We start from the raw sequence: 144,179 nt of genomic DNA, 5'->3' as shown, positions 1-144,179 counted from the left end.
AGAAGCAAAATGCCTTTTGCAAAGGTGTAAAGATTAGGTAAAGCATAGCAACTGTCAGCATCATGCAGAGAACAAGCCAGTACAGTAAATCTTTCATTTTCATAAGCTCTAAAGTCTCCCAAACCTCCAAAGAGAGTGCAATAAAAATGCATACACGAACCCAGTGTGGTTTCTCTCTACATAAATATAGTTTATTTCTACATAAATATACATGTGTTTATTTGCAATACCCCTTAAATCTAGCATGGTGGCAACAGCTGTGTAAGTGTGTGTTGGGACCGAACTACATCAGACTAGAAGATTGTTAAATGCAAGTATTAGGTATTTCATTGAAAACCATTTTAAAAAAACAAAAACGAAAGCATCTTACTCCAGAATATCACCAAAGTTCTGCTTATGAAAAATTCAGGTGTAGTGTTGTTGCTTTTTTCTTTGCCTGTAAGGATCATCAACCAATCCATCATATTTGAAGGTCAGAAGAAAAACACAATCAAGCTCCTGGAGTTGTCATCAGTTGAAGGTAAGACACAACCCTCTTTTGCCTCACCCCCTAAACATTAGATGAAGACTGAAATATGAATGAGTAGCCAAACATTCGTTAGCCCTTACCTCTCAACTAATGATTTGGCATGCAGTTCTGGGTCACAACAATGGAGGCCATGTTGAAAAAATTACATAGAAGCCATGTCAAAAAGAATATTGTGGCTTGAACAGTTGTGTAGAAAGTAGAATTTCAACAGGCAGAGATTGTCATGCAATATTAACCTGCCAAAATTTCTTCCCACAACTATAAAAGGCACAAGAGTCCTTCTATCTTTTATCATGTGACCATCCAAGTAGCAAATAGAGATCACAGTGGCATATTTATTTAGGATCAATGCAATATATCTATCTATCTATCTATCTATCTATCTATCTATCTATCTATCTATCTATAAGAATTGGGTTCCAAAATGTAATGCTTGAAACCCACTATAGATTTTTAAAAGCTTGTTGAGCTCATGCTAAGTATTTACACAGAAAGAACAGCTTAAAACACACCAACCAGAATTTTCTTGTTGCTGTTTGTTACACTTTTTCCATGGTCTTACTTCTTTCTTACATCTCGCAAAAAACAGTGCCATGTGATATAAATAACTTATTGAAATGAACAACTGCTGTAAGAATTTTGGCTTGTGAAAAAGAGACTTCTACCAAGAACAGCAAAAATATTTGTACAGAAAATTGCATTCCACCAAAATACCAATAAATTTACAATTGTCAAGAGTAAAATCCTTAAATGCAGAAACAAGGTGCAAAAACTATAACTCTTTCATTTCACCCAGTGGAAATACAAATTTTGAAACTTAAAAAAAACCTTTTGCATTTGCTTGCAATACTGAAATAAGTAAATACTACACCCACATTAGGAAGATAATGTATTGCAGACTGTATTGTATTCAATAATGGCATGCATAAAAATAGTGGCAACTGGTGGCTACTGGGTCTGTGGAGGAGTGATTCCACTTTAAAATTGTTAGTTAAGTTGTTTCACATTTCATGGGAACAGGGTTCAGTACCTTCATTGTTCAACATTTTAGGGCTCAGACTAAAAACTCTATCCCTGGAATCATTCTACATTGCCATTTTTTGTCACCACAACAGCAGCCATGGAGCTCCAGAGAGCTCCATGTCTGTTGTGGAGCACCTTTGTTGGCATCAGCAAGGACACCAAGCAACAGACAAGAGCTTTTTAGAGCTCTGTGGCCACTGCTACAGCAACAAAAACAAAAAAGGTATGTGCAATTCCCTTTTCCACACAGAAGGAAAATGGGATGATGGCATTGGTCTGTGTGAACAGTTGGGCTGGTTCAAATTAGAATTAGATGAAGTGTCAACACCACCTCGAAGTGTGGGGCTAGTCTGAAGCTTCAGGAGACCTCCAGAGCATTTTCCAACTTTTTCTAATACGGCAAAAAATGCCATAAGTGGTTGTTGCCAGGAAATCTATGGATGTCATTTTAATGCCCAGGGCTGACTTCTGGCTTTTGGCTTTGTGGCCCATGTAGTCAAGAAAGCCACCAGCTGTTACTGTGTTCATTAAGTTTCATGCTAGCTCTTGGAGTTTTCTTGGAGCTATCCAATTTCTGCAAACCCTGAAATATTGTCTTTTTCCAGTTTCCAATGTGTGTGATGAACACATTAGCATGATTATTTTTTAGGTAGCTAACAACAGTACAGAATGCATATCGTTATTTTGTTCATATCCCAGCTCTTAAAATGGACTTGATAGATAAGGCTAAGTAAGACAAAGGAATAGATTTGTTTGTGTAAAGATTATTTTAAGCTGGCTAGAAGCAATTGAAAAATCTCAGGAGAGGAAATACAAAGCAGTCAGGCAATCTGACTGTTTCTCATCTCCCTGCAACTCCTAGAGGTTACACATAAGAAGATTAAGAAACAACACAGAGACACAATTGAAATGCTTCCTAATGAAAAGGAATTTTTTGCCATGTTTGATGATTTATATCTATCATCATGCTTTGACAGGAACATAATGGGAAAAGACAATTTAATGCAATAAAATGATTGCATGTTATAAACAAGACATTTGGTATATATTGTATCAAAGAAAGCACAACAAATTTCAGGCTCAAATGACATTGGAATAACCTAAGCAGAGAATTCTCTGAAAAGCAGGTGTTGACATGTGCATAGCCTTTTGCCAGCTATTAGATTTTCACAAGAAATAAAACTTCTTGAGAGCAAAATTGTTCTGCCCTTCGACCAACAACAACGTCATTATATAAAGGCAATGCCTATTCTTGCTTTTATCCAGAAAAATTATGAACTTCATACATACCATACTCATCTAAAACATCTATAAATGGGTTGTGAATTTAAACCACTGTTTACTATTTCTTTGCATAGGTCATTTTTTATATGGGAGCTTTTACAAGGCATTTGACTTCAGCATCAAAAAGGAGAGATAGGTTTAATTTGCATGCTTCTTTAGTTGTCAAATACTTGATGAAGATGTAAAACTGGAGCCAGTATCTCTATTTTTTATGCCCAATAGGCATAATGAAAAATTACTACCTTCTCAAGAGAAGCTACATGCACTAATTCCTACAGTAATTTGTATCCTTCTTGCAATATCTCACAGCACAGATACTAAATGTGTTGCAGCTGAAGAATAAGAGTGGAAGACATCAACATTAATCTCACAGTTTATGATGTTGTTTCCTCAACCTCAAAAGCCGTTTCTTCTAGCCATATTTAAATAATGAGATTTTACAGTCCTTCATAGGTCTCTTTTAAAGAAATGTATCTCCTAAACATTTTCATATTGTATAGAACGAAGCCATATCAAGCCCTTACCCTCAGTATCTGTGCATATCTTGCTAAACAATGGTCAAAACAGTAATGCATCCTTGCATAGTGTAATTCAACACTGATGTATTTATACAGTGCTTGCACTTTATCACTCTTCGGCCAAATGGTGACACTGTGCCACAGATTATCTGTCTGTCAGTGTGCTTCCTTATTGTCTCAGTGTCTAACAAGGAAGTTACAAGGCCTGTCTTCCTAATTCCAGAGAATCAAATGGAACACTGAAAGTACTGACAACAAGTTACATGTCATTAAAGTTATATTCCACTTATGGAAAATGGTTGGACATGCAGACATCCAGTTATAGAATCATTTATTTATTTGTTTATTTTTATCCCACTTTTCCCTCATGGGAAGGACTCAAAGCAGCGAACAATGGTTCAAACAACAGATATTATATAACACAAAGCAAAATAACCTGATAAAACGAATAACACAATTACATAATCAATAAACAACAACATTAATAAATACAACATTATCTGCTAAAATTCCCTGGGCCTCAATTATGAATGCAACATGCTCTTTGCACAAATGCCAATTAAGGGTCATTTCATGCCAAGTGGTTCATTTTTTTTTTTAAAGTTACCACCATCACGTTCTCCAATTTTGTTCAAATTTTAGCTGTAGCACCAGTGAGGTGTTAAATGGATCTGATTTTATGTTTGAAATGTATATTTTAAATTCATAATGAATTTTAATAGTTTTAACTGTTTTATGTGTTGTTTTATATTGGTTTGTATGGGCATCTAATTGTTGTCACTGTTGTAAGCCGCCCTGAGTCCCTTTGGGTGCGCACGACATTTAACAAAATGCCATTTTGGGGGTCTAATAAAATTGATTCTAAATGTATAAGAATAGCTAGCAAATTTAAATCCTATACAGTTTTTTCTGCTGATTCCGATGAAATTAATTTTAACATTATGGATGCAAAATCCAGTCAAACAAGTTGATTCAAAATGTGCATCAAAATGTGTCATGACAAATTTTGACCAAAATTCAGACTGCAACAATTTCGATGCAAACAAAGATACAGACCTGAAATTTTGACCAAGAATTATGCTTGTGCTGGACATAATACTGCTAGATTTACAACTACCCAGCATCTATAACCGCCCTATAGGATCTCTTCAAATTTGGCACTGTTGGCACAAATGGTAAAATCTACCAAAATTCAAAGCCAATTATTAAAAAAGAGTCTATCCGAATATGCTTGTGAATAGTATCGTCTGAAAGAGAAAATTTTGCTCTACAAGACTGATACATTTTTGTTTTGCATTGTTACCATTAAGTCTCAATTTACTCAGGTCAAAGTGTGTTGTATTTTGTGCATTTATGCATTATGCCTCATGGTCCTTCTAGTTCATTTTATTGGCCGCTAAGATGCAATACTTTCTGGATTCCAGAACAACTTTTTGCTGTTATGCCAGCTCCATCAGTGACATCATGTGGTCGACAATGCCTAAATCCCTTCCATGTTACTACCTCAAGGACATCTATAAACTGGAACTCTCTAATCTTGCTACAAGAAAAATCTACCTGGATACTTCTGCAGCATCTTTCATTTTGCATACTGTTGCCTACTCACCTTCCATAACATGGCTTGCACACTGTTATCTGTCAGTTACCTTTAAATCAGCCAACAAACCAGAAACTTCCCTAAGGCTTCCTTCCTTTCCATAGAATCTAAATATTGATCCTTTTATTTTACTACAACCTCGATATAATCTCAGAGACCTTGGGTCCTTTGCACTCCTTGTTTGAAAATAATAATCTTTCATAGGGGTGGCCCTATTAGCTTGTTTATAAAGAGGAAAGGAGTAGACTTTACCAAAAGCTTTGAGATTAACTTTTTTATTTCAGGATGATCTTTTGTGGGTTTATCTCCACTTCTTCACATCCATTGATGTAATACCATATTCAGAGTATTTAAACACAGGCTGCTAAACTGCCATATAATCCAGTTTCAGAATACTGGTCAAGTGTATTGAACTAGATTATGTGGCAGAATAGATTTATATAATCCAGTTCAATGCATTTAAACTGCATTCTGAAACTGGACTATATTGCAGAGCAGATCCAGCCACAGTCACATCATTGTGGGATAGTACCAGAATGTAATGAGATACAGAAAGATGCAAATTGCGATACTTATGGGTGACAAATCCCCAAAGGTTATGTATGGCATAAGTCTTTCAAACAGCTGGTGTTATGTGTCAGATGCCAGCCAATATAAACAACTCAGTTTATTGCAAAAACAACACAAAAGAGTCTAATAAACAACCAAAAGGAGGCTCAAAATACTTTCTCTTCAGTGTGAGGTAACAATGTCCAAAAAGAACTCAAAAGACCCAAACTTGGGATATAATCTGGATTAACCTGGGAAATAGTCCAGATTAAAACAAATTTAGTTGAAAAGGCTGGAAACTCACTCCACCTGCTGGTTGGAGCTAAACAAACACATGAAAACTACCAGCAGTAACCCACAGTGACCAATGGCCACACAATGCCCCAAAACGTTGCTAAAGCAAAACCACATTGTAAAGGAGAAGTCACAGCTGCCACATCCGGTCCATGTCATTAGGGAGAAGTCACAGGTGTCGAGTTCCAGTCCAAGTCGTCAAGGAGAAGTCACAGTCACCGAATTCCAGTCCAAGGTAAACACAAAGAGCCAAAGCGATGGAGGCAAGCCGGCAGGTCCCAAAGCAGTTTTCCAAACACGTCTTCTGAAACAGAGATCCCGAAAACGCCCAACAAACACCTTGCCGATTGCAAAGTTACATTAGCAACAAACTTACTTTTATCTACAAGTCCTCCTCTGAACTTGAGCCAGCCAACGCCCCATCCACAGCTGGTTGCTGCAAATCCTCATCAGAGCTGGAGTCACCCAATGCCTCACCTCCAGCTGCAGCCCTTCTACGATCTCTCCAGCCAGACCACCTTCTATCCAAACCCATAACTCCCCAGGATCCATCTGTATCTTCTCCATGCCATCCCTCAAATGTACCACTGCTTGTGGGCTCCTCAAGAATCTCCCGGATCTCCAGATTCTGACATCCCATCCTCCTGACTCCCAGTCCCACAATCCCCTTGAAAACTCTCAAAGGTATCATCATCAGAGGGCTCCATAAGTATTTCCCGGATTCTCTTCCTTTGTTGCTCCTCATCAGTCTTGCTCACGAGCAGTTTTCCTGCCTCTTCTAATACAACTAGTAGGATCTCTACTTGAAGACTCCATCACAACAGATGGACTGTTAGTTTAGAGGTCTGCGGAGAAAAACACGCTGTTTACTAGAAAGTTAGGCCAAGAATTTATTATTTATTTATTTATTACAATATTTATATCCCGCCCTTCTCACCCAACAGGGGACTCAGGGTGGCTTACAATAAAACGCATATATAAAAATTATACAGTACAATTTAATTGAGAGATTCTCTAAATCTTGTCAATGTAAACAATTGTTCTCCTCTAGTCAGACTCTTAGTAGTGATGAAACATGTTAAAGGGGACCTCTTTGACGCCACCAGCTTGCATCATCCAACTGATTCCTTCAGCCAGTACCCTTTTAATATAGCACCTGTCTTGGATTCATTATAGATCTATTCACTGTTAATAGTACTTTATTACTATTTACAGTTAGGCTGCATTATGTCTAGAACTAATCAATACCCTCAACCTTATGCTATTTGGTGTTTTAAAACATACTATTGACATTTATGTGTCTCCAATTTCACCTAAATCCACACCCAGCCTATATCAGTACACTTGCTGGGAAAAACAACTGGACTTTTGTCCAAAATCAGGAATGAGCAAAGTATAGCCCTCCAGATATTGCTAGACTGCCAATCCTAGCACCCAGTGGTAAGATATATTAGAAGTTGCAGTCAATCACCATTTGGAGAGCTACACTTTATCTACCTTCTTTTGAAGAACTATCTCAATTGTTCTCTGTTCTTCTCACTTTGGACAATTTTTAAATTTGTAGTTTCATTGGAACTAAAGCTCCCCTTTGATGTATAACTTCCAGTCCCTTCTTGCAAACCTTGAAAAAATACTTCATTGGTCTATAAGCCAAGGAAACCTGTCTCCATCTAGCTTGGCCACTTGTTTGAAGAATTTTGGTGGGCATGGTCTAAAAAAGTAGATTTTCTGAGTGTAGTTGCTTCAATATTGCTACAGGACTTCCTTTTATTTCTTATGTAGCAAACACAATTTTCCCCAATTGCTCTTTCTCAATCTATATGTAACAACTATTAAAAATTATTCATGTAGAGAGATTGGTATACTAAACATGCTTCACTCTCTTCAGTATGGGTATTATATATACAGTCTGTAATCATTGACATATGTTGCTCATGAAGATTTGACACTTCTGAAGTAAATATTCCTCATTTTATCAGTATGCATACCACATCTCTGGGTAGAGTACTTTTGTTCCTCCATATACTATTATCAGTTCTTATGCGTGTTTTCATGCACATGAGATGGGAGCAGAGAATTGGCCATAAAGTGTGCCATTGAGTAATATTCAAAATTTATTTTGAAAAAGGGAGGAGAACCTAAAACATGATCTCAGTGATGCAATTCTATGGACATTTGCCTGGACATAAAGTACAAGTGAGTAGAATTTGGCCTGATTCTGAGGAAATAGTCTTGTAATTACACTACAGAGTCCTAGAATCATAGATCATAGAGTTGTAGGGGACTACAAGGGCTATCCAGTACACCCCTGCCATGTGGAAAAACACAAAGCACCCAACCTCTGTTTTAAAACCTCCAGAGAAAGAGTCTCCACAACATTATGAGGCACAGCATATTCCACTGCCAAACAGGTCTTACTGTCAGACTATTCTTCCTAATGTTTAGGTGGAATCTTTTGTCTTGCAAATTGAATTCATTGCTACATGTCCTAATCTCTAAAGCAGCAGAAAACAAACTTTCTCCCTCCTAAATACTAAGCTAGTGCAAAAGTTTCTAAAATTAGATTAAAATTCATAAAATCTGTACTTCTGAAGAGATTTCTGACACATGGGAATGGCCTGTGCCTAAAATATAAGAATAAAAACTTACCAAATCCCTTTTTCATTTGTATTTTGTAAATCTCAGAAAGCTCCCTCCAAAAGTTAGCTTCATTTTCATGGCAAGCAAGCAAAGCAAAGCAAAGCCAAAAGGACTCCCATTTCTCTGTACACTGATGGCCTTTCACCATTAGCAGAAGGAAAGCAGGGAGCAATGTTCACTGGGAAAGAAAGCACTGAACTCTGTGAAATGTAGTTTTGGAGGGTGATGAACCCTTTGGGCTTTAGCATAGCTAGTAAATCACCAGCAGCAATAAGATCTACCAACCGAAAGGTGGCCAGTTCGAAGCCCAGTCAGGGTGAGCAGTCAACTGTCAAGCCCACCTCACTCTTTACCTAATCAGTTCGAAAACAGCTTAGAGCTGTAAGTAGAGAAATTAGGTACCACTAATTAGTGGGGGAGGTATCTTACAACATCATAAAGAACAAGACCAAAAATGTGATGTCCAAAAGGAAGGTGGAAGGAGGAAGTCCTGATGGTTCTTCATCACAGAGAATGGAACAACAGCACCCCCTGTGACTGAATCCGAACTCATCCTTCAAGGCATCGAAACTGGACTTTGAGACAATATACCTTCTTTCTGTCTGTTCTGCTTTGTCATGTCTGTCCAAATGGCATTGAATGTTTGCCGTACATATGTACTGTGATCCACCCTGAGTCCCATTGGGGAGATAGGGCAGAATATAAATAAAGTGTTGCTGGTGCTGGTGCTGTTGTTGTTACTATGACAGAGAATGCAAAAGACTCTGCCCTAAGCTACATTTCCCAGAATCCTGCTCGCATCAGAAAGCCCCAATCAGGATAGGGAAGAGATTTGCCCCTCTGTAGCAGCAGCCAGCCAGAGTTCCAATGCGTTTTTGAATCTGCAAAGAGGAGAACTAAGACTGACTGATACTCCTAGAGAGTAAATTTTTGTGCTCTGCTGAGAGTCCCTCCCAACTCAATAGGGGAAATATATCAATTAGTTTGGAAGTTGGATGGCCATCTGTCAGGAGAGCTTGGATGGTGCTCTTCTGCCTGAAAGCAAGGGGTTGGACTAGATGGCCCTTGGGGGATTGTGTGAAAATGTAGAATTGGTATTGGTTTCTACTGGTTAATATGAGAGACATTCAATGAAATAGCTGTTGTGGCTCTTTTAAAAAACATTTTTGTCAAAACTTTTTTTAAAAAAATTGCTAAAATCAATAGATGTATGAATATGTCTGAAAGTTGGGAGGAAAGATCCACTGTTATTTTGTGTTACTATATAGAAAATTCAAGGAGATAGTTCTTGTTTTTGTTTTTTTTGTTTTTTTTTAAAAAAAATGTTGATTATAAAATTTTTGAAAATTCACCAAAAATCCGCCAATAAGTAAAATGTTCTGAAACTTGATGGGCTAATCATGGTAAATGTGTTCTACCATTGCAGCAAGTTTCACCACAATAGCTGTAAAAATGAGGGAGAAAGGAGCTCCTGAACTTTCCCCAATTATAGTAATTATGCACAATTACTATAACATAAAAGTAACAGAATTTCATTACTCTTGTTATAGTAGTGACATTTTCACTAACTATACTTCAGAAACATTTTAGAAATGAAATGCCAACACCCCCCAGTTTTGTAAAGACTTTTGAACCATTTTTCTTATGGATCACACATGCCTAAAATACCCTTTTATCTAGCATTCTATTTCCATAACCACACACACACATAAACACAAAGTAATAATTGTCTTGAAAACTTGACAGCTTCCTCTGTATGACTCGAAATAACAATTTGCTGGATAAAAATAAGCATTGCTGTTAAAATGGGTGGAGATAAAAGCTTGGAGATTTATCCTATTGTTCTGTATCCTGTTAAATAACATAGGGTAGTCCTTTTCCATGAATACTTCAAACAACAAAGTACTAATCACTTGAGGGGGTGGTGGTGACGGGACTATTTCTCTCCCCTCCACCTCTTTTAATGTTGACAATAAACCGCGTAAGGGTGATTATTTCTAGACAGTTCTCTTGTTCAGGAAATCCTTTGGTATCATCAGTTTCCTGCTATGTAACACTAAACATGTCACTCTGCGAATGAGGCAGGGAGATGTACAAAGCACAGCAGGAATTCTTGGAACAGAATAATGGGTTAATTAAAAAGCAATTACAGATCAAGTCTGGCTATGTTTCTGCAAATTTAGGACAAATTTTTCAGATGACCCCTGACATACTGAGGTGCCCATTCCCAAAAGAAATCACTAGCTAGGACCTTTTCTGTATTTTCTGTACTGTAGCCTCTGAAAGCTGTGCGAAAGAAGGGAAGACAACATGCATTATTTATTGCCACAAGTTATTGATGATGACTTTTAACTCATAAGTGATGGAGGGAAAAGAATCCATGTGTGAGCTAGTAAAGGTCATCCATAATGAGTCAAAATAAATAATGTAGTCATATCTTACCTACCAGATAGGCTGTTTATGCAAGATCACATTTTAAAGATTTTTTCTCCTTCCCTTGCCATATTTTCTCATTTTATATAAGAAATGGTTTCACATATGACACAATGCACCTCATCCTGAAAATGTTGTGTTTATGTACAAAGGTAAAAAAGAATCTTGTTTAAAAAATGATCTTAAGCTACCAATAAAACAAAAAATTATGATCATATATATTTATCTAGTTTTCTTAATTTTGATTTAATTCAGATTTTAATTAGAATACAAATGTTTGGTGTACTTTTACAACAATCAGCAGTTGTTTCACTATAAAGTACCTTTATTATTATACCACAAAGAAATGCTTCTTCCAAAGCAAGTCTCAGTGATTTAAAGGAATTACTTCAGAGTAATTATTCTTCAAAAATAATAAAAGATTTCAGTATTAGGGCTATCTAATGATTTTCTATTGGACATCATGGTGCTGAAAATTTAAGGCATATGTTTATAAACAAATGTCTGGCAACATTTTCTGCATTTTCAAAAAGAAACAAGAGTGACACAGGGATCCTTCACCAATCTTTTTTTTAAGACCCCACTGTATGTATCCTTCTTCCAATAAGGATTTAAAAACTATTATCACTGCTAGAGTAGAAGCATTGAATTATTTGAGTTTACTTATGTACTCAACATTAAATTGATCAAATGATTCACTTGGGATTGATCAAAAGCATCCCTTCCAGCCATTTTTTTTACTCTGAACATCATGAAAATATGTACTTTTGGTAGAGCAGAACTCAGAAAAGTTACTTTTATGGACTGCAAGTTTAAGAAGTCCTATATAGCATGACCCTTGTCTGGAATTTTGAGGAAGTAATAATCCAAAACCTATTAAAGGGTTTGTAAGCAGAATTGAGGCATGCAGACCCAATGAAGTTGAGTGAGGGGGCCCAAATCCCCCCCCTTGCCTCAGGCTTCACCTTTGAGACTTCGGATGGGACGTTGTCCTAATCAGTTCTATTCACCAAATTCAATCTAATTCTAAGTGTTTACTTGTAATTTCAACATCCCTAGTATTGGACATTCTAGTATATCTCTTGAGTTTTAAAAGTAGGAAGAAAATCATGCAAACAACAAAAAAACCACACAAACAATACCTCTGTTGAAATGGCAACTAGTATTAGCTGGATAAGGGTCATTTACATAATAATAATCACCATGTTTAGGACAACAATCTTAATCATTCAACAACAACAACAGCAACAACCCAGCACCTAGTAGAATCAGCTGCAGGGTAGTGTTTGAAATTATGTAGCACATATAATCCTAGGTTAGCTATTATCCCCCAAGACTTTCATGAGCTTTGTTCCTACAAAGAGTCACAAAATGCTTGAACACGCCAGGAAATAGACAAGAACGCCAGAAGCTTTGCGACATATTATTTCACTTCCTTGTTAGAGTTCCCCTTTCAAATATATTGACTGAGCTTTCATGCTATTGAAGTCAACACCAAACTACTAGGTGTTTTGAATTGGATACCTTTCGAAGCTTCAGGTTTTGTAAGTCATACTTCTATACTGAAGAATAAGTCAGATGTCTTAGGAACAGCAAGGTGACAGTACATAATACCATCAAACAAAACCTCTGCATTTGGAGCTTGACTTGAGCTTGTTTAAATACACCATTTCATATTTGGGCAGGATTTCTAAGCAATTTCTAACATTTATAAACTTCAGTTAAACAAAGCCAGACCAAGGGCAATTTCTAAGGGTTAAATACAGACAACTGGGATGACTCTACATAGGTATGATAGGTTAGTTTGAAACTTCCATCATATCTCTGATGTGGGAAAATGTGCAAAAAATGTGGGGGTTTTTTCACTCTGCTCCTTTCTCACTTCAAAATTGTTTCAAAATGGCTTTTCAACTTTTTGACTGTGACTGGTCAAACCAAGAAAAGGGAGAGGTGAAGGAGAAAGTTCAGACCATCACATTCTGGCTACATTTCAGAGTTTAACTTCATTCATCCCCTCCTCCTAAAGTTGTGAACAGCTGGCTCTTGGGATATGGATTAAATGGTATGTGCTTTCGAATCCCATGATCTCTAAAAAGCACCCCACCTAAAATAAATCTGAATTCACCCTCCAATAAATACCCATATGATCAGTGTTCTGGAATGCTCAAAGTATACACAGCAGTATGTTATAATTATCTCTATTGTAATTCATTTTTTTAGTTTTGCCTAATTCTCCAATCTGTCATAGTGGGTGTTTTCTTTTCTGTAGATGAGGGGCAGGTGTAAAGCACTGCTGATCGGTTTTGTGAGATGTTGAGCAAATGTATTATTTCCAGCTGCTATGAGGTCCAACGTGTTTCTTGTCAGAAGTTCTTTGTAATATTGCAGCCTATGATCTAAGAGGTAAAATCTTTCTTGATGGTAGTATCTGCCATGCCAGTGGTCCATGTCCTCCATAGGAAAGAGTAATAATAAAAACATAACAATAATTACATCGGAATAAAATCTATTTAGTCAATGGGGTTGCAGGTAGGGAATGACACAACCTGTTTTTAAAATTCAGAATAGCCAAGTCAAACATTCACAAATTCATTTACTCAAATTTGTTTCACTAGGTTTGATCAGATTTACTTTCAAGAAAGTGCATAGAGTATTATTGGCTCACTCTTAGGCCCTATACATCCAGATTATCTGCTTTGAACTGGATTATATGGTAGTGTAGACTAATATACTCAGTTCAAGCAGATAATCTGGATTTTATCTGGCTGTGTAGAAGGGGCCAGATGTGATGACTCATGGGCCTTGTAGTCCTGCTCATGACATTGTAATGCCTGATGAAGAAGAAAACTTGGGTTTTTTACCTTCCCAGTCAGAACTGGAATCTTCTCAGCCAGATCTTTCCCAGGCAGATCTGGGAACCTTGCACCTGCAAGAAAGTTGTGTCCCAGAAGTATGTCAAACAAACCCTGAGCCTACATCTCCCGTGTTCTCTCGCCATGAGTTTTGTAAACAACAGAGGGGTTTGGAAGCAGCTTCGCGCAGGAGTGCGAGAATAGCAGCTAAGAATGTACCCAATTAAGTCTGCTTTTCGTGAGAATCTTTAAGGAGTCAAACATCTGGTCTCAGAGTTTAGCTTTCGTTTCTGGTTCCCAGAGAACTGCTTCGGCGGGAAAGTTAGACTCTATATAGGTGTTTTACCCGCGTAGTAACTTCGCGGAGTCAATTCGTCAGCCTCCGGAGCGAGTTGTGTTTGGACAGCGCGCTCCGATTCAAGCCTCGTTCCTGCTCAAGCCTTGCCTTGTTTCCAGCCTTCGCTCCTGTTTCCCAGCCTTTGTTTACCTACGGACCTTGCCTTGTTTCCCAGGACTAAACCTTGCCTTGTTTCACGGATTTTACCAAGTTATTCCACGGACCTTGTTCTTGTTCCTCGTTACCTTGTTCCACGTTTCAAGCCTTGTTTCAAGTATCAAGTTATTTCCTAGCCTTGCTCAAGTTCATGGACTAAAGGACCTTGTCATCTCCCCTCACTTTGCCTGGCAAAGTGAGTGTTTCGGTTATTGGATTACAACTTTGGACCTTAATATTTCATATTGGACATTGTTTCTTTGGACTAATTTTGACCTTTCCTGAAAGGTCTGCTTCTGGACTAACTTTTACATTTGCTTTTACTAACTTTATATATTTCCTTAATAAAGATATTAGATAGAATCTGGCCTCTGCGTATGGTTATTGGTGCTCTGTAGCCTGGGTCGTGACACCAGAGAAGTCAGAATTACCAAGCAGTTTCTGACTGCCCTGTTGTCTTCAAGCCAAAGAATAAGACATTGTTTGAAAGAATAGATGACCTACATCTGAACTGATTTACATGGACAAAATTATGTGAAGAGAGAATGTTAATTACCTAAACAATGTCCTGAATCAAATTTGTGCTCAGTCCAATAGCTGGTTTAAGCAAACAGGTTGTTGGGAGGGTTCATCATCTCAAGATTGGTCCTGGGATAACACATTTCAACTTCTTTAAAAATAATTTAATAAGAATCTTGATTTGGTTAATGAAAGTTGAAAAGGAAATAAATTACTTTTTGCATTTTAGTATGTATCTGAACCGCATGCCAGTTCTTTCACTGTATTGCAAACCAATTTTGTAAGGATAAACGTTAGCTAGGGATGGGTGAATCCATCTATTTCCATTCTGTGTCAATTTCACATGTATTAAATCATAAGTCTGTTCCATCCATTTTCCACACCAGGCTGCATTTTTGTGTGTGCTACTTCCCCTGATATTTTTTATTCATTTTTTTAAACTGAGAACCACATGAAAAAATTTGGGAAAGTATAAAAGCTGCAAGCAAATTTTATTTCAGTATTACATTAGTTCAGGAGTATGAATAAAGTCAGTTTACTTAAAAATGTACACCAAATGTTCTTCTTCTCTTGGAAAAGCAACAGAGAGTCCATTTACATGGGCCATAAAATCTAGAGCAGTCTGGAGTAGCAATATCCTGCACCAGTTTCTGGGGTGATCCCCCTCCTTTCCCCATGGGTGCCTTTGCTGGTATCAGCAAAAGCACAAGGCAATTGCCAGAATCTCTCAAGTCTGCACATTTGTAATTGCTGGAGTAAATTTCAACCATTGTAGTGAATATATCTTGATTTCATTGTTAAAAAATTAAAATCTGACAGCCAATACAATAAGACCATGCAAAAATCATAACAATATATCATACATGATACAACGTTGTTTTATACGAAATGTTGAATCAAATGTGACCAATGATGTGAAGTGGAACAGGATTGCAGCTGAAAATGGTTGGCGTGTGAAGTACGGAAGCAGAAATGGGTTGAAAAATTGGTACAACTTCATTGATTTTGGCTCACAGGACCTGGTGTGATAGGAGGCAACTCCATTTGTGGTAAGAGAGGTTGCAGTTATATTGCCTCATGTAATAATGTCCTATGTCTTGGATTTATATCAGTATCAGAAGTTGTGATGTCCAGGGAAGACTTTGTTGGATGACTTTCAATTCTGAAACTCAAGACAAAACAGTTAGGGAAATCTATCTTCATCTGATAGCTTATTTACAACTATTTGGAAAGAAATAACCAGGTGAGTCCAGAAACCTCAGCCTAAATGCCTCAGGAAAATGGAATGCTGAATGCCCCCCTGCCACATCTCTCTGAACCCAGGGAAAGCCCAAATCCTGCTCCTGACTTAGGTTAAGGTGGAAATAACCAGGATACCCTGCATCAGCCCCATGCGGCATATAGTTACCATGGGGCTGATCCATACCTACACTGACACTCAGTGGTCAGTATAGATCAGTGGTTCTCAACCTGTGGGTCCCCAGGTGTTTTGGCCTACAACTTCCAGAAATTCCAACCAATTTACCAGCTGTTAGGATTTATGGGAGTTGAAGGACAAAACATCTGGGGATCCTCAGGTTGAGAACCACTGGTATAGATGTTTCCTAAAACTCAGGAAGTGACACTGTCATTATTTCCTGATGCATTTGAGACTAAAAGCTACCACTTGACGTCTCCTTGGGACAGTCCTTTCCCATTTAGGAAAGCCTAAGCATCCCCCTCTCTCTTTCTCTGTGAATGTGTGTGTGTGTGTGTGTGTGTGTGTGTGTGTGTTTGGAACAAAATATGCTAAGCTCTCTTCAAACTGCTGTTTTTGAAGAACAGAAAACAAACTTCTGAAGAATTGAACATAGCTCTGAAGCTAAGAGCTACACACCTGAGATTTTGAAGAAATAAAAATTGCACTATGCTTCTTTTATTAAAATGCCATTTTCAGTCTATTCCCCTTGATAATTCTATGCTGCAAAGACATATAGCTCAAAGTAAATGGCATCAGTTTGTTTCTAAAGTTTTGTGTTGTGTTTGTTATAAATTAAAAGGTAAATGTGGCTTATACATTTTATTGGATGACTGCAATTGGTGAGAGAAATGTATTGGATTATATTACTTCTGATTTTTTTTTCAATGAAAGCAAAAACAGCATCGGGCTATAGATCTCTCTGGTGGCCTCAACACGCATAAACAATCTAAAGTGAAACAAACCCAGTGAGTTTGGGATATAAAAAGTGGAAATTGGAAGCAAAAGATACAGTAATACAATATGTGCCCCTTGCCTAGAGGCAGGGGTCTTTTGCCACATAAAAATCAATAAGACCTTACAGTTCTCCAACATAACAGAACTTTAACTATTAGAAAATGTGGAGGTATTCCAAGACAGAAATATCTCAAAGATATATAATTCCTGGCGGTGTGCTAGAGTTTTTGCTCATTAAGGGCTAGTTTGTAGCACAGCTATGGGAGCAAAACAGTTGGAAGAACATAAACTTATCAAAGGAGCAGTAGGGACCTTTTTCTGTACTTTTAACCTTTTTAAAAAAACAACAATAACAAAAAGCAATTTCTCCATATTTTTCTCAAAAGTTGGGCTCCATTCTATTCCTTGTGAAATAAAGTAACATGCCCATATTAACTGATAGGTTTTAAGTTCATTATTCTCAACCTTTCTTAAGAATTCACTTAGGATTCAAGTTGCCAGCATGGGTACAAAAGTCCTTGAGACACAAGAAGAGGCGGGTAAGAAAAAAAATTATTATTATTATTCACTGTGCTTTCATTCAGTCAGTGGTATCAAACATGAAAAGCAAAATATCAACATAGTTTTAGGATACAAAGAAATAATTTGAAACAAAAAAGTAGTTTCCAGCATACTAATTTATAGCCCCTGCCTGTATCCTTCATTAAACTGAAAGCTAATGCTATCTTGGGAACTCATCACATGGAGGTTAAGGTGGGGTACAAAGGGGGAATTATGTTTGACTATACTATGGTCACTATTTTATTTTTACTATGTTAATGTGTGTAATTTGTATTTTCATTTTGATGTTTTTATCTTCTGATTATTGTAATTTACCCGGGCTTAGTCCCATGTAAGCTGCCTGTAAGTCCCTTTAGGGAGATGGAGGCAGGGTACAAAAATAAAGTTATTATTATTATTATTATTATTATTATTATTATTATTATTATTATTATTTCTTAGGCAGTGGGGCAAATCCATGGGCAAGTGTTGGAAACCATTGGGCAGTGTTCTGCATCACCCCCTTAACATCCCAAGCCATTTCTTGTTTTTCCCTGGCTTGATCCTGTGCTGTCCCTGGCTTACTCATGTTCTCAGAGCTGCCACTTAGTATGCTGATGAGATACAGCATGCACGGAACCAGAATGGAGCCCTGCCGGAAGTAGCACTGCATCATGTGATGGGTTCTGGCAGACTCTGTCCTGATTGCATCTCTGCAATGTCCTAGGATGGGGCTTTTTACCCATGTGATGAGGTTCTTAATATTAAAGCTAAACAGGATTCCTTTGTATCTTAATGCAGACTGTAACAGCTATGTTTCTGAACACAACTAAAATTTTGGAATGTTTCTGGATCTTGTTGATCCTTTACCTCAACCTGATCTCTCTATATAAGGGGACTGGTTTTCTGACAAACCAATTTTTTTAGTTTCTAAGTGTTGCACCCCTAGACTACGTAGGCACCTCAAAACCACACTGGAGCCCCAGAATATAAGCAAGCAAGCAAAAGCAAACAAAATTCAGGGTTAATAAAATGGATTTAAATCCACAAGAGCAAGGTACTTGAAATTAATGAAGCAAAAGTCTATAAAAGTCACTCAAAGAACATAGTACAAAACTGGATATCAAAGTAGGTCCCAAGAAAGGTATCACAAATAGTCTAAACAAGATTAAATCCAAGGCATGAGTCAAATGATAACCACAGGGATACAAGATTATAGTGGGCCACTGCAAGGAGAAGATGGGGTGATGGCGACAGGGGACAGGGAAAAGGCAGAACTGCTTAATGCCTTCTTTGCCTCGGTCTTCTCACAAAAAGAAAGCCATCTTCAACCTCAGCAACATGGAATGGACGAAGGATTAGGGGAAATCCAACCCCAAATAGGGAAACAAGTTGTCCAGGAACACCTGGCCACTCTAAACGAATTCAAGTCCCCAGGGCCAGATCAGCTACATCCAAGAGTATTGAAGGAGCTAGCAGAAGTTATTTCAGAACCACTGGCAATTATCTTCGTGAGTTCTTGGAGAACAGGAGAAGTCCCGGAAGATTGGAGGAGGGCGAATGTGGTCCCTATCTTCAAGAAGGGAAAAAAGAACGACCCAAACAATTACCGTCCGGTCAGCCTCACATCGATACCAGGCAAGATTCTGGAAAAGATCATTAAGGAAGTTGTCTGCAAACACTTAGAAACAAATGCGGTCATTGCTAATAGTCAACACGGATTTACCAAAAACAAGTCATGCCAGACTAATCTGATCTCTTTTTTCGATAGAGTTACGAGTTGGGTCGATACAGGGAATGCTGTGGATGTAGCCTACCTGGATTTCAGTAAGGCCTTCGACAAAGTCCCCCATGACCTTCTGGCAAACAAACTAGTAAAATGTGGGCTAGACAAAACTACGGTTAGGTGGATCTGTAATTGGCTAAGCGAATGAAGCCAAAGGGTGCTCACCAATACGTCGTCTTCATCATGGAAAGAAGTGACAAGTGGAGTGCCGCAGGGCTCCGCCCTGGGCCCGGTTCTGTTCAACATCTTTATTAATGACTTAGACGAAGGGTTAGAAGGCACGATCATCAAGTTTGCAGATGACACAAAACTGGGAGGGATAGCTAACACTCCAGAAGACAGGAGCAGAATTCAAAACCATCTTAACAGATTAGAGAGATGGGCCGAAACTAACAAAATGAAGTTCAACAGGGACAAATGCAAGATACTTAACTTCGGCAGAAAAAATGGAATGCAAAGATACAGAATGGGGGACGCCTGGCTTGACAGCAGTGTGTGCGAAAAAGACCTTGGAGTCGTCGTGGACAACAAGTTAAACATGAGCCAACAATGTGATGCGGCAGCTAAAAAAGCCAATGGGATTCTGGCCTGCATCAATAGGGGTATAGCGTCTAGATCCAGGGAAGTCATGCTCCCCCTCTATTCTGCCTTGGTCAGACCACACCTGGAATACTGTGTCCAATTTTGGGCACCGCAGTTGAAAGGAGATGTTGACAAGCTGGAAAGCGTCCAGAGGAGGGCGACTAAAATGATTAAGGGTCTGGAGAACAAGCCCTATGAGGAGCGGCTTAAAGAGCTGGGCATGTTTAGCCTGCAGAAGAGAAGGCTGAGAGGAGACATGATAGCCATGTACAAATATGTGAAGGGAAGTCATAGGGAAGAGGGAGCAAGCTTGTTTTCTGCTGCCCTGCAGACTAGGACACGGAACAATTATTATTATTATTATTATTATTATTATTATTATTATTATTATTATTAAACTTTATTTGTACCCCGCTAGCATCTCCCGAAGGACTCGATGCGGCTTACAAAGGCCAAGGCCTCAACACACAATATAACAATACAAAACAAAAGGCAAATTAAAAACAATTAAAACAGTATAAACAACAAGCAATAAACAATACGCTAAAAAACAATAAAACTGGGCCGGACCAGAGTAATGGGTACAAGATTAAAAGTGCTGATGTGACAGGTGATATATAAGGCTTATAGGGCAAGTGCAGAGTGCGATATACGATCTTAGTTCTAATAAAGTGCTTATGGGACTTGGTATTGGAGATTTCCTATTAATCTGGGAAGGCACATTGGAACAGCCAGGTCTTCAAGTTCTTTCTGAAGACTGCCAATGTACGGGCCTGTCTGAGATCCTTGGGGAGGGTGTTCCAGAGTCGGGGGGCCACCACAGAGAAGGCCCTGTCTCGTGTCCCCACCAACCGCGCTTGCGACGCAGGCGGGATCACGAGCAGGGCCTCTCCAGATGACCGAAGTGAACGTGTGGGTTCGTAGATGGAGATGCGGTCATGGAGGTAGGATGGTCCCAAACCGTTCAGGGCTTTGTAGGTAAGCACCTGCGCCTTAAATTGGGCTCGGAAAGTAAATGGCAGCCAGTGGAGCTCCTTGAACAGGAGGGTTGACCTCTCTCTGTAAGGGGCCCCAGTTAACATCCTGGCTGCCGCTCGTTGGACCAGTTGGAACTTCCGAGCCATTTTCAAGGGCAGCCCCACGTAGAGCGCATTACAGTAGTCCAGTCTGGAGGTGACCAAGGCATGGACCACCCCGGCCAGATCAGCCTTCGCGAGGTACGGTCGCAGTTGGCGCACGAGTCTCAATTGTGCGAAGGCCCTCCCAGACACCGCCGATGCCTGAGCCTCGAGCGTAAGCGATGAATCCAAGAGGACTCCCAGACTGCGGACCTGTGGCTTCAGGGGGAGTGTAACCCCATCCAGCACAGGTTGCCACCCTATACCCTGGCTTCAAACTACAGGAAAGGAGATTCCACCTGAACATCAGGAAGAACTTCCTCACTGTGAGAGCTCTTCGACAGTGGAACTCTCTCCCCCGGGCCGTGGTAGAGGCTCCTTCTTTGGAGGCTTTTAAACAGAGGCTGGATGGCCATCTGTCGGGGGTGCTTTGAATCCGATTTCCTGTTTCTTAGCAGGGGGTTGGACTGGATGGCCCATGAGGTCTCTTCCAACTCTACTATTCTATGATTCTATGATTCTATGAGTGTAGGATTTACTCCAAGATAGTCCAAAGTATGAAGTCAATGATGAAACACAAGACGAGGGTCTTGACTAGAATAAAAACCAAACGGCAAAGTCACGGGAATATCCAACTGGATTCACAGGCCAAAGCAAGGCTGGAACTTGAAACAAGATACACGGCTGCAGGAATACACAGGAACACGGAGCAAAGATCCTTCTTTCTTAAATAAGCAATGTTACCACCTCTGGCTGTGGCATGGAAAGGAAACCATTTTACGGGAAATCCAAGGTCTTTCTCCCATAAGAAAATTGCTCATTAGATAGCTTCAAAAGCAAACGCCTGCTACTTTGCAAAGATTCTCATTCCCTCCTCTGGTTAGTTATCGCTGCCTTCCTGTCAAACTCATTATCCCCCTCCAGAGTCTCAGCTCTCACATCCAAACTAGAATGTACATCTGGCACCTGGAGATCTGACCTTGACTGCTTTAAGGAATGCAATTCAAAATGCCTACTTGCAACATTCTGTCTCTGGTCCCAGAATCCATTGGGACAAACTGTCTGCATCTCAGGCTCTGTCTGCATCTCAGGCCCAAACCCAGAGTCAGGCCCAAACCCAGAGTCTTCTGGCAAAGCAGGTGCAGGGACAATCATAGGCTGAATGGGGCCAATCTCCGGCTGGGCTACAACACTAAGCTTTCTTCTAGCTTTTCTAAGTAAATATGTATGGGAAGATACCATGCATTATGGCATGTTGCTACCTAATGTCAGCCTGTGGTGTTCAATACTCCCTGCAGGAAAGAGAAAGGCCAATTGAGGGGTCAATTCTAATTCTAATTCCAAATTGTGTTATTGCTTCGGTAAAATTTCTTCCATTAGCAGCAATGGAGAAATTTTTGAGGCTTGTTTGTCTGTCATTTGTATGGCTATCAGGATGAAACTTGCCACACTTATAGGCAACATTTATGACTGTAAGACTGCCACATTTCAGAATATTTGGTCATCCACTACTTTTTAGAATTTTTTTTAAAAATTAATTTTTTAAATCATAAAGAGGTATCTCCTTGAATTTCTGCACAATGAAACAACATAAGAGGGCATCAGAAATGTTTCTGAAATATTCAGTTATCTACTGGTTTTTAGGAAATTAAAAAAATACAAATAATTTTTTAAAAAATCCAAAAGGGATATTCCCATGAGATTCTGTACGATGAGAGAACATGAGCAGGGCATAATTCTTGAAATGTTTCAGAAAGATGTGGTCATCCACTGATTTTTAAGATTTTTTTTTTCCAATGTAAGCACCTTGGGTGAGTCACTCTCTCTCACTCTGAGGCTTGAAAAATGAAAATATTTTATGGATATTAGGATGAAACTTGCCAGAGGTATAGGCCACATTTATCACTTTAAGCCTGCAAAGTTCCAGAATGTTTCAGTCATCCTCTGATTTTTAGGAATTTATTTATTTATTTATTTACAGCATTTATATTCCGCTCTTCTCACCCCGAAGGGGACTCAGGGCGGATCACATTACACATATAGGCAAACATTCAATGCCTTTTAACATAGAACAAAGACAAGACAAACATAGGCTCCGAGCGGGCCTTGAACTCATGACCTCCTAGTTAGAGTGATTCATTGCAGCTGGGGGTACCATTGAGGTCATGTGGGGGAGGAGGAGGAGTGGTTACTGTCATCCCAGGGAGAAGCGCAACAGAGTTCTTGCAACCCTGGAAAAGGCTAAGTGTGGTAGCACCCATGACGGTCCACTTGGATTGAGGATCCTGCTGTTCAATGCCAGGTCTGTCAATGGTAAATCAGCTATCATCCATGATCTTATCTTGGATGAAGCGGCGGACCTGGCTTGCATCACTGAGACCTGGTTGGATGAGCTGGGTGGGGTAAATCTCACCCAGCTCTGTCCTCCGGGTTTTGGGGTGCAACAGCAGGCCAGATCTGGGGGAAGGGGAGGTGGGGTCGCGGTGGTCTTTCGGCAGTCCATCTCCCTGGTCAGGTGTGCCGTCCCGCAATCTACAGGTTTTGAGTGTGTACATCTTAGGGTGGGTGCCCGGGACAGTCTGGGGATTCTGCTAGTGTACCGACCACCCTGTACCGACTGCAGTTTCCCTGCCTGAGCTAGCAGAGGTGATCTCTGGTGTAGCATTGGTCTCTCAGCGACTGGTAGTGCTGGGGGACTTTAACATCCATGCCGAGGCCACCTTGACAGGTGCAGCTCAAGATTTCATGGTTGCCATGATGACCATGGGGCTGTCCCAAGTGATATCTGGTCCCACGGATCAAGCTGGTCACATGCTCGACCTGGTTTTTGTTGTGATGGGCGGTGAGGTTGGAGTGGAAGAGAAAAACATTCTTCCGTTGTCATGGTCCGACCATCACCTGATCAGTCTAAGACTTACCGTGTCCCCAAAAAACCTCCGCAGGGGTGGGGGACCCATTAAGATGGTCCACCCCAGGAGACTGATGGATCCTGATGGATTCCTGAGATCTCTTGGGGATTCTCCTGTCTTGGGTGCTGACGATCCTGTCGATGCCCTGGTAAATCACTACAATAGCGAGATGTCCAGGGCAATTGACACGATTGCCCCCAAACGTCCCCTCTCTTTGTGCAGAGTTACCTCAGCTCCCTGGTTCTCAGAGGAGTTGGCAGTGATGAAGCACAAGAGAAGAGGACTAGAGTGTCGCTGGTGGAAGACTCAGGACGCCTCTGACTGAGCACAGGCTAGAGCTGCTATTAGTGCCTACTCAGCGGCTTTGCGGGCAGCCAGGAAGACCTTCAAGACTGCCCGCATAGCATCTGCAAATAATAGACCATCGGAGTTGTTCCGTGTCATCGGGAAGCTCCTCCACTTTTCTGAGGATGGGGAGGCACCCAAGGACACGGCAACTCGCTGCAGCGAATTCGCGCACCATTTTGCAGACAAAGTCGCTCAGATTCGTCATGACTTGGACGCTAGCTTGGATGCAATGCCATGTGAGTTAACCGAGGCCCCTGTCTGTCCCATCTTGTGGGATTCGTTTCAGCTTGTTCACCTGGATGACGTGGACAAGATCCTTGGAGCTGTGAGGGCGATCACTTGTGCCAAGGATCCTTGTCCTTCTTGGCTTATAAAATCAGCCAGAGGAGGATTGGGAGATTGGTTTGTGAGTATAATTAATGCCTCTCTGGTTCAAGGCAAATTCCCATCTGCCCTAAAACAGGCTATAGTGAGGCCAGTTTTGAAGAAAGCCTCCCTTGATTCGACCATCCTAAATAACCACAGACCAATCTCGAATCTTCCTTTTTTGGGCAAGGTCCTGGAGCGGGTGGTTGCCTCTCAGTTCCAGGAGTTCTTTGATGATACTGATTTTCTGGATCCATCACAGTCCGGCTTTAGACCTGGGCACAGTACCGAGACGGCTTTGGTCACCTTGGTGAATGACCTCCGCAGGGAACTGGACAGGGGGAGTGTGACCCTGCTGGTTCTCTTGGACATCTCAGCGGCTTTCGATACCATCAACCATGGTATCCTTCTGGGACGGCTCTCTGGGATGGGCCTTGGGGGTTCTGCTCTGAAGTGGCTCCAGTCCTTCCTGGAGGGCCGATCTCAGTTGGTAAAGCTGGTGGACACCTGCTCGGACCCCTGGCCATTGACCTGTGGGGTCCCGCAAGGTTCCATTCTGTCTCCCATGCTTTTTAACATCTACATGAAACCACTGGGAGAGGTCATCCGGAGTTTTGGAGTGCGGTGCCATCTCTACGCAGATGACACCCAACTCTACTACTCTTTTCCACCAAACTCCAAGGAAGCCCCTCGGATTCTGGACCAGTGCTTGGTGGCTGTGATGGGCTGGATGAGGGCGAACAAGCTAAAACTTCATCCTGATAAGACAGAGGTCCTCCAGGTCAGTCGCATGTCTGATCGGGGTATTGGGTGGCAACCTGTGCTTGACGGGGTCGCACTCCCCCTGAAGGTGCAGGTCCGCAGCTTGGGGGTCCTCCTGGACTCATCACTGACACTTGAGGCTCAGGTGTCGGTGATGGCCGGGAGGGCCTTTGCACAACTAAAACTTGTGCGCCAGCTGTGACCATACCTCATGAAGTCTGATCTGGCTACGGTGGTCCATGCCTTAGTTACCTCGAGATTGGATTATTGCAATGCACTCTACGTGGGGCTGCCTTTGAAGACGGCCCGGAAACTCCAACTAGTTCAGCGGGCAGCAGCCAGGTTCCTAACAGGAGCGAATTACAGGGAGCGGTCTACGCCCCTGTTCAAGGAGCTCCACTGGCTGCCATTCACCTTCCGGACCCAATTCAAGGTGCAGGTGCTGATCTACAAAGCCCTGAACGGTTTGGGACCCACTTACCTTTCTGACTGCATCTCCCCCTACGAACCCGCACGATCTCTTCATTCATTGGAGGAGGCCCTCCTCTCGCTTCCGCCTCCGTCACAAGCGTGGTTGGTGGGGACGAGGGAGAGGGCCTTCTCCGTGGTGGCCCCCCGACTCTGGAACACGCTCCCCAGGGAAATTAGGCAAGCTGCCACCTTGGAAGTGTTCAGGAAGAGCCTGAAAACCTGGCTCTTCAAACAAGCCTTTGAAGAAGTACCGCCCACTGTATACTAAACCCTGGTACTAGTGGGTTCTTCTGACCAGTTGTACCTGTTGGTTAACTCCTTGACATAGCCTCAGTGTTCACTCCAGTCTAAGGCTCTTCCCATGACGTTGTAGCACCTTAACTTCCTTCTTGTTTACAAGTTCCACTCAGTGCACTTTGCCCAGCTCATTTTATGTTTTTATTGCTGTGTTTCTCAAGTGTTTTATAATGATTGTGATTTTAATGCCTTTTAAATTTATTTGTGTGTTTTTGTATTTGATATTATTGTATGTTGGTTTTATATCTGTAAGCCGTCCTGAGTCCCTCTGGGGAGATGGTGGCGGGGTACAAAAATAAAATAATAATAATAATAATAATAATAATTGTTATTATTATTATTAGCTGGTTGCAGCTGGCTTGCTCTCCCACCTGCGCCACAGCTTTGATTGAAGTAATAAATCAGAAACTCCTCAAAGCACAGCAGACAAAAAAATCAGTACCAGAAAATCACACTACAAACTAGAGTTGACAGCTGGCACAACAAAACATTGCATAGAAAGTTCCTTGACAAAATTGAAGGAAAAGCTGATAAGGAGAAGACCTGGATCTGGCTCACAAATGGGACACTGAAGAAGGAGACAGAAGGCCTGATCCTTGCAGCCCAGGAGCAAGCCATCTGAACAAATGCAATTTAAGGCCAAGATCGAAAAATCAGCTGATGACACAAAATGCAGACTGTGCAAGGAAGCTGACTAAACCATTGATCACATCCTCAGCTGCTGTAAGAAAATCACACAGACAGACTACAAACAGAGGTAAAACTATGTAGCCCAAATGATTCATTGGAACTTATGCCTCAAGTACCACCTCCCAGCAGTAAAGAACTGGTGGGATCACAAACCTGCCAAGGTCATGGAAAATGAACACACAAAGATATTGTGGGACTTCCGAATCCAGACTGACAAAGTTCTGGAACACAACACACCAGACATCACAGTTGTGGAAAAGAAAAAGGTTTGGATTATTGATGTCACCATACCAGGTGACAGTCGCATTGATGAAAAACAACAGGAAAAACTCAGCCGCTATCAGGACCTCAAGATCGAACTTCAGAGACTCTGGCAGAAACCAGTACAGGTAGTCCCGGTGGTAATTGGCACATTGGGTGCCATGCCAAAAGATCTCAGCTGGCATTTGTAAACAATAGACATTGACAAAATTATGATCTGCCAACTGCAAAAGGCCATCTTACTGGGATCTGTGTGCATCATCCGAAAATACATCACACAGTCCTAAACGCTTGGGAAGTGTTCGACTTGTGATTTTGGATCTAATTTACATATGTTTTAATTTTTATAATGTATTTTAATGAGGTATTTTTATAGTTTTAATTGATTATATGTACTGTTTTTGTTTTATTATTATGTTCTTGGCATTAAATGTTGCCAACTGTTTAAGCCGCCCTGAGTCCCCCCGGGTGAGAAGGGCGGGGTATAAATTCTGGAAATAAATAAATAAATAAATTTTGTGATACGAAATCCAGCATATCTATCTTGTTTACTGTGTCAGACTATGTTGTTGTTTCAATAATCACAACAATAATAATAATTCCATCTTCCTGCTTGGCAGAATGGGTTGGACTGGATGGCTTTTGGGGGTCCCCTCCAACTGTATGAGTCTAATAATAAATAATAAATTAATAAACAATGAATAATAATATAGTAATTCCATCCTCCAGCTAGGGCTAGGGAAAGAGGAGTGTAATTTTAAGCCACTTTCTAAGACCCCAGTACAAGGGCCCATCCGCTGCTCACCTGTTGTCAACCCACCCTTTGTTTATTCATTGCTCACCCCCTTGCTTGCTGCTCACCCACTACCTGCCCTTGCTCCCTCACTGTTCACCTGCCACTCATCCCCTTGCTTGTACTCTGCTTGCTGCCCACTACTTGCCCGCTGCCCACTGGTCACCTTCCACCTGCTTGCCATCTGCCGACCCCATGTTTGTTCACTGCTCACCCCCTAGCTTGCTCATCATGCACCCACCACCTACCCCCCTTGCTCACTCACTGCTTGCCTATTGCCCACCCCTTGCTCACTTTCTGCTTGCCCATCACCTGCCTCACTGTTCACCCCTCCCTCTCATCCCCCATTTGCCACACTTCTCCCCCCCCACTCCCCCGAGTGCCCAACCCCACTCCACCCTACCCCATCCTGGTTTGAGCACTCCATCTCTAAAAGGTTCGCCATCACTATCCTAGTTAATCTGTCAGTGTAGACTAATGCAATCCAGTTCAAAGCAGATATAGGGCAGTGTAGATCCAGCCTCATGTTGTGGTTCAGCTTGATTATGAAGAAAGGGGATTTGGGGAACAGCAGTTTATCCCTGGGAATGTGGACATTTCTGAAATGCAGTTTGAACAGCAGTCTGTCCCTGGGAATGTTGATGTTTCTGAAGTGCAGGTGGATTCGGAAAGTGTTGATAGCTTATAAAAACAGAGGTCTGTGGATGCCTCTGAGTCTAGCAGAGATGCTGCCAAAGTTTGTGATAAGGATGACTTTTCACTTGAATCTGAGAATTGTCAACAGAATGCAGATGGGAGTGAAGAGGATGAGTTTGTGTTAGATAAGGATTCCAGGTTGACATTAAAAACAGGACTCAGATGGCCTGTGAGAATCGAAGGCAAGCATGGGACTAGAGCTCAAAGGAACATGTTTTTCAGTTGCAAGGAGATTTTAAAGTAGATGTTTGGGGAAGAGATTTTAGTCAGAGCAACCTTGCTTTTGAAGAAACAACTCTTGCCTTGTTCAAGCCTTGAATCTGTGTTTGGATTACTTTTGAAGCTCGTGTATTCATGTTACCTTGGATTTACTGTGCTATTTTTGGATTTTGGACTAATATCTACGAATTTCTTGAACTATGTTTAAGGATTGCACTTGCAAAAACCAATGTTTTTACTTATTTTTCTGCTTTTTAATAAGTTTTGCTATCTTTCTTCAATAAACGGAAAAGACTTAAGCCTGCTGTGGTGGAGTTTGTGTGTTGGAGCAAGATGAACTAATGCTGAGGTGCAACACCTCAGTTATCCAAATGTGATGGGGGGAAAGGAGAATTCAATCTGATTTGTCTATTTCAAAGATTTTGAAAAAACTTGTATCTAGCTCCTATGACAGGGGATAGAGAAAAGGCAGAGCTGCTCAACACCTTATTTGCCTTGGTCTTTTCCTAAAAGGAGATTGGGGTTCAACCTGAACAATACAGAGTGGATGAGGTAATAGGGGAAATCCAACTAAAAATAAGTAAAGTAGTAGTCCGGGAATACCTGGCTACACTAAATAAATCCAAGTCTCGAGGGCCAGATGAACTACATCCAAGAGTATTGAAGGAAGTAGCAGAAGTCATTTCAGAACCACTGGCAATAATATTTGAAAATTCTTGGAGAACAAGAGAACTCTCAGCAGATTGGAGAAGGGCAAATGTTGTCCCTGTCTTCAAAAGGGAAAAAGAGAACCCAAACAATTACCATCCAGTCAATACTAGGAAAGATTCTGAAGCAGATCATTAAGAAGGCAGTCTGCAGTCACTTTGAAAGGAATGCTGTGATTACTAAAAGTCAACATTGATTTCTCAAAAACAAGTCATGCCAGACTAATCTTATCTCTTTTTTAGTAGAGTTACAAACTTGGTAGATGCAGGCAATGCTGTGGATGTAGCATATCTTGCTTTCAGTAAGGCCTTTGACAAAGTCCCCCATGACCTTGTTGCAAGAAAACTAGTCAAATGTGGGCTGGGCAATACTATTAGATGGATCTGTAATTGGTTAAGCGACCGAACCCAAAGAGTGCTCACCAATGTTTTCACTTCATTATGGAAAGAAGCGACTAGTGGAGTGATGCAGGGTTCGGTCGTGGATCCAGTTCTATTCAACATCTTTATTAATGACTTGGATGAAGGTTTAGAGGGCATGCTTATCAAGTTTGCAAATGGCACCAAATTAGGAGGGATAGCTAATACTCCAGAGGACAGGATCAGAATTCAAAAGGACATTAACAGATTAGAGAGCTGAGCTAAAACTGACAAAATGAATTTCAACAAGGAAAAATGTAAGATACACTTAGACAGAAAAATAAAATGCAAAGATACAAAATGGGTGATGCCTAGCTTGACAACAGTCCATGTGTAAAAGATATTGGAGTCCTTGTGGACAACAAGTTGAACATGAGCCAACAGTGTGATGCAGCATCTAAAAAAGCCAATAGAATTTTGGGCTGCACCAAAAGGAGTATAGTGTATAGAGCAAGGGAAGTCATTTTGCTTCTCTACTCGGCTTTCGTTAGACCTCACCTGAAATACTGGGCTACTGCTGCTGCTCAGTCATTTAGTCATGTTCAAAAGAGATATTGACAACCTGGAAAGTGTTCAGAAGAGGGTGAATAAAATGATCAAAGGTTGGAGATCATGCCCTATGTGGAGCATCTTAAAGAACTAGGTATGTTTAGCCTGCAAAAGAAAAGGTTGAGAGGAGACATGATAGCTATGTATAAATATATAAAAGGGTGTCATAAGGAAGAGGGAGCAGGCTTGTTTTCTGCTGCCCTTGAAACTAGGGCTAGGAGCAATGTGTTCAAATTACAGGAAAGGAGATTCCACCTGAACATTAAGAAAAATTTCCTGACCATATGAGCTGTGCAACCATGGAAATCTCTGCCTCAGAGTGTGGTGGAAGCTCCTTCCTTTGAAACGTTTAAACAGAGGCTGGATGGCCATCTATCAGGGATAATTTTTTGTGCTTTTCCTGCATGGCAGGGAGTTGGCCTAGATGGCCCATGTGGTTTCTTCCAACTATATTGTTAGCAAAGGTAAAAACCTAGGTTGCAGAGTATTAAAGAAAAATAGAATAAAGCTGCAGCAGAAACATAGCCCCGAAGTAATGTGGTCAAATAAAAAACTACATTGTAGCATAAAGTCAACTTACTTTAATGCTGTAACAGAAGCATAACACAGGAACAAAAAACTCAGAGAGAGAATACAGGCAGAGTGCAAAGAATATATAAATGACAAACATAGCTCCACCTGTATCTGATTGATAAAGCTCAAAGTACAAACATACTACCAGTTAAAGGTACAGACCTACTGGCTAAACATGAACTATATAATTTTGCAAACATTATAATACTTTCAACATATATATATGATTCTATGATTTTGTGGTTAATATCTGAACAATATAATAATTCAATATTGTAATTTGAAGCACATTAAATCTTGACACTCATTTTAAGCTATGAATTTGCCTCATTCTGCTTAATTTCATTTGTGAGTACAGTATTTATTTATTTTTACATAACTGGCATAAAACCAAATCACCAATTAATGCTGAATGGCATTAGCAGAATGTGTATTGTATTATTTTAAAGCTCTAGCAATCTAAAAGTGAATTATAAAAGCTGTACTTAATAAAGAATGTTGGAAAGGTTAACAAAACATATTCCAATTTTTATTCCGAGTGCAGACAAAACTATGTAAATCTTTTGCTTGTTCATCACTGAATCATTGTGTCTAAGATTAACACTAGGGATTCTAGAGCATTAGAACATAAACTAATCTTTGAGTAACACAGCTGGAAGGATTTTCAGTCTTTTGGAACTAAGTGTATTTTCTCCAAAGGTTTTCAAAGTGGACAATAGTTGTTACTTGCTTTACTAAAATAGAAGAATCATTAATATGTAGGAAATGACAACTATTATACAAAGGAGCTTTGGTTCTTTGGAATTGGCAACTTTGTGATTTGCTGCTTTGATATGAAAATGCGCTGTCCTTGGATGGTTGTAATTTTATTGTTCACTGATAAACATTTCAAAACATAGCATTTCTGCAATAATTGGCCACAATCACACAAAACACAAGTCAGAAACCCAGGTTTACTTTGGCATATTGTGAGAGTAGATACTTCTTTACTCCTTTCTTTGGCACCAATGAATAAAGCTAAACATGAAACAACAGCTTGACATGAAGTCTGCATCAAAGAACATATAGTTTTCTTCTAACAGGCCAAGTTTGATAAAATATTTTTTTTAAATCCTTAAGGTCAATATATTTATATATGTATTACACATTTGATTTCTGCAGTGTCTGTAGTGCTTGGTTGATTTCAGCATAGGCTTTGTTGGTGTCCTTGTTCTGCATGAAAAGCAACAAGATGAGAATGTATGGTTTAAATTAACAAATTGCTTATAAATAACTACTAGCTGTGAAAGATTACATGTGACCACCTTTTCATACAAATACTGATTTCCTTGTAAAAGGAACAATTGTTAAAAGGTAGTTATGAAAGATGCCATTATACAAATTATACCATTAAATAGGCAGTTTCGATGAAAACAATGTACAGAGTGGTTCAGTGAGTCACCTCAGTAATCAGGAGTCAGAAAATTATATGTTCAGAATGGATTATTGTTGATGAAAGCATTCAAATTATTTGGATTTTCCTGCAGGTTACTTGTATCTCACTCTTATCATTTCAAACTGATTGAATGAGAATAATAATTTGTTTCAGATGATTTGGGACATAGTTGTTCACACCTTAATTATATTTCTGTAAACTTGGCAGCCCCATTAGTATAATTGCCCCATTAGACTATTATTACTGTCTATTACTGGTGAGTAAAAGTGGACCTCTCTTTTGCAGCCACAACTTTAGCTTTCAAAATGAGAACAGGAGTTTCAGCTTATTGATGAGTCAGAAGGGCAAATCTCAAGCAATTGAAATGCATGATGCTTAACATGCCATCATACCAGTAGCCATATATGGCAGCTATTACCATATATATCCTCACCATTACCACTTGCATCTAGCCACAGTGCTACATGTAAGCTCCTGGCCATCATGGGCACCCCCATTCTGACATTTTAAGGACAAATTTTAAACTTCAATTTTTATTTGTGTATTTTAATATACAGTATATTGTATGTAAATATGCTTTAATATGTGTATTTTACAGAGTGTTCTTAAATTATTATGAGCTGTGAGAAGAGGCGAGCAGCAGCAAAGGTGTAGTGCTAAAGGAAGAGAGGGACAATATCCTCTACCTCTTCCTGACCATAAAATGCTTTTCTTGATGTCAGAATAGGACAACCCACACAGAATCCTATGGCTGGCTGAGAGTTGTGATGTAAGCATCAAGGGTTGATTCATCTATTTTTTCCTTCACTGATGAGTGTAGAGAAAAGGAAATGGCAGTGGTGTCCCATATAGACAGCACACCACGCTGAATTGAAGTCAATCCAGCTGTTCACACTTCCCCAAAGCTGTGGAATACTCTGGAGTTCTTTAGCAAACATTGCCAAAAAGGAGACAAAACTGGATTAACCCAGTATAATGTGTGATAGTCACCAGAAGTGTATGGGGAAAGTATCACCGAGAGAGATCTGCGCACAGGGTGACAGATTTGCCCCACTGCTCCCTCTTTCCTCAGAAGCATGGGTAAATGCTACATCACATGACATTTCAAAGACAAGGCCACTCTGAGTCCCCTTTGGGGTTGAGAAGGGCAGGAATACTGTAAATAAAAAAATAAATAAAGACAATGCAAGTACAAGGGTTTAATATGATTGCAATCCAGGTTGACAGTTTTTCTTTGGCTAATCCCTCAATTCACTGTCACTGCAGAGCAAATTTTTTTAAGGAAAATATTTTTTCCTGAAGTGTGTTTCCTTAGGATTTCCAGTACTAATTTAAATGCTATGTAGCATCTTATCTCTATAAAGTTTCAAATCTGGTTCAGTAACTTCAATTTATTATAGCAGCACATTGGTAATACTATAGCTATGGTTGAGGAGGCAGTTCTTTATAATTCTCTGTTTTCATACACTCAGATTTCTAAGGCCTCATGAGAGCGGATATTACCCTTTAGGTAGAAATGTCTTATACATATTCTATACCTCAAGATGGCTCAAATCACATTTTGTTTTGCTTTTAAATTACTCCATTGTAATGATAGCTTGAAATTTCATCATCATTCCTTTTCATTACCTCATGCTCAAGTGAAAACACTTTTTATTGAAAAATGCAAGTAGCACGTTTTTAAAAGAATATCCCACTTAAAATATTGTTCTTTCTTCATTTTAGGAATTGTTCAAGGGAGGTTTATAATACCTTTGAGGAATCAAAATAGTAAGATAACCTTAATATTTAGAAATATAAAATAGTGCGATTTAGAGTAAGATCTAAAACTTCTCTGATGCCTGGCAATAATGTTTACATCCTTAGGATGGTGCCAAATGCTGAAGGAATGTAGGACATATTGGAGGGTTGCAATTCTCTTCAGCCCCTTGCCATCATAGCCAGCCAATTATATGGAATAATGGGAATTACAGTTCACCAACATATTGTGGGTTGCAATTTGGGTTAATTGTACAAAAGATGTCTGGCTCTGTTTAGGTATTCCTTTACACCTAGGATATCCATCTTGTTAAAATTCCTCAGTTGAACCTTCTGGTTTTTTTTTTGTGCAGATAGAATTTATGTAGCATTCTGCTTTGTCTGAACCATTTCAGAAGACATGTAGATATACTTTACAACTGTTCCTTCCTGCCTACATGGAAATAAAGCCCAAATGTCACCAAGAAAACCCATAATTAAAGACAGAAAATCAACACTACTCTAAATTTGAAAATGCCAGGAATTTCTGTTTGTAAAATGCAATGATTTGTAATATAATTTATCCTGAAAAGTAACACTCAAAGCTCTTATGAGACTGGTAACAGCACAGCCTATCTCTGAGACTGGAAAATCCTCCCAGGATCCCAACTAAGTTGAAAATCCCTTTGAAAAGACTTTTCTTGAATATAGGTGAATTATGGGGGGAGGGGGGAGGGGCTTCAGTTTTCTTAATGCCTAATCATTAATCATGGCAGCAGGGAAAGATGAGAGTTGAAATCCAAAATACTTTTCCATCCATTTCTAATCTACATTAGGACACAATGGAGAGATTTCTCCAAGTGTCTGAGTGCCCCAAAACTGTCATTTAGACAAATATTTTAAACTTAGGGAACATCTACACTGACCACATAAGTCAGTTTCAAACTGGGAGGGGAGGGCTATTTGCTGACCTCAAGGAATTGAGGCCAATTTAAAGTAAAATGGTCCCTGCTGGGACTATTTTTCAGGGGCAGAGTACAGTATTTAGAGGGGGGTCCCCTCTTTAAGCTCCAGGATTGGAGCCTGAGCATTGGCCCACCCTTACCGCCCTATAACAGTGTACCAAAGAGGGGGAAAGGAATTTTTCACCCTTTAAGAGGGGATTTTTCACCTACTCTATACTGTTAAGGTTTTGGGTAATTGGCATCAGGTGGAGCCATAAATAGACTGTCATGCGAGAAACATGGATGGAATGTAACATCTTGGTGTGCACCTAGGACACTCATTTTGGTGAGGGCCAGGAACAGAAATGCCCAACTGTGTGTTTGGTCAACCAAGGTGGGGGCAAACAGAAATGGCTTTGGAAATGCAGAGAAATTCTAATCCCATTGAAATCTTGGGACATGGGGTTGGAATGCTCTATGCTACTTTCCTAAGCACTTTCCCTGGAAACAACTCAAGTGGATTTACACTCAGGTGTTTGGCTCAAGTTAGTTGGTCAGGGATGGACACTACTTCAGCTTATCCAAGACCAAGTTCAGCCCCCCACTTTGAGTTTGTTGCAGATCGTGAAGGTAGTTTAAATAGATAGCAATTAATAAAAGTTGCCCATTGTTATCCCAACACAGTTGTCTGGTCTCATTATTTCATTGTTAGGTGAGCAAACAGGCAGACCTTCTGTAATAGAGTTTTCAATAAAATCTAGAAAACCCTCATAAACTGAATTGTCTCTTTATCCTTCCCATTCTATCTTCTGGAACACTGCTTCTTAAACTTCAGTCCTGACCCTAAATGGGGTCCCCTTAGCTCAGTGCTGGAGTCACAAAAATTGGCAACAGTAAAAGGTTCCTTGTCACCCATTTACATATATCTGCAATGTGCAGTGTTTACAGTGGACTTTGCAGAAAATTCTTCAGCTGTACTTCACAAAAAGTCAGCCTGTTTAGCAAGCTTGCAAATGCTGATTTTTTAAATCAGCAAATGAATAATTTATATACCTTTTTTATATACCTATATATCTGGGGTCATGTAAACATTTATTGGGAAGAAAGGTGTTGTGAGTAGAAATTTTTTTAAGAAGCCCTGCTCTGGAAGAGATCTGGGGAAAGTGTGGCTTACAGACTTCATGTGACTCCCTAAGGTCACCTCCAAGTCAACCAACCTCCCCTGTAGCATCTCTAAAGCCCTAGTGTGTGATTTTCCCCATGTCTTAGTATTTGCATACCCAAGACAGCTTGGGCAAAATGTGACAAATTGTTCTCAAATTGTTCTCACCCCTTCCATCAGTTTCTTCCCAAGTTATTTATTTATTTACAGTATTTATATTCCGCCCTTCTCACCCCGAAGGGGACGCAGGGAGGATCACATTATACACACATAGGGCAAACATTCAATGCCCATAAACACATCAAACACCTAGTTACCAAACACCTAGAGAATTTGAAATGAACTGAGTCAGCAAAATCCAAAACTGAATTATTCTTGGCTTTCACTGACTTAGACCACATCCCAATCAGATTTAACAATTCACCTGTATCTGTTTCAGGAGTATATCAGCATAGTTTACAACAATTTGGACTGGATGTGAAAAACCTGCACAGATATCAGAAAGCATAGGTGTTGTTGTTGCTGCTGCTGCTATTATTGTTATTATTATTAGTAGTAGTAGTAGTAGTAGTAGTAATATAGTAAAATAATAATAATAATAATAATAATAATAATAATAATAATAATTGTTATTATTATTATTATTATTATTATTTTATTTCTTACCCACATCGTCTCATGACTTGAGGTGGGTTACAGAATAATTAAAACACATAAACATTGCAAAAACAATACAGATACACTTTATAATGTATTTCTATAAGATACATATTAAAATACACAAAACAGAGATTAAACAAAGGGAACATATATAAAATTCATGCTTAAAGACTGTCTGGGTAGGCCTGCCAGAAGAGATAGGTCTTCACATGGTTTTTAAATTCCAACAGCTCATTTAGCTGTTCTTCCTAGTAGTAGTATGATACAGCAAAACTCTCATGTTATTGCAGAAGTCATTTTTTCAATTTAGGTAAAAATAGTTTATCTATGAATTTGCTAGGTTCTCCAGATGATTCTATGATATGCTTCTTCTGGAAGTTACCATAGAGTTGCACTGGAGGATCTAGCAAAATCCAAGAAAGGATATTTACAGAGAATGATGATAATGATAAAATACTAAAAATATAATTAAGATAGAAATAAAACTAAAAACAGTGAAAAGCACAACATTAAAAAGAACAAGTGAAAACAATATAAAAGATGAAGACTGCTGAAGAAAAATTTCTTCACATGCCCACATTTGTTTTTGTTTTTTAATGAAAATATGTAATGTGGAAGGGAAAGAGAAGAGCTAAATGTTGCTCACTGTCATCTCTAATCTAGGGCAAGACTATGTTGGCACGTCCCAATTATAAGGCTTATGGGAAATGAATTATAAAGTTGTTGAAGTTCAGTTATGGTCTCAGAGCATTCAGCGTGATAGCTCCAAAACTTCACAACCAACAAAGAAAACCAGGACACTTAAGGCCAAGTAACATCTGAGTTTGGTCAAAATGGCATAAGTTATCATTAATGAGGAAGAACTCACAAAATAGGAGTGGTTGCAGTGGTTTCCATTCACCTGAGCATGCTGGGAAGGGCAAGATTATTACCCTTCATTTCCTCCTCCATCCCTTGCTGAGTTTACCAAGTACAAGTAAGGTTTGCAGTTTGAACTCAGTTTGCAGCAACAGAAGTAGGCTGAGCACAAAGGGTGGATGTGGGATTAGAGGCAGAAACTGATATTTTAAAGGTAGCTGGAGTAGGTCAACAGGGGATTTATCAGAACCATCATTGCCAAAGCATGAAATAAAGGAATCTGCAAATTGCAGTTGTTCACCCCCATCCACAGAGTACTGCACCACACAATTCTGGGAATTGTAGTTCACCCACTCCAAACAGAATACATAACATTAAAAGACAAATAATACCATTCTCAAATGACCCGGGCATCGCCGGGTCCCCAAGCTAGTCCATAATAAAAGCAAAAACCCGTATGTGTGTATGTGGCACGGATGTCTGCTCACACAGACAGCCTCCGGCCTCCACAAACAGACTATACTTCCCAGTGCGGTGAAGCCAGCAAGTCACTCCTTTGCACTGACATTTCGGTTACAGTGAGTGCCATGAACATGTAGGCTAAACCCTGCCAATGTCCTTCCCAAAGACTACGGCCCACCACCCAAGGAACTCTTTCATTTGAGGGCAATTTCATCCTAGATTTTACTTTTTCTTCCACCACAGGAAGACATCCCAGGGTTCTCCATTGCTGTAAAATTTGCATGACCCCGCCTACTGCCCTTGCACCACAGGCAAGCATCCCAGAGTTCTCCATTGCTGTGGAATTTGCATAACCCCGCCCACTGCCCTTCCCTTTCAAATCTGTCTTCATAACAAACAAAGCAGAACTCAGCTGCAACTAAACTTACTGGAGGAGTTTGGGGATTGACTCCACATGATGGAAGTTGTAGTTCATCCCGCATCAAGTCAGAGCACTGTGACTCCTACTGGGGAATTTAGAGGAGTTGTAGTTCACCTACACCCAGAACACACTATGAACCCAAACAATGATGGGTCTGGACCAAACTTGCCATGATTTGAATACTGGTGGGTTTGGAGGGGAATTGGCCTGGACATTTGGGAGTAGTAGGTACGGGAATTTATTGTTCACCTGCAATGAATGACCACTTTGAACCCCACCAAGGATGGACCAGGACCAAACTTGGCACACAGAGTCCCCATAACCAATAGAACATCTTGGACCAGTTTGGGGGAAAGGGAGTTATAGTTCACCTCCATCCAGAGAAACAGTGACCCACACCGACAATGGACCAGGACCACACTTCGAACAAAGAAGCTTCATGACCAACTGAACATACTGCTGGTGTTTGTGGGAAAGGGCCTTTATTTTGGGAGTTGTAGTTCATCTGCATCCAAACACCACTGAACCCAGCCAATGATGGAGCTGGACCAAACTTGGCACACTGATTAAACATTGCCTGCTGTGGGTACTGACAGATGTTTTGGGACACTTGCCCCAGGACTCTGAGAGCTGTACCCCGTCCAGAGAGCACTGTAGCCACACGATGGCCAGCCAACGAAATATCTGGACCACACTTGGTACACAGGCCCAAAATGGCCAACTTTTCATACTGGCAGAGTTTGGGGAGGATTGAGCCACCATTCTGGGAATTGTAGTTCACTCACTCCAAACAGAATACATAACATTGAAAGACAACTAATACCATTCTCAAATGACCCGGGCACCGCCGGGTCCCCAACCTAGTCTATATCTATATATATAATAAAAGTCAGTGTTTGTATGTATCAGCGTTTTGATTGGCCTGGCAGAATATGTGCTCGCGTTTTGATTGGCCTGGCGGAATATGGGTCAGCTTTCTGATTGGCTGGCCGGAATATTGGCCAGCTTTCTGATTGGCCTCCACTTTCACAGGCCAATGGGACCGCCGAGGCAAAAACTACTACCAACTGGCTTCGTTCGGCCTACTTATCTCCTCAGAATGACTCTAGCTTTGGGACAGTTAACAACCTTTGACCTACACTTTTGGAACCAAATCACCACTGGGACCATCAGGAAGGCCGGACCTGGACCAAACTTGACACACATAACCCCTAGGTACCATGAACCCACTGACAATGGATCTGGACCAAATAGACCCAACATGGCCAACTGTGCTATTGATAATAAAAACTTTGGGTGCTAGGAATTACAGTTCACTCACACATTCACAGCATTCTGAATCCAACTAATGATGGAAAATAATTATGTTTTAATGCTTCCTTTGTTTATGAAAACTTCGACCCCCTCACCTCACCCCCCCCTTCAGCGCTTCTACTGACAGGTCAAGGCCTTTGCAGGCTGCTAGGCCCTGCTAGGCCGCAAAGGAGGGGGCCATCTTGCCTCTTCAAAATTGCTCCAAAGAAGACAGGTTTTCCCTGACTCATTGGGACACAGTACTATTCACAGCAGACAAAAGAGAAAATAATGACTATCTTTTTATTCTTTCCTTTTAAGGATCGTTTACTCCCCCCCCCACCCCCAGTTTTTACTGAGGCAAAAAACTACCACAGAGCAGGCTTTGGCCTACTCACTCTAACAGGCTTGATTGACACATACAGTCCCCATGATCGGGGGCACTGTTTGGAGTGGGATGGACCATGGATGATGGACTTGCATATGGGAGTTGTAGTTCACTTGCCCCCACTGAACCCTGCTATGTCTTATTTATACTACTATTGCTTGACATTACTTTTATGTTTTATTTATATGGTGGATGTTAGCACGTGGCTTAATGACCTTGCAAGCCACTTTGGGTCCATTGTAGAAAGACAGGGGAGAAGTATCAGAATTAAATAAATACATACATAAATAAATGTCTCAATGGTATGTATGGTTGGAATGACCTTCTGTCGGGAGGGCTTGAATGGTCTCTTCCTTTGTGGCAGATGGGGCTGGACTGGATGACTTTCAGAGACCCCTTTCAAATCTAGGACTCTATCTATCTCCCAATCGTATTTATGACTGAATGGCCATCTGTCAGGAGGGCTTGGATGGTGTCTTCCTCTATGGCAGAAGGGGGTTCAACTAGATGGGCGCCCCTTCTATTTCTAGGATTGTATGGAAGCCTTTAAACCAGGCACGGGCCAACTTGGGCCCTCCAGGTGTTTTGGACTCCAACTCCCACAATTCCAGACAGCCTACCCCATGATGCTCTTTATGTCCTGGTGCCGTTTGCAGGATGATGGACCATGGATGATGGGATATGTAGTACTTTCAATCGCTACGATTCCCACAGACCACTGCGATGCCCACCAGTGACGGAACTGGACCAAACTTGGCACACAGATGGGACATGCAGTACCTTCACTCGCTTCTTGAGACCACAGCAACTGCTACATATGACAGAACTGAACCAAATCTGGTATATATATCCCAAATGACACACTTTATATGTTGCAGCAGTTTGGGGGAGGATGGACCAAGGATGATGGGATTTGCAGTACCTTCATCCAATTCACCTCCCACAGGCCACTGTGATTCCCATGAATGACAAAACTGTACCAAACTTGATACAAAGGTGCAATGTGGCCCCCTTTACGTCCTGATCTGGTTTGGTGCAGGATGGACCTTGGATGATGGGATTTGCAGTACCCTTATCCGATTCACCTCCCATGGACCACTGTGATACACATGAAAGACGAAACTGTACCTTACTTGGCAACAGGTGCAATGTCACACAATTTATGTCCTGGTGTGGTTTGCAGGAGAATGCACCAAGGATGATGGGATTTCCAGTACTTTCATCCAATTCAACTCCCACAGACCACTGTGATGTCCATGAATGATGAAACTGTACCAAACTTGACATATAGGTGCAATGTGGCCCACTTTACGTCCTCCTGTCATTTGAGGGAGCAACAGACCATGGATGATGGGATTGACAGTACCTTCACTCACTTCCCCAGACCACTGCAACCCTCACCAATGTCTGATCAAGACCAAACTTGACACATCCATTGCTGCTCTTGTTCAATCAACTGGATCGAGACTAAACTTGGAACAAAGGCAAACAATTCAGTTCTCAAATAACCCGGGCACCGCCGGGTCCCCAAGCTAGTATATTATAAAAGTCAGTGTTTGTATGCGGCGGTGCGGCAGCGTATCTGTGTATCTGTGTATGTGGCAGCTTTCTGATTGGCCGCCACTTCTGCAGGCCACTGTGACCGCCAGGAAGGATGAACCTGGACCAAACTTGCCACACATAACCCCCATGACCCATTTTATGTCCTGCTGCCGTTTGGGGATGATGGACCACGGATGATGGAATTTGCAGTACTTTCAAATGCTTCACCTCCCAGAGACTACTGTGATGTCCATCAGTGAGGTAACTGGACCAAACTTGGCACACAGAATTCCTGTGACCTCCTTTACGTCCTGGTGCAGATTGGGGGAAGACGGACCAAGGATGATGGGACTTCCAGTACCTTCACCCACTTCTTGAGACCACTACAACTGCCATGAATCACAGAACTGAACCAAACTTGGCACACATATCCCAAATGACACACTTCACATGCTGCAGCAGTTTGGGGAACAAGGAAGATGGGATTTGCAGTACTTTCTAACTCTTGGTCTCTGGCAGACCACTGTTACTCTAACTAATGACGGATCAGGACCAAACTTGGCACACACATTCCCCATGACCCATTTTTAAGTTCTGGTGTGGTTTGGGGGAGGATGGACCATGGATGATGGGATTTTCAGTACTTTCAATCACTTCGGCTCCAACAGACGACTGCAACGCCCGCCTGTGACAGAACTGGACCACATTTGGCACACAGAACCCCCATGACCCCTTTTACATCCTGGTGCTGATTGGGGGAAGATGGACCAAGGATGATGGGATTTGCAGTACCTTCCCTTGATTCCGCTTCCACAGACCATTAAGACGCCCATGAATGAGGGAACTACATCAAACTTGACACACAGATGCTATGTGGCTCACTTTAAACCCTGGTGTGGTGTGGGGGAGGCTGGACATGGATGATGGAATTTACAGTACGTTCACTCACTTCCTGAGACCACTGCTACTGCCAAAAATGACAGAACTGAACCAAACTCGCCATACATATCCCAAATTACACACTTTACACCCTGCAGCACTTTTGGGGAGGATGGACCAAGGATTATGGTATTTGCAGCACCTTCACCCAAATCACCTCCCGTTGCAAACCCCATCGGCCACAGATCTGCTGCAATGGGCCTATTCATAATATCCAAAACAACTCAATGCCCTCTACTAATCACCCGGGCACCGCCGGGTCCCCAAGCTAGTTAATTGAATAAAAGGTAAAGACAAACTGCATGATACTGGGAAGAGGGGGTGTATATAGTTTTATAAAAGGCTACACAGAACCACCAACAAAAGGAGACCACTATAAAGAAGAATGGAAGCAACCATTTATCTACTCCCCCTCTCCCTCCACATAACCCCCCTTCTCCCCTCCTTCCTTTCCTTACCCACTTACCCGACCCCTCCTCCCTCCCTATGTTTTTATTGCAATCTGTAAAATTTTTAATAAATGTTTTTTAAAAATTAACTACCAAGATTCAATGCTATGGAATTGTGAGATTTGTAGTTTTGTGAGAGATATTTACACATCTATGTCACTCAACTCTGTTGCCACAACAAGCTACAAACCTCAGTATTCCATAGGATGGAGTCATGACAGTTAAAATGGTGTCAAACTGGTATTATTGTGCAGTGTAGATGGCCTCTAAATCTGTTATCTTACAGCTCAACTCCAGGAGCAGACATGGGGCATACATGGGGAATTCATTATTTATTCACTAATGCATCATACCATAAAGTAATGCATACATACCCTGGCCAAATGGGAATCCTTTCCTTATAGAACATCATATTGGTTTAGCTATGTGTCTTATTTAGTGATGCCCGAAGTTCAAAAAAGCAATAAAGAACAGTCAATTAGAAAGAAGCTATCAAGAGAAGTTTGTGTTCAACCTAAATACCCAATCAAAGTACTGATTTCACTTAATTTAGCCATGTTTTTATCTATAAAATTAATATATTGTCCATATTCATAAATTACAGGATGCGTGGATTTCTGTCTTTATTAATAGTATCTTTGCCGCCTAGAATTTGCAAATTGCATTCACTAATAAGTGATATAAATACACAAAATCACATTTTTGCTAGCTGGCTCTAACTCTGTCTTAACAACAAAAGTTGCTCTTTACCTTTATAAAGCATCTAAAAGGAGATTAGAGTATATTGATCAGATTGGCATACAGTGTAAGGGGGACGAGGACACTTAATGTTCACAGTTAGGATTAAGGTATATTTGACTACCAGTTGGCCTCCTCTACCTTTTCCTTCTGTATATAAATATGTATATATTTATTTTTATTTAGATTAGATGTATATTGTTAATTGTGTTTATATTATGTATTTTGATAAGGCCAATTGGCTGAACAATACAAATAGTTTCATTTCATCTTTATGAATAGTCCACACCTTTCGTTGTGAATGCGCCTTCAGAGACTGTGGATGATAGTGGTGGGATCAGGAGAGGAAGGAAAAACCCTCGTGAGGAGGGCTCGTTGGAGGATTTGTTTAGGAAAAGAGTCAGGGAGACTGATGGGGAGTCTTCTGAGGAGGATTCATGTGGGGATCCTGAGGTGGAAATGGATGCTGGGGAACAGGTGTTAACGGATGAATTGGGCATGGACTGGGCACAGGCACCGGAGATGCTTGGGGACAAATCGGGACCCATGGATACTGCTGATGCTGGGAAAGCTTGGGTGTCTTCAGAAGCAGATCCCATTTGGTCTGCTTGGAGGAGTGAGAGGGGATCCACAGGTGTGGATAAAGTTGGGCATGGGCAGGATGATTGGGACTCTGATGAGGAATTAGGAACGCCTGACCCAAGGGCATTGGCTGTGTGGAGTTCTGATTCAGATTAAGAAGTTGAGACACCTGCTCTTTGGGCGTGGATAGTTTGGAAGCCCAGGGAGACCTGGATATATTAGGGTTGTTTGGCCATTATACCTTGCATGTGGCAAGGTGTTGCTGGGCGCCATTGGGTTTCCTGTGTGTGTTACTGAAGACTGGACTGGGACTTTGCAATGGATGTAAATTTAATCTGGGTTATTCTGCAACCGAGGGCTGGAATTGTGTGGGTTTTCCTGGACTGCACTGTTATTACTATTTTGTATTAGCTGCTGTTCGCCCTTGTTGCTTTGGCTCTCTGTGCCATTTCGTATTGTGACCTTCTTGGATGACTTCAACCTCTTGGACCTTGGACCGGAACTTGACTCGGCTTTGCTCTTCGCTCTCAATCCGTGGCTTGGCATCGCTCTCTATTCCGTGGCTGTCTGCTGTTGCTGACTACTACCTTCACTCCTGATACTGACGCTGTCTGCTTATCCCGACTTTGGACCGGCTTGACGACATTCTCCCGCTCTGCTCCTTTAACTCTTGGTTTGGTGTATGTTCCAGCAGCGGTTGCTGCGAGCTCGCCAGTGTCTCGCTATTTCACTGGCTTTGCTGCTCTCAACTGGGAGTTCCCTAGCTCATTTGGGGCGTTTATTTGTTTTGAACTCCTTTTTGTACTTTTGAGTTTTGGGAAAGGTTTGTGGGCTTCAATACTGCTTGCTTTAGTTCATGCCTCCGTTTTTCAGCCCATTGTGAACTTTTGGGTCAAGTTCTAGAACTTTAAGTTTAACCCGGATTATATCTCTGGCTAATCCGAATTATTTGCCAGTTCTTGTTTTTTGGGGTTTTACCCGCTTGTTCTACTTAATAACACTGAAAGTTAAGTGTTTTAAGTCGTTTTAATTTGTTGAGCTATTTTTTGGAAGGTTGCTTTAATAAATTCTATTTTGCTCTCTAATTGGCATCTGACTTTTGACACCTTTGGTATCTTGTTTAGTCTATATAAAAGGAAAATGTTTACAGGCCTAAAATAAAAAACATCTTTATAATAAGGGACACCTGGCAGCTCTTGTCCTCCACTAAAGAGACCAATCTTGTAATTGAAAAACAGTTAGCAAATAGTCCCCAATCTAAAGAGTTATATCCATTCCAAGTTGTCATAATTCACTATATGGAGTCTGAAACCTCAAAACTCCAGGTGATTGTCTTCTCCCAAAATCTGGGCAGCTTATATACTGATGCTGACCTTCAACAGGTTGGTCCCTCACTGCAGACAGTATGCCAAGTCCAAGGGTAATCCAGAGAGAGTAGTCCAAAGTTCAAGGCTGGAGCAAACAGGTCAACAATAATCCAAAGCAGAGGTGAAGGTTCAGAAATTCTCAGTGAAATACAAACAGTAGGTACAACACATATGCAAGTTGCTCCCACAACTGGTCCACAGCCTTCACTGCTGCTTTATAGTAAGTCTGCGAGCTGTGGGCTGGATCCTGACTGCACTTTGGCAATTCCTCTCTACTGCTCCCTTACAGCTATATGAGCACTTCTATGTCTTTCCTTTAAGGCAAACCTTAGCCTGTGTCGCCTCTGCTCTCTTGGTGACTCAGGTGAGCCGGGGGTCTGCTCAGGAGCAGCTGATGGTTGAGGCAAACCCTTACTCTGAGTTTGCTCCTGCTCTGTCTCTGCAGGCTGAGGTGTTACTACATTTCCATTCCCTTCTGGTGCCTCTGGTTACTATGGGGCTAAGTCAATATGCAGTTTTGGATCTGGAATTCCCTCCTGCTCATGCTCTGAAAAGTCTCCAGAGGCAATTCATCCCCTGATTCCTCACTAGAGACACATGTTGGCCCAGTACAGGTTTCAGCGAGAAACAACTAACCACTGTTATCTCAAGGTCATGAAGCCACAAATTTGCAACAAGCCTAGGTTCTTTTTGCCTTCTTATTTGTTTGTTTGTTTGTTTGTTTACAGTATTTATATTCCACTCTTCTCACCCCGAAGGGGACTCAGGGTGGATCACAATATACACATACGAGGCAAACATTCAATGCCATATAAACATAGACACTGAGGCAATTTAACCTTCTCCAGCTTCCTGAGAGTATGCTCAATTCTGGCCACAGGGGGAGCAGCTGCTTCATCATCCACTGTGATGCTGACTTCCTCATTTCAAACAGCAGCTGAATGATTTTTATGGTGTTGTAAATGAGTTAAATTAGCCTCCCCATAAATAAGTGGTACCTAAATATCCTACTTGATAGATGCAACTATCTTTCAGGTTGCTTAGGTCAACAATGAGCAGGGTTATTTTTTACTTTAATGTTCGGGTGCTCACTCTGCCAACGGCTGGCCTTGATCTCATGACCTCTTGGTCACAGTGATTTATTGAAGCTGGCTACTCACCAGCCTGTGCTACAGCCTGGCCCTTCTGTGATTCATCTACCTGGTACTTGGTAAACTCAGATTTGTTTAGATTGCTAGATTGTCTTAAGCTATACTTCTTACATTATTTTTCAGGACTTCCAACTTCTCATGACTTCTCAGTTGAAACCTTTTTACGATGTGTTCCTTTATCTTTAGCAAAATCCCTAATCTATATGTATACGAGGTGGACATGCTTTTCCCTGCTAAACTTTGCCTTTTCTGGCATTTGAATAAATGAATGAATGAATGAAGCTTTATTTATGTCCTGCCCCATCTCCCAAAGGGACTAGGAGTGGCTTACAACAAAACAATAACATAAATAATAATAAAAAACACACATATCAAGTCAAATAATTTAAATCAGCAAAAATAAAACAAGTCATTATAAATAAGATGAACTGTAACTCAAGAGCGTCACAATCAATATAAAACTACGTGAAAGTTAAGCATTTAATACATATAAACATTAGAACAAGTAAACATCATGTGACCTGATCTTACTAGTTTGTAGGGTTGTCCATATCGTCGTAAAAATTGTCATACCGTTATAATTTCGTTATGTTCCCGTTTTTTGACACGAGTATTGAAACGTTTTCCCTGGGCGCAACTGGCAATGTAATACGATCCATCGTTGGCCCATTCTGTAATTGTGTCTTAAAAATTTCGTTAATTTTTTTCCTTCCAAATTTTTTTTAATATTTTATATATAGTTTCTGCAACCTAACATGAACGGGAGCCTAGCGCAGCCTAACATGGCTCCCGCTCCCTGCCAATCAGAGTCTTCCACGATGGCTAAAAAAGGTGGGGGCTTGCGTCCTCCCGTCGACGTGTAGAATCGCTATAAAAATCGCCTCCGCACGGAGCCAAGCCATTCTCTGGGTTGGGATACCGAGGAGAGAGGGTGGGTCGCGCGCGCGCCGTGAAGCTCAGAGGGCAAAGTGGCTGGTTGTTGCCGGTTAGATATTGTGTTGGGGGGAAATTGGCTTGGGGCAGAGTCCTTGCTGTGGATGTTGGGAATTTTTATTTTCCAAAGGAGTCTGCGTCCGTCCCTGTAACTGCTAGCTTTGGGGTTTTTGGGGTGCGTTTTCTTTTGGAGGTTCACTTTTTGCCTTTCCTTTGCAAAGAAAGTAATAAAACCCATATAAGGCAAGCCTGCTAAGGAGTGTGTGTGTGCACTGTGCACTGCTTCTTTCCCTGTAACCCCAAAGATTTGGGGTGCTTCTCCTTTTGGAGGTTCACTTTTTGCCTTTCCTTTGCAAAGTGTTCTGGAACAAAGCAATAAAACCCATATAAGGCAAGCCTGCTAAGGAGTGTGCGCACACTGTGCACTGCTTCTTTCCCTGTAACCCCAGAGATTTGGGGTGCTTCTCCTTTTGGAGGTTCACTTTTTGCCTTTCCTTTGCAAAGAAAGCAATAAAACCCATATAAGGCAAGCCTGCTAAGGAGTGTGTGTGTGCACTGTGCATTGCTTCTTTCCCTGTAACCCCAGAGATTTGGGGTGCTTCTCCTTTTGGAGGTTCACTTTTTGCCTTTCCTTTGCAAAGTTTTCAGGAAGAAAGCAATAAAACCCATATAAGGCTTTCCAAGCCTGCAAAGGAGGGAGCTTGAAAATTATATTTTTCTAACCACGTCTGCTTCCCTGTAAGCGCTGAGCTTACCTCACGCTTCGTTTATAATCCCAAGTCCCCGGGCTGAGTGTTACTGCATCAATTTCAAAGTTACACATAGCTTTCCAAAATTAAAAGGGTCCATTGGAAGTAACAGTTTCCAAAGAACGTGTGCATTCCAGCCAGTGCTACTGTCACGCCCAGTAGACATTCAAGGGAAGGCATTGGCCTCCAGTCTAGAAAGAGGCTCCGTTGATCTCGAGAGCCCGTGTCCAAATTACAAAGGCCCTGTCGGTTGAAATAAACTATTTTAACATACGGAACTGTTTCGGGGAGTTCATCGGCGAGAGCACTGTAATGAAGCGTTCATGGGGAATAGGTGGTTCCCGCAAGACTTCGGGGAGAGGCTTGGCCTCGGGAAGAGGAACGAGGGGTGGCACTGGAAGGAAACAAAGGGGTGCTCCTGAGGGCAGTGCTGTGCAAACACAAATGGTGGAAGGGCGTGTTCCCGGTGGGTCGACGTCAGAAAAGGGTTCCCTCCGTGATAAAACCACACCGCCACCCATATCAGAGGCTGCCACGGACGTCTCTGAATTGGGTCGTGTCGTTGTCCTCGCGCCAGACATAAAAATTAAGAAAGAAATAGATAGGCTTCCCTTAACACTGACTTCATCGGATGATGATGAGGAAGAAGGCAATCCCACTCGTGCCGTTCCCACAGAGGACGTCATGTCGCAACCCACTCCTTCCGCCCCCAGTCCTGTGAGCACCCCACAAAGGCCGCCGGGGGCCCCGCCATTGGGAAGGCCGAGGTCTTTCCTCTGGGACCACTTCGCGGTCCATTCCCAACAGTCTTCCTTGGCTGTGTGCAGGCACTGCGGGATGCATATTAGCAGGGGTAAAGACATGAGGCATTTGTCCACCACTGGCTTGCGGTACCACATGAAGAGACATCATCCTTCAATTCCCTTGGGAGGGGGATCCCTTAGCCCCGCTAGCAGCACCCTGAGCTCTCCTTCTTCTCCGTTACGGTCTGCTGGGAGAGGGTCTCAATTAACCCTGGACCAGTGGGGCCATTCCACTGGAAGGAAGAGAACAGGGGGAATGGCACCCACCGTTGAGCAGATCACTCAGCGTCTGGGAGAGATGCTGGCTCTCGACCACCATCCCTTCAGAATGGTAGAGCAAGAAGGCTTTGTGCGGTTCGTGACAAACCTTTTCAAGGACAGTGATACCGGGGCTGTACGAGGCCTGCAAGGTACACGTAGAGGCAATGTTGGGGAGCGCCCTTGGGGGGCACATCCATTACACGTCTGACATTTGGACAAGTGTTGGGGGTGGCCATTCCTATCTGTCGTTGACCGCACATTGGTGGGATAAAGGGGACAGCGTGGAGACCGGTCAGCGCTGGGCCCTCCTCGCCCTGGAGGGTGTTGAAACAATCTGCAAGGCAGAAACAATCTGCAAGATCCTCGAGGACATGATGGCGGCCTGGACACCAAGGCATCTGGAGACAATGAGGACGGGGTTCATGGTCACTGACGCAGGGAAAAACATGATTAGGGCAGTTGAAAGCGCCGGCTTCACCAACGTTACATGTTTGGCACACTTGCTGCACAACACGGTCAAGGATGCTTTCAAGAGCACGGAGGAGCAACAGCAGGCCACCGCCGGTGGCACACACAGCAAGATCGCCGGGTTCTTCCACCGCATCATCAAGGCTGCCTGAGAGCTAAGGGACAGACAGAAATTGGAGGGGCTACCGCAACACAAGCTCCTTCAGGACGTTTCCACACGGTGGAACTCCACCTTCAAGATGCTAGAAAGAATGGTGGAGCAGCAGAAGGCGGTCCATGGAATCTCCCTTTCCTTGGTTGCGTCTATTGGCAAGCTTGTTCCGAGCAAGCAAGAGTGGGACACCATCTCACAACTGGTGGAAGTTCTGAGACTGTTCAAGGAAGCAACCGAGACCCTATCGGCACAGGGGGCCCTTCTCAGCCAGGGAGTGCTTCTGGTCTTGGACCTAAAGAGGCATCTGGAAATGCTGGGAGGAGGTCGCACACTAGACTCCCTGGCCAGCAATCTAACACCGCAGGTCCAGGAGGTCGTGAGAAGGCTGACCATCGCTGTCCGTAAACGTCTGGAGCCGCTGCAAAACAGCTATGTCCATATGATAGCAGCCATCTGTTATCCGAGGTTGAAGGACACCGTCTGCTCCAAAGACTATCCGGAGTGGAAGGCACGTCTCGTCAACCTTGTGCGCGAGGAGGAGTGTGTCGCCGCGGGAGGGGGGGCAGAGCAGCACATGGGCCCCCTGGGACGGATGCTTTTTTTTCAACTTCTCACTGACGATGGGCAGGCACTATGAACTCCTCTATCCTGGTGTCCTAGTAGGGGGATGCCCTTTCTCCACAGATTGCTGTTTTGAGAAGAGACATACTTTGCTGCCGTTTGATGAGCACCGCACAAAGCAATCCCCGAAGGATTGCAATACTATTTGAAATATAAAGTTTGCAAGCACAACATTTCCTGTGTTTTGAGTTGTCTTATACTTTTGCATGTATTTCATAAAAATAAAAGTTTAAACTTCTTTATTCAATCTAATGTCTGTTGTCTCATTCTGTTCTTAATGCATTGTCCACGATGTGAAAATATGCATATGAGGTTTCATTACTTACGGCGGTGCCTGGCCAGGTATCCCTGGGGCTAATTGGTCGTCCATCCAGGGCTGAATGGGGTTTGGGGCTTGTGCTCTCTTTGCAGATTACATCTGTTTTTACAACTCCTGTGGGTTATGAGAGTTTTGATGCCAGCCTGCCTCTGGCTGTCAAGTTAGGTACCCAGACCGGACTAACACAGTCGAGGTTGTGGGATCCGGACGACAGGTGAAAGAGCCTCTCAAGTACACGTTCCGGTCCCCTGGTTTGTTAGCGGGACGATAGAAGACGGTGGAATCACACCGCAGTAAGTAGTACACCTCGGCCTTGGTCACCACTTCTCAAAATTGTTGTCCGCTGTCCCATCACCTTGAGAGGGTGGTCGACGCTCAGCCCGCGGGACGGTTGCCTGATGGTCCCCGCGCCCTCTTTCCGCGCACGGGGACGGTGCCGTTGGGCCATCAGGGAGTGTGCCTTTGTGGATGCTAGTGACATGTGGGCGCAGGTCCTCTGGTTACGGAAGTGCTTTTTGCTGGTTTGTTAGCGGGATGATAGAAGACAGTGGAATCACACCGCAGTAAGTAGTACACCTCGGCCTTGGTCACCACTTCTCAAAGTTTTCTTCCACTGTCGTGTTATAGTTATCAAGGCCGTAGCATCACCTTGAGAGGGTGGTCAACGCTCAGCCCACGGGACGGCCGCCTGATGGTCCCCGTGCCCTCTTTCCGCTCACAGGGACGTTGCCGTTTGGCCATCAGGGAGTGTGCCTTTGTGGCTGCTAGTGACATGTGGGCGCAGGTCCTCTGGTTATGGAAGTGCTTTTTGCTGGTTTGTTAGCAGGACGATAGAAGACGGTGGAATCACACCGGAGTAAGTCTTTCACGCAGTGCTCAGACTTGTAGTCTTCTCCGAGCCATGGAGAACTCTTGGACGAATTCACACAAGACTTCCCTGTCGGACATCTACGGCCACATTTCCTTGTAGTCCATGCCAGCCTGCTGCTTTGCCTGTAATATCCTTCCCTCCTTGGATCTTCTTACAGTCCCAGGCACTCTCCTGTTTTTCAAAAAGCAAGTAAGTTCAAAAGTGCCATTCTTCCCTCACTCAGCCTTCCTTACGGTCAAGCTCTCACATCCACAGGTTACGATGGGGAATTGCATCGCGATGACAATGCGAGTATGCGGTCCTCCTATGTTTGCGTGAAGTCTCTGCTCTTATTTTGTCAAGTTTGGACAGAGCTCTGCAAAACCTCTACTAACTTCCTGGCCACAGTCCGCATCTGCAGTGATATGTCGCAAGAAGAAATAAAATGTCTGTCATACCCTAAACATCCTATCCATGATTTTGACAGTTATAAATCTGTGTGGTTCCCTTAAGCTTCCTTCTCTTACAACCCAGCTTTGGCCCTTTCTTCTTTCACCTTTGAGAGAAGGCTCCTCTGCCCCTACTCTCTTTCAGCCATCAGACTGTTATCTCATACCATAGGTTGTATATGTGTCTTCCATAAATTTAAAATCCTGCCTACAGGTCCTCTAGCCACGCATGTCGCATTAAATGTTCCACACAAACAGCAAGATGATTAGAGAGGCTGTAATTATGTGGCCCTGCCGCACCCCATGCCCAATCTTGAAACCGTCGGTTGATCCATTTTCTTTTCCTACCATGTCAACTTACACTTTTCGGGGGACAGACTAGGTGACTTGGAATTCCAAAATAACCCAGCACATGCCATTTATCATCCTCCAAGCAGTTCAAAGCTTTCAAGAGGGTATTCAACATGGCCGACGATGGTGTGACCCCTTGCTGCAGCTTGCCGAGTGACCTTTCTGTTGAGAGAATGGTCTTCCTCGAGGCCGAACTCCCGGTCCTAGAATATCAAGAAATCCCTTTGAAGCGAGGAGGACTTTCCGAGTGATTATAATACGAACAATTTAAAAGGACTAAAAATTTATCTATTTCCCGCCAACATCTCCCTGCGTGGACTCGGTGCGGCTTACTTGGGGCAGCGGCCCAAACAACATGAGGACAAAATAAAAGCCACAAAATACAAATCTCGACTTATAAAAGGAAAATCATGATTTAAATTTCTCTATGTCAACCAAACACAGGATTTAAATAAGTAGATTAAACTTCAAAATTGCTTCAAATGTGTCCCTCTGGGCTTTACGCCCTGGTTGTTCGCGATGATGGTATGAGGGTCGCATTTCTGGCTCGTGTGTCGACATCGCGATGCTCACAGAGCATCTGCGATCCCTCTGCTTCCATGCTCTTTGGACGGCCATGCGGCTCAATCTGGCAAAACCTACATGCTTCTGCTTTCCCACCTGGGTTCAAACACCTCCTGCTTAAGATGAGAAGCGGCGGCGATAACTGTAATCTGACCCAGCCAATTTTTAAATCAAAATTATTTAAAAAACCGGAATCAGTGTTTCTATTCTTAAGTCGATGCTCCCCCTGGCCGGCAATGTATTCTATTCGCAAAAGAGGTGGACCTGGATTTACAGAGAGGGAAAACCTAGAAAGAACCTATGGTGCAGTTGTCAAGACAGACTTTGGAGCAAAAACTCATAATAGTGGGTAATGGTGCTCTAGGTTTTGACAATGGAACTGGCTTTTGGAAGCAACTTTTGAGCAAGTGGCAAGCAGAGTGGATTTGGGGCTTGCACCACAGCTTTCAAGAATGGCAATGACCAGCTGTATGGAAATGAGATGGCAAACTTGCAGGGTGCAATGAAGCTACTATCCTTCAACTGGCGGTACACCAATGTTAGGTGATGCAATGGCACCCAACTACCCAACAACCTATTCTATTTTCGTATCTTTTTTTCTCATATTTGCTCCTCATATTGTGTCTTAACAACATAAACTCTTATGGAACATGCAGAAACGTCTGCTGTGCAACAGTACCAGGTGCACTTTTCCGCTATTCAAGCTGAATATACAGTCCAGGACAATTCATAGTGTTTTGTAATAGAAAATGAAGACTGTGTTTTCACGAAGGAAATGTACAGTGCTTTAAAATCCAACTTTGTTACCACTGCCACCATTACATGTGGGACACCCTGCCCAAAGCCTCTTGTCGTTTAGGATAACGAAAACTTTTTCTTAATCTCCCACTCCTTTCCAATGCTTTTACAATATGGGATCACTGCAATCCCACAATGAAAGGGGTCAACCTTTTTTAATGGATCCCTGCCACTGCCTGCTATAATTCTTTTCTCTATGCATGTGTATGAGAGGATGTGACACTGAGGGAAAGTATGTGATCCAAATCTTCCGTTGACTCATAAGTAGAGAAACTAATTACTCTGAAACTCTGTATTACTATTAAAAACAATGAATTATTTCTTCATGGATTCTTTTGTCTCGAAATTGGTGCTAGGTTTAAGTTCTTTGGTTTCATTTCTACACAATAAAGACAATATCTTTCATTATTTTACATCTACAACTTGAATGAAACTGTAAACCCAACAGAATTCATTTCCCTCTTTTTAGCTCATCTGCTTGAGAACTTTAATAACTGAACTCCAGACACACACAAGTCTTCCCTCTAGTTTAAGTCCATAGAAACATGATCCTTACATCAGAGCCTTAAAACCTGCCTCTTCCGAAAAGCCTTTGAGGATTGTAGGCTGGATCTTTGCCTATTGAAGAATAGGTTGCCAGGCCATGAGTATTTTGCACTTTATTGATTTTTAACTGTGAAACTACCTCTACTATGTTGAAGTATTCTGCCCTCGGCCCAGAGCCGTGTTTTTAGTCCTCTGTTTTTTAACCATGTAATGCTGTATGCCGACTTTGACTGCTTATTGATTTTATGTTTCATTGATGCAACATTTGTTTTTTTGTGGATATTTTTTTGTGTTTAATTGCTGCCATTGAATTGTTGATGGGCATGCCCCATGTAAGCCGCTCCGAGTCCCTCTGGGAAGATGGGGCGGGGTATACAAATATAGTTCTTAGTATTGTTATTCTTCTTATTATTATTAATATTGATGTGATGGTGGCCACGACAACCCTGCGGACTGCCAGCTTGCTTGTGTCCATCCGATAGGGCTGCGGCCGGGGCCGCAGACGGTTTGCTGTCAGGGAGTGTGCCTTTGTGGCGGCTAGAGACTTTGGGGCTCTGGTCTGGTTGATACAGAAGTCTCTGGTTGTAGAAGAGGAAACATGGTGGAATGGGGCCCACCCTGGGGATCTCAACAAGTTTTTCATCGTTTGATGCGAGTGTGGTGCCCAGACAACCAGAAGGCTTGGATCTTGTTTGTGCTTGGCCAGGGGGATGCGACAAACACCGTGGAATGAGAGAGACACTCAAGAAGGAAATTCCTGCTTCTTGGCAGAAATGGGCAGTGCTGGGTGACATCCCATGATGGCCAACCCCCCTGGGCAGTGGGGCCTGGGCCCCCTTTCACTAGCCGCCCTAAAGGCCACACCCCCTTCCCCATGGGTGCTGGGGTAGTGGCGTGGGGCCGGTCAACGGTGGCCGCCCCCCCCTGGGCAGTGGGGCTTGGGCCCCCCTTTCACTAGCCACCCTAAAGGCCACACCCCCTTCCCCATGGGTGCTGGGGTAGTGGTGTTGGGCCGGCCAACGGTGGCCGGCCCCCCGGGCAGTGGGGCCTGGGCCCCCCTTTCACTAGCCGCCCTAAAGGCCACACCCCCTTCCCCATGGGTGCTGGGGTAGTGGCGTGGGGCCGACCAACGGTGGCTGGCCCCCCTGGTCAGTGGGGCTTGGGCCCCCCTTTCACTAGCCGCCCTAAAGGCCACACCCCCTTCCTCATGGGTGCTGGGGTAGTGGCGTGGGGCCAGCCAACGGTGGCCGCCCCCCCCTGGGCAGTGGGGCTTGGGCCCCCCTTTCACTAGCCACCCTAAAGGCCACACCCCCTTCCCCATGGGTGCTGGGGTAGTGGCGTGGGGCCGGCCAACGGTGGCCGGCCCCCCGGGCAGTGGGGCCTGGGCCCCCCTTTCACTAGCCGCCCTAAAGGCCACACCCCCTTCCTCATGGGTGCTGGGGTAGTCGCGTGGGGCCAGCCAACGGTGGCCGGCCCCCCTGGGCAGTGGGGCTTGGGACCCCCTTTCTCTAGCTGCCATAAAGGCTACACCCAATGTGCAGTCAATGAAAGATAGGAATGGCCACCCCCAACACTTGTCCAAATGTCAGATGTGTAATGGATGTGCCCCCCAAGGGCGCTCCGCAACATTGCCTCTACGCGTACCTTGCAGGCCTCGTACAACCCCGGTATCACTGTCCTTGAAAAGGCTTGTCGCGATGGGATTTTGTATTGTGGACACAGCAGTTCCACGAACCGCACAAAGCCTTCTTGCTCTACCATTCTGAAGGGATGGTGGTCGAGAGCCAGCATCTCTCCCAGACGCTGAGTGATCTGCTCAACGGTGGGTGCCGTTCCCCCTGTTCTCTTCCTTCCAGTGGAATGGCCTCAATGGTCCAGGGTTAATTGAGACCCTCTCCCAGCAGACCGTAACGGAGAAGAAGGAGAGCTCAGGGTGCTGCTAGCGGGGCTAAGGGATCCCCCTCCCAAGGGAATTGAAGGATGATGTCTCTTCATGTGGTACCGCAAGCCAGTGGTGGACAAATGCCTGAGGTCTTTACCCCTGCTAATGTGCATCCTGCAGTGCCTGCACACAGCCAAGGAAGACTGTTGGGAATGGACCGTGAAGTGGTGCCAGAGAAAAGACTTCAGCCTTCCCAATGGCGGGGCAGTGAGACCCGAGCAGTGAGCACCCCTTTTCCTTGTTGCACAAAAAAAAAAAAAACCCAGCCATCGCTTTTTATTAGATAGGGGCAGGGTGTGTGGTGTGGGGCTCAGGTCACAAGGGAGTGGGACATGAGCTCCCATGTCTTAGGAAGCTGAAATATCACCACCTTATTTTTAGATAGGAGCGGGGGGTTTCCAGTTTCCGCAAATGACCACCATTTTCGCTGATTTCCGGCCACAGCAACAAATATACACAAATAGAAAAGAGGGACTTTCACAGTGAAGAACCCAATTGAACAGGAAGTAAGACTTTCAAAACAGGAACAGGTTTCTTAAAACATAAAAAAATAGTATATTATAAAAAGTTATAAAAATTTGCCAAAAATCATAGGAGACAGGAAACATTCTGCAATTTGTTGAGCAAAGAGTGTGGAATGTGTTTTCCCACTGTACCAAATTTGATGAGAATAGCTCAAGAAATGAGGGCGGGAGACCCCCAGAAAAGTCCCCCCCGTTTTCCTGTTTTTTGGCGATTGCGCATGCGCGTCCGCCATTTTAGAAACATTTTAGAAACATTACGAAATTTCGTAAATATCCAAAAATTTTGGGTGAAACATTTAGAAATAATTTCTACAAGGAAGAGCCGGCACCCCCTACTTTAGAAACGAGAATTGAAACAATTTTTCCATCGATCGGACAACCCTACTAGTTTGAGCACTAGGGTTAATTAAAATTCCATTTAAATCCAATGGTTAAAATTATGGTTAGACGTTTTCAAGCACCTGTCTTCACAGCCATTTTTTCAGTTCCTTCCTAAAAATTGTTAAAGTGGGAACCAGCATTTGTTTGTCTAGTCACAGAAAACAAGTCAAAACAAATGTTTGATACAGAAAGCCACCCAAGCTTGCTTGCTTTATCTCCAGTCCTCTATTTTGGTGAGAGAATTTTATGATTGAGACATTATATCATCTATAGGGGAGTTCCAGTGGAGTTCTGCACGTGATGTTGCCAAGCGCAAAAATAAGATTATGCAGTCAATAAACTATTAGCTATGTGTTGCCCATCCTTTTTCATCACCAATGAAAACCTCCAATTTTTCAAAATCATAATCACAATTTACATATATAACTCAAATACCAAATTTGTTCATGTTTACTCAGACTTTCTACTGACACATTATTCTTCCCAAACATGTTTGGCTGAAATCGGTAGTTGCCTCAATTTATAGTGCAGTTTTTTTATAATGATGCTAAATAGCATTTTTGAAACAGGACCTGTATGTGAGGCAGTAATGGCAGCATACAGTACTTAAGTCGGTAGCTCTTAGATTAAGATCTATGCAGTCTTTATGTGCCATAAAATGCCTCCTGCCATCTATTCAACTATGCTCTAATCTGCAGCAGTGTTCAGTCTACTGTAAACAGCAAAACCTCTATACGATTGTGATTTAGAGAAAGCTCAGACATGAATTGGTTGCTACTTTCACTTTCACTGACCTGCTGTTCTTTTTTTACAATGGCATCTCTTTATTCTTCAGAGAAAGAAAACAGAGAGCCATTTCAGTAGAAAATAAAATGCCTGATGGTTGTTGAACACTTTTGTGCCACATGTCAAAGAAAGATGGATGTATTGCAGCTTTGTATAAGAAGAAACAAAGACAAAGAGCTAGAAGGAATCTAAAGTCTTGTGAGACTAAAAGCTTGCTATTTGTTTCCTTCTTAGAGGAAAAAATCTTTACGTCAAATATTCCTTTTTCTCATAAGATAGCATGTTGTCTGGAAAGAGTAGGTTTTGTAAAAAAAAAAAGTTTTCTGCATGCCTAGACTTTTTTTTTTTGCATCACAGTGACAACCATTGTTATAAAAATTTAACAAAATAACCAAAAACACAGATTTTAAAAAGAGGTTGATTTGGATTTTTGCTGTAATATCTATTGGTTCTCTTTTTAAATTCACAGAATTAGGAGTCTATGCACCAACACTGTGAAATTGACATGCATTTACATATTCCAAATGTAACATTCAGGCAATATTGAAATTTCCGTGATTTGTTTATGGATACAGCTGGAAGATGTACAATAGGAAGGCAAGCAATTTAAGGGTGCTTCTACACCTGTTGGCATGATGGGCTTACTTTTTCCCATTATGAAATGAGTGGACCAGTATATCATAGAGGGATACATAACTCTCTCTGGGATTTATTTCCCCTTTTGAACTTACACTCATAGGCCATTCCACTCAAGTTGTTCAATTCAGTGTATCTCTCACTGAAACAGCTCCTCCCCCAGGCAGAATCCTTTCTTGGAATGTTCCAGGGGAGTTCCCCTTCCCAAAATAGAGAGAATTGTCTTTATGTAATTATGATTTTGAAATGATTTCATTCTGCAATAATTATGTTTTACATTACCTTCCAGGTAATGTGTCAATTTCTTATTAGGATTTTTATTTTTAACATCTAAATAACTTGCATTCTCCACTTAATTTAGGCTGAAGAAAAGTCTGCAAAAAGTATAATTGACTTAATTTAATTTAATTAACTGCAGAAGAAAGAAGACAATTAGTTAACATGTCTTAATGAATGATATAACAAATGCATGGCTCCCAGTGGGAACAAATGTTTCCTGTAATGGGAAAATTGTGGTTGTAAATATATTGAAGTCCTTGGTTCTATTGAAAAGAGTGCAGAGTGTGTTAGTGTAAGATGTTCTTGGCAGCAGGAGTATTATGAAGAGTTTAACTGTATAGGATTGGAATTGCCAATTCAATACTAGTACTCCTATAAATCTCCATCCAGCATATTATGATTTTAATTTATATTTATATGTCTATTGATTTTTAATTAATGATGTTACTTATTGCTTTATAAGATATAATAATAATGAAACTTTATTTATATACCACCCTATCTCCTAGGACCGGCCCTAGGTAATTTTCAAGTGTAAGTGAACAGAATTTTGTCCCCCCCCCCCCCCATACCAATCACTGAAAAATAAAAGTGTTGGATAAGCAGAAAGGTTAAGACCTGGTTGTGGGACCAGGCCTTCGAACAATAACAGCAGCATCAATTACTACTATGTGCTTTAGAACTCAATGACAGACCCAGTTTTTTAGACTCGAAATGCGTTAATTGTATATTTATATGTGTATTTTTATGAATGTCTAATGTATTTAATTTTAATTGATTGAAATCTACTGTATTATCTTTATATATGTGCTTTTATTGTAAGCCGCCCTGAGTCCCCTATTGGGGAAGAAGGGCAGGATACAAATACTGTAATAAATAAATAATAAATAAGCAAAAATGTTGGATAATAAGGAGGGATTAAGGAAAAGCCCATTAAACATCAAATTACATTATGATTTTACAAATTAAGCACCAAAACATCATGTTTTACAACAAATCAACAGAAAAAGCGATCCTTCCACACAGCCATATAATCCAGAATATCAAGGCAGATAATCCACATTATCTGCTTTGAACTGGATTATATGGCAGTGTGGACTCAGATAACCCAGTTCAAAGCAGATATTGGGGGTTATTCTGCCTTGATATTCTGGGTTATATGGCTGTGTGGAAGAGCCCCGAGGGTCCTTCCACACAGCCATATAACCCAGAATATCAAGGCAGATATGTATGTTTCAGTCTACTTGGAATACATGAAGCGTGTTTAAGAACCGGTCCAAGGGGACTTCCAGTTGGTGTCCGCATGGTGGACGACGTGTACTCTCAGGGATCTGAGGGGACTGCCAAGGATTTTGGATTAGGGGAAGTGGTTACCCCCTACTCTGTGAGGCGGATTGAGGCCCAGGACGTGCTACTCTCACTGCACGACTGGCCAATAGTGTCAAGAGGGGTGCCTCCCTCAAGGAGACGTCCCCAAGATGCCCGGCAACAGTGTGTGAAGAGGGGCAATCCAAATCCACAAGGCTGGAGCCAATCAGTTCCAACACGTCCACCGGCCACTAACCCATAAACAAAAGAAACAATACGAAGAAAGAACTCTCCACAAAGCATCTTACCTCCTAAGGGTGAGAGACCAGTTTTTTCTAAAGATTGATGAAGAGTATAAACCAACCGTGTCAGATCAAAGGCTTCGGCTTCAGCGAAGACCCGGTAAGATAAGGGAGTGCACGGAGGGTGGTAAAAGGAATTAGAGAGAGGGTGTTAGAGGGGAAAGAAAAGTGCAGAGCTGCCCTTTAAATTGCTGTGAGACCAGACGGATTTGGAGGGTCAAACTGTAACTTCAAGAAAGAAGCAAAACCCCTCCATCCCCTGCCCCCCTTCCTTGCAAGTTAGCCATTATTGTGACCTTGAAGGATTGTTGTGTCTACAAGGCTCCCTTCTCTATAAACAAAATCTACCAGTGAGAGTGGAGGCAAGACAGACCGGAAACAGAAATTACAGCCAAGAGTGCAAGGGAGAGAGGAAGGGAAGACTGGAGGCTGGGAGGACTGAAGGATGAGAACAGAGAGAACCGGGGAGAAAAACAGCAGCAAATAAGGAAAAAAAGGGAATCACGGGAAAGGAGAGAAGGAGCAGAGGATGAAGGAGAAGAGGATGGTGGTGAGAGAGGGAGACAATCATGAATCTCTCAAAGGATTTGGAATCTAGATGAGAATGTGCGGAGACAGAAACTGAGAAGGATCTGAAGAAGGGAGAAAGGATTTCTAGAGCTACAAGGAGATACAGAGTGGAGAAAACTGAGAAGCTGATTCAGAGAGAGACAGTATACCTCAAGAGACAAATATGTCACGAAGACTTTTACAACAAAAGTTAAAACATCCTGCTCAGACTGAACAGAATATCCCACTTCTGACACCAAAAATGTTATGAATAACTTTTCAATAACTTTAAAGCATAAGTTCTTTTTATTGCAGTTTCAGTCCGAGAGGTATAGCAGAACTTTTACAAAACAACAAAGAACAACATTTAGACATACAAACATACAGATTCTATGCAACTACAATGGATTCACAAACAACCTACAGTTACATTGGCTAAGAAACAAACAAGGGGGGGGGGTTACATTTTCATTCTTCATTCACACACAACATGCATCCATCTTCATGCACACAAATATTACCATATTCTTTCTCCCTTCTTGGAGAAGCACCTGCTTAGGCCAGACCCAGCTTCCACTGCTGCCTGCCAAGACATAGTTCCAAAACGCCAAAACGCCAAAACTTCAAAAAGACCATGACTTCAAAATGCACTCTTTTCTCTTCCCATGAGAAAAAGAGGCCCCAAAAAGTGAACAGAATCCTGCTTTCCCATAGCAGATCTGCCACTCCCAAGTACACCATCTCCACTGAGCATGGCGGGTGAACAGCGTCGCTGTCTGTCACACCTTCTGGACTGTCATAAGGTCACTTTTATAGCAATATTTTGCTGATGATGTTGTACCAAAGTTGTAAATGAGTGATAGACGTCTTCCATCCTGGATTATCCTCAGTTTCCTGGACCAGATGTTGATTTCTCTTGACTGGTGTTAGCAAACACATGCAGCTCTGCCCCAAAAGTTCATCAAGTTAGTAAATGTTGACAGAGGTTAACAGATGTAAACATTTCTCTTATCTGTCACAGTTCTTATCACAGTTTGCCGGGCAGGTCAACTATTTCAGGTCTCGTTAGCAGGTTTTAATTACAATTCCTGAGCAGATAGTTAATGGTTTGCAGGCATTAGTCTTCATACTGGTGTCTTCAAATGTACTAACTCACTCATTCTTCCATTCATACCACATATCATATATGCATATTTTGGTCACAAGTATACCTGGATATATACTCAAATGAATTAAATCAACCAATTCAATTTTTTTAAAAATTCAAGCTATCTATAAATCCACTAATCAATTAACTTAATTACACCCAAGCCAAACCCTTCAACTTAACCAACTCAACTAATTAATCTATTAAATTTAATCTAATTAAGTATAATAAGTATAGTAGCTATAATAGCTATACAGAACAGTTTTCAAAGATCAAGAGGTAACAATCTTACAGAAACATCACCACAACACCACCAAAACAGTTCACAACCATTAAATATAAGGATATAAGGATAAAGAAAGGACTCAACTCCACCAAAACTGAATAAATAAAATAACAATCCCTACATATCATAGTGGCAATTAACATAAGGAGTAAAGGCAAATATCTATATTAGAAATTATATATACATATCAGGGTCACCAAAATGCATAGTGCCAAAGCGAAAACAATGCAAAATCCTAGACTTCAAACCAAAAGAGACTCCCTACCAGAGGAGTCTCTAGGATTCAAGGATATTCTATTGGAGATTCAAAAAAATCTCACAAAAGTAGGACATGCAACACAAAACCCTACAGGAGGAAATCCAAAGTTTAAAACAGGAAATAAAAGAAGAAATGAAATTGATGAAACAAGAATTGGAAACTGTGAAAAAGGAGAACAAAAAAATGGCTAAAACACAAGACAAATTGGAATACAAAATGGGAAAATTAGAACAACAAAACCAAAAAGCTCAATTACAAGCTGAATTGTTGGAAAATAGAGAGCTAGAATATCAATTAAGCATCAGGAATGTAGAAGAATCTGCAAATGAAGACCTAATGCAACTAATAATGGATCTCCTAACTGAATTATTAGATACCAGTGCTGAGGCAATAGACGAGGAGCTAGACAGGACATACAGGGTGACAACAGGGTACTCCAAAAGAAATAAAACAACAAGAGATGCAATAATAAGTTTTAGTAGAAAAGGAAATTAGAATCTACTCAAACAGCATCAATGGGATAAACTCCCCAAATAAGAGGAAGAGACTTTTCAACTACCTAAAGCAAAAAAAATCCCGACCTGACTGTGTTACAAGAAACACATATTGCAAATAAACATGCTAAATATCTAACACAAGAAAGACTTGGGAAGGAATTTTACTCTTCTGCCAACGAAAAAAAAGTGGTGTAGTGCTATATGTTAAATAATGGATTAACGCAAAACAAGCTTTCAAAGACAACCAAGGGAGATTCATAGGCGTATTAATAGAAATAAACAATAAAAAAATACTAATATGTAATAGCTATTGCCCAAATGGCCCAAAGATAATTTTTTTTAAAAAAGAACTGAAAAACAAAATAGACCAACAAGAATACGATGACCTCATATTATTAGGCGACTACAATGGAGTGGTTGACCAAATAAAGACAAAACAGATGGAAGAACAATGCGGAAAAAAGGGAAGTCTGACTCTAGCCAAGTCCCGAAACAATTTTTATTCTATTTGGAAGAACTAAATTTAAAAGACACATGGAGATTCCACAATTCAGAGGGAACATCAGAGGGATTTTACATTTCTCTCCAGTCAACACAAATCGTGGTCATGCATCGACATGGTGTGGGCATCAAATAGTTTAACAACAAGATTAAAAAACATAAAAATTTTACCTAGAATTCTCTGAGACCACTGTGCGTTAGAATTAACAATAAAAGGGAAGACAAAACAACTTAGATGGCGACTGCAAGAGCATCTATTGAAAAAAGAGAAAGATGTTGAACTGAACAGAAAATTATTAAAAGAATACTTGGAAATAAATAAGGGACCAGAAATATCCAAAGCCACACAGTGGGAGTCAATGAAAGTTGTAATGAGGGGTTACCTCATACAACAGAATATGATAAAAAACAAAAATAGAAACAAAGAAATTAAAGAAATCTTAGAAAACATAGACAAAAAAGAGGAAGTTCAAAAAAAAGGACCTCCTTAATAAGAAAGTCGCCACTGATTTGGAAATACTAAAAAAAAGTTACAAATACTACAAACAGAAGAAATAGAAAAACAGATTAAATTCATCAGACAAAACCACTTTCAAAATGCAAATAAGATTGGAAAATGGTTGGTTAAGAGAATAAGAGATAAAAAGCAAAAGCATTTCATTACTAAGATACAGAAAGATGGAAAAGTATACCTGGAGGGAAAAAAAATACAGACCAATTCATACAATTTTACAAAGAGCTATACCGAAAAGAAGTAATATCCAAAGAATCAATAACACAATACCTCTATCAACTGAAATTACCAAGACTAACAGAAAAACAAAGAGAAATATTTAATGGCCCAATAACAATGTTCGATATTGATAATGCCATTAGCAAACTCTAAAACAATAAGGCACCAGGTCCTGATGGATACACCGCCATCGTTTACAAAACTTTCAAAAATGAATTAGGCCCCCTGCTAAAAGAAATCTTAAATAATATTCTAGAAAATAAAGAAATTCCAAAGTCATGGGGAAAAGCCAATATAAATTTAATCCATAAAGAAGACACGGACCCAACAGAAATTAAAAATTATCGGCCAATTTCTTTATTAAACAATGATTGCAAAATCTTCGCAACAATAATGGCTGACAGATTTAAAAGTTTTTTAAGAATCTGGATTTCTGAGGAACAAGCAGGCTTCTTACTCAATAGGCAAATCAAAGATAACATCAGAATTTTAATTAACATGATTACAAAAAACATAATGAAAAACAACTGGCCTTATTATTTATAGACGCCGACAAGGCATTTGACAAAATTAATTGGGACTATCTAAAATTGTTGTTGAAAGAATTGGATATAGGATACAAATTTAAAAATGCGATAGAAACCATCTACTCCAACCAAGAAGCAACATTAGTAATAAATGGACAAGAATGCAAAAAACCTATCCAAATCAACCGAGGAACGAGACAGGGGTGTCCACTATCGCCGTTACTGTTCATTCTAATTATGGAAACTTTGGTAATAGACATAAATGAAGAACAAATCTTGGAAGGATTGAAAATAAGGAATCATAAATTTAAATGGAGAGTATATGCAGACGATGTGGTCTGCATTGTTGAAAACTCGCGTGTTTTTGTGCTATGTGCGTTTCTTGTAGTGCCACAATGTCATAATTTCATTTTTTGATATCTAATTTGACATCTAATTTAAGTCTCCATCATGGTTATTATATTTCCTGCTCCTCCATCTCTTCTTCTCCATCGTCCAAGTCAGGGGATTCCTTACCCTCTAATTGATCTTCCATTTCTGGAGATTCTTCTCTGGGTCTCTTTTAATCTTTCTTGTCTTTCTTTACTTTTGGGACTGCGCCTTCAGTGTCTTTTCTTCAATCTTTTGTAAAAATCTCTGGCTTTTTCTTCAGTCATAAGCCAGAATTTCTTTTCTTTATAGGTCACCGTTATGCCTTCCGTGCTTTCCCAGCGTAATCTAATTTGCATTTTTTTTCAATTCTTCTGTTAGGAACATATATTTTCTTCTTTTAATCAAAATTGATGATGGAATTTCCTTGAGAATAGCTATTTTTATCTTTATAATAAGTGGGTTGTTTGCTGTTTTCTTTTAAAATGTCGTCTCTGGTTCCTTTCTTGGTAAAATGAACTATGACATCTCTTGAAACCTTATTTCGATCTCTCTGTCCATGTCTTCATAGGTGGTCTGTGTCAGTTTGGCTGTTAGATTAACAATTATTTCCCTTATATTCTCTTTACTATCTTCTACTATGTTTCTGAATCTTAATTGATATTCTAAAATGTTTTGCTCCATCAATTCCTGTTTCATCTCTATTTTTTTGGTTTTTACTTGCCAGATCTCCCATCTTAGTTTGGATTTCAGTTTGAATTTTGTCTTGTTTTTGTTTGTCCATTTTAATTTCTAGGATTTCCTGTTGTACATTGTTGATTTCTTTCTTCATATCTCCTAATTCCTCAGAGATCTCATTCTTCATAGTTAACATCTGGTCTTGGAACACTTTCTGGTATGCATCTTGTTTTTCAGCCATTTTCTGAATTTCTTTCGTCAATTCTTTCATCTCCTTCATGACATCCCTAAGGCTAATATCGTCTGATAATGAAAATCTTCTTTGTGTCCCTTTTATATCTTTATTGTCCTTATCCATCTTGAATCTAAATGTAGACATTATTTTATATTTGATTTGATCCAGTCTTATTAGTTTCTACTCTGTACTTTCTTAGCACTCTTCTTCCCTCTGAATGATCCTTCCTTGTTTGGATGTTCTCTTGACACTCATCTGCCTTGTTCTCTTTCCACAGTCCACCTTCTGATCCTCTTGTCATCCTCCTCTTCCTGGTTTCCTCACTGCAATCCTCTTTCCCGGTCCTCTCATCATTCGTGGTCCACTTTCTGTTCCATCCTGGTCTTCTTTCATCTTCCTCGTTCTCGTCCTGATCCCGATGTCTCCCTGGATAATGTTTCATTTCCTCCTAATTGTCTCTCTCTCCCCTTGCCGCTGCCCTTTATTTCCACTCGAGTATCTCTCCATGTCAATGTCGCTATCAGTCTATGGCTTTTTAGCTCTATAATCCCCAGCACCTCCTTCCAGTCTCGTCATCACTTCCCATTTATAGATCTATGTTGACTTCCTGTTTCCATAGACTCTGTAAGTTCTATTGCTTCTATGTAGTTTTCTGCTTCTATGGTCCTCTCTCATCACTTCCCTATTCCGGTGCCTTTTCTTTCTCACTCCGTTTTCTATGGAAGGGGAAGGGGCTCCTTCCTACATTATTCCTTACGTGCACAGCACCCCTGTTACATCTACTACTTGTCATTTCCTCTCATCCTCATATCCGGGGCTGATGCATGGCTTTACTTTGTTTATGAAGAACACTGGTTGTAAATATAGTAAATAAATAATAAATAAATATCACCTGTCATGAGTATTGAAATAATTCTGTGTTTATCAGAAGAGGGAAATCATTTAGCCATTCTTTCAAAACAGAAGTGAGGAAACTGTGGCCTTCTGGATAAGTCCTATCCATTTTTAGCTGGGTTGATGGGAATTGTAGTCTGAAATATATGATGGGCTGCAAATTCCTCATCCCTGTCTTTTAGCTTTTCCCTGAGGAATAACTTTTAAATTCAATTTCAATGCTAGTTGAGGGAAAATTGCCAAACATGGACAAAAATGCTGACAACTGGAATGAACAGAAAATTCTAGCATGGAATTCAGATCAAATTCTCATCCCGTGTTACAGAAAACACCCTGGTTTTGTTGATTCAGAGAAGGTCAAATTAGGTTACCAAGAAAGGGTGAAATGCAAAAATCTATATTACCTTGAACACTCAATATTTGGTTCTATCTGATTTCATAAGCAAGATAGGTTGGCCCTTCTTAGATCATGGACAGGAGACCACCAGAAAAAACCAAGGATCTCTATATTGGGTTAGGGAAGAATACTGTTTGTAAGAGAAATTCATTTGAGCATTAGCTGACAGTTGCATAATACTGCAACAGACTGAGCAGCTCAAACAAATGAATTATTCTACTACTATATTAGATACTAGTATTATTTGTGAGTATTCTGCCACAAACATATCAGCCTTCACAGAGTTTCAAGGACATATCACTGACAGACTGTCAGAGAATATGACATGGTTATATTCTCATTTGAATTCAGAATCATTAACTCTACTCAAGCACCTATTGTTTCAGCTCTAGACAATGAGAACATGTTTCGAAAACACTAACAGTTTCTACAGGAATGTTTTGAAACACTTGCAATTTGCATGAATATGCAAATGCCATGTTGCAACAATTGTGGTTGCAAATTACCTGTGCTATAAGAAAAACATTCCAATTACTACATATTATAAATGAAGTCTATATGCAATTACCAATGGTAACATATGTCTGTTGACATTTCATTAGGCAAAGGCATTTTAGAACAATACATATTTTAAAAATATGTGTTTGTAAAAATTTATATAAAATAGCTAAACAAATGGTTTGAATTTGACCAAGTGCCTAATTTATCCATTACCTTTTAACCTTTATTTGTATTTCATTGATTATTATTTATAACTGAGGAGTCTATTCATCACAATAATGTCCAAATAAATTAATATTAAATGTGTATGCATGTGCCTTCAAGATGCCTATAGACATATGGGAACCCAATGAACGTCATAAGCAAGGAATAATCAGAGGTGGTTTTGCCAGTTCCTTCTTCTGAAATATAGCCTACAGTACCTGGTATTTGTTGGTGGTCTCCTATCCAAGCACTAGCCAGAGATGAACATGCCCAGCCTTCAAGATCACTGGGATCTGGTGCCTTTAGGCCAACACTAACACTAAATGCATAAATCAAATACAGGAAAGAAGTGTCGAGGTCTAAAGCTTTCTGACCATTTTTGGACAAATAATCATACAAACCAAGGTCACAAGGTGAAGCCTGTGGCAAGGGAAGGCTTTTGAAGGGAGTCATGTTTATCGTAAGCATGGAGTTGTAGCTTTTCAAAATCTTTAGCTTTCTCTGCCAAAGAATACTGGTTTCTGCCCAAACTACACTCCCAGGATTGCATAGCATTGCGTAGTGGAAGTTAAGGTGTTGTCAAAATGCTTAAATTCATTGTATAGAATATGCCAGTGTAGAAGGGGCTATTATGACAACAGTCTGACTTCTGTCATTACAGTACACGAGGACAAAATATTTTCCTAAACTACTTTTAAGCAATGTACCCCCCCCCCCCCCCCCGCAGTACACACACACAGCTAATACTACTTCTTCTATGTTACTGGAGAGCAAAGAGATGAGATAAAACATCTTCAGAACTTTTTATTCAATTGTTTGTACTACCACAGGCATCTGTGGGGCCCTATTGGAAAAGAGCTGGAAGTGTCTCTGCTTATTCTCCTGCTTTCTAGCAACATGGAAATCATATGGGCAGGACTGCATTGCTTAATAGGTAGGTTCTGAGGGAGTAGCATCAGAATCTACGTGGACTCAGCTCTGTCTATATATCTCCAAATCTTGGTGCAGGATCTTGGCCACATATCTTTTTTTCTTTTACTTCAGAACGAATGGAAATTGAACCAAATGGGACTGCTTAGTTCAGTTGTAAATTTGCTTCAAACTCAATACATAATACATACCATAAAGTTTTAAGTGACATTTTCCTCCTGGAAATGATAGGATAAGTCTTTAATAGGGTAGGGCAAAAAAGTCGAATTGTTCATATGTCAGACCCAATTCATTTGTTTTGTCACTTTTAATAATATTAATAATAATAATAATAATAATAATAATAATAATAATAATAATAATATTTTTAATACCCCGCCTCCATCTCCCCCGAAGGGGACTCGAGGAGGCTCACAAATAGTATCAGATAAAAACAGTGACAATAAACAATACATCAGTAAACAAAAACATACACCAGTTATAAAATTATAAAATAAAAACACACTTGATAAAACATGGAATTAAAAACAGAAAAGTTAAGTAATAGACTAGCTAAAGTGCACTTTGTCAAAGATGTAAACTCAGATAACAGATAAAGTGCTACAAATTCACTGGAGGTCCATTTGAGATGGGAAGGGCCCTAAGTTAACCATGTTTCAAAGTGGGTTATCGCTCAGGGATTTTTCAAAGCCACAAAGATCATTTATGGACCAAGAAACCATGGCATACAGCCCCTACGCTCATTAGATGGAACCAAAATTCTGAAGGACAAAACATCAATTGCACTACGTTGGAAAGAGCACTACCAGAACCTGCTGAATCGCAGCTCCAATGTGGCCGAAGAGACCCTCTCACAAATCCCGCAACAACAAACCAGGGATGAGCTTGCAGCACTGCCTAGTTTGGAAGAAGTCAGCAATGCCATCAGCCAACAAAAAAACAACAAAGCCAGCGGACCTGATGGGATTCCTGCTGAAATCTTCAAAGAGGGTGGACCTGAGCTGATACAACAACTCCACCAGCTCATTGAAAAGGTGTGGATGACCGAGAAAATCCCAGCTGACTTCAAGGATGCCACCATCATCACCCTTTTCAAGAAAGGGGACAGAACAGACTGCGGGAACTATCGTGGTATCTCCCTTCTAACCTCCACCGGAAAAATCCTTGCAAGAATCCTTGCAAACCGCCTTCTCCCTGTCTCAGAAGACACCCTCCCAGAATCCCAGAATGGCTTCCCCCCCTCCAGAGGAACAGTGGACATGATCTTCACTGCTCGACAGCTCCAAGAAAAATGCAGGGAACAAAACCAACCTCTGTACATGGCATTCATTGACCTTGCAAAGGCATTCGACACAGTGAATCGCAGCGCTCTCTGGACCATCCTCCAAAAAATCGGGTGCTCTGACAAATTTGTGAATATCCTGCGGCTCCTCCATGATGACATGATGGCAACAGTCTTGGACAGCAACGGCTCCCAAAGTGACCCATTTAAGGTGGAATCAGGTGTCAAGCAGGGATGTGTTATTGCCCCTACCTTATTTTCCATCTTCATCGCTATGATACTTCACCTTGTTGATGGGAAGCTTCCCACCGGAGTGGAAATCATCTATTGGACAGATGGCAAGCTATTTAACCTCAGCAGACTGAGAGCCAAAACCAAGGTCACCACAACATCTGTTATAGAACTCCAATATGCTGATGACAACGTAGTCTGTGCGCATTCAGAAGAAGACCTACAAGCCACTCTAAACACCTTCGCAGAAGCATACGAGAAGCTCGGCCTCTCACTGAACATCGAGAAAACCAAAGTGCTCTTCCAACAGGCACCAGCTAATCCCTCTGCAAAGCCAGGAATACAGATTAACGGTATAACATTAGAAAATGTTGACCATTTCCGCTACCTTGGCAGCCATCTCTCCACAAAAGTCAACATCGACACTGAAATACAACACCGCCTGAGCTCTGCGAGTGCAGCATTTTTCCGTATGAAGCAGAGAGTGTTTGATGACCGGGACATCCGTAGAGAGACCAAGGTGCTTGTTTATAAAGCCATTGTCCTCCCAACCCTGCTCTATGCCTGCGAAACGTGGACGGTATACAGATATCACACCAAACTCCTGGAACGTTTCCATCAGCGTTGCCTCAGGAAAATCCTGCAAATCTCTTGGGAAGACAGGCGGACAAATGTCAGCGTGCTGGAAGAAGCAAAGACCACCAGCATTGAAGCAATGCTCCTACGCCATCAACTCCGCTGGACTGGCCACGTTGTCCGAATGCCCGATCACCGTCTCCCAAAGCTTCTCCTCTACTCCGAACTCAAGAATGGGAAACGGAATGTTGGTGGGCAGGAAAAGAGATTTAAAGATGGGCTCAAAGTCAACCTTAAAAACTGTGGCATAGACACTGAGAACTGGGAAGCCCTGGCCCTTGAGCGCTCTAATTGGAGGTCAGCTGTAACCAGCAGTGCTGCGGAGTTCGAAGAGGCACGAACGGAGGGCTTAAGGGAGAAACGTGCCAAGAGGAAGACCCGTCAAGCTAACCCCGACTGGGACCGCCTTCCACTTGGAAACCGATGTCCTCACTGCAGGAGAATATGCAGGTCAAGAATAGGTCTCTTCAGCCACCTAAGAACCCACCCCCAAGACACCAAGGATGGAAGACTATCGTCCTTGAACTATGAGGGATCGCCTAAGTAAGTAAAGTAACCCCATCGTGTGTATCCCACGATATCGAACCAGGATAGCCAATTTCTCTAATGGCGTTGTTTGTTTTTCGGTACTTAAGCCAACAAGCCATGCATTTTTAAAGCATCCAAACTTGGTTTGAGGGAAGTGCAAGCTAGCCTGGGCTTGCCTTGCCTCCCTGTGGCCAATCGCAGAAGGGAGGGAGTCTCGTTTGTCTTTCCCCGTCTGGAGTGGTTGCTTTCTATGGGCCTCTTAAACTGGGTTGCAAGAGCAAAGGGCATTGGTGGCTGGGTGCAGTTGCTATTCAGAAGAGAAATCCCTTTCCCCTTTCCCCGTCCTGGAGTGGTTGCTTTCTATGGGCCTCTTAAACGGGTTGCAAGAGTCTCGTCTGCAAAGGGCATTGCAGGATCTCCTTTGCAAACCACTTGCTCTTCCCCTTCGCAGCCTTCCCTCCTGCTTTTGCCAGAAGCTTTAAGTGAGGAAAGGGGGAAAAGGAGGCGGGATCAATCCCAATCCATGATCCAGATCACTTCACTCCAGTTTTGTGCTGGCAAAACCCCAAACTAGAACTCTCCACCAAGGTTGGTGACTGACTTTCCACTTCAGGGGGAGAGGAAAATTGGAAATGCGCGGGGAAAGCTAAAATGTATATAATATTAATAATATCATTCTGGGAAGGAAAAAGGTTGCATTTTAAATCTATGGGTTTTTTTTCCTTTTAAAATTTGCTCTATATTTGTGTGTATGTGACATAAACCCCACTCCTGAGCACGTTCCCTCCCCTCCTGGTTAGAAGCAGGCTAAGCCCCATCGGAAGAAATCCACTCCTAGAATATTTTCTTATCCCAGATTATCTGGCAGTGTGGACATATAATCCAGTTCAAAGCAGACAATCTGGGATCAGATCCTGGGATAGACTGTTGAAGATCTACACTGCCCTATATCCCAGGATCTGATGCCAGATTATCTGATTTAAACTGGATTATATGAATCCCCACTGCCATATAATCTGGAATAAGAAGAAAAATGATTGATCTGGACCAAACTTGGCACACAAACCCAATATGGCCAGCTGTGAATCCTGGGGGAGTTTTGGGAGGGTTGACCCAAGACTTTTGGGAGTTGTAGTTCACCCGCATCCTTAATACATTTTCTCATGGGAGCATTCATAAAAAACAAAAGGCTGAGGTATTAAGCCTCATAGGAAGAAACAGAGGGGCTCCTTTTGGGACAGCATGGTGTAGTGTAGTGTTTTGAGAGTTGGATTATGATTCTGGCTTCATTCCCCACTCAGCCATGGAAACCCACTGGCAAGTCACACACTCTCAGCCCCAGAAAATCCAATGAAACAGTTTCAAACCAGTAACAGATTTCCTTATTCAGAGGCTGATGGCCATCTGTCAGGAGTGATTTGATGGGGTACTATGACTTCTGTTCCTGGGTGATAAATGTCATTTCCTAATTGGTTCTGTCATAGAAACATGGCAAGATTTTATGACACTGCCTGAACTTTGTCTTTGCACAAGGGACATGGTGCTATAATAGCACATTATGGTTTCCTGGGAAAATGTCCTCCAATTTAACAAAGTTTCAGCCACAAAAGCAAAGTTTCTGTAGTAGAACAATGACTTTCCAGGAGATAAGGCTTTCAAAGCAGGAACAGATTTCTGCAATTATTAAAAATTGGTTTATTGTAAAAGTTATGAAAATTCTCCAAAAATTAGAGGATAAGGGAAGCATTCTGAATTTTGGTGAGCTGGCAGTATAAAATGTGTTCTACCACTGTCCCAAGTTTTAAGAGGATAGCTCAAAAAATGAGGCCAGGAGAGTCCTGAAACTTCTCCCCAGTGCTGTTTTTGGCCACTGCACATGCTCGACCACCATTAACAAATTAATTTTAAATATTCCGAATATTCGTTAAGTTTCAAAACTTTTTGGGGCAAATTTTGGAAGTAGTTTCAGAAACGAAGTGCCAGCGCCCCCTACTTTAGAAGCCTGTATTGAACCATTTTTTTAATGGAATGCACATGCCTAGTCTTTAACATCAGTATTACCATAGATTCTTCAGTTAATAGCCATCCATAGAGATTTCTGATTGCTCGAGAGTTACCATTAAAAATAAGCCTAATTAGTATTGTACCCCATACTATATCATACACTTACTTGATATTAACTTTGAAATTCAATAATAAAAAGCAAATTACAAGAAATAAACTTAATGTAACACAGTTTCACTGTTTTTTTTTAAAAAAAGCTTTGTGATGTTATCATGCAATTTTAGTTAAATTGCCATCAATAAACTTTTCAGCTTAATGAACTTCCCTAATCATAGGCAATCCCTCATAGCCAAGTGCAAATGACTTCCAAGCTTCCCTGACATATTTTTTTTAACTTCAAGTACCTTAAAAAGAACACATGCACACTTAAAAGTCATATTCCTGCTAACAATTGTTTTATTAGATTTTTATTTTTATTTTTTGCCAGTTGCTTAATAGTTCAAATTGGTTGAGTTCAAGTTAACTGAATGTTTATTGTATATCAAAATTGTCAGGGACAATAAGCTGGAACTATTAGGCTGCCCTATCCATTTCAGTTCTTTTCTGGTGAAATATTCTAAAGCTTTGTTGTTGTTTATTTGTTCAGTTGCTTCCGACTCTTTGTGATTTCATGGACCAGCCCAGACCAGAGCTCTCTGTCTGCCATCGCCACCCCCAGCTCCTTCTAAAGCTACAACTTTCAAACAGGAATTGAATATCAGCTATTTAAAGACTTAATTTATTTGAATGCACTGTATATGCTTTGAAGCTTTGTCAAAAGAGAATGTCTAAGAATTGAAATATTTTGATGTTTACCATCATACACAAATGACAGAAATTATATAGTAAGGCTATCTGAAAATTAGAAACCATTTATTCCAGATCCTCCCTCTCTCCCCATCATCCCTTAGCAATAAAAATCCACACATCTGGCATTGTTCGCTTCTCAAACATTTATAACCAGTATACAAATTGTAGGTGCTGCTAACATTATGTTCAACGACATTGTATTTTTGCTTGATTGATTAATATTTTCAGCTTATATGTTGCTTTGGCTTCATCAAACTGAATTTAGGTTTTGGTGAAATGTCATTGTACTTGATTTCAGAAGTAAGGGCACTAATCAATCATGCAGGGGGGAAATGATTCAGTTCTTTTTGCTTTCAAACCAAATCAAATATCAACTTAAAATGATCTATTCAAGTAGTTCATTATGCCTGTAATTTTTATTGAGAGAGAGATGACAGGTATCAATCAAATTGTCATTTTCCATAGCTACCCAACACCATCTTCTATGGGAACCTATGTGAACCACAGGGAAGATTATTTTTAACGCATCATATGATTAAAAATTCACCATTATATAAAACCAGGTTTTACACATTATGAACTCTTGTAAGGAGATGAACAGTTTTGGTTGCAGATATGTGGCAACACCTGGTTCCTACTCCATGAGAGGTTACCTTCAGAGTGTTTGCAATGTTTATTGTGCTGTTAGTGTCTCAGTCTTTTATTTATCCAAGCAAAAGCTTTGGAAAGCATTGGGGCAATTTCATTACAATTTTGGCCCCTCCTAGGTGATTATATGTCGGGGCCTTTAAAAAAGAAGTTAACTAGAAATCAACATCTGTAAGAGGCATGGGGAAGCATTTGGAGCCAAAGGGATGTGTGTGCTAAGACCCTAGAACAGTGGTTCTCAACCAGGGTCCCCAGATGTTTTTGGCCTACAACTCCCAGAAATCCTAGCCAGTTTACCAGCTATTAGGATTTCTGGGAGTTGAAGGTCAAAAACATCTGGGGACCCTAGGTTGAGAGCCACTGGCCTAGAAAATGATATTGGGAGCCAGATTTTCCTCATGTTTTTTGTAAGCGATTTTACCTGAAACCCTCAATGTTTTGTACACATTGATTTCACTCTACGGGCTCTTTCACACCACACAATTATAGCTCTATCATTCCACTTTAACTCCTTTGATTGCATGCTATGAAATCCTGGAGTCTGTTGCTTTGACTGAGAATTCCTGAAACCCTCACTAAGACCCCTTTTCCTCTGCCATATAAAATCCAGATTATCTGCTTTAAACTGGATTACACGGCAGTGTAGACTCATATACAGTGTTCCCTCGCTACTTCGTAGTCCGCTTTTCGCGGACTTACTGTTTCACAGGATACTGGTTGGATCTTCTTACGGGTGTTGTTGCTGCTGCTGCTGCTGCTGTTTCTTCTCCTCAGGGTTGTCCCTTTACTCCATGCCTGCCATGTAGCCTTCCCTTCCAGTGCCAGCGGGCCTCTTGCTTCACGCCCACCATGTTGCTCTGACTACCTCTGCTCCTGCAGCCAGGAAAGAAGGCATGGCCTGGCTAGAGCAGCATTCCATCTTCCCTGGCTACAAGAGCAGAGGCAGCCAGAGCAAAATGGTGGGCACGAAGCAAGAGGCCTGCCGGTGCTGGTAGGGAAGGCTTCACTGGTTCCCCGGGATGGGCGAGTTAATGCTAGAGCCCAAGGCTCAGCAATCCTGGGAGTTGTGAGTTTACAGCAAACAGTGCAAAACGGTCCGCGAATCTCCCCGGGGCTTGCAAGGGGGAGAAAGACCACCTAACTATTAAAATAATGTAATTAAATTATTAAATTTAAATAATTAAAATGGACTGTCCAATCCAAATTATTAAGATCAGCCCTACAGGTTCCAAAGTGTGTCTGTAATGCTATCCTACGCCTGGAGACTGGCTTCTTGAGAGTGGAGGCCAGGGTGTGGATGGTAATATTGAATTACTGGCTGAGACTATCCCTCGCACCCCTGGGCCTTGCCCCACTCACCATGAAGGACAACTTCCAATCCAGCTGGCAAAAGAAGATAGTGCACAAAATTGCATCTCTTGGTCTATACCCAGAACTACTAACCAGCATGGGATATGACCAGGCCAAATCCTTGGTCAAGCAACGTATAACAGACATTGAACACCAATTAGATCTGTCCAGTGCCCCATCCTTCATCACCAATGGAGACAGTAGGAGCCATACCTCCCCTATGGAATATCTTACTATGTTGGAGGTAGCCAACCATCGGAGAGCCTTTACTTTGGCACGATGTCATGTGCTCCCATCCGCAGTACTGGAAGCTCGTTACCAGAAGATTCCATACTCTGAGAGGCTATGTCCATGTGACTCAGGTCAGATAGAAACAACGGAGCATGTACTTCTGCAGTGCCTGTTTTACAGAGACATTCGAACACGTCTCATCATGCCATGGACAACTAAATACCCAGGACGTTCTGGACAATTTTACGTATCCTTATTGATCTCAGATACCATCTCAGCTGTGACATATAATGTCGCCAAGTTCTGCACAGCTGCAATTAAAATCCGGCAGATGATGATTGAGAGCCAAAAGAACTAAGTATCATCTATAGAATAGAGTTGGGAAAGCAGATATAGACCACTATTTATAGTTATAGGTTGTTATTTACAGTTAGGGGTATCCCCCCCATGCCATCCCCACTCCCTTCCTTTAGACTCCCCCCGGATGATCCTGTGAGTTGAGTTGGGTCTTAATGGTACTGGTATATGATCTTCAGTCTAGATTTTAAATTTTGTCAAGGATTCAATTTTATAATGGTTTTTATTAATGTTGAAGTTTTTAGCCTAGATTTTAAATTTTGTCAATGATTCAATTTTATAAGGGTTTTTTTATTATTAATATTGAAGTTTTTAGCCTAGATTTTAAATTTTGTCAATGATTTAGTTTTATAGGAGTTTTATTAATTGTGAAGTATATAACCTCTCGGATTTCATATGGATGTACGGGACTGGGTGCCCTTGATGTCAGCTGTTCATTGACCGTAATAAAAGTTTACATTACATAAAATAATGTATAAATATGAAAATAAATATAGCGTCCCTACTTCATGGATTTTCATGAAGGTGGTCCTGGAATGGAACACCCACGATAAGTGAGGGAACACTATAATCCAGTTCAAAGCAAATAATGTGGATTATCTAATTTGATAATCTGGATTATATGGCAGTGTAGAAGGGGTCTAAATAGCAAATTCCATGTTTCATTAACTATAAACCTGACAATTAAAGTAGAATTAAAATGTCAAAGGTCAAAATCCAATTTCATCATTATAGATGTGTAACACACTCACGACTACTATGTATTTATGGCCTAGATATAGCCCTTAGTTTAGGGGCTACATAATAGCCCAACTCCACTTTTTGGGAAGTAGCCACTACATTTAATTAGGTGTGTTCCCCTGTCACCTGAAAAGCAATTCGCTGATGTTATTCATCCCCTTGCACAAGCTATCTCTGACAACAAGGGGGATTGTTTCTGCCTGTCGCTGTGGGGATCATTGATAACCAGGAGTGGAAAAGATGGCTACTTCATAAGTAACATGGGAAAAAACACTCATTGCTTGCAACAGCTGATACCCAATAAATAGGGATTTAGTGCATAGTACTGTCACTTGGTGCTTACATATTCTTAAAGACCATACAGGAATCCATATATATGTAGTGTGAAATTGCTCCAATTTTCTTGTCCTCCCACCTGAAAGGGAAGCACAATCATTTACAGCATTCACAAACTATTTTTTCTGAGTAAAATGTAAATATGACAGTATGAAAAAATGGTATTCAAGATTTTCACTGTGCTTTTTTTTTAATTGAGTGCAGCAGATGAGAAAATATGTGATAGCTGAACAACGGCAGACTGGTCAGGATGCCAGCCTGTCTGATGGCACATGAGCCCTTTTAAACATCAAAAAATATGCTTAAAAATATTAAGAAACTCTTAGTAGCTTGAAAATAGAAGTTATGTTAGATTACTATCTTAATAATAATTTTAATTGTGCCTTTTCCCACTTATATATTAAATAAAAGCATTATGGTTGTAAGTGGGGCTCCTTAGTTTCCTGGCAGCCAATATTTTTAGTCTTCCACTGTAACTGAAACCTATAAATTTGGAGACAACATTATTCACAATTTCCTCCTTTTCTACCACTGTCCACGAAGTCCTGTGAATGAAGCTCCATGACTGAAAACAGCAAGTTTCAAGTTGTTTTGCATGAAGAAAATGGAGAGTAAGATTACGAATGCTGACTATTCATGATATAAGTCTTCATATATGGTTTGAATAATTGACGTGGGGAAAGCAGGATGCCAAGAAATCAAGTTCACTCTATTATGAAAGGTCAGACGAATTCTCTGTCAGGCTTAGAAAAAGAGGCAAGGTTTAACAAGCCCTCAAATTCTTTTCCAGCTCAGATAGAACTGGTCTTCCTTGATGGCAAAATGTTTCACATGACCTACCGAGCAATCCCTTTTCTCCTAAGCGAGCAAAGTCTTTGTCAGACAGGGATCATCCATCTAGCCCAGCCTGCCTGTATAACACACTTGACCACTTCTTTTGAGTCAAGCAGAATGTTTTTGTTGAATACAAAACTCATCCCATGATAAAATAGCCACCGGCATAATACTTTTAGTTTTAACCAGTTTTTCCAGTTTATCAACTTTCCCTGCATTTGGCCTCTAGACCAGGGGCCAAACAATTATAGCCCAATGATTCTACTTTAACTGGCATAGCTGCATTTTATATAATTTCTGGATTTGCAGTTCAAGGATGCTAATTTAGAATTCTCAGGAATTCCTCACCAAACTATCTCTAAAAATTAATTTCTGTGTTTAATAGTGTTTTTTAATTCTTGAATTAAAAATATGTATTTTGGGACACCTTACCAATCTCACATACTTTATTTTTAATTATCTTTGTCTATATACAATTGTCAGCTCACTCCAGCCGCCTCCGAATGAACACAAGAGACTCTCTCTGTTGTCACCGAAAACTTTACTGATGTTAAACTTTACTGTACTGAAGTAGTACACACATATAAAGCCAAGATTGCTGGTCAGCCCAGAAAGATCCCCTTATATCCACTCCCCCCATATTCAAAGTAACTATTCCCGCCCAGAGAAACCCCACGCAATTCTTCCCGCTCGCCCACAGCCGTTTTCCTTCAGGGTGAGAGCTGCAGGTGCCTTATCAGTTTTTTGATGTCAGCGTCCTTGATTACTGGTGCCAGAGTGCAGGCCCAGAAATTATGGTCCTGACATACAATTATTTTAATTGACAACATCTACAAAAAGTTATCCAAGGAGATTAAGAAAGAAATCCATAAAATCATATATATTGTTGAACTGATTTATCATTGTTCACACACACACACTTACACATATATATACTAAGCATGTCCGATCGATGAAAAAAAGTTTCAATTTTCGTTTCTAAAGTAGGGAGTGCTGGTGCTTTGATATAGAAAGTATTTCCGATTTTTTCACCCCAAAATTTCGGATATTTCCGAAAATTCGTAATGATTCTAAATGTTTCTAAAATGGCGGACGCGCATGCACAATTGCTACACACAGGCCTTGTATGGCAATCTTCCATGTGGACGCAGAGGATGTTAGCCCCCACCTTTGTGTCCATCGTGGAAGCTTCTGATTGGCCGGGGAGCGGCAGCCATGTTAGGCTGCGCTAAGCTCCCATTCAAAGTAGGTTGCAGAAACAATTTTTTTTAAAAAAATATTTTTAAAAATATATTTTAAAAAAATGGGGGGGGGGTTAAATTAACGAAACATTAATGGGCCAACAATGGTTCGAATTACATTGCTGGTTGTGTTGTGAGACAATGTCTCAGAATGCATATCAAAAAGTGAGAACAATCCGAAATAATTCCGATATACGATTCAAAATGATTTTTTGGACATGTCTAATATATACACACAGAGAGCCTCATGAGACAGGTGGGGGAAAGCATATGAAAGCAGAGGGAATCATCTTACACCATTCCCACCCATGTTTCCCCATCTTCAGGGATGGTCATCCATCCCATGTCCACGCCTTTGCCCATCTTCCATCTGCTTCACCCCATCTTTCTCTATCGGGTGTTGATTAACACCTAACTCTTGATAAAGATATTTGGGCTCAATTTCCATGTGCTTGGGAAACAGAGCATCACTGAGTCCTACCAAAACTGCCCTTTTGTTATATGATGCCTCTAGGGGGACTCCCACTGGGCTCCATTTCCCAGGCTCATGGACAAGGAGCCTGAAGACCATGGGATGAAATCCATACTGGGATCCGTGCTTATTCAACAGGTTAGGGATTAGAGACTGGAAATTATTGAAATGCAGAACCAGGTTTTTTAGTTTTAACTTTTACTTAGATATAGAAAAGAAGAAGCCATAATTAGACTGTAGCTCCCATTTTTCTAACTAATGAATCTGATGGCAGGGATTCATAGTAGTAGCCGGAATTGCAATACAATAACGTCTAGAGAGCTCCTAGCACCACCCACCCCTTTGCCACTTGTTCTCACACATTTGCTTTGACCACAGATGTCACCATCTGCAACCATAGTGTGATACAAAATACAAAACCAGGAAACCTTAAGGCTACCACCTCCTATGACATTCCATTTGGAACTGGGTTTACTGCTCCATATGCTCAGGGCAGTGGAAAGCAGGCTCAATGACTGGCAATACTATAACAGTGACAGCAAAATAAATATATTCTTCAACATTTATTTACTGGGTTGTGCAAAAAATTCAGATGTGGGTCGAAAGTCATAAATGTTTCGGTAAATTTGTACTTATGACCCAATTACAAAGCCAGAGCTGTAAGTCGCTGTGAGTCAGCTTGTTTTTCAGTTTAAGCAAACTCATCTGGGAGGCGCAGCTAAAATTGCTAAGTCACATTATCTCCCCAGTCTATTGGGGCTAAGGGAGAGGGGGAAAGAAGAGGGAGACCTCCAGCAATTGCCTTTCAATGCAGGAGCCATGTTTCCTCTGTCACCATTGTGCGAGCTGGGAGGGAGATTGAAGGTAGTGTATGAGCTCAGTTGGTCCATTTAGGATTAATTTGGGGGTGGGGCTTCTGTTTTTTCCCTTTAGATTTCTTTAATTTAAAATTAATTAATTCCACAAATTGCTTTGTTTGTTTTCTGGTGCATTTCTATGTTAATTCTATTTTAATTCTAGTCTACCAATCAACCTGTTCCTTTCCTTTGCCATGTTTTGGGACAATTGTAGTACTACAAACTACCTTTCTTTGCTTTCCTTTCCCATATTACAAATCTGTTATTGATTCAAAAGTATAAGTCAATCCTACAAAGTGCATTAGACTTGTAGTTTGTTTTATTTTAAAAAATTGGGCAACATTTTAAACATTCTCTAAAAATCAGTAGATATGTGCATCTTTCTGAAACTTGGGGGGAAACGATGCCCTAGTTATGTTGTGTTATTGTAGAGAAATTTGAGGGGATGGTTCTTGTAAGTTTTTTTTAAAAATGTTGTTTGCAAAATTTTAGCATGTTTCATCTCGATAGCCCTAAAATGAGGGAGAAAGAAGTGTCAGATTTTTTTCCATTGGTGCAAATGGGTGGAATAACAAAACAAAAACAAACAAACAAAAAAAAGTTAGGAACTACATATTAGAAATGAAACAGACCCCTTAAAAATGTTTAGAAACACTTTAGAAACAAAACGGGGGTCACCCAAAATTTTAAATTAGAAACTAAACAAAATTTTGGTGTTTCAAACACCTCAATTATTTACAACCATGCAGTTAATGGAACTTAATCTTATTCTTGGTAGCTCATTCTAACATGTGGGGGAGAACCATCAATTTGAGTACTTGGGGAAGGGATAATGTGCAAGGAAATATTTAGTGCTTCCCATTATAACATTTTTTTTCTCTAGTTGAAAAAAAAAGTAGACCTCACTTTTCGAAATTTAAAGCTCTATTTAGCTGCTGTTGCAAAATTAGGAAAGAAGGAGCAGCTATTACCTTTTAAGCCTGTCTGTTAGATTATGCTGGCTGAAACTAAATGGATCTTTGCTCAGAATAGTGGCTTTGCTTTCTCTCATTACATTGATGTTCTGTCTTTTGGTGGATTTTTTTTATCTATATTTTATCTACTTTCATTTTTATTGCCCAGAAAAAAATCCTACTTGTGGCTAATGCAGCTAACAAGGATGATCTCAAAATCATTATCACAGAAGATTCTTATTTGCCACTTAAAGGACTTCTTTGATGATCTCACCAAAATGACAGTTCTGTGAAGAAGTAGATCCTTCAATTTTCTTAATCCTAAACCTTGCAAAGCTATCAAAACAAGAAAGGAACATTGATTTCCTTTTAGAAATTTCTCAAATTAATTTGAAGTGCCAACAATGAGTCTGAAATACCCTGTTGCCTTGTCAATCATAAACAAGAGTCATAAAGCAGTTGTCTCTCTACTTACTGGTTTGGGTTATTCAAAGTCCTACGGATAGATAAATGTAGGACTGGGATAGCCAGTATTCTCTTTTTCTAAATGCAACAGGTTTCTTAAAGCATGAAAGTGCTCCAGCAATCTCGCTCCCTTTTCCTATCTCCCCCACACACATGCACACACAAACATACACAAGTATGAATGCCAACATTTAGTTTAGCCTCCTGCAGAGAGTTCCTACACAAAAAATTGCTGCTTCTCAGTTGGAAAGCAAGTGAGTGAGAAATTGCAATATCACAAAAATAAATATAATTTTTTTTCAATAAGCTTTATAAACAAATTTCACACAGAGAAAGGCTATGTTATTTCAAAAATATGATTGTGACACTGGAGGGACACCTTTTCATCAAAGTGCTCTTTATTCTGTGTTTCAACCATCTAGTCGTGTCATTCCTTTAAATGTCTTAGGGTAAAAGAAAGGAAATGTTTGTGATTTTTAAAAGTAAAAGTAAATGAATAGTCAGTCACTTTTTCATCTAAGTCAATTTCGTCTAAGTTAAGTTTAAAGTGGCTGTGAGGACATTAGGGACACATTTGCTGCTGTGATCTTCATAAATTATTTTAGCATAATCACTGGTTAACCTATCATATGCCCCTTTTGCATAGGAAGGACCCAGAACCTCCATGAAAAACAGTTTTTCCCTGGTAACATAACAGCTGTCAAATATTCCCCAGGTGCAGCACAACTCCCAATCCAGATTGCTACTTATTGAGCAGTGGAGGGTGGAGTGGGGAGAATAATGCACTCCTCTCGCTCCATTTTGGTTATCAGACATCACTACCCTTTGTAGTACATAGTATGTAATGGGGAAGTCAGTGCTGCAGGCAGTGCTGACTGATTCTTGCAGTGCTCCACAGATTTGCTGTGATGCTCAGCAAATCCCCTCACTGTCGCCCATGTTAGGAGAATGAATGTGATGAGATCCATTATGTAGGTGTTTCTATAAATGCAAGAAATATTCCCAATTTTCAATTTTCCCATTGAAAAATTGTGAAGAATAATTGAGTATGTGATTTTGGTAAATCTACATCAATATTCATGTGTTCCAAAGTATCTGTGTGAAGTAGGCAAATTTGGCCTGTTACTTGCTGCCTCCACTGAAAAACTAACTCTAAGTCTATTGTTTGCTAGTTAGCCCAAACTGGATAGGTACACTTGAGGCAGGCATATGCAACCCCCCCCCCCTACACACACACACACACTGTGTGAGAGGAGGACCTCTCATGCAATCTTCATGACCCTATATGGTATCTCATGAGAATCTCCAAACTCATGTGAATATCACAATGACAGCCTGACAGCCATTGTGAGATAAGGAATGTTGCCACTGTGAGCATAGTTTCCACAGATGAATCTAGCATTTGGTATGCAATAGAGCAGTTTGCTGTGTACCAAAAGCTCAGTGACCAATCTATTCTGCCTCTGGATGACATGCTCATTTTCTACTTGCAATAGATTTTGCTTTGCACAATCCACTGACCTGGATAGTCCATCAAATATGATGGGAATACTGTGGAAAAAAATATTAATTATTTGTTCTAATACAGAAGGTCCAAATGGTAGAGGAATTAAATCTCTGTTTCTTATTATTCTGTATCCATTAATACTTTCATTGATGGATATCTGAAGAAAGCTAGGTGACTATAGAAATTAAATTTAGGAAGGGGCTTTTTCTGATACTCCATATTTCAAGCAGTCCCCATGTTACGAGCAGGATAGGTTCTGTAAGTTTGTTCTTAAGTTGAATTTTTATGTAAGTCAGAACAGGCACATTTTTAAAGTGTAACTCCAACCAAAACTATATACAGTAGAGTCTCACTTATCCAACATAAACGGGCTGGCAGAATGTTGGATAAGCGAATATGTTGGATAATAAGGAGGGATTAAGGAAAAGCCTATTATACATCAAATTAAGTTATGATTTTACAAATTAAGCACCAAAACATCATGTTATACAATAAATTTGATAGAAAACGTAGTTCAATACGCAGTAATGCTATGTAGTAATTATTGTATTTACGAATTTAGCACCAAAATATCACGATGTATTGAAAACATTGACTACAAAAATGCGTTGGATAATCCAGAACGCTGGATAAGCGAGTGTTGGATAAGTGAGACTCTACTGTATATATATTTAGCTTTGGGTAGATAAGGAAAGGGTTAATACCAGGGCCATAGCCAGAATTTTTTTTTGGGAGGGGGGGTCAAACTTTTTTTTAGCAAATCATGAAGAGTAATTCCATAATGCAAAAAAATTAGAAATCAGGCTCCATCGATAAACTTCAGTGGACACTCAAGACAGATAAACTTCAGTGGACACTCATGAGGATTTGGTTAACCAGTTAAAATTCATGAATAAACCAGGGGTTTGTTGTTTGTTTGTTTTTTGAAAGAAAGAAAAAGACCCTGAAATTTGGAGGGGGGGGGGTTGAACCCCTTCCCCCCCCCCCCCCCCAGCTATAGCCCTGGTTAATACCCTTGGTGTTTGTTTTGCTGTCTGTGCCCCTGTTCAGAAGATTTCACCTCATTTTCTGTCTCTGTGATAATTGGATATTGAAAAAATTGGCTTGTTGTGGAAACAAAGATTGGTGATAAAGCTTCAGTGGATACACCTTTTCCCCATGATAACTCTTCCAGGAGTGAATTTCCCTTCTGTGGGGTAGATTTCTCTCACTTCCTGTTGTCTCGCCTCCATTCTTAACTATGAGTCATTTGTAAGTTGGATTTGTAATGCAGGGACTGTCTGTAAAAAGTATTTTATATAGAGACAGTTTTCTTATATATATTCTTTACAAATGTATTTTCAATGTCACCAAATAAGCAGGAGATTGTGTAACAATATTTTACATTAGGTTAGTTTCCTTTATCCTGCTGCTTTAACATTAGCTGGTGTTTGAAATAAATGTTTGTCAACATACAAGGTTGAAAAAAATGTGCTGCTGTTCTCTTTGTCTGCAGAATGACATTGCAGTGCAACCAGCTGCTAAGATAACAATGTTATGTTGATTACATTAGCTCACACCTAAGTACATAATAGCATGAACATGCCATTGTCACAACACATTCATCTAAGCAGACTACAGCTTTTATGCAAGCATGTGCCATATTCATTTTCAAAAGAGTCAAGTGTCACTTCCATGAAAATTAATTAACAGAAAGACACAAATGTCCCCCTGTGTTAGGGCAGGAGGCAAGAGTAGATATTTAGCTCAGCATTTTTTCTCACACTCTTTTTCTCCTCCCCCTGTCATCTGTTTGTCTCACAATGAAGGAAATTGATAATGGTATAGCTTTATACAATATAACCACAGATATATCCACAGATTATATATCCACAAATTCACTTACCCATGCCACTATCTTTTTTACCACTCCCTGGAAATATTTGTGGGGCTCTCTTGGTCCTCCAGTATGAGTCTATGGTATGCTTCTGGGCCATGTATATATTGGGGTCACTATTGTTCTTGATTTCAGGTATCCACAGGAAGGTCCTGGAATATATCCCCCCTAAATACAAAGTCATTATACACACACACACAATTTCAGTATTTGACACTTCACTCCAGGGCTGTAGTTCAATGAGTGCAGCATCTCATACCAATACATGTGTACTGAAGGAGAAAAAAATATGTAGCTGTTGTGGGTGTGTATGTCAAAACGTCTGACGAAGGGTGTATTGCTGATTGAAGTAGAGCAAAAAATATGCTTACTCACTCACTCACTCACACACATACACATACACACATACACACATACTGAAAGTCCATATATGCAATGCTCAGTTAATTTTCTATGCATACCTTTTCCATCTCTATAACACAATATTTGTTAGCTAAATATTTAATAAATTGCTTTCCCTAGCTGCCAGAGTAGGGTGAGTTCTTAAAAAGTCAGCATATCTTTCAGTACAAGATAACATTACTGGTCAATTTTAGTAGAAACAAGGTGTGTTCAGTTACCCTACTTAAAATGTGGCAAGAAACATAAATCATGAAAATCTACATAGTTGGTTTGGGCTTATGGTCAGAATGGCAAACTACTTTCTAAATCTGTCTTATATCCATTTCACCCATTGCCAAAGCAACATACTTCTTTAACTGAAACGTCTCCATTTAGGTCTTGGTTGTCATTTACAGTATACAAATAATACATTCATCCTCACCCTTCATACACTACAAACTTTTGGAATAATATCCATGCTCACATGATATGAGTTTCTATCTTCTTTTATTACTCTGTTTTCTAGCTAGCATTGGGAATGATCTTTGGATTGTTGATCAGAATTTGAAAGTATAGTTAATTGTAAAAAAAAAAAAAGTGGCATAACCGTAATTTCTTCACTTCACAGCTGGATGTTATCCATGAATCTATAGTTACCTACCATTTACACATACACTAAATCATTAGATAAATAAGTACATCAGGAAATCCCAGAACACAAATCCTATTTCACTGAATTTTTCCACATTTATTTTCACAGGTTTAGGTTTGCTCTTCATATATGTTCAAATTAATTGCTTATAAAAGTATTATTCATTTAAAAATATATTGAGTAACTGGGATTTTTTATATGTGTAGGAAATTGATAATTCTGCTTTGTCTTATATAAAAATCAATAAAACAATTACCAAATTTTCTGAACTAAGAACTTTGACATTTTCATGTCTGTTAGTATTGAAGTATTAAATTAAGCTATTCAGCAGTTCATTAATTTTTCTTTCATCAAACTCTTTCACCCAATCAGTACTTTTTTAAAAAGATCAGCATTGTCACTTTTTAAAAAGCAGTGTTTCGCGACTACAGTCCTCCCACCGTTGAAGAAGACATCTTTCTCTTTCCTTATATCTTGTATTTTTTCTACAGTACCAGGTGATAAAAAGCATTGCTTGTGTGCGCATATATTTTCTTTAGATCACTGCCATATTTTGAAAATCTAGAAATATAATGAATTTCCATTCACTTTATTTAGTGTTTATAAGTGTGGGTGAGGCAGATGACTATGTATTCAAAGAGATAGGCACGTTGGCCTTCTAGTAACGGAAAACCGGTATTTATTTATTTATTACAGCGATTTCTATGCTGCTTTTTTCCAGGACGGACCCAAGGCAGCTCACATCGTATTATAAAATATACATACAAATAATTTAAACCAGTAGTTAAACAAGTATTACAGGTCCAATATGAGATGTTCTAGTACAAAACAAAACATTTTGTGTCTATGTGTGTCAAAAATTCCAAGAAAATGTCTCAACTGACTCCCCATGGAAAGATAGGGTGGAATACAAATAAAGTTTTATTATTAATAAAGTTTTATTAATAAAGATTATTATTATTATTACTCTCATCTTCTTAAACATTACCATGCTACTAACAAATCATTTATTTTTATTTGTTTATTTATTATGCCAGCTTTCTCTAAGAGCAGGACTCAAAGGTCCTTGGATTAAAAGGCTGTAGAATTTAAAATCAAGAATTATCGGGCACTCTGTGTATTGTTAGGCTTTCCCTATCATTTGCCTAATATGGCCAGAGGCTGAAATATTCTGAACATATTTTTAGATTACTTCTTAAGAACATAATTTGAAGCATGAGAAACTGGCCTATCAGTTCTCTAAACATCACAGCTCCACCAGAGTGTTATGCTTTATGATATATTACTGGAAAGAGAAATATGGCTTGATAGGTCCCACTATTAGTCTGCTGTGATGATTAGAATCAAGAAGACTAGAATGAGGGAGAGCAACTGTGACAGGTTCAGAGGTTCATTTTCTGCCCATGGAATACTCTGTGAGTAGCACTGACAACCAGAATCTCTCTCCCCCCCCCAATCCCTTTTAGAAGCTGGAGGTCCACGTCTGTTTTTGAAAGATTAATCTTAAAAAAAATTAATCCTTGTAATCCCATTTTTCCATTGCTTTTAAAATGTCCCAATGTGGCTCACCTCATTATACCTTAACTCTTTGTGTTCAACTTATCTCAGATGCTGTGACCTGCAAAAAAGTGAAAAAGCTCATAGCTTACACTCAAACAACCCAGCAGTGGCAAGAGGAGAGGAAGGGATTAAATCTTGAATTTCTTGATAGGTTCTATCAAAAGCAAACTCCTCCAGGCCCTCATAGTTTGTGTGTTATAGTGATAAAGCACCTGGTTCAACATGCTTGGAATTAGTCAAAATCAGTATTTAAAAGGAAAATCATATGGTTTTATTCTAAATAAGAAGAGTTATATCATTCTAGTAAGGTTCCATATAGCTTGGATGGGATAATGATTTGGAGAAGAAAGGGTGGTAAAAATCAATAGTGGCACAGGATCAACACACTCCTAAATATTCCCACTTTAAAAGATGTGAAGCAATGGGAAGATGTGTTGTACAAAGGTAAATTTTCCAGAAGTAATGTGATTTTATTTTATTTTAAGTATTTATATATTATGTCTCAACCACAAGGGTCCACAAGGCAAAGCATAACAGGTAAAACATTTATGAAATTTATAAAATGGACATTTGAAAAACAGTGGGGAACATTAATATCTGTTCACCCGGTGTGACAGGGATCTCATAACATGGGAAGGGGGGGGGGGGCACTGGGGAAACGTTTCCGTTTTCTGTGATGGCACTGGTCAGTTGCCATCATATGTCCTTTCCCTGTCTTTCCCTACTTATATTTGGCTTCTCTCATTGGGAGTCAGGTAACACCTGATTGCTGAAAATGCAATCTTCTCTCCATTTCCTTGCTTTGCTGCAGTGGAGTTCCATGGGCAACCACCAGAAGTGGACTTGCGTCATGTAATAGCCTCCATGGTACTTTATTTTGGCTGTTCAAATGGGACCGACCAGGTCTATTTGTGGGTCTCCATAGGCCTAATTTAGGTCTTGCTGAAAAGTAGCAGATCACTGTTTCAAGCTTTAAGCCTTTGCTGCAATATACTTTGAAGATGGTTGGAAGAGACCCCTTGGGCCATCTAGTCCAAACCCCTTCTGCTTTTGTGCACCAAAACATAATCAAAGCACCCCTGACAGATAGCCACCCAATAATAATAATCATCATCATCATCATCATCATCATCGTCCATCATATATATCTTGTTTGCTGTGCCATACTGTCTTTGTGTCAATAATAATAATAATAATAATAATAATAATAATAATAATACCATCATAAAAATGGTTGGAAGAGACCCCTTGGGCCATCTAGTCCAACCCCCTTCTGCCTTTGTGCACCAAAACAATCAAAGCACCCCTGACCAACAACAATAATAATACTGTAATAATCAGGGTTCAAAGAGACCTCTAGCCTTCAAGAAGAATGAATCCACAACAGGGCTGCAGAGTTTTCTTTCAGTCATTCCTCAGCGGCAGCAATTTAACAATTTTAGGTGTCTTACACTTTTTAAAAACCTAAATGTTATAAGAAATAAAGATACTAATTTGACAATAAATGCCTACACTATTTCACAGTATGTGGGCAAATTAAACCTATTTTGTAACTGTATTGCACTGCAATGGCTGGAAATTTGGTTGGCTGGCATTGATTTCAAGTCTCCAGAAAAAGGCATGCACAATGAAGCAATTTGAAAACAAAAAGCAATTCAAATGGTAAAAAAAACCCAAAAGATGATGGCCTGACAAGTTCTGATTATTTACTGGAAATTAAGATGAACAAACACACACACTTGCACACATACACTGACCAAAGAGTCCATGGGAAGGGCTCTTCCCATCATCCATAATTCAACCACCTACTAACACAGTTAATCTATTTCCATAAGATGTGCCTCTGTATTCATTTTGGAAACTGCCACTGGATACATTCTGTGCAATACAAAACTAAGTGTGCCATTTTCCCCAATGTACAGTTAATGTGGTACCTCAAGCCTGACCTTTAAGCAAGGTCTTAAGTTCCTCGGTAGCAGCGGTGGAAGGAAAGGAGCACGCGGGGCGAGTGAGGAGGCGGGGAAGGTGAGTGCCTTTCTCTCCTCGCTTGCCCCATGTGCAGGTTCCTCAGTGGCAGCGGTGGGAAAGGAGTGCGCAGGGCGAGCGAGGAGGCAGGGAAGGTGAGTGCCTTTATCTCCTCGCTCTCCCTGTGTGTGTCTTCCTCGGCAGCAGAAGTGGGAAAGGAGCATGCGGGGTGAGCGAGGAGAGAAAGGCACTCACCTTCCCTGCCTCCTCGCTCACCCCGTGCGTGTCTTCCTTGGCAGCAGTGGCGGAAAAGGTGCACGCAGGGTGAGGAGAGAATGGCAATCACCTTCCCTGCCTCCTCACTTGCCCCGCACACTCCTTCCTCAGCGGTGGCGGAAAAGGTGCACGCGGGGGGAGGGAGAAGAGAAAGGCGCACGCCTTTCCCTCTTTCTCCTTCTCGTCACACGCACCTTCCTTGGCCAAGGAGCGAGGAGCTACCGCCCCGGGGAGCGGATAAATGGCTCTGATGGGTCACATGTGGCCCGCGGGCTGTAGTTTGGGTACCCCTTGTCTAGGGTGTCCTAGACCCTTCTTTCTTTCCATGGTATTCTATCCTACCCCTGTTCTGAGTGATGCAGACTCCTACGCTTGCCTGGTCTCTTCTGTGTTTTCTTTTCTGCCCCAGAATTTTCTGCTCTCTCATTCCCTAGGATGCAGTTAGGCTAGTTTAGGATCAGTACCTCTTTCTTATCAGCAATGAAGCTCTCTTAATCAAGATTACTTTAAACTATAGCAGCTGAACTCCTTGCTCCTTTTATTCCATCTCATACTCTTTCAGTGATGAATTTAGTCTGCTAATAACTTTGAAAGACAGAGATATCATCTTCAGCTGTAAGGAATTTGATATTCTCAATGGGCTACAATTGCTTCCAGGTATTCTCCTGAGCAACATTATCATTTCACCATCAAATACACCCATTCCATTTCTCCAGTCCATTCTCTCACTATTTCTCATCTATAATTTACTCAATGTTCTTGCTTCTGAAGTGCTAGAGATAGTAGGTAATAAGCCAGCACAGAGTCATGTGATGCATTTCTTCCCAATTCTTAATCTCAAAACCCCTGCTGTTGTCATATATCTGGCAAAGTTTAATTGCAAATAGATTTTCATAGACTGGAAAACTACATTTGTTGAAATGCAGGAATACTTTCAGTGTTAACCAAGAAATCTATGATAAACCTTGTTGCAGGATCTAACAAATGAATAATGTAACTAATTATACAACCTTTTAAAAAGTTATTGTCTGAATATAAAATACTAGATATTCATCCTGATGTGTTCATGTTGGTCGCTAAGAAATATCTGTCTTTAATTTGTTAGCTGATTATCATTTGAACTGCACTTTGACTTTGATATTAGCTGATGTTATGCAACTGAATATTTGGTCTCTTACTGTATGAAATGTTGATTACATAAGTATATGCATATTCAAGTATTTCCAGGTGTTACATGCTCATAACTTCAAAATGCCCTTGCACATTAAATGGCATCTCTCTTCTCTAACAATCAATCTTCCCACAGTGTTGCAATGTAAAATTTCTCGATCTGTTCTACCAATCTGCAGTTTTTAAACTCTATTTTCATCACTTTTGGTGAGCAGTGCAAGTAGAGATATATGATGACTGTTAGAGTTTAGAAACATCTGCCAGCCTTTATGTATGACATACTTAGACATAAAACAGTGAGGGAAAAATAAGTTTCAGCATAGAAAAGGAAATACATTAAATCTGGACATTATGCTTGTCTGAAGTCACATCTACACTGAAACTTTATTCCAAAGGAGTCTGTGGAAATCAGCTCTGTGGTGGCTGCATAACTCACAGAATTTATTTGGGTTAATGTGACCCAAGGCTGCTTAATATGGTCATGAACCCTGTTTTAAGAAGTTGCAGGTTGCTTTGAATTTTTCTTAAAAATCTGGAATAAACCTCAACTTTAGGCCTGTGTAAGTAATTGGGCTGGTTCTGAGACAGAATTAACTCCAATTACATTGGAGTCCAATTACATTAATCTTTGCTCAGATTTACATGGCAGTAAAGACAATCCTTATTTTTGAGAAAGAAAAAAATAGGGCGCCACTGAAGGGATATTTGGTGTCGATATCAAAGAAGAATGAAGTGTTGTCGATGTCTTTCATGGCCGGAATCACAGAGTTGTTGTGTGTTTTCTGGGCTGTATGTCCATGTTCCAGAAGTATTCTCACCTGACATTTTGCCCACATCTATGGCAGGCATCCTCTGAGGTTGTGAGGTATAATCCTCAGAGGTTGTGAGGTATATATCTCACAACCTCTGAGGATGCCTGCCAAAGATGTGGGCGAAATGTCAGGAGAGAATACTTCTGGAACATGGCCATACAGCCGGGAAAACACACAACAACCAAGAATTAAGTGTATCCAACATGAGAGACAATATAGAATAAGCTCTGGTAAAGTTTAAAAAGTAAAACATATTTATTTTTTCAGGAAATGCATCTTGGGTAGAAATATAGATAAAACAAGAATTCTGTACTAAAAATTGGGTCTCATGTGTGGGTGAAAATCATTCTAAGGAATAAGCCCCATGGCTAACTCCTTTCCCACAGAAGGTCACAAAACATAAGCTAACTTTTGGGAAGGAGGAAAGTGACTTCATCAGGGAGGGAAGGAGCAGAAAACACTTTGCTACACAAATCAATAATAAAGGTCTGCATGCATGCAAGCTAGAACTCCCTTCCCTAATTTCTCCATACAAGTATTTGGTGCTTCTTTGCTTCAATTTGTTTTAATATTATTTTTGTGTGGTGTTTTGGAAGCCTTGTGTGTATCCAAAGGCAGAATCAAAACCATCATAATCTACCACAGTAGATTTCTCAGATCTAACATGTTAGAATGGAATCACATCAGTCCTATGTAGAGGATACAATATATGTAAAGAATCCTCCTGATTATTTTAAAATGATGTTTTAAAGGCATTTTTTGTAGGGGAGGGGGTGGAGAATATCAGATGTATTTAAGACTCTCTTTCACTTGAATGTTTTCTTTATTGATTTTAATTAAGCGTTCTCAGGGGTAATAAACAAAGACATTTCATCTTATTGACATTCCTTGTCCTTATTGTGTTTGTAGAGATGCAGGCAGCCACTGTTGAAGAAAAGAAATAATTTAAAACATAACTGGAGGGGGAGATAGGTTTTGTTAAGTAAATTCTTTAATAGCCAGGTTAGAAAGGAAATCTATAAATCTAAATAAATAATGGGAAGGAATTGCCTTCAGTCACAACTTATATATAAAACATTTGAAGAGTAGATATTACTGTTGCCACTGATGCAAGTAGAACTGTACACACTTCTTAACAGATCAGATTGCCCATGTAAACATGAATAAATAGAGATAATGTGCAATAGAACAAGAACAGGACCTGCCCAATAACGATAAGTATTAGGAAGTATGTGCACAATATTACTGTATTAAATGCATATTCCTTATTCTTTAGGTTTGGATGCCAGTAATTATAACATCCTGGATAATTAACCAGTACCCTGGATAGTTCTTTACATTATCATCTCCCATTGTTTTCCTTATGCATTCCGTGTTCTTGCAGATGGAATATTTCCTCTCCTTGGAACTATCTGAATGCACTAAATGACCTATTCTCTTTCTCAAATAAGCCTGGGCCATTTTCAAAAGGATCGTTTATTCCTGTAGCGTTAAACAGAGATGTCAATAGCTTTTTCCAAATTATATGGCAATAACTGGCTACCTTATTTACAAATATCAGAGGGTCTTTTAATACATTATTACCACATTAAATATTAATATTCTAATTACTATAGAACAATATACAATTCCATCATGGTAATAATTTATTTGAGGCTCCAGGCAATGTCACTGACAGTGGTTTTCAGTCAACTTTTGCTTTCAACACATTTTTTGAAAAAGACTGTTACCTTCCTATGTGTTATATGCCCTACTATATTCTCAAGTATCCCCACTTCCATTGGAGATATCAGGCAGCTTATTATCACTATATTCTGGGAGCTAAATTTATTGAGTCATGCTTTTCTCAACAAGTTTCTAATAAGCTAGCGTTTAACATATTCTGCCTCATTTCACCTCAGCTAAAGGTTCTACGACATTGAAAATATTCAATTGACTACAAATTGATTTCAAAATTGATATCAAAAACATGGTAATAATCTTTAAAGAGGGAAATATATTTCTGTCATTTTTGAATGCAAAAATGGATGATGTCAACTTTCTTTCCTACTCACTAGGTGAGGCATTTTGTAGAATTATTAAATGACTTAGAATCATAAAATCATAGAATAGTAGAGTTGTAAGAGACCTCATGGGCTATCCAGTCCAACCCCCTGCTAAGAAACAGGAAATCGCATTCAAAGCACCCCTGACAGATGGCCATCCAGCCTGTGCTTAAAAGCCTCTAAAGAAGGAGCCTCCACCACAGTCCGGGGGAGAGAGTTCCACTGCCGAACAGCCCTCACAGTGAGGAAGTTCTTCCTGATGTTCAGGTGGAATCTCCTTTCCTGTAGATTGAAAACCACTGTTCCACGTCCTAGTCTGCAGGGCAGCAGAAAAAAAGCTTGCTCCCTCCTCCCTATGACTTCCCCTCATTTGTACATGGCTATCATGTCTCCTCTCAGCCTTCTCTTCTGCAGGCTAAACTAGCCCAGTTCTCTAATCCACTCCTCATAGGGCTTGTTCTCCAGACCCTTGATCATTTTAGTTGCCCTCCTCTGGACACTTTCCAGCTTGTCAACATGTCCCTTCAATTGCGGTGCCCAGAATTGCACACAGTATTCCAGGTGTGGTCCGACCAAGGCAGAATAGAGGGGTAGCATGACTTCCCTGGATCTAGACACTATACCCCTATTTATGCAGGCCATAATCCCATTGGCTTTTTAAGCAGCCACATCACATTGTTGGCTCATGTTTAACTTGCTGTCCACGAGGATTCCAAGATCTTTTTCACATGTACTGCTGTCGAGCCAGGTGTCCCCCATTCTGTATCTTTGCATTCCATTTTTTCTGCCGAAGTGAAGTATCTTGCATTTGTCCCTGGTGAACTTCATTTTGTTAGTTTCGGCCCATCTCTCTAATCTGTTAAGATCGTTTTGAATTCTGCTCCTGTCTTCTGGAGTGTTGGCTATCCCTCCCAGTTTGGTGTCATCTGCAAACTTGATGATCGTGCTTTCTAACCCTTCGTCTAAGTCGTTAATAAAGATGTTGAACAGAACTGGGCCCAGGACAGAACTCTGCAGCACTCCACTTGTCACTTCTTTCCAAGATGAAGAAGACGCATTGGTAAGCACCCTTTGGATTGGTTCGCTTAGCCAATTACAGATCCACCTAACCGTAGTTTTGTCTAGCCCACATTTTACTATTTTGTTTGCCAGAAGGTTGTGGGGGACTTTTTCGAAGGCCTTACTGAAATCCAGGTATGCTACATCTACAGCGTTCCCTGTATCGACCCAACTCATAACTCTATTGAAAAAAGAGATCAGATTAGTCTGGCATGACTTGTTTTTGGTAAAGATAATTGCCAGTGGTTCTGAAATAACTTCAGCTAGTTCCTTCAATACACTTGGATGAAGCTGATCTGGCCCTGGGGACTTGAATTCGTTTAGAGAGGCCAGGTGTTCCTGGACAACTTGTTTCCCTATTTGGGGTTGGATTTCCCCCAATCCTTCATCCATTCCATGTTGCTGAGGTTGAAGATGGCTTTCTTTTTGTGAGAAGACTGAGGCAAAGAAGGCATTAAGTAGTTCTGCCTTTTCCCTGTCCCTTGTCACCATCACCCCATCTTCTCCTCGCAGAGGCCCTATTGCCTCCTTGTTCTTCTTTGTTCTACCAACGTAAGCAAAAAAAAGCCTTTTTTGTTGTTTTTAATGTCCCTGGCAAGCCTGAGCTCATTTTGTGCTTTAACCTTGCAAACCTTTTCCCTACAGGAGTTGGCTATACGTTTGAATTCTTCTTTGGTGATTTCTCCCCTTTTCCACTTCTTGTGCATGTCTCTTTTGAGTCTTAGCCCGGCTAAAAGCTCTTTGGACATCCATTCTGGCTTCTTCGCACTTGTATTTTTTTTTTGGCATTGTTTGCATTTGCACCTTGAGTATTTCACTTTTTAAAAACTCCCATCATTTAATTTTCTATTGGGTAAAAATCCAGTTTGATCTTCATCTATCCATTCATTTTAATATTCGTTCACCCTGGTTGCAAGTATATTAGTAAAAATTTTGTAATCCATGTTGAGTAAGGATATTGGCCAATAATTTCTAACATTTTCCGGGTCTGAATTTTCTTTGTGAATCAGGATTATTTCAGCTTCTTTCCAAGATTCCGGCATTTCTTTAGTTAATAACACATGGTTCATTAATTTCTTTAAAAAGGGGATAATTTCATCCATAAATGTTTTATAAAATCCCGCAGTATAGCCATCTGGGCCGAGCACCTTACAAGAGTCCAAGTTTTTAATTGTCCTTTTTATTTCATCTTCGGTAATCTCTTTATTCAGTCTCTCCCTTTGTACATCTGTAATTTTTTGTAGTTTTTGATTTCCTAGGTATTGGGTTATCTCCTCTTTGTTTATCTCATATTTTGAATAAGACTGCCTGAAAAAGTTATTGAATTCACCTAACATTTCTTTGTCTGTATTTAGTAATTTATCCCCTGTGTTGATTCTTAGAATAGATTGGTTCTGAGCTTTTTTTCTTATTTTCCTGGCCAGCCATTTCCCTGGCTTATTTGCATTTTCAAATTGCTGTTGTTTGGCAAACTTTAATTGTCTTGCCAATAATTCCAAAACTAAGTGATGTTTATCTTTTTTAAGGAGTCTAGCCTTTTTTGAATTGATTGTCTGTCGTTTTAAGTTCCATTTCATATTTTTCTATTTCCTTATTTATCTCCTATATTTTTAATTCATTAGCTTGTTTATAAATGCATTCTGCTGGATCAGATGACACCTCATTACAGCCTTACAAGAGTCCCATATTGTCTGTAGGTTAACCTCAGTTGTATCATTATGAATGAAAAAATCTTTGATTAAATTCTTATTTTTCTGAATGTCATCTTCTTTTTTAATTAAATTATCATTCAACCTGCATTTCCACATTTGTTAAGATTAGATAAAGAGTAGCCGATCTGCTTGTTGCCTCTTCTCCCTTCTGGACCATAAAATTGTCTGCAAGGCAAGTGAGGAATTTGTTGGACTTTGTACTCTTGGCCGAATTTGTTTTCCAGCAGATATCGGGATAGTTGAAATCGCCCATGACTACTATATCTCTTCTTTGTGCCTGTTTGGTCAGCTGTTGACAGAAGGCTTCATCAAGTCCTTCATCCTGACTCGGAGGTCTGTAGTAGACACACACGATGAGATCTTTTTGAGTCCCGGTTCCCTTGATTCTTATCCAGATACTTTCAAGCTGGTTTCCTGGATTACAGCCTTGCATTTCTTCTGCAACGTAACTGTTTTTGACATATAAAGCTACTCCCCCTCCTCTCCCCTTTGTTCTATTTCTGTGAAAGAGGTTACAGCCCTCAATGGCTACATTCCAGTGATGGGAGTCATCCCACCAGGTTTCAGTGATGCCTATGACATCGTACGTGTGGTGCTGTGCTAAAAGTTAGAGTTCATCTTGCTTATTTCCCATGCTCTGTGCATTAGTGTAAAAACATGTACGTCCCTGTGACCTTCCCCCGAGCTGTTTATTTGGGATTATTGTGCTCTTGGTACTTGGTCCTTGCTGTGTTTGTGCAGCCCTCCATTTAGCCTTTTGGCAGTTCCCTGTGGTTGTGGGTAATATAGTGTTCGCCAGGCTGTTGTTCCCCTACCCTAGTGGATCTAGTCTAAAGTGCGCCTGATGAGGTTTGTGAGTCTGTGCACAAAAAGATGTTTTCCTACTTGTGTGAGATGCACCCCATCACTTGCCAGTAGGTCATCCTCCTGGAAAAGTAGGCCATGGTCGAGAAAGCCAAAACGCTCCTTTTGACACCATTTTCTGAGCTAGTTATTGACCTGTACTATTTTTCTGGCCCTTGTAGAGCTGTGTCCTACAACGGGGAGGAGGGATGAAAAGATCACATGTACATTACACAGTTTTTGCTTTGTTCCAAGAGCTCGAAAATCATTTGTGGTCTTTTGAAAAGTAATAATAATAAAAAAAATAAAACTTTATTTATACCCCGCCACCATCTCCCCAATGGGGACTCGGGGCGGCTTACATGGGGCCATGCCCAGAACAGTACAATATAGCAAAATATAAAACAACATATCACAATACAATTAAACAATACAATAAATAATCATATACACTGCAACACAAAATCTATCTATCTATAGATCTATCTATCTATATATATATAAAACAGGGCGGGCCGCATGAGACACATAATTAAAACTTGGGGTGAGAAAAGGATAAGAATACAATCAGGGAGACCAGGGACATAAGATAAAAACAATCTAGAGGGTAGATGATGGGGGAGTAACAAAAGAAGTGTGTAATAGTTACTCTCCGAAAGCACATCGGAAAAGCCAGGTTTTTAAGTCTTTCCTGAAGGCTAAAAGAGTGGGGGCTTGCCTAATTTCGATGGGCAGTGAGTTCCATAAACGGGGTGCCACAGCAGAAAAGGCCCTCTCCCTTGTTCCCACCAGGCGGGTCTGGGATACAGGCAGTGGCGACAGGAGGGCCTCCCCTGATGATCGAAGAGATCGGACAGGTTTATGGTAGGAGATACGGTCACTAAGGTAGGTGGGTCCCAAACCGTTTAGGGCTTTATAAATGATGGTCTGCACCTTGAATTGGGATCGGAAAGTGAACGGCAGCCAGTGGAGCTCCTTAAACAGGGGAGTAGATCTCTCCCTGTAACTCGCCCCCGTTATTAATCTGGCAGCCGAGCGTTGGACCAGTTGTAATTTCCGAGCCGTCTTCAAGGGAAGCCCCACGTAAAGCGCATTACAGTAGTCCAGTCTAGAGGTAACTAGGGCATGGACCACCGTGGTCAAATCAGACTTCACGAGGTATGGTCGCAGTTGGCGCACAAGTTTGAGTTGTGCGAAAGCCCTCCCGGCCACCGCCGACACCTGAGCCTCAAGCGTCAACGCTGAATCCAGGAGGACCCCCAAACTGCGGACCTGTGATTTCAGGGGGAGTGCAACCCCGTCCAGCACAGGTTGCCACCCAATACCCCGATCAGACGAGCGACTGACCAGGAGAGCCTCTGTCTTGTCAGGATTGATCCTCAGCTTGTTCCTCCTCATCCAATCCGCCACAGCGGCCAGGCACTGGTTCAGCATCCGAGGGGCTTCCTTGGATTCAGATAGAAACGAGTAGTGGATTTGCGTGTCATCTGCGTAGAGACGGCAACGCCCTCCAAAACTCCGGATGACCTCTCCCAGCGGTTTCATGTAGATGTTAAATAGCATGGGGGATAGGATAGACCCTTGCAGGACCCCACAGGTCAATGGCCAGGGGTCCGAGCAGGTATCCCCCAGCTTCACCATCTGGGAACGGCCCTCCAGGAAGGACTGGAGCCACTGCAGAACCGTGCCACCGAGGCCCATCCCAGAGAGCCTCCCCAGAAGGATACCATGGTCGATGGTATTGAAAGCCGCAGAGATGTCCAGGAGAACCAGCAGGGTCACACTCCCCCTGTCCAGTTCCCTGCGGAGGTCATCCACCAAGGCGACCAAAGCCGTCTCAGTACTGTGCCCAGGCCTGAAGCCAGACTGTGAGCGGTCCAGAAAATCAGTTTCATCGAGGAACTCCTGGAGCTGCGTGGCAACCACCTGCTCCAGAACCTTGCCCAAAAATGGGAGGTTGGAAATTGGTCTGTAGCTGCTACATACAGATGGGTCTAAGGAGGTCTTTTTTAATAGCGGTTTTACCACCGCCTGCTTAAAGCAGGATGGAACTGACCCCTGGACCAGGGAGGCATTTATAATAGCCATAAACCAACCCAACAACCCATCTTTAGCTAGCTTAACCAGCCAAGATGGGCAAGGATCCAGAGCACAAGTGGTCGCCCTCACAGACCCAAGAATCCCCTCCACGTCATCAGGAAGAACAAGCCGGAAAGAATCCCATAAGATCGAACAGACAGGTACCTCGGTTACCTCCGCTGGAACTACAGCCCCTGGGTCTCAGGAGGCCGCAGGAGCAACTCGGAACAACTCCGATGGCCTGTTGGCTGCAGACGCTATGCGGGCAGTCGTGAAAACTTTCCTGGCTGCTCGCAGAGCCACGGAGTAAGCCTTAATAGCGGCTTTAGCCCGTGCTTGGTCAGACACATCCTGAGATTTCCTCCAGATGCACTCTAGTCCCCTCCTCGCACGCTTCATCACAGCCAGCTCCTCAGTGAACCAAGGAGTCAACGTGACTCTACGCAGCGAAAGGGGACGTTCGGGAGCGATCGTGTCAAGTGCCCTTGCCAGCTCGCTGTTATAACGATCAGCCAGGACATCGACAGGATCGCCAGTCTCCAGAACAGGAAGATCCCCAAGAGACCTCAGAAGTCCATCCGGATCCATCAGCCTCCTGGGGCGGACCATCTTAATGGGTCCACCACCCCTGCGGAGGTTAGAAGCCACGGCGAAACTTAAACAGATCAGATGATGGTCAAACCATGACAATGGAAGAATATTTTGCTCTTCCACTCTGACTGTCCCACCGTCCACAATAAAAACCAGGTCCAACGTGTGTCCCGCCTGATGTGTGGGCCCAGATATAACTTGAGTCAGCCCCATGGTCGTCATGGCAACCATGAAATCGTGAGCTGCACCTGTCAAAGTGGTCTCGGCATGAATGTTAAAGTCCCCCAAAACTATGAGTTGTTGGGAGACCAGGGCCGAATTGGAGACCACTTCTGCTAGCTCGGACAGAGAGAATGCTGGGTCGCGGGGTGGACGGTACACCAGCAGAATCCCCAAGCTGTCTCGGGCTCCCACCTTCAGGAAGACACACTCAAACCTCGGAGACTGTGGAACGGCGCATCTGATCAGGGCGATGGACTGCCGAAAGATCACCGCGACTCCTCCTCCCCACCCCCCAGTCCTGGCCTGCTGATGCACCTCGAAACCTGGTGGGCACAGCTGGGTGAGATTCACACCACCCTGCTCGTCCAACCACTTCTCGGTGATGCATGCCAGATCCGCCCCCTCATCCTGGATCAAATCCTGGATAACAGCTGTTTTACCGTTGACGGATCTGGCGTTCAAAAGCAGGACCTTAAGGCTGGGAGGTCTGTCCTGAAGACTACCACACCTATTCTTCTCCAGGGTCGCAAAAACTCTGTTGCGCTTCTCCCTGGGTCGAAAGTGACCGTTCTTCCTTCTCCCCCAAACCACCTCAATGAGACCCTGCCCGTGGAAACCCTCTTCCCCCTGGAGAGTTGACTGATTGAGGTTGCCCATTAAAGGGGATAGTCAGCTGTCCTGAGATAGGAAATCACCAGCAATACTTGATTGTTTAAAGGAGGAGCCTATCTCCGCTGGTGTAAGAGGAAAGGAGTCATCTAACAGATTATCATCTAGCGTGGGAAGGGGGCTAGGCACTAATGATGTCGGAGAGCGGGACTGAGAGGTAGTGTAGACATGGCCTAAAATTGGGGGATCTTGTCTACCAAGATTCAGCCTGATGTCCAAGGGGCGAATCAATGGGTCTACTAGTACCCTCCTGAGAGTAATGCCCCACTGTTGTAGTTTGGGCCTATACAAAAACAATTCCTCCATTAGCGTTCTGTCTTCCAATCCAATGAGAAGACAAATGGAGCGGTTCCAGGACTGATAGTCTCTACGAAGCCAGTCGATAATCTTGATCTTCACTTTCGACCAGCTTAAAGATAGAATTTGTGAGAGAGATGTCCGGACCGCTCGCTTAGATGTCCATCTTCCTCTGTTCAATAGTGAGTGTTGCACTTCCACTGCCACCTTATTAGTTCGCAACAGATGTTGGGAATTGCAGTAAGTGTCCAGGGAGTGTCCAAACAGTTCTGGGGACAGCGTGTTGTTTGTCCTCTGAGAGACTCTATTAGTTTCCTTCCAGCCGTCCCTCCCCTGACTCTGACTCTCTTCCCCAGATAAAGACTCCTCCCCATCCCTGGCCCCTTCCAAGCCTGACCTATTGCCTTCCTTCTGCTCCTCTAGCCTTTTGCTTCCCTGGCTTTCCAGAGCACTTAATTCCTCATTAATATTAATAAAGTTGGTTGGTACAGTTTGTATAATGTCTATAGGAGAAGGATTCTTCACCATTAGGGAAATTCCTTTGAAAAGATGGTCAATTTTCTTATTCAGTGTCTCCAACTGTTGTAAAACAGTACTGAACGATTTTCCCAGTAGATCACATAAGTAAAAGAGTTCATTTTCCCTCGATGTTTCCTGCCAACTCATTCCTATTACCTTTCAAAAACCTTCCTATAATATACCTCTCTAATCTTTCAAAATTACCCCTCGTTTCTACTATCTCTTTCAGCTCAACAGTATCTCGTCCAACATACACATACCTTCATTCACATTCTGGGACCATCAATTTACCAATCAATAAAACTCGAGAACTCTCGAATCCTATGTGATCACTTCCTATGACCTAAGTACCAGGTTCTCATACCTGCTTCCTATCAGAGTCTCCCTGAAATTAGATAAAAACTTTCTCACTCCTATCTATAATACACACACACACACATATACACACTCAAAAGGAAAAGAGAAAAAAATTAAAAAAAAAATTAATAATAATAATAATAATAATAATAATAATAATAAAATAAAAAGAAATAAAATAAAATAGATGGCAGGCTGCAGCACTGAAGAAATGATCCAAGCTATTCCTATCTAGAACTTCCTCATTGATTCAGTCTCAACCAGTAATTAAACTCTCTAATTAAAAAAAAAAAGGCTTGATGGTGTCGAAAAACAGATGGCAGATTGGATGCAGCTCAATGCAGGCTGCCCCCCAAACCAGCTAGGCGGCCTTAATATAGCTGGAGTTCGGTACAGGAAAACCCTTCGTCACGTGGCACTGGCCCTAGCTGTTGATTCCAACAGGGCAGGGGCAGATGGAGAGGTCGGCCAAGCCCAGGCAAGTCCCAAGGAGCAATGGTACCAAGATGGTGCACTCCACAGCGCTGCTTCCTGTGTCCTTTAGGAGGATAGGCAATGTAGAAAACCCCAGTGCTGCCAACAGCAATGGTAAGCTGTAGTTCTTAAAGGCCACAACAAAATTCTTGCAATGGTGGAAAATAGCAATGCTCCAGTGGTCCAGTGCCTAGTGGTGTCATTGGTTCCCACATGAATCAACATAAGGGGGAGGGTGATGGGGCTTTAGGAGCCTGGTGAGCCTCTGAGTGATATGGTGTATTTTTGCCCCCGGGAGGCAGCATATTTCTCGAGCCATCCCATCCGGTCTGGAAATGATGGCTTCCGTTCCTCTAAGGAGGGAGTCACCTACTACCAAGACCTGTTTCCTTTGAGGGTTGACAGGGTCCCTTTTGTGCAAGACAGTGTGTAGGTCCCCTGAAGAGTGTTGCAGTTGAAGTGAATCGTGTAGGTGTAAAGTGTTCTCTTTTTCCTCGACATCCCCAGTGCATTCATCAATGGCAATCCATTGAGATGTATCCAAGAGCCTATCCCTCTCCCAAGGGTGTTCCTGTTGCACCTGATCTACGATTGGGGATGGAGCATCTGCATGATTGTATAAGTGTGAATGTGGTGAAGCATCGCCCCTGTCAGGGCTATCCACCATCCATTGATCAAGGATGGCCCACTGAGTGGTATCTATGTAACTGTGGTCCTCTAAAAGATGTGTTTCCTGATCAGATGTTAGTGGTGTAAGAATTTGGAATCTGTTGTGTAAGTCAAGCTGAGCAGAATTATTCTGCAGAAGCTGCCTGGTCCTTTGTCTCTTTCTACGGGTGACCTCCTTTCAAGCCTGAGGGTTGTGGACATTCAAATAGGTCTCCCCATAAAGTTCCTCATCATGCTATTGGTGTGATGCGGATTGTGTATCTAGATCAGTGTGTTGTGCAGTATCCAAGAAGAGTTCGAGTTCCTGAATGTCCTTAAGGGTCTTAATGCAGTCCTCGAGTTGTTGGATCCTCTGCTCCATAAGAGTCATCTGTTTGCATTTGGAGCAGATGTAATTGACTAGTTTGTGTGTGAAAAAGCGGAACATGTCACAGCTGGTGCATGTGATGGGAAAGTTTTGCTTTTGTTGCATCTCTTGGTGAGTGAAGTGGCCTAGTGGGATTTTTATACAGTTAGGTGCACGTACTTTATGTGTAGACTGCCAAAAACCACCTCTTTGTGTATTTGTTTATGTTGTTTTGTTTTCTTTATGTACTGTAAAGGATAGTTAGACTTGGGACCTTATTCCCTGTAACATTTGAACATTTTTGTGCAAAAAGCAAAAAAGAAGATATTTGTGTACAAAAATATTCAGTAGAAAAATGCATTTGGTGACAAGCAAAAACCACCAAACAGGGTGCAGAAAACAAGGAATTTTGCACAAGTACTTCTTAAGAAACATCTTGTTGTAAGGCATTTTGACATATTGAGTCAACCTTTTCCATCAAGGACGAGAAAATCTGCAGTTATTACTTATGTTTCTGCTTTCAAATACTTAAATTGCTTTAGATCAGTATACATAGAGACTGCCTACTGCCAACCTTCCCCAACATATATAGTTTACATACAGATGCATGGTTAGTGTTTCTCTCTTCAAGCAGTCTTGGCACTTGGATGTTAAATTCCCTGTCACGAGAGACTAGCCTTCCTCCCTTTTAACCTGTTTTCTGTTGCCGATTGGAATGACTTGTCTTTTAAAAAGTATTTATCTTGGTGACTGTCTGATTTAATTTATTGATTGTTAAACATAGTGTTTTGGACACTCCTGCTGAATTTAGTTTTAATGCACATCGGGGGAGCAATTCCAGCTAGCTTATAGAGTCTATCAACAGGTGTATGTTTGAGACATCCTGTGATTATTCTACATGTTTCATTAAGTGTTGTATTCACCTGCTTCTTGTGAGCAAACAGGGCAGGCTTACTCAGCAGTTGAGTAAGACAAGGCCAGGGCTGATGTTCTTATTAATTTTGGGTCTGCACCTCATGCGCTACCAGTAAGTTTCTGCAGGATGTTAATATGCTTGGTGTTCACACAGTGCTTCCTAAATGTTAGTGTTCGATCTAAGGTGATCCCAAGATATTTATAATGGGAATAGTGTTCGAGTTCTTGGCCTTCCCAGGTAACTTTCAATTTCATGTTGGCTTCACAATTATGTTGATGGAATGCACACATTTGTGTCTTGGCAGAATTAGGCTTCAGATGGTTATCTTTGTAGTAGCTGGAGAGATCTTTCAGAACATTAATAAATTCGTTTTTGACCGTTTCATAGTATTTTGCTTGTGTTGTTAGGCCAAGGTCATCAGCATATATAAAGCTCTTTGTGAGTGGTAGCTGTGGCTGATCTTCAGTAAATACGTTAAACAAAGTTGATGCAAGAATACTGCTTTGAGGTAAACAATTCTTTTGCTTTCTCCATCTACTTTCCCTGCCTTTAAACTCCACATAGAATCTGTGGTTTTCTAGGAAGGTCTGGATAGTTTTTGTAAAATTGTAGTCCCAGGTAATATGGTAGACTTTATGAAGCATTTTTCTATGTTATAAATATGTGAAAGGGCATCATAAGGAAGTGGGAGCAGGTTTGTTTTCTGCAACCTTTGAAACTAGGACTAGGAGCAATGGTTTTCAATTATAGGAAAAGAGATTCCACCCAAACATTAGGAAGAACTTCCTGACTATACAACAGTGGAACTCTCTGCCTCAGTGGAAGCTCCTTCCTTGGAAAATTTTAAATGTAGACTGTCAGGGATACTTTGTGTTTTTCCTGCATTGCAGGGGTTGGACTAGATGGCCCATGTTGGCTCTTCTAACACTGTTATTCTATGATTCTATATATCAAAAACTGTCAATAAGACCTCTAAAAGGGAAAGAAGGTGATGGTATTTTAAAAAGAGCCAGTGGAGTTTTTGTGATTTCCTTGAAAGTAAATTAAGTGAGATCCAGATTTTAAAGACAGTGTCTCTACAGGTTAATCATTCTATAATCTCATCATTCTCTGAATCTGTATGGAGAACTGACAGCAATCATTTGGAAAATGGGATCATTACAGCAGTCCATATGCTTTGTAGCAGTTGGTGTTCAAACAGAAATTGGCAAAGTCAAATAAGGATCTGGCCTAGGCAACGAAACTTAATTATTTTAGCAGGTACAAGAAACAGCATGCTTTAATAAAAACATTTATTAATAGGTTTTCCCATGTGATAATAGTTTTGAGTATGAGTGTGTTACAAACAATATGAGACTATTCAGTGTGAAAAGAAAGGCTCGTGTACATAACTGCTATTTGCATCAACACATTTTTCTGCATATTTTTTTTGAGGAGCTTGTTTTCCTGACTCATGTGGATTTTTCATTATATTTCTTCATAAAGGTAGCAACAAGAAATGTCAACAGTTTTCTTCCTGTTTTCTTTGAAAACCACACAATTTTCAAAGACTGTTCACAACTCAGGAATTATTTTGAGGAGAAATCCCATATAATTGTTTTATGAAGCCAGCAATTTTTGTGTTGGAAACAACCTTCTCTGCATGGAAAATAATATTTCTATGAAAAAGCATTAATTCATGCATAGAAAATGCTGTATTTGGGCATTTATTCTGCACAAAATTTGAACATGGTTGATTTGTATAGAAAAAAGCACTTTCTGCACAGAAATTAATATTTTTGTATTGAAATACTAATTTTATATGCAGAAAAGGCTGTTTCCGGCATAGAAAATTCCATTTATATACACAACAGCCATGTTTGAATTTCGCCCAAAATAAGGCGTAAACTGCAAAGATTTCCATCCGTATAGGAGTTTTCCAGCACAGTTTCATAATAATAATAATAATAATTTTTATTATTATTATAAACATGTTCTTGACAATTTCAAGTTCAAATATTTTGAATATTATTTACATCTCTATTTCTAAGCAACTGGGATGCATCCAAAAATGCCCTTAATTCAAAGTATAATTTTAGAATTTATAATGGGTGTCATTTTAAGGGAAAGGAAGATCAAGATAAAGGTTTTCCCCTGACATCAAGTCTAGATGTATCCAACTCTGGGGGTTGGTGCTCATGTCCATTTCTGTGATGCCTCATGGGCCTTGTAGTCCTGCTCCCAGTGCCATCGTGGCTAATGAAGATGAAAACATGAGGTTTTCGCCGGCTCAGCAAGAGCCGGAATCTTTCCAGATGCCTGATGTTGATGTTTTTCCCCAAGAACCCATTAAAACAGACCTTGAGCAGCTCTCACCCCCTTTTGCTAGGAGACAGTCCTATACTGCAGACGGGAGTGAAGGAACAGGTTCGCAGGAGTTTGAGAATTGCAGCTAAACAAGACACTGATTAGCCATGTTTCCCCTGGGAAAATCTAGGGAGTCTCACATCTGGAGAAAGCTGGGTTTCGTTTCCTGTTATCTAGGGAAACAGAACGCTGGACACCTGCTTGGCAGGAAAACGGGGCCCAGATATAGGTGCCTGGCACGGTAGTTTCCGTGCGGAATCAACAGAGCAGCTTCAGGAGTGATTTCGTGTTTCCAGCCTTGTGTGGACTTCACAAAGTCCGCAAATCCAGTTTCCTTGCCTTGCCTATCCAAGTATTCAAGAATTGCCTTGCCTCGTTCCTAGTCACGGCCCTTGTTCCTAGAATCAAGTTTTGTTTCCAGCCTTGTTGTAGATTTACCTTGGACCTTGAAAGACCCTGGACAATTCCCCACACTATTGCTTGGCAATAGTGTGTGTTTCAGTTTATTGGATTTTATCTTTGGACTCTAATATCATTTATTGGACAAAATATTTCTGGACTATATTTGACCTCATTTGATAGGTCTGCTTCTGGACTATATTTTCTACTTGTTTTTATTATTCTTATATATTTCCTTAATAAAAATATTAGGTAGTTATTGGCCTCCGTGTTCGGTTCTTGGTGCTCTGTTGCCTTGGCGTGACAGTTTGACTCCGCCACCCAAAGCACCAAGCAACCAAAGGCCAATATGTCTGTTCCACAAGGAGCCGGAACGGGCACGCCAGCCGGGACAGCACCGGCCAGCTATACCATCTCCCAGGACGAATTCAACCGGATCCGGGATAAGCTCCGAGAACAAGAGGGGGAGATTCGGGGCTTGAAAGATCAAGGAGCCCGTCTCCCTGCTTTGGCGTTGCCAACCAAGTTCTCCGGAGAAGCCTCCAAAGTTCATGTATTCCGTCGTCAGTGTATGGCGTCTCTAGAAGCCCGCCACACGGAGTTTCCTCAAGAAGATGTCAAGGTGGCGTGGATTTACAGTCTCCTAGATGGACCTGCGGCCACATGGGCAACGGCGCTGTACGATGCGGGTTCCTTGTACCTAAACACTGCACAGCAATTCCTGACCCACCTTCGGAATACCTGGGGAATTGAAGATGACCACGAGGCGGCTGGCCACAAACTCCGACGCCTTTTCCAAGGGGACAGACCGCTATCGCGGTACATAGCTGAGTTCCGGGTGTTGGCTCAAAACACCGGCTGGAATGACATAGCCCTCAGAGGGCAGTTTCGTGAGGGTCTCAACCATGAAATGCAGGAAGAAATCTCCAAGGTAGAACCCCCGGACACTCTTGAGAGACTCATCGCCCACTGCTTACGGGCAGAAGTTCTACTCGCCAACAAGAGGCAGTGGCTCCGGGGCCAGGGTGGACGAGCCGGGGCGAAACCCCCTTCCACCGCCAGCGTCCAGCCTTGCCCAGTCTGGAGACCACCACAGCCAGCCACTACTCCCCTGGGAAGTGAGGACGAGCCGATGCAGTTGGGCAACGTGCGCCCCAGGCTGGATGTTGCAGAGAAGGCCCGCCGACAGCATTTGAACCTGTGTTGGTACTGTGGAAGTGGGGGCCACTTCGCCAAAGAGTGCCCAGCAAAGAAGAAGCCTCCCACCCGTTTGGCGGCGGCGTCCTCCTCCAACGCGGAGAATACTGAGACAGCTGAAATGAAGCCGATGGGGGAAGACAGCGACCGGGTGTAGAAGGGCTCACCAACCCGCTCAAAAACTCCACTCAAGAGCCGCAAATGGGGGTCCTATTTCTTTTGGTGGTCACACTGTGGTCAGCTAAAAAGGGGCCCGTCATGATCCATGCCATGATAGATTCCGGGGCAACCAACAACTTCATTGATAGAGACTATGCTAACTCATTGGGACTACAATATCATGACTTTAAGAATGCCCGGGTGGTACAAGCCATCGATGGCCGACCCCTGAAGACAGGACCAGTAAGCCAATGGACCGAGCCCACTGGATAAGAGAGCATATGGAAGAAATCTCCTACTTCGTCACCGAGGTTCCCCATTTCCCCGTGATTTTGGGAATCCCTTGGCTGACACTCCATGACCCAAACATCTCCTGGTCCAACAGAGAACTCCAGTTTGCTTCGAAATATTGCCAGAACCACTGCCTAGTAACCAAGGTCTGCCATGCCACGGACACAGAGCCCATCATCACCTTGCCTAAGAAGTATTCAGACTTCTGGGATGTTTTCAATGAGAAGGAAGCCGAGAAACTACCCCCGCATAGACCCTATGGCTGCACCATTGATTTGATTGAGGGGGCCCCAATTCCGCGAGGACACCTCTACTCCCTGACTGAACCAGAGCAGGAAGCTCTCAGGGAGTTTTTAGAGACAAACCTCCGTAAGGGGTTTATTAGACCCTATCAATCCCCAGCCGCTTCCCCGGTGCTGTTTGTGAAAAAGAAGTCGGGGGACCTACGCCTTTGTGTGAACTATCGGGCTCTGAATAATATCACGAAGCAAAACTGCTACCCATTGCCACTAATCTCGGACTTATTGGACCAACTTCAGGGAGCCAAAGTTTACACTAAACTGGATCTTCGTGGGGCTTATAATCTGATTCGCGTGAGAGAAGGAGATGAATGGAAAACCGCTTTCCAGACCAAATTCGGATTATACGAAACCCTAGTTATGAATTTCGGTTTATCCAATGCGCCCGCAATATTCCAGCATTTTGTCAACGATATCTTCCAAGACTATCTGGACCACTTTTTGGTTATATATTTGGACGATTTTTTGGTGTACTCAAAATCGCAAACAGAGCACGACCAGCACGTCAGAATGGTGCTACAACATTTGCGGGACCATGGACTATATGTCAAGTTAGAGAAATGTGCTTTCGATTTGCAAGAAGTAGACTTCCTGGGGTATCGTGTCTCGCCACTGGGGCTATCCATGGACCCGGCAAAGGTTTCAGCCGTATTAGAATGGCGGGCGCCAACCAACAAAAAGGAAGTACAGCGCTTCTTAGGATTTGCAAACTACTACCGCAAGTTCATTCCAGATTTTGCTTGCTGGTCTGATCCAATTACCAGCTGCATTCGAGGAAAACAACCTTTCCGCTGGACAGAACAAGCTGAGAAAGGATTCCAGCAACTAAAGCGATTATTCACGACCCAGCCAATTCTACAGCACCCTGACCCTAAGACCCCTTTTGTTGTCCAGGCGGATGCCTCTGATGTGGTGGTGGGGGCCGTGCTGATGCAACCAGTGGGAGAACATCTCCACCCATGTGCTTATTACTCACGTCAGCTAACAGCTCCGGAGAGGAATTACACCATCTGGGAAAAGGAGCTCCTAGCCATCAAGGCAGCCTTCGAGAATTGGAGGCATTGGCTAGAAGGAGCCAAATTCCCTATCGAAGTTCATACTGACCATCGGAACTTGGAGCACTTGAGGACTGCGCGGAAGTTAAACCAAAGGCAGCAACGCTGGGCTTTGTTCTTTGAACGTTTTGACTTCCGGATCCACTATGTGACTCCTGCCCAGACCAAGCAAGCCGATGCCCTATCACGGAAGCCAGAATATGCAGCAGGGTGTAAAGACATCCCAGAAACCCAATTGCTGCAACCCGAGAACTTTGCCACGCTCACAGTGGGAAATACCAAATCCACCTCAGTCGAGCCAGCTTCGCCCAACCCAAAATCAACATCCACAGACTCTCTTCTCACCCAGGAGATCAGGACCAGTCAACAGACAGACGCCTGGGCCCAGGAACAGATTCGACAAGGACTACGTTTCCCATTTTCACTTAAGAATGGGTTATTATGCTACAGGAACCATGTTTATGTTCCTCCAGGGCCCGGAAGAGAGAAGGCTCTCAACTTGTGCCACGACAGCAAGCCTGCCGGACATTTCGGACTGTTTAAAACCATGCATTTGATTTTACGAGATTTCTGGTGGCCCAGGATCCACAAGGATGTAGAGAACTATGTCACCACCTGCCCTGTATGCCAGCGCTCCAAGACACGAAGGGAGAAGCCAACAGGACTCTTGCATCCCCTTCCCACACCCTCTCGCCCATGGGAGATAATTTCAGCGGATTTTATCACAGACCTACCACCGTCCCTTGGATTCAACACGATCCTAGTGGTGGTGGACCTTTTCACCAAGATGGCCCATTTTATTCCTTGCGAGGGGCTTCCTACGGCCAAGGAGACCGCGGACCTATTCCTTCAGCATGTATTCCGTCTACATGGCCTGCCCAAGAGTTTGGTCACAGACTGAGGATCTCAATTCACCTCTCGTTTTTAGAAGGCCCTTCAAAAACTATTGGGCATTGACTCCCGTTTATCCTCAGCTCACCACCCTCAAACGGATGGACAGACTGAGCGCACCAATGCTACTCTGGAACAATATCTCCGCTGTTATGTCAACTACCAACAGGACAATTGGGCATCCCTGCTACCTCTTTCGGAGTTTGCGTTCAACAATGGTGTCCAGAATTCAACTAAAGAAGCCCCGTTCTTTGCAAACTACGGATTTCATCCCCGTTTCTTCCCTCCCGTCGTGGAGGCCTCGGAAGTTCCTGCAGCAGAGAACTGGCTACAGGAACTCACAGCAGTACAAGAACTTTTACATCAGGAACTTGATCAAGCCAAGGAGGACTACAAACGTCACGCTGACAGTCATCGCCAGCCTGGCCCCGAGATCAAGGTAGGGGATCGGGTTTGGTTGTTCACTCGTTTTTCGCCCTCCCAACGCCCTTGCCGGAAGTTAGATGCCCGCTTCATTGGTCCCTACCCAGTGGTGGCGCAACTTAACCCCGTGACGTTCATACTCCAACTTCCTCGTTCCATGCACATTCATCCGGTGTTCCACCGTTCCCTCCTCCTTCCGGCGGATGGTGTGCGCCCAGATGTAAACCGACCACCCCCTGCCCCTGTTTTGGTGGACGGAGAAGAGGAATTTGAGGTCCAGGACATTTTGGATTCTCGCATTCATCGCCGCCGCCTCCAGTATCTGATTGATTGGGTGGGTTATGGACCAGAAGAACGCTCCTGGGAGGACACTTCCACAGTCCATGCCCCTGACTTAGTTCGGCGCTTCCACCGGACTAACCCTTCCGCGGATCTCGGGGGACGGCCCTGAATGAGGGGGGTCTTGAGAGGGGGGATAGTGTGATGCCTCATGGGCCTTGTAGTCCTGCTCCCAGTGCCATCGTGGCTAATGAAGACGAAAACATGGGGTTTTCGCCGGCTCAGCAAGAGCCGGAATCTTTCCAGGTGCCTGATGTTGATGTTTTTCCCCAAGAACCCATTAAAACAGACCTTGAGCAGCTCTCACCCCCTTTTGCTAGGAGACAGTCCTATACTGCAGACGGGAGTGAAGGAACAGGTTCACAGGAGTTTGAGAATTGCAGCTAAACAAGACACTGATTAGCCATGTTTCCCCTGGGAAAATCTAGGGAGTCTCACATCTGGAGAAAGCTGGGTTTCGTTTCCTGTTCTCTAGGGAAAGAGAACGCTGGACATCCGCTTGGCAGGAAAACGGGGCCCAGATATAGGTGCCTGGCACGGTAGGTTCCGTGCGGAGTCAACAGAGCAGCTTCAGGAGTGATTTCGTGTTTCCAGCCTTGTGTGGACTTCGTAAAGTCCGCAAATCCAGTTTCCTTGCCTTGCCTATCCAAGTATTCAAGAATTGCCTTGCCTCGTTCCTAGTCACGGCCCTTGTTCCTAGAATCAAGTTTTGTTTCCAGCCTTGTTGTAGATTTACCTTGGACCTTGAAAGACCCTGGACAATTCCCCACACTATTGCTTGGCAATAGTGTGTGTTTCAGTTTATTGGATTTTATCTTTGGACTCTAATATCATTTATTGGACAAAATATTTCTGGACTATATTTGACCTCATTTGATAGGTCTGCTTCTGGACTATATTTTCTACTTGTTTTTATTATTCTTATATATTTCCTTAATAAAGATATTAGATAGTTATTGGCCTCCGTGTTCGGTTCTTGGTGCTCCGTTGCCTTGGCGTTACAATTTCTAAGCCAAAGAACCAGCGTTGTCCATAGACACCTCCAAGATCATGTGGCCGGCATGACTGCATGGAGCACCATTACCTTCCTGCCAGAGTGGTTCCTATTGATCTACTCCCATTTGCATGTTTTCAAACTGCTAGGTTGGCAGAAGCTGGGGTTAACAGTGGGAGCTCACCCCGCTCCCCGGATTTGAACCACCAACCTTTCAATTGGCAAGTTCAGCATCTCAGTGGTTTAACCCACTGTACCACCGGGGGCTCCTAGGAAACTTAAAGGAAATCTGGTATAAATGCATGCTTAGCTTTCATTTCTAAAAATAAAGATGTCACATGTCAGATGTCATATTATAATCAATGTCTATCTTCTCCCATGGTCCCCCTAACTGTGCTTTTGAAGGTGGTGGGACAGGCAGTTCTTGTACCTCTGTACTCCTTCTTATAATTTGATTCTGATCCAAGGACTGCAAGAAAGTAGGTTGGCAGCTCCAGGTACTTTTCAGGGACGGAGGGAATACAACTTCCAAAACTGTTGTGAACTCCCATTGGTAGCTGTATCGAGCATTTAATTTTTAATTATGTGCTCTCAAGTTGATTCTAACTTATAATTATAATACCTTATAAAAAAACTTATAATAATTGTGTGTCTGCTCTGAATAAATGCCTGGAAGAAGTAACTGGCTGGATGAGGAAAACTAAGTTGAAACTGAATCCAAACAAAGCAGAGGTGCTTGCCATCAAGGGTCCTAATCTGGGGCTGGGGATGTGTCAACCAGGGGGTGTCAACCAGTGTCCACAGCTTGGGAGTGCTCCTGGATCTGTCTCTCTAAATGTGAGACCAGGTAGATGTGACAGTCAGGAGTGCTTCAACTGATCCGCCAGCTGCGCCCCTTCCTAGATCTAAATATGGTAGTGCATGTGCTGGTGACCTCAAGGTAGTGCATGTGCTAGTGACCTTCTGCAGTGTGCTTTACATTGGGCTACCTTTGGACCAAGTTGAGAAACTCCAGTTGATTCAAAATATGGCAGCCAGATTGGTTATGGAAATATCCAGGAATGAACAAATTACACCCATACTAAAGTCACTCCAGTGGCTGTCAATTAGTTCCCAGGCAAAGTACAAAGTGTTGGTTATGACCTTTAAAGCCCTACATGGTTTAGGTCCAGGTTACCTGCAAGTTCACCTTCGCCCATACAAACCAGCCCAAACACTTAGGTCCTTTATAGTGCGGCTACTCCAGCCCTTCAGAATCCAACTGGCAACCATCACTCAGAGGACCTTTTCCTTGACTGCCCCAAGACTGTGGAACAACCTGCCAACAGAGCTCCGACAGTTAAATGACCTGTTGGAATTTGAAACACATTTGAAGACCTATCTCTTTTCTCAGGCCTACCCAGCCAGCGTTAATTACAAATGTTAAACTTGTTTCTTGTGTTTAATCTTTGTTCTGTGTATTTTAATATGTATTTTGTAGTAATATGTTTTAATATGTGTATTTTATAGAATGATTTAGATTATTATGTATTTTAGCATTTTTTTTAGCAATGTTGTAACCCACCTTGAGCCACAAAATAAAATGATAATGAGCATCATTATCATAGGATTTTCTTGGAAAGAAATATTCAAAATAGATTTCCATTACTTTTCTCTGAATATTTCCTACAGTATCTAGTTTTCCTTAGCAGACTCCCTTCCAAATACTAGACAGGCCTGACCCTGCTTAGCTGCCCAGATCACTTCTGATTTGATTCCCTCAAGTGTAAGCAATTTATTTTGTTGCTTACCCACAGGAAAATGAATTTGTTTATTGCAAGAGATTAAATGGAGATAATAGTTCCATTTAAAAATATTTCTATTTGCCAGCTAATCTTCCCATTATATTAACACATGATAACACACAATGATGAAATCTGTGAAACAGTGCCTGAAATAATTCCTAGTGAGATATGTGTTTTCAGCCTGTAAGGAAGTCTTCAGTACACTATGAAATAACAATTCAGATTCCTTTTTAACCACAACACAGATGGACAACCAAGAGTAAATTACAATGTGATATTCTGAGTTCAGCCATTAAAAATTAGTACATTTCATTCCTTTTTGTCCCTTCCAATCAATAAACTGACATACATTATTTTCATTAGAGCCCTAATTCACAATATTTCCTCCTTCTACTTCTGCAGAATGACATGCAAAGACTTTTGACAGAGTAGACACAGAGGAGATATGTACATTGCCATGTTTGATTTCTGTCAGAACCCCAGTGACACCACTCCAGCTGTCTAGTGCTGTCATCTCCCCTGAAGTCAGCTGCAGGCTCACTGAAAAGTGACATGTGGCAATATTTACATGTCCCTAGGCCACATTCATGTGTTGTCATTGGCCTGCTATGTATATATTTTGAGACACTTTTCCCCCATGGTGAATGGCTGTCTTCTGGATAGTCATGATACTTGCAGGAGAGGTGTTTCCATCATTTAATGCATATGAATGTATATTCTGCTCCTGTGTGGTCACTGAATAGTTGACAAGAGGACCTAGTTTTAATAGATAACAACTCAGGAATAAACTTCACACTATTTCTGCTGAGTGAAGACCAAACAATCTTTGTGACATTCTTCTTCTGCTCATTATAAAGTCAATAGATAGATAGATTGATTCAGCTAGCTTGAAACACAACCCTACAATATCATGCCATATAGTTTCTTCAGGAGCATGTATCTTTCTATTGAGAAAATGAAGATAAACTATACAGTAGTTGCACAAAGAAATCAAGAAAGAGATAAAGACAGTGAATGCATATTTATATAAAATGGAATATAAAGCAGAATGATTACCAGATGTTATGGTTTTCCTGGATATTACCAGATGTTACATTTCCCCCCTCAATTCTTTCCTTCAAACACATGGATATTTTTTACTTCCTGATCACAGCATTTATGATTTGCAAGTACATGAAGTTGATTGCTTATCTACCATAATTTCAAAGGGGGAGCTGTTGTTAGAACTGAAGATATGTAAAAGAGAAATTGCTCTAAAGACCTTGATGCTTCACAAGTTTAGAATATGAATTCATTCATGTTTATTCAGTATTTCTTTATTTTCTTTGTTTTGTGGAGGATGAGGTGATCAATGGTTGCCAGCTATGATGGCTTTCCATAATCTCTGTATATCATTTCTAGGGGAGTATGAATAAAAAAACCCTACTGTGAGTCACTCTTCAGGGATTTTAACCATGAATAATGGTCTGCTTGAGAATGAGATCTGGATCGAATTACTTCTGTCAAACATTTGCAGCTCCAAAATGTGATAATACCGCTCTGTCCTACTCTAGTCCAACATCCAGTTTCATCGGTGGAAAAAAACCTACTCTCACTCTCCCCCCCCCCCCATCTAGGATTGCCCTGTTTATCATATGGCAATAGGAAAGGCAATATTTTTCTAATTATAATCAGTTACTTTATTTGTCAGAGCTTTCTGGTCTACTAAACTATTTAGCATCAAAAGGTGCGATGGCAGAATAGAAGGAGAAATTCGAAAGCACTCTTGAAAGGAGTAGGGATATGTAAGTTAGGTGGTAATTTGCAGATATAGTTTGACTGATCATGTTACTTTGGCTGGCCCCAAAATTCCAACCTTCAGGCATCCTGTCACTCACCTTGGCTTTCCCCCTCCATTTAAACCCTTTATGGAAGGGGTTCCTGGACATCAGAATAAACCCTTTAAAGATGGACTTGTGGCTGTGTTTTTTCAAAGGTTCCCCTGTACTGAGAAAAGCAGCATGGATTGTGCTCATAGCAAAGGACACTCTACACAAATATTTCTACACAGGAGGATACAACTTGTTAGATACTGCTCTTGAGCCATCTTCACTACTTTTTAAAAATCTTTCAGGAGATGCAGCACAAATTATTGCAGAACCTTCCAGAAGTAATTTAACACTGAACTGCTGTTGGACAAGTGTGAACTATGCAGTATTGGTAATGCATCCAGCAGTCATTTCAGCAAATAAATTGCCAGTGCTAAAGCACTCTTAGTCATGTTAGAGTGCAACAATATTTTATTCTCCTTCTTTAGATAAATCCCCAGTAGAAAATACAGAAAAGACAGATACTAGAAATCCAGCTTTAAAGCATATACAAAAGACACATGGATCTGCCAACACATATCTGTAATTCTGTATACATGTAGAATGATCTCCATAAGATTCAAAAGAAGCTTTGCTTTATTTGTTGCTGGCTCTGGACCCAGATCCCTCTCACACTATAGAATAACAATACTATGATGTTACTTTAACTGCCACAGTTTCATGGCATGGAATCCTGGGATGTGAAGTTTAGGGAAAAGCATTTAGGATCATCAGCCAGACAGGATCTTGCCAAACTACAAAGCTCAAGCTTCCTTAGGACATAGTCATAGCAGTTAAAGTGGAATTGTAGTACAGTACTGTGCTTGTGTAGTATGAAAGATAAAATTGCAAATGTGCAGCTCCTGAAAACCAACATATTTTTTGGTATGCAGAGGTACTGCTTTGTAATATCATGCTTGCAAGCTGTGAATGCTCCAGCTAATGTTAAATATTCTGGTAGCATTGCATTGGAATCCTTCTGTGTATGGGAAGATCATGCCTGAATAATTTGATCAGATATTTATTAATTGTTAGTCCTCCAGAAAATAAAATCAAAACTCTGAAATTGCCTTCATTAAGAGTGCTGAAATTATTGAAAGTATCATAGAATATTGAGCAAGATTTTGAACATAGCTAATGGTGCAGAAAGTTGAGAATTGCAGTCCAACAACATGAATAGAGCTGCATAATTCCTGCCAAGACACAGAGGCCTTAAAGAGCCACACACACCATTTAGTCCAACAAAAGGTTTATTGCAAAAAACAAATAAAAGCTCAGAGACACTTAACTTCAGTGTCTCTGTCCAAAATTCAAAGGATTTACACAAACTGGGCTCAAAAAGGCAAACAGAAAATAGTCCAGATTAAACAGAAGGAAAAACCAGATTAAACAGCAGTCATAGTGATCAGCAAACAAACAGCGCTGTACACAATAGTTCCACCAGAGAGCGCAGTTTCCAAAGAGTTAACTGCAAGAAGGAGTTTGCCAAAGCCAGCCATAATCCCAGAGTCGTTGCCGAAGAAGCCAAAAGAATAAGTCGTTTCCAAGTCCGTCAAACGCAGTCGTCATCAAGTCAATCCACAATCTAGGGAGGGAGAAAGCCACACTCACGAGAAGTCAGTCCAAGTTGAAGATCCACAGGAAGCACGAACTCCAGGCTGCAGAACCCAGACCCAAAACCCAACACAGGAACAGGCATCGACAAATACACACGATACGTAACCGACACTTTGCCTTCTGCAAAGATTCCCCATTTCAGAGCCTACTTTTAACTTACACATCATTATCCGATGATGAGCTGGCCTCCACTCCATCATCATCTCTTACAGCTGTCCTTGTCTTCACACATGAACCCCTGTTTCCATCCCTCCAGTTCCTCCATCTCTTGTCAAGACTTAGGCTTTCCCATGATTCTGATGTATCTCCCCTTTGCCAATCCTCATGTCCCGAGAACTCCACAATCGTGTCACTAGAGGTTGGCTCTGCACATATATCCCTTATCTCTTGTACCTTAGTCCAATCCATTGTGTTCTCCCCATCCACATCACTCCCAGACCCATAATTCCCAGAGAAACCCATAAACGACTCATCATCTGTGGGAGCAGTAAGTATATCCCGGATCTTCTTCCTCTCCCGTTCTTCATCTGATTCCTGCTCCCGAGTAACCCTCTTTGTGCCTCTATTCCCATCCACCACATCTCCTTCCTCGCTCATTGACTCCTTGCCACTTGAAAACCCTTCGAATGTGTCTTCATCAGTAGGTGCCATAAGTATATCCCAGATCCTTTTCCTTTGCTGTTCTTCATCTGACACCTGCTCACGAGTAGCCCTTTCCCCCCTTCTGATACTCATACTACTGCTTGCAACATTACTTACTGGCTCAACTACAACGATTCCCATTGTTGAATTAGGCCAAAACATTTTTGCAAATTCACAAATTAATTAATCAATCAATTGATAAAACAAATATCTACTAACCACTATCAACCACTATGAACATTGTAATAAAAACACATCAAATGTTAACTTTTCCACATGTTCTAAATTAAATATAAATAGGGTTGTTGTGTGTTTTCCGGGCAACCCTGTGATTCTGGCCATGAAAGCCTTCAACAACACATTAAATATAAATCATCATTATATGTTCAGTAACAGTACTTTGTTATCATTTCATAAATCCTTTAGCATTTTGGCCTTTTTTCCTAGAGCATTCATCACAGTCAAGTGGAATGGTGGATTTGGATAGTTAATACTCCTTTGGGTTTTGATAAGCTTTCTTCTGACATTTTAGTCTTCACAGTCAGTATCTCTTTTAAAATCTAATCATAAGTATTTTCTGCACAGTCTGGCTGTGTAACAGGCCAGGTTTATGCTTGTGATAAGATGGTTAAAGACCAGAAAATATTTAAAGAATAAATACTGCTTCGCATGAAAAGTACACACATGTTTACCAGCTTTTACTTTGAGCCTAGAGGGAGTTCTGTTCATGGTGAGCTTGATCTTCCTGGCTGCTTATCCTAAGCACAAATTCAGGATGTCTTTGCTCAAGTCACATTTACAAGGATTTGCAGTTGCATGCCAAATGGCTACTAGTGGTTTTGAATGACATTTGGGCAGAGGGTGCAAGACAGACAAACTGGCATTGTAACTGGACTGTCACCTTTGTCACTATCACATAATGCCATGTGTATCATGTTGAGGGTCTACCTCCTTCCTATGATTCTCCTGTCCCTAGCTATTGATGGGTAAACCCAGTCGATAGCTTCCAACTCCTCAATGTTCTTCTTACTTACCTTTCTGTGACGGGTCCCTTCCATTTCTGTACCTACATGCTGGCAGTGAAACAACATCAGGGGTGGGAGTTTCCCCTCTACCTCTCACTAATTGCAAACAGAATGTTTTCTTTTATATTATATAGTTATAAAATATAAAATAATTCTATAATTTTTAAAGTTGGGGTTGTGAATTGCTCTAAAAATAAAAAAGAAGTGGCAGTAATGCAGTTGCACACAGTAACAAAGGTATGTAAATGTATCATTGCGAGAATGCAGTTTGGAAATTTGGCAAAGTGGCAAATTGGTGCAACTGCATGATTAAAGAAAAAGCACTCTACCCAGTGGAACAGCAGATGTCTGTGAGAAACCCCAGAGAATACTTGGAACAATGGAGAAATAGTGAGACTACCATTGAGAATACACAGACTTCACTCTAGTCATTCCTGCTGACCCTTCAAAGAGAGCAGGCTGAGTGGGATCAATGTTGGAAGGCAGAGAGCACACCTGATCATTGCTCTGCATTTGGTTTTTAGGGCTGTGCAAAACCTCATTTGTAATTCGTTTTTCGTATCTATTTCATCAGATTCATACATACAACGAGATATTAAGAAACACAGATGGTGCCCACACAAAAACTTAAAATTCAAAACACTGACCTATAACTTTCAAAAGAGTTGTGTAAATCTCAATAAATGGCTCCAGGCTGCCAACGCAGGTACCACTTCACTCCCAGAAGGGCTGGGTTTGGTTCCCTCAAATGGCCCTGAAGAGGATGGTGAGGCCAAAGTGGAGGAAGAAGCCCTGATCTTTCCCCAGAGGAGGTGACAAGGGGGGTCTGGGGCACACGGGAGGGAGGGAGGGGAAAATGCCTGGCTGGATGGCTGGGCAAGTAAGAAGTCCCTCCGGCACATAATTAGTACAGAGAGAGACAGGCAGAGACCACACTCACATTGAGGCTTTAATGCGGGATGTGATCAGAATTCTGGGAAATATAATTTAGGATGGGACCTTTTGAATTCTCAGCCACAGGGGTCCTTGCCTTCCCAAACTTCATTTCCAATAATTCTGCTTACCGCCATATGCCACCAACTTCTCCTCCTCCTCTTCCCTGAATGTTTTGGTGAGGGAAAACCCATGTTCATTCTCTAAAGGGATTTTGAGATAAAAAGGGATTGTTGGGAGTTGAATCAACCCTGTGAGGTAGGCAATGTTGAGAGGTAGTAACTTCAAAGTTTACCTTGGTTTCTTCTTCTTCTTCTTCTTCTTCTTATTATTATTATTATTATTATTATTATTATTTCAAAGGTTTTATTGGCATATTTTGGGGTGCTTTGACAGTGTTTGCTTTTCCTGCCTGGTAGAAGGAGGTTAGATGGAGCCCCAGGTGGCATAGTGGGTTAAACCCTTGTCCCGGCAGAACTGCTTACCAACAGGTCAGTGTTACGAATCCAGGGAGAGTGGTTGAGCTTCCTTCATCAGCTCCAGCTCCCCATGCAAGGACATGACAGAAACCTCCCACAATATGGTAAAATATCAAACATCTGGGCTTCCCCTGGGCAACATTCTTTCAGATGATCAATTCTCTCACACCAGACACAACTAGAAGTTTCTCAAGTCGCTCCTGACACAAAAAAAGAAGGTTGGACTGGATAGCCCCTGTGGTCTTCCAGTGAAATAGTACTGTCAAGTTTATGTTGGTTAAAATTCCCTAAAAATCAGTGGATGTGCAAATCTTTCTGAAACTTGGGGAAATGATACCCTAATTATGTTGTATTATTGAAAATAGAATTTCATGGAGATACCCTGTTTCCCCTAAAATAAGACATCCCCAGAAAATAAGACCTAGTAGAGGTTTTGCTGAATTGCTAAATATAAGGCCTCCCCCGAAAGTAAGACCTAGCAAAGTTTTTGTTTGGAAGCATACCCAACGAACAGAACACCAGACCATGCAGGATCATACCATAGATCCACACCATGCAGGATCATACCATACCATGGAAATATTGGTAGTAACAAGAAATTCTTGATAGGATTCACAGTTTGTCTGGTTATGCTGGTTTGTGATGACAACTACTATACAGTATATAATAAATGTTCATTTTTTGGTTCAACAATAAATGTGAATTCTTCTTCATGGAAAAATAAGACCTAGTGCATCTTTGGGAGCAAAAATTAATATAAGACACTGTCTTATTTTCAGGGAAACACAGTAGCTCTTGTAGTTTTTAATGTTGTTCATAATTTTTTTTAAAAAAAAAATCCCAAAAATATGTGAATAAGTGAAACGTCCTGAAACTTTGGGGGTGGGTGGTAACAGTGGTAAATGTGTTCTACCATAGTAGCAAGTTTCATCCCAATAGGTCTAAAATTGAGGGTGACTCAGAGCAGCTTACATGGGGACAAGCCCAATCAACATACAGTAGAGTCTCACTTATCCAACGTAAACGGGCCGGCAGAACATTGGATAAGTGAATATGTTGGATAATAAGGAGAGATTAAGGAAAAGCCTATTAAACATCAAATTAGGTTATGATTTTACAAATTAAGCACCAAAACATCATGTTATACAACAAATTTGACAGAAAATGTAGTTCAATACGTAGTAATGCTATGTAGTAATTACTGTATTTATGAATTTAGCACCAAAATATCACGATATATTGAAAACATTGACTACAAAAATGCGTTGGATAATCCAGAACGTTGGATAAGCGAGTGTTGGATAAGTGAGACTCTACTGTAGTTAAAATATAAAATATGACATACTAAGTACATACATAGTACATAGATAATAACTTTCATCCCATGGGGGAAGCGTCCACTGCCTGACTTTCCCCCATTGTTGCCTATGCAATACAAGAAGCCTCCTAAGTTGCTGTGACAGCAGCTTATGATGCTCCCTCTTCACTTGCACCACAGAGCCCCACCAAAAGTAAATCTACGTCATGGGATGGGAGCTGGAGGGCTCCATGCCACAAGTGAAGAGGGACTGTTGTATGATGGACAATTTTGCTCATCTGAGGAGGTTGTAAAATAGTAAAAATATGACCACAGCTAGTCTAGGTGGTCCCTAATCATCACTACTTCCCCTTCTCCAATTTTGTTATCTCTTTAATGAATGATTTGAAGGCTGTAATCATAATTTCTGGGTGAGGCATCAAACTGACTAGCATTTATATAAACACTTTATAAAATCATTATGACAATTAATGGCAAAATAAATAAACTGCAGATATTATTAAGACTGCCAAAAAGGTCTATTCAATCAAAATGTGTGTTACTGCATGAGTGAATGACATTAGTAATTAAAACCAAAAACTTATTAAGACTATTTGATGTGATATAAGTTTTTATTGACATCATGAGAGAAAGCAGAATAAAAGAAGAACAAGCAGTAGTACTTGATGCATGGCAAATGGCTAATAAAAACCAAACTACAGAAACCATTTTTAAAATCATTTATTATGGGAATGATGGAAATGTACATTTCTATTCTGCAAGATGTACTAGAGGAACATATCCAAAAATTTATATCCCTAGATAACATGATAAGAGAAGGCTCTTGAACCAAGCAGAAAATGCAAGAGGGAGCTAGACCCATTGGATTAATTTTCCTATCAATAAAAGTTTTAGAGAATGACAGCTAAATGACAGTGAGACAAAACACAAAATGAGTCATCACTGATAAACGATTCTTTAATTACACAATGGTTCCAGACAATGATTGAATATTGAATGAAGAATTTGACAGATGTGACTGAGGGCAAAGATCCAAATCCTGATAAATGGCATGAAAAGGGTGGGAGTGGGGGATGTGGCCAAAATGTAGTCACATCCTTGCTTGACAAGCCATTCTTTAATGCCCAGTAATGCACTGCCAATTTCTCTTTATGCTTCAAGGTTACTAGACAAAACAAATAACAAATTGAATGAAATGCATTCATATTTAATAAAAACAATGTGAAATAAAGCCATGTCTATTGTTTATATATTTTGCTCTGGTTTTTTTTTTAAAAAAAACATATCATGTTCATACAGAAAAGCCCATTTGTTCAGTTACTAAAATTGTAAATATAAAACTTTTGTTTTCTTCAGTAGGAAAGAGCACACTGAATCTCTGTGATTTCTTCCAACAAGTCATTTGGAGAGGATCCCCACATGACAAGCCTCTTATGTATATAAGAAACTTTTTCGTCTTTTCCTTTAGAAATATATCAAAATGATATAGATGGTGTAATTGAAAGCCTTATTTTATTGGTGATTTTTGTCTGTCTATGTTATTTAATGTTGATTCAGAGATAAAGGTGGGCAGGAGTTAGCTACTGATGATTGGCTATGTGTCACTATGGTAACGTAGCTGCTTCTGTAGAAATGTAACCATTTCAAAGCTAGCATGAAAGGGGCGGAGCTAGCTGGATGAGAAAAGGAGGGAATGTTTTAAAAAGAGTTCAGTTATGTTCATGTTTTTAGTGAGGGAAACTAGAGGAAAGACTTGTGTGTGTCTGGGGTTCAGTTATTAAAGTTCTCTAGCTGGTGAGCTAGAAAGAAGATGTCTGAAGTAAATTAGGTTTAGGTTTCCAGTGAGAAAGAGCTGAGGAAAAGGAATACTGTAGAGACAAAATTTCAGTCAAGTTGTTAATGTTAAAGAATGAAAGATATTGTCCATATTATGTACAAATGAAACTGAAGAAGTAAATCTTTGCAACAAGTTATGCTTTTTGGACTAGAGAAACCATAAATAAATAATTCTTTGTTTTTAATAAAGACAGTGTTCCTGAGTGGTGAATTGCTCTACTGAGAGTCAGCGGAAGATTCGTCTCACATATTTTCCCTCAGTGTCACATCCTCTCATACATGTACATGCACAGACTCAAGTTTTATAGCTGGCAGTGGCTGGGATCCTGAAAGAAGGTTTGCCCCCGTCAAAGTGGGATTTGAGAGATCCCATATTAAAAAGGCGTGGCAAAGGTGTGGGATATTAAGAAAAAGATTCCCTTAGCCTAAATGTAAAGGGCTTTGGGCAGGGTGTCCCACATTTAATGCTGGCAGTGGTTGGGATCTTGAAAGAGATATTTCCCCCTGCCTGTCTAAGAAGCCACTCTTATTCCTTGTTTTTATGAAGTGAACCCTGCATTTGGCAGCAAAATATTGGAAGTCTTTTTGATATGGAAGGGTCAAGTAACACCTTAAAAAGTATTCCATATGAAGACTTTGGGGAAGAGCTTAAAAAAGCACATTTTGTGAGGCAGATGAGGAAGGACCAAAAATGTAATGTGGGAAGATGAGGTCTAAATTAGAAGTAAAGGAAGTTGTGAAAATGAGTTATTAAGATAGCAAGAATATGTTTTTGAAGAAGTGGAGTGGGGGCACAGATCTCCTTCCATTTTAAGTAAAAGGTAAAGGTTTCCCCTGACGTTAAGTCCAGTCATGTCTGACTCTGGGGTGTGGTGCTCATCTCCATTTCTAAGCAGAAGAGCTGGCGTTGTCTGTAGACACCTCCAAGGTCATGTGGCCGGCATGACTGCATGGAGCGCCATTACCTTCCCACTGGAGCGGTACCTATTGATCTACTCACATTGGCATGTTTTCAAACTGCTAGGTTGGCAAGACCTGGAGCTAACAGCGGCTGCTCCCGCCGCTCCCTGGGCTTGAACCTGGGACCTTTCGGTCTGCAGCTCAGCACTTTAAGTACAGGAGTGGATTTCATGGAAGATCTTCTGTGTACAGCAACACAGGAAGAATGTCTCTATTGGCTGCCTCCCCCCTTAATGGTGCTACTATAAGTCTTACCAGGAAATCAAGAAGTCCCAGTTCACACACTAGTTGCATCATTATGTTCTAAATCTTAATACGATTATATCACTACTTCAGACATGGTGGTACAATTAAAATTGTAGATAAACATGAATTTCAGAAACCTTGAAGACCTGCTCCCAATGAGCATCAAAATGGAAGGAAAATCAAAATCACAGGAGGAAATGGTAAAAACAGTAGGTGTGGAGGAGGATATTTTTTCACAGCTTGATTATCTGAAAATAATGGGCTAACTCATGTTAAACATAATGTGCAGATCATTTGACATAGATTGTAACTTAAATTCTAAACCATTTAGATATACTGAGGTTTGGTGGCATGGTATCCATGGCTTAAATATCCTTTTTTTACATGAGTAACTTTGTTCCACAAGGCATTATTTCAAATTTCCCTTCCAACATTCACAGTTGTTGCTTTTGATTCCAGCTACTAACACAAACAATAACTTTGCATATCAAGTCAACAGAAATAACAAAGAAAGAATTATGAACCCTGCCAGTGCCTAGCTGTGGAATTATAATTCTTTTGCCAAGAGTAGAGTCCCAAGAAATGGCATAATTAGCCTGGCATATACATGTGCCAGTTTAATTATCACACACATAATTCACTCTTTCTTCTTCTTTTTCCTATAAACCCGTCTATTATCATATCACAAGGTGCACTCACCTTGATAAAGTAAACAAATTACACATCCATCTTGGAAAGTCTCATGTTGCTTATATAGCAAGTAGTCTAAGATCTTTATTAATAGTCAGATGTTTGAGATGTTTGGACAAATAACATTCTCTCAGCCTTGGAGGAAGGCAAAGGCAACCCCCCTCTGAACAAATCTGGTCAAATATCCATGTGATAGGTTCATCTTATGTTGGAAATTAATTCAAGGCACACAACAAGAGGTTTGATCAGATGTAAAGCTTGAACTTGCCACATTTCTTCTGTTTCCATACTGCAACTTATGTCCCTATCACATTGTGGGAAGCACATTGCTCCCTCCAAAAAATATGCCTTTGACCTCATTGAATGAAGCTTGCTTGAGCATATGTTTTCAAAGAATATGCGTTTTCCTTCAAGCATATACATTTCTGAATATATTCTTATTGCATTACAAATTTCATAGAAAGTTTATAAATGAACAGATTTCCAAGAGAAAGTGTCATTCAAATCCATGTTTGGTTTTGGAGCTGGGTAAAGAAATATAAATCTGCAAACCCAATGTTCAATGAATGATTCAAAGAATGATTTAATGAATGATTCAAGCACATCCCTAGCAACTGTGGTGAGTCTAGTGCCCCAGGGTAATGATGATGCACATCCCTGCCCAAGCTGAAGAAGCATCCAGACATTTCAATGGAATGAAAATAAGCATTACAGTGCAGGAATACACCTGGCCGTAATTTCACAGATGTAGGAATCTCTCTGTGTCTGAAAAATATCCTGCATTATACAATTTCCTTGAGAATGAGTGAAGAACACTTTGCATTCCTAGTGGCTCTAGGGATAGAAGGGGTAAGAGAAAAAAGTAAAATAGACAGGGGAAAAACATTCTGCGAAATCTACAACTTTTTAAACCATGGTCTATGCTGACTTGGTGGAACACAAGCCAAGAATCCATTCACTGGGAAGTCCAACTGCAGGTCAATATCCTGTCATGGTTGTTCATTGCTTTTTGGTGGTAATGCTTGCTGAGAAGTAAGCCAAATCTGCAGAAACTGAGAGGGTCCTTAATGAACTCATTATTGTCTATACAGTATCTAGTTCCTTGAGAGGAATTAAGTAACCTTACATTTTCTCCTTTTGTTCTCTCACCTTACAGCCAATCTTACATAGATTTCTGAGAGAGTAAGTCTAACTGAGTTCAATAAGATTTACCTCTTAATGCATGATTGCTCTCTTGGGCCTAAATTCTACTGATAGTCCCAATTTAAGCCAACCTAGTGCATCAATAAAATTTACATACCTATTGACTCACTATTCAACAAACTGAGTTCTAGCAGAGACTACCAATAGTATTCAATCCTTATTTCACACCCATTTAATAAGTGCCAAGAGTAAATATTACCAAAATATGCCAACCTACATTAAAAAAAATGAAAGATTGTATATACTAGGCATGAGTGATCCATGAAAAAAATGGTTCTAAACTCGCTTCTAAAGTAGGGGGCGCCGGCGCTTCATTTTTGAAACTATATCTGATTTTTCCCATCAAAAATTTCAGATATTTCCAAAAATTTGTAATGCTCTAAATTGGTTCGTTAATAGCGGATGCACATGCGCATAAAGGAAAACATTATCGTCAATGGGGAAAATTGAGGGGCCTCTCCCTCCCTCATTTTTTGAGCTATCCTAATGAAATTTGCTACAGTGGTAGAAAACATTTACAACTGTTAGCACACCAAATTTCAGAACGTTTTCCTTATGCTCTGAATTTTGGTGAATTTTCATAGCTTTTATCATAAACCACTTTTTAATAATTGCAGAAATCTGTTCCTGGTTTGAAAGTCTTATTTCATTGTTTCATTGGGTTGTCTTTACTTTGAAAGTCATTGTACTACTTCAGAAACTTTGTTTTTGTGGCTGAAACTTTGTTAAATTGGTGGAGAGAGACTCAACAAACCATAATGCTCTATTTTTTATAGGACGATGTCCCTTGCTGTTTTTATGACAGAACCAATTAGGAAATGACATTTATCAACCAGGAACAGAAATCATAGCACACCATCAAATCACTCCTGACAGATGGCCATCAGCCTCTGAATAAGGAAATCTGTTCCTGGTTTGAAAATGTTTGGGTTTTCTGGGGCTGAGAGTGTGTGACTTGCCCAAGATCACTCAGTGGGTTTCCATGGCTGAGTGGGAATGAAGTCATAATCGTAGGACACCTCTCAAACCACTACACCAGGAGTCCCCAAACTAAGGGCCATTGGCCCTTCAATGCCATTTACCTGGCCCCTGTCCTAAATTTTAAACTTAGGGTTGACCTAAGTCTGAAATGACTTGAAGGCACACAACAACAACAATCCTAATTTTGGACTATTTCACCACAGTCTGGCCCCCCAGCAGTCTGAGAGACTGTGAACCCCTGCACTACACTACACCATGTTGTCCCTTTTGTTTTTTATGAATGCTCCCATGAGAAAATGTATGGGTGAACTACAATTCCCAAAAGTCTTGGGTCAACCCTCCCAAAACTCCCCTAGAATTCACAGCTGGTGTGTGCCAATCTTGGTCCAGATCCATCACCTTTCTTCTTATCCCAGATTATCTGTAGTGTGGACTCATATAATCCAGTTTAAATCAGATAATCTGGAATCAGATCCTGGGATATAGAGCAGTGTAGATTGATCATGAGGCCCCTTCCATACTGCCCCCTATATCCCAGGATCTGATCCTAGATTATCTGCTTTGAACACGGCCTTATAATCTGGGATAAGAAGATAATGGGGCGTAGCCCACTTCTAAGAGGGAAAGCACTCAGGAGAGTTTCTTCTGATGCAGTGTGGACTCATATAATCCAGTTTAAATCAGATAATCTGTAATCAGATCCTGAGATATAGGGCAGTGTCAAACCTAGAGAGAAAAGTGGGGTGCCAATAATAATAATAATAATAATAATAATAATAATAATAATAACAACAACAACAACAACAACAACAACAAACAACAACAACAACACAGTCCGAATTTTTAGCACTGATATCTGCATGGAGTTTGGCTTGGACAAATTTTCAACAGTGGCATTGAAGAAGGGAAAAATCATTGAAAGTGAGGGCATAAATATGCCTAATGGCCAAACAATAAAGTGTCACCAGCCAGAGGCCTATAAATATCTGGGCATATTACAGCTGGACAACATCAAGCATGAACATGTGAAAACTGTGGTCAGCAAAGAATACACACAAAGGGTGAGAAAAATTCTGAAAAGCAAGCTCAGTGGAGGCAACACCATCAAGGCCATAAACACCTGGGCCATACCTGTCATAAGATATACTGCTGGCATCATAAACTGGACACAAGTGGAACTGGACAATTTGGACAGAAAAACAAGAAAACTCATGACCATTCATCATTCACTGCACCCTCGCAGTGAAGTTGACCGGCTATATCTGCCTCAAAGATCAGGGGGCAGAGGACTCTTACAAGTAAAACAAACAGTCAAAGAAGAAGAACATGCCCTGGCAGAACATGTAAAGCAAAGTGAAGAACCTGCTTTGATTGAAGTAAAAAATCAGAAACTCCTCAAAGCACAGCAGACAAAGAATCAGTACAAGAAAACTGCACTACAAACTAGAGCTGACAGCTGGCACAACAAAACATTGCATGGAAAGTTTCTTGACAAAATTGAAGGAAATGCTGACAAGGAGAAGACCTGGCTATGGCTCACGAATGGGACACTGAAGAAGGGGACAGAAGGCCTGATCCTTGCAGCTCAGAACAAATGCAATTAAGGCAAAGATTGAAAAATCAGCTGATGACCCAAAATGCAGACTGTGCAAGGAAACCGATGAAACCATTGATCATATCCTCAGCTGCTATAAGAAAATCGCAGAGACAGACTACAAACAGAGGCATAACTATGTGGCCCAAATGATTCATTGGAACTTATGCCTCAAGTACCACCTCCCAACAGAAAAGAACTGGTGGGATCACAAACCTGCAAAAGTATTGGAAAATGAGCACGCAAAGATACTGTAGGACCTCCGAATCCAGACTGACAAAGTTCTGGAACACAACACACCAGACATCACAGTTGTGGAAAAGAAAAAGGTTTGGATCATTGATGTCACCATACCAGGTGACAGTCGGATTGACAAAAAAAAACAGGAAAAACTCAGCTGCTATCAGGACCTCAAGATTGAACTTCAAAAACTCTGGCAGAAACCAGTACAGGTGGTCCTGGTGGTGATGGGCACATTGGGTGCCATGCCAAAAGATCTCAGCCGGCATTTGGAAACAATAGACATTGACAAAATTACGATCTGTCAACTACAAAAGGCCACCCTGCTGGAATCTGCGTGCATCATCCGAAAATACATCACACAGTCCTAGACACTTGGGAAGTGTTCGACTTGTGATTTTTTGATACGAAATCCAGCATATCTATCTTGTTTGCTGTGTCATAATAAAACAACAACAATAATAATATCAGGGTAATTTAAGATAATGGGGGGGGATTGTGGAAAATCCTTAGCAGGGTGATAGTTTGCTTTCCCTGCCCATTGGGTGAAGAGTTCTAGTCTGGGGTTTTGCCCATTGGGATTGATCCCCCCCTTCTTTTCCCCCTTTCCTCACAGTTTCTGGCAAAGGCAGGAGGAGTTTTGCAAGGGAGATGCTGCAGAATTACAGCCCTGCAATGATCAAGCTCTCTCTCCCTTCTTGCAAGACCCGGGCTGGGTTTAAGCGCGGGTAGTGGTTTGCAAGGGAGATCCTGCAGAATTCAGCATTGCAATTATCAGGCTGTCTCCTTTTTGCAAAGGAGAGGAAGCCCTGGTTTAAACGCGGGAAGGCAAGATCCAGGCTCCTCCCACTTCTGAAGCCGGTTTAAGAGACCCATAGAAAGCAACCACTCCAAAAGGTAAGGGGGATTTCTCTCCTAAATAGCAAAGGTTGGTTGAAGTAAAACACTTCAAATAAAATGTTATTCGAAGCTATTTAGAAGCATGAGCACCAACGCTTCGAATTGGAAGGTTAATTCCGAAGGGCCAAACTATATCGGAAACCCCTTCAGATCTATTTTGAATAATGAATTTATAATGATAAATGACTTTTTCCGAAGATTTGCCCATCCCTAATACATACATATGTATAAATTTAAAAAAATACTTTAGAAACCGAACTCCAAAAATCTTGTTTTACTTATCCATAGGTCAATGTAAATACTGTACCTCAATTCTTAACTCTGAATAGAATGGCAAAATGCAAGAGTGTTATCTGTTCTGGGAGAACCTAAAAGAAACATTTACTCCATCTACTCTTGCCATCATATTGCCATTTCTCCAAGAAAATGGTGGTGGTAACCAGGAGTGCTGACCCCTTCAAGCATCACTAGTCATTTCTCCTCTCCATTGAATCACCCTCAACTTATCCACAGCTCTCATCAAAATCCATAATTTTGCCCCCAAAACTTGCCCTCATTTTATACATTATGCTGAGTTAAAAATATTATACATTATGCTGAGATATTCTGGCCCCTGGTGGCACAGTGTGTTAAAGTGCTGAGCTGCTGAACTTGTGGAACAAAAGGTGCCAGGTTCAAATCCCGGGAGTGGAATGAGTGCCCGCTGTTAGCCCCAGCTCCTGCCAACCTAGCAGTTCGAAAACATGCCAATGTGAGTAGATCAATAGGTACCGCTCCAGCGGGAAGGTAACGGCGCTCCATGCAGTCATGCCAGCCACATGAACTTGGAGGTGTCTGCGGACAATGCCGGCTCTTTGGCTTAGAAATGGAGATGAGCACCAACCCTCAGAGTCGGTCATGACTGGACTTATTGTTAGGGGGAAACCTTACCTAACCTTGCTGAGTTATCCATGCATTCTTTCTGTGCAATGACATGCAAGAATGGGAAGTTAAGACTGATTCTTAAAAAGTTTATTAGATGATAAATTATATTACAGTATAATAGAGGAAAAAGATGAAAAGTGTAGAGTATCATAAACCTTGACCCAAGATGGCTGTCAGAACCAGTGTTATTTATTTATTTATTTATTTTTCAAACTTATATGCCGCCACTCCCCTAGGGCTCGGAGCGGCTTACAAGAACCGGCTAAAATCAACAATTTAAAAAACATTTTAAAAACATCTTTAATAAAACATCTTAAAAACATCCTAAAAGCACCTTTTAAAACATCAGCAACAGAACTCAAAAGCCTGCCGAAACAGGTGTGTCTTACATGCCCTGCGGAAGGCCAACAAGTCCCGCAAGGCACGAACTTCAGGTGGCAAGGTGTTCCACAGAGATGGCGCCACTACTGAAAAGGCTCTGCGTCTAGTTGCAGTTAGACGCAAGGTCTTAAAACTGGGGACTTCCAGCAGGTCTTGGTCCTCAGAATGGAGGGATCTCTGAGGTTTGTAGGGGGTGAGGCGGTCCCTCAGGTACATCGGCCCTGGACCATGTAAGGCCTTGAAGGTAAGCACCATCACTTTGAAAGTGATCCGGTGCTCAATTAGTAACCAGTGCAGCTGCCGTAAGATTGGTGTTATGTGGCATCTTATCGGGACTCCTGCAAGGAGCCGGGCAGCTGCATTTTGCACCAATTTGAGCTTCCGGATCACCAACACAGGAAGGCCAATGTAAAGGGCATTACAGTAATCCAGTCTTGAGATGACTGTAGCCTGGATCACTGTAGCCAGGTTGTCCCTAGATAGATAGGGGGCTAGCCGTCTAGCCTGTCGAAGATGAAAAAAGCCAGTTTTGGTAACAGCGGAGACCATCGTCAATGAAGGGTCCAAGAGGACTCCCAGACTCTTTACTAGTGAAGACGGGCATAGCACTTCGCCATCCAGGGTTGGCAACTGGATATCCCCACTGCCCGGTTGGCCCAGCCATAGGATCTCTGTCTTTGCTGGATTCACCCTCAACCTACTGGAACGCAACCATCCAATAATGGCCTTGAGGCACTGGTGAAAACTGTCGGGTACAGACTCCAGTCGGCCCTCCATCTTTAACACAAGCTGAGTGTCGTCAGCATATTGATAACACTCGAGCCCGAAATCTCGGACCAGCTGAGCAAGTGGTTGCATATAGATGTTAAACAACAGAGGGGAGAGAATGCCCCCCTGAGGAACCCCACAATGTAGAGGGGACCTCTCAGAGACCAGGCCTCCCCTCTCCACTCGCTGTCCACGGTTGTGAAGAAAGGAGGCCAGCCAATTTAAAGCTGTCCCCCTAACTCCAGCAACGGCAAGGCGGTGGGTCAGAAGATTGTGATCGACTGTGTCAAATGCTGCTGTGAGATCCAATAACACAAGCAACACCGACCCGCCCCGGTCAAGCTGGTATCGGAGATGATCTGTGATGGAAACCAATACAGTCTCTGTCCCATGCCCCGCACGGAAGCCAGACTGGAAAGGATCCAGTCCGGCTGTGTTGTCTAGGAACTGCTGCAGCTGCACCGCTACTGCCCTCTCAATCACCTTGCCCAGAAATGAAAGCTTCGAAACTGGGCGGTAGCTGGAGGGAACCAAACGATCTAAATCTGGTTTTTTCAGCAGAGGAGAGACCACTGCCTCTTTTAATCCCTCTGGAAAGACTCCTTGCTCAAGGGAGCTGTTTATTATCTTCAGCAGCGGGTCACATAATCCCTCCAAGCAGGATTTTACCAACCAAGAGGGACACGGGTCGAGGGAGCAAGTGGTCGGTCTAGCTGCAGCTATGAGCCTATCGAGAGCCTCTGCGTCCAGTGGGATGAACTGGTCGAGGGTGGGCCCAGCAAGTGGCCACGGAGTCTCAAGTTCTCTCATTGTATCAGTTGTGGCGGGGAGGTCCCGGCGTAGTAGTGAGATCTTGTCAGCAAAATAGCTTTGAAAAGCCTCGGCTGAAGGGGCCTGATCATCACTTTTTGGGTTGGTAGGAACCGTCGTTAGAGATCTATTTATTTTGAACAATTTTGCCGGGCGTGAGTTGGCGGACTCTATCAAAGAGGCATAGTATACTCGCTTTGCTTCGATGGTAGCATGCTCATAGGACTCCATAAATGCCCTGTAAGCTGATCTCGAAGCTCTGTCATGACGTTCTCGCCACACGCCCTCTAGCCGTCTCTTTTCCCGCTTCATCGATCGAAGTTCCTCGGTGAACCAAGGAGACCGATTTCGGCAGGGTTGGAGAGGGCGTCTAGGGGCGATCTCGTCGAGTGCATTGGACAGCCTGATGTACCACGTGTCCACCTGCACATTGATTGAGTCGCTGACAGGCTCCAGATCCTTCAGAGCATTCTGGAACCTACTAGGTTCCATAAGTCTTCTTGGGCGAGCCCAAATCGGCTCGGCGCCCTTGCCAGGTGGGTAGGCATGCTCCAGCCTGACTCTCAGGGCACAGTGATCCGACCATGGAACCTCTAAAATAGAGGCTTGGGTCACTTGAATTCCTGCGCTGAAGATCAAGTCTAGCGTGTGTCCTGCTTGATGTGTGGGCCCAGTACTGCAGAGCAAGAGTCCTAGTGTCTCCATGGTAGACACTAGGTCCATAGCCGCTGCTGAGCAAGAATCCGTATCAGCGTGGACATTGAAGTCCCCCAGGACAACAAGTCTGGGGAACCTCAAGGACCACTCTGACACAGTCTCGAGCAGCTGGGATAGGCTGTCTGCTGGTGCACTAGGCGCACGGTACACCAGCAGAAAGGCCATGCTCTCAGGGGAATCCCACACCAGACCAACACATTCAGTGCCAGAGATGTCCACAACAGGAACTGCCCTAAGAGAAAAGCTTTCTCGGGAGAGCATAGCCACCCCCCCCCCCGCCTCCCACCCCGCATCTGGTGGGTGATTACATAACCTGGAGATGTTATTTCTATTATGTTAGACATAATGGATTACCCTTACTTCTGGTAGTTACTGTAATCTTACAGCTCTTTTTGAGAAGTATTTTGCCTTTTCTTAAGCCATCCAAATTTTGATAGAGAATAATATATTACATGCTCCAATGTAACCTACTTACTTGCTTACTTATTTTACAGATATTTTCTCCTCTTTACTCTTAGATGTGTGCCTTCCATTGTGGCACCTGAAATATGAGATACTTTTTTTTCAAACAGAACAGACAAGGTTTTCTGAATAAATTATTAGTTATAAATTATTTGCTTGGTTCTGCTCCCTTGGAAATCTCAGCAGACAAGATGAAGGGATGAGTGATTTAAAACAGTGCTCATAATGCATTAAATTAAAAGAAACTTTGAGATGTCTATCTTAACTTCAAAATCAATTAAACAAGTTGAATTTTGAAAGGGCTGATTTAATACACGTTGAGTACTCTATACCAGAAACGCTTGGGACCAGAAGTGTTTGGGATTTCAATTTTTTTCATAATGAGACGTTTTGGAGATGGAACCCAATTCTGAACATCCCATTCATTTCCGTTTCATAGACACAAATTGCCAGAATGAAATTGTATACACAATTAGGGTTGTCCAAAAATTCGTTATGATTCTTATTTTGGAATTGTTTCGGAATGTTCTCGCTTTTTGAACTGAGTATTGAAACGTTGTCCCTGGGCGCAACTGGCAATGTAATTCGAACCATTGTTGGCCCATTCTCTAATTGTGTCTTAATGTTTCGTTAAATTTTTTCCTCCAAATTTTTTTTTTTATATTTTAAAAAAATATTTTTTTAAAATTTTTTTGTTTCTGCAACCTAACTTGAATGGGAGCCTAGCACAGCCTAAAATGGCCGCCGCTCCCTGGCCAATCAGAGACTTCCACGATGGCTGGAAAAGGTGGGGGCTAGCGTCCTCCGCGTCCACGTGTAAGATCTCTATAAAAAAACCCTCCCCAACCCAGGCAAGCCATTCGGGGATGGGTTACTGAGCAGAGAGGGTGGTTCGCGCTGCACTGGGAATCAAGCCGCCTGCATTGAGGGGAGAGAGGGCTAAGTGTTCTGGGGGTTGGGTCTGTTAAGGGCTGGCTGTTGTTGCTGACTGGATATTGTGTTTTTTTTGGGGGGGGGGAAATTGGCTTGGGGCTTGTGAGATCTGGCAGAGTCCTTGCTGTGGCTTTAGGCAATTTTTATTTTTAAAAGGACGTGGGCGCCAAGGCATTGCTTTCCTGACGCTCCATTTCTAAAGACCTCTGCCTTTTTTTTTGAATTTAGCAATCACTAGATCAGTCCTTCTTAGCAATCCTAAAAGGGGGGGGGGGATTGGAAGTTAGAGTTTCCAAAGGACGTGTGCGTTCCTGCGAGGGCATTGCTTCCCTCACGCTCCATTTGTAATCCCAAGGCCCCCGGGCTGAGTGTTATTGCATCAATCACAAAGACACACATTGTTTTCAAACCTAAAAGGGTACATTGGAAGAAATAGTTTCCAAAGGACATTGCCAATCCTGTCAAGGCATTGCGTGGCGTGTGCTGCGTTTCTAATCCAAAGTCTACACAAGTAGAAGAGGGACTTTCACAGTAATAGAACCCAATTGAACAGGAAATAAGACTTTCAAACCAGGAACAGGTTTCTTCAAATATTGAAAAATAGTGTATTATAAAAAGTTATGAAAATTCACCAAAAATCATAGGAGACAGGAAACTTTCTGTAATTTGTTGAGCAAAGAGTGTTGAATGTGATCTTCCACTGTACCAAATTTGATGAGGATAGCCCAAGAAATGAGGGCGGGAGAGCCCTGTAAAAGTCCACCCCCCCGGTTTCCTTTTTTTTTTTTGGCGATTGCGCATGCGCGTCCACCATTTTAGAAACATTAAGAATCATTACGAATTTTCGGAAATATCTGAAATTTTTGGGTGAAAAATTCGAAAATACTTTCTATATCGAAGCGCCAGCACCCCCTACTTTAGAAACGAGAATTGAAACATTTTTTTCATCGATCGGACAAGCCTATACACGATATATTTAAAATAATTTTGTGCATGAAAAAAATATTGTATACATTGAACTATCACTACCTCAACCACTCATGTTAACAATTTTGAGTTTTATGGTCTTCTGGATTTTGGAATTCCAGTTAAGAAATCTCAATTTATATTTTGAAATTCTGGGGGGGGGGGGGGGGATTTTCCTTTTAAGAAATCTGGTTTCATTCCAGTCTGTTCTATGATCTTCTTGATCACATTTGAACTCATTACTTATTGCTCAAGATTATTACCAGCCATTAAGAACTGCATGTTAATTCAGGATTTGGGCCTAAATATTTTGGATAGCACCTACCCTGTGAGTCTCCCCTCCTGTTGAAATATATCTCTGGAGGACAATTCTTCTTTGGTTATTTCTCCCCTTTTCCTCTTCTTGTGCAGGTCTCTTTTGAGTCATAGCCCAGTTAGAAGTTCTTTGGACATCCATTCTGGCTTCTTTGCACTTGTCTTATTTTTTTTTCTTTGTTGGCACTGTTTGCATTTGTGCCTTGAGTATTTCACATTTGAAAAACTCCCATCCATCCTTAACTCCCTTGCCTTTTAGTATTCTTGTCCATGAAATGTGGCTCAGTATTTCCTTCATTTTTTGGAAGTCAGCTCTCCTAAAGTCCAGAGTGTGGGTTTTACTTGTCTTAGTTTTGGTCTTCCTTTGTATCGCAAACTGCAGGAGCACATGATCACTTGCCCCTAAGGATCCGACCACTTCAACTGCACTGATCAGGCCCTCCGTGTTTGTTAGGATGAGATCGAGAGCAGCTGATCCCCTTGTTGCCTCTTCTATCTTCTGGATCATAAAATTGTCTGTAAGGCAAGCGAGGAATTCGTTGGACTTCCTACGTTTGGCTGAGTTTGTTTTCCAGCAGGTATCAGGATAGTTGAACTTGCCCATGACTACTATGTCTCTTCTTTCTGCGTGTTTCATCAACTGCTGACAGAAGGCTTCATCGAGTTCTTCATCCTGGCATGGAGGTCTGTAGTACCCCACAACGAGATCTTTTTGAATCCCAGTTCCCTTGATTCTTATCCAGATGGTTTCCCAGATTGCAGTCTTGCATCTCTTCTGCAACGTAATTGTTTTTGACATATATGGCTACTCCCCCTCCTTTCCCCTTTGTTCTGTTTCTGTGAAAGAAGTTATAGCTCTCAATGGCTACATTCCAGTGATGAGAGTCATCCCACCAAGTTTCAGTGATGCCTATGTCATCATAAGTGTGGTGTTGTGCTAAGAGTTGGAGTTCATCTTGTTTATTTCCCATGATCTGTGCATTAGTGTAAAGACATGTTAGCCCCTGGGACCTTCCTCTGAGCTGTTTATTTGGGATAGTTATGCTTTCAGTACTTGGTCCTTGTTGTGTTTGTGCAACCCTCCATTTAGCCTTTAGGTGATTCCCTATGGTTTTGAGTAAAGTACTGTTCATGAGGCTGTTGTCCCCCTCCCCCGGCTGATCTAGTTTAAAGTGTGCCTGATGAGGTTTGCAATTCTGTGAGCAAAAAGGTGTTTTCCTACTTGTGTGAGATTCACCCCATCCCTTGCCAGTAGGCCTTCCTCCTGGAAAAGCAGGCCATAGTCGAGAAAGCCAAACCCTGGCACCATTTTAACCTGTACTATTTTTCTGGCCCTTGTAGAGCCACGTTCAACAACGAGGAGGAAGGATGAAAAGATCACATGTACATTATACAGTTTTAGCTTTGTTCCGAGAGCTCAAAAATCGTTTGTGATCTTTTGAAAAGTATGCCTAGTGATGTCATTGGTTCCTACATGAATCAACATGAGTGGGGAAGGTGATGGGGCTTTAAGATCCTGGTGACTCTATGAGTGATATGGTGTATTTTTGCACCCGGGAGGCAGGATATTTATCGAGTTATCCCATCCAGTCTGGAGATGATGGCTTCCGTTTCTCTAAGGAGGGAGTTGCCTATTACCAAGACCTGTTTCTTTTGAGGATTGACAGGGTCCTTTTTGTGCAAGGTAGTGTGTAGGTCCCCTGAAAAGTGTTCCTGTTGAAGTGGGTTGTGTAGGTGTAAAGTGTTGTCCTCCTCCTCGACATCCCAAGTTCATTCATCAAGGACAATCCATTGAGCTGCATCCAAGAGCCCATCACTCTCCCAAGGGTGTTCCTGTTGCTCCTGGTCTACGATTGGGGATGGAGCATCATCATGATTATGATGGTGATGCATCATCCCCATCAGGGCTATCCTCCACGCATTGGTTGAGAGTGGCCCACTGAGTGTTAGTGGTGTAAGAGTTTGGAATCTGTTGTGTAACTCAAGCTGAGTAGAAGAATTCTGAGGAGGCTGCCTGGTCCTGTGTCTCTTTCTACGGGTGACCTCCTTTCAAGCCTGAGGGTTGTCCATATTTGAATTGATCTCCCCATAAGGTTCCCTATCATGTTGGAGTTGGTGCAATGATGGTTGTGCATCTAGAACAGCATGATAGAAGAGCTCGAGTTCCTGAATGTCCTTAAGGGTCTTAATATGGTCCTCAAGATGTTGGATCCTCTGTTCCATTAGAGTCAACTGTTTATACTTGGTGCAGATGTAGTTGAGTGTTGTGCAAAGAAGCTGAACATGCCACAGCTTTTGCAAGTGATAGGAAGTTGTTGCTTTTGTTCCATCTCTTGGTGAGTGAAGTTACCAAGCAGGACCCTTATAGTGTGTGTTATGTGCAGACTGCTTTTTAAATGTTGTTTTGTTTTTTTGTATGTACTGTAACAATGTGTTTTGATGTAAGGGTGGTCAAGCACACACTCAGCTTCCTAATGCAATCTAAGACAAGAGTCAAGCACACATGCTTTTTAATGCAATCTAAAACAAGGCTTGCCTAAAGCAAAGGAGCAAAGCTGACATCTTGCTCCCTCACTTCTGTTGGAACCTAACTGCCACTTGGGTTGAGCCTTTGGGTTGAACTTCAACAGGAAACAGTCACTCACTTTACTGTTAACTGACAATCAACTTAAGTACCTAGCCTCGCCTAGCCTCGCCTTCAAAACAACAGCAGAGCAGCTAGCCTTAATTACAGAGTTAGGCACACCCAATAAGATAAGCTCAAAAAGATGTGATGCTTTCCCCTTCTTTTATAGCATGAATTCAGAAAGATTTCAAAATAAATGGTAATCATTGGAGTGCTTTATGAAGAGCTGAAGTATATAATTTGAATACTTTTCACTGCTGTTGTTCACTATATACAATGTCATTTTTTTCAATTTGATCTGTTTGCTATTGTCCAGACCTTGACTGTATGGAACAAAAAAAAAAAGCAGAGTCTGAAAATATGAAAGTTTATAATGGTGTACCTTTCATTAGAATTAGAAGGAAGCATTAACCAATTAAATATAATATATTGTATTATTTGCAATATATTCCACAAAATTATGGTTCCGATGTGGTCCGGTGATTTGAGCATTGGGGAACGATTCTGGATAACAGGGTTCAAATCCCCACTTTGACATGGAAACTCATTGGATTACCTTGGGCAGATTACATCCACTTGGTCTCAGTGCAATGCAAAGGCAAACTCCCTCTGAAGAAATCTTACTAAGAAATCCCTCTGATAGATTCACTTTAGGATTATCATAAGCTTTAAATGACTTGAAGCTGCACAACAAGCACAAAAATACAGATATGTTTAGAGATCCAATTGCTGGCTATTTTATATGGAAGCTCACAAAGCACATAAAACTCTGTGCCTTTTTACTGTTAGCAAGGGCCTAACTAGCAATGAATTTGATTCTGAATGCTGCATACCTTCTTGAAGTATTATCGTTATGGCAATACCAATGTGACTAGCCATTGAATCATCACCTCTGACTGTGGTTCTTCATTAAAATTGAAACACCAAGAGTACTGGCAAATTCTAAATACCATTGCACGGTAATTAGCACATAGTGTTGAACTCTCAACAGTGAAATGTCAACAACTGAAACAAACAGGTAATGGAATATTGGATAATAAAATATTATTTATGAAAACATGCTGCATTTATAAAAAAAAAGAATTTTGAGTACAATCATTGAGAACAAATTCAGTTCTACTTTATTTTCCTTTGATAGTGGAAACCAGACTGCACCTTACAATCAAATAAGCAGAGAAAATAATTCAGACAGAGCTGTTACAGGTCACCCAGGAGGCAATAGCATTCAGATTGTTCTTCCTTCTGGATCAGAATCAACTACAGGGATTATGTTTGTACAGTGACAGAGAGCAAGAAAAGGAATAGGATGGAAGGAAGAGAAAAGTCTGCCTGAATGGTCCCAATTGTGTTAAACAGATGACTAGATTACATTGACCTCAAGGTCTTGCTAAAGATGTGGAAACTCCCTGAGCTGCATTTTTTTTTAAATGCCTTAACACAGAACTTACAGCCCATACTAAATATAATCATTCACAATTTCTTCTTGATTTAAGATATAATGGTAATAGAATTAATTCTACTGTAACACAACTAACAAATAACAAAATAGCAGAATTAAAATTCTATATTTTATAAATATAACCTAAATGAATGCATCCACCCCTGGAAAAAGGCAGCCAGAAAGCTACATCCAATGTGTTTCTATTAGCAAAGTATTCCACAACGTGGAAACTGTATTAGAAAAATACAAATCCATGACTGAAACT

This window comes from Anolis carolinensis, chromosome 1, assembly GCF_035594765.1.
Source record: "Anolis carolinensis isolate JA03-04 chromosome 1, rAnoCar3.1.pri, whole genome shotgun sequence".
NCBI lineage: Eukaryota > Metazoa > Chordata > Lepidosauria > Squamata > Dactyloidae > Anolis > Anolis carolinensis.
The sequence above is the reverse complement of the archived record's forward strand: the minus strand, read 5'-3'. Positions refer to the sequence as shown.